This window comes from Oncorhynchus nerka, linkage group LG20 (genome assembly GCF_034236695.1).
Source record: "Oncorhynchus nerka isolate Pitt River linkage group LG20, Oner_Uvic_2.0, whole genome shotgun sequence".
NCBI lineage: Eukaryota > Metazoa > Chordata > Actinopteri > Salmoniformes > Salmonidae > Oncorhynchus > Oncorhynchus nerka.
In genome coordinates this window covers 28799058-28910218 of record NC_088415.1, presented here as the reverse complement: position 1 = coordinate 28910218, position 111161 = coordinate 28799058, and the positions used below count along the sequence as shown (strand labels likewise).

The window sequence follows — 111161 nt, the reverse complement described above, 5'->3', positions numbered from 1 at the left end:
CTTTAGGCTTTTGTTGCACATTACTGTGGGTCACATCACATCACCAAGATACAGTGTGAAGCATGTACAAGATAAACAAATGATAACATAATGCAACCATATAAGGACAATATAGGAGGACGGTAGAATCCTATTACACCAGCTCCGACGCTCGTTATATGTGACAGGGCTTGCAGACTATAACGGATTACAAAGGAAATCCCAGCCGTGAGATGCCCTGTGATGCAGAACTCCCAAACGAACTAAATGCCTTTTATACTGAGTCTTGCATGAACACCCGTGTTGTTCCAGATGACTGTGTGTGATGACTGTGGCTCTGTTCTAGGCCCTCTCCTATTCTCGCTATACACCAAGTCACTTGGCTCTGTCATAACCTCACATGGTCTCTCCTATCATTGCTATGCAGACGACACACAATTCATCTTCTCCTTTCCCCCCTCTGATGACCAGGTGGAGAATCGCATCTCTGCATGTCTGGCAGACATATCAGTGTGGATGACGGATCACCACCTCAAGCTGAACCTCGGCAAGACGGAGCTGCTCTTCCTCCCGGGGAAGGACTGCCCGTTCCATGATCTCGCCATCACGGTTGACAACTCCATCGTGTCCTCCTCCCAGAGCGCTAAGAACCTTGGCGTGATCCTGGACAACACCCTGTCGTTCTCAACTAACATCAAGGCGGTGGCCCGTTCCTGTAGGTTCATGCTCTACAACATCCGCAGAGTACGACCCTGCCTCACACAGGAAGCGGCGCAGGTCCTAATCCAGGCACTTGTCATCTCCCGTCTGGATTACTGCAACTCGCTGTTGGCTGGGCTCCCTGCCTGTGTCATTAAACCCCTACAACTCATCCAGAACGCCGCAGCCCGTCTGGTGTTCAACCTTCCCAACTTCTCTCACGTCACCCCGCTCCTCCGCTCTCTCCACTGGCTTCCAGTTGAAGCTCGCATCCGCTACAAGACCATGGTGCTTGCCTACGGAGCTGTGAGGGGAACGGCACCTCAGTACCTCCAGGCTCTGATCAGGCCCTACACCCAAACAAGGGCACTGCGTTCATCCACCTCTGGCCTGCTTGCCTCCCTACCACTGAGGAAGTCCAGTTCCCGCACAGCCCAGTCAAAACTGTTCGCTGCTCTGGCCCCCCAATGGTGGAACAAACTCCCTCACGACGCCAGGACAGTGGAGTCAATCACCACCTTCCGGAGACACCTGAAACCCCACCTCTTTAAGGAATACCTAGGATAGGATAAAGTAATCCTTCTCACCCCCCTTAAAAGACTTAGATGCACTATTGTAAAGTGGCTGTTCCACTGGATGTCATAAGGTGAAAGCACCAATTTGTAAGTCGCTCTGGATAAGAGCGTCTGCTAAATGACTTAAATGTAAATGTAAATATGTGTGATCTTGCTCTCCCTGGCTGATGTGAGTAAAGCGTTTATAAACAGGTTAACACTCGCAAGGTCTCCGGGCCAGACGGAATACCCGGGCGCATTTTCAAAGCATGTGCGAACCAGCTGGCAAGTGTCTTTGCAGACATTTTTATCCTATCCCTGACCAGCTGTGTTACCAACTTTGTTCAAGCAGACCACTATAGTCACCGTGCCCAAAAACAGCAAGGTAACCTGCCTAAATGACTATCAGCCCATAGCACTCACGCCTATAGCCATGAAATGCTTTGAAAGGCTGATTATGGCTCACATCATCATCCCAGACACCCCAGACAGCCTGTAGATGGGGAGCTTTGGGGAGGGGGGATGGAGGTGGAGTTTTTTTGGGACAGACTGTGGGGGGTCTTGGATAGTTGAGCGGCTTCAATGCAGGTGGATTGTGGTTTAAAATAAGGTTTTCAAGAATGCTGTTCATTGACCACAGATCAGCATTCAACAGCATAGTCCTTTACAAGCTCATCACCTAGCTCTGGACCCTGGGACTGACCATCTCCCTCTGCAACTGGATCCTGGACTTTCTGGATTCCCTTGCGGGTCGCCCCCAGGTGATGAGGGTAGGCAACAACACATCTGCCACGCTAAATATCAACACTGAGACCCGTCAGGGGTGTGTGCTTAGTCCCCTCCTGTACTCTCTGTTCACCCACGACTGCATGGCCACGTACGACTCGAACACGATTGTCAAGTTTGCTGACGACACGACGTGGTAGGACTGATCACCGATGACAATGAGGCAGCCTATAGGGAGGAAGTCAGAGTCCTGGCAGCGTGGCGCTAGGACAACAACCTCTCCTTCAACGTCAACAAGACAAAGGAGCTAATCGTTGACTACAGGAAACAGAGGGGCGAGCACACCCCATCCACATCGATGGGGCTGTAGTGGAGTAGGTCTTAGTGCTTCAAGTTCCTCGGTGTCCTCATCACTAAGGACATGGTCTACACACACCCACAAAGAGGGCACGACAGCGCCTTTTCCGCATCAGGAGGCTGAAAAGATTTGGCATGGGCCTTCAGATCCTCAAAATGTTCTACAGCTGCACCATTGAAAGCATCTTGACTGGCTGCATGACTGCTTGGTCAACTACAAGGCACCCAATCACAGGGCGATTCAGAGTGTCACGCCCTGACCATAGAGAGCCCTTGGCATTCTCTATGGTGCAATAGGTCAGAGTGTGACTAGGGGGTGTTCTAGTCCTGTATTTCTATGTTGGTGTGAGTATGGTTCCCAATTGGAGGCAGCTGATGATCGTTGCCTCTAATTGGGGATCATACTTAGTGTGGTCCTTTTCCCACCTGCGTTTGTGGGATATTGTTTCATTTTGGTTTAGTGCTTTGTGCGCTACGAACTTCACGTTTGTTTATTCTTTGTTGTTTTTTGAAGGTTCACTTTAATAAATATGTGGAACTCTACTCACGCTGCGCCTTGGTCCGCTCATTATGTATACAACGAATGTGACAGAATATCCCACCACTACAGGACCAAGCAGCGTACCATGGAGGTAAAGGAGAGCTGGACATGGGAGGAAATAATGGGTGGATGTGAGACCCTTCCTTGGCGGGAGTCGCCAAGGAGTATAGGAGGACAGCGACGACGCCGGGGTCCGCGGCACAGAAACCCCAAGATTTATTTTTGGCGGGGCACAAGGGGCTGTCGGTTGAGCCGAGGAGAGAGCCAGAGACCATCGGGAGTCGATGGAGCTGTTGGAGGAGGGAGATCGGAGAGAGATGTTGGTTAGGTGTATTCTGCAAGGCTTTCGCCCTGAAGAGCGTGTAGTCAATCCAGTGCCACCTGTGCCGGCTCCACGTACCAGGCCTCCAGTGCGCCCCCCCCCCCCCCCCCCCCAGCCCGGTAAGTCCTGTGGCGGCTCCCCTCACTCGCCCTGAAGAGCGCGTCATCAGTCCGGTGCCACCTGTGCCGGCTCCACGCACCAGGCCTCCAGTGCGCCTCCCCAGCCCGGTAAGTCCTGTGCCGGCTCCCCGCGCTCGTCCACCAGTGCGTGTCATCAGTCCGGTGCCACCTGTGCTGGCTCCACGCACCAGGCCTCCAGTGCGCCTCCCCAGCCCGGGATGTCCTGTGCCGGCTCCCCGCACTCGCCCTGAAGAGCGCGTCATCAGTCCGGTGCCACCTGTGCCGGCTCCACGCACCAGGCCTCCAGTGCGCCTCCCCAGCCCGGTAAGTCCTGTGCCGGCTCCCCGCGCTCGTCCATCAGTGCGTGTCATCAGTCCGGTGCCACCTGTGCTGGCTCCACGCACCAGGCCTCCAGTGCGCCTCCCCAGCCCGGTATGTCCTGTGCCGGCTCCCCGCACTCGCCCTGAAGAGCGTGTCATCAGTCCGGTGCCACCTGTGCCGGCTCCACGCACCAGGCCTCCAGTGCGCCTCCCCAGCCCTGTACGTCCTGTGCCGGCTCCCCACACTCGCCCTGAAGAGTGTGTCATCAGTCCGGTGCCAGCTGTGCCGGCTCCACGCACCAGGCCTCCAGTGCGTCTCCCCAGCCCAGTACACCCTGTGCCGGCTCCCCACGCTCGTCCACTAGTGCGTGTGTACAGTCCGGATTTCCAGTGACGGTCTACAGCCCGGAACCTCCAGCGACACTTCACAGTCCAGAGCTTCCAGCGACGGTTCACAGTTCAGAGCTCCCAGCGACGGTTCACAGTCCAGAGCTTCCAGCGACGGTTCACAGTCCGGAACTTCCAGCGACGGTTCACAGTCCAGAGCTTCCAGCGACGGTTTACAGTCCGGAGCTTCCAGCGACGGTTCACAGTCCAGAGCTTCCAGCGACGGTTCACAGTCCAGAGCTTCCAGCGGCAGTTCACAGTCCGGAGCTTCCAGCGAGGGTTCACAGTCCGGAGCTTCCAGCGAGGGTTCACTGTCCGGAGCTTCCAGCGACGGTCAACGGTCCGGAGCTACCAGAGACGGTCAACGGTTCGGCGCCTTCAGCATCGGTCAACGGTCCGGAGCCTCCAGTGACGGTCCATGGCCTGGAGAGTTAGTGCAGAAAAGGGTCAATGCTGCTAGTTCGGGTAGCCATTTGATTAGCTATCTAACAATCTTGTTTAGCAGTCGTATGGCTGGAGGTAGAAGATGTTCAGGGTCCTTTTGGTTCCAGACTTGGTGCACGGGTACCGCTTGCCATGCGGAAAGAACAGTCTATGGCATGTGTGGCTAGAGCCTTTGTTAATTTTTTGGGGCCTGGTATAGAGGTCCTGGATGGCAAGCGGCTCGGTCCAGAGATGTACTGGGCAGTACTCAACACCCTCTGTGTCATGTACTCGAGGGTGGTGAATTTGCGGTGATGCAGCTAGTAAAAACACTCTTGATGGTGCAGCTGTAGAACTTTTTGAGGATCCGAGGGCCCATGGCAAATCTTTTCAGCCTCCAGAGGGGGAAGAGGCGCCCTCTTTACAACTGTGTCGGTGTGTGTGGACCTGTCACGGACGTCGTCGTGGAAATGACCGGACCAAGGTACAGAGTGGTGAGCGTACATTTTCCTTTATTTATATCAATGTCGCCAACAAAACAAGAAACAAAGAAACGACCGTGAAGCTTACTAGGGCTGTAGTGCCACTAACAAAGTCAACTACCCACAAAATGCAAAGGAAAAAAGGCTGCTTAAGTATGATTCCCAATCAGAGACAACGATAGACAGCTGTCCCTGATTGAGAACCATACCCGGCCAAACCTACTGCATAAGCCAACACACATAACATGCACACATGCATACTGATGCCTCACACACACATTCACACTTGCCACATGCGCTGCTGCTACTGTCTATTATCTATCCTGTTGCCTAGTCACTTTACCCCTACCTATATGTACATAGCTACCTCAATTACCTTTTACCCCTGCAGATTGACACAGCAATTGCACTTCCTCTATATAGTCATGTACATTACTGAGGCCGAGCTCAGGGCCTCTATGTCAAGCGTTGTCAGAGGAAGGCCCCAATAACTTCCAAAGACTAAAGCTACCCAAGCAATAGACTGTTCACTCTGCTACAGTCCGGCAAACGATACCGGAGCATCGGCTCTTGGGCCAACAGGCTCTGAGACAGCTTCTACCCCCAAGCCATAAGACTGCTAAATAGTTCATTAAATGGTTACCCGGACTACTTGCACTGACCCTACCTTACACTGACTCACAAGTCTAAATATAGACACTATAACATACACTTACTCACACACACTACACTCTCACACAAAACCCACACACATTCACATACAATACTGTACATACGCACACACGCACAACACACATGCATGCATACTGACACAACACAAACACGCACGCGCGTACCGACACAACACGAACACATATACACACGCATACCAACACAACACAAACATGTGCTGCTGCCACTCTGCTCTTTATTTGACTTGTATTGTTATCAATCCTGATGCCTAGTCATTTTACCCTGCCTTTATGTATCTTCTACCTCGAATACCTCGTACCTCTGCACATTGATCTGGTACTGGTACTCCCTATATATAGCTCCACATTTATCTGGTACTGGTACTCCCTGTATATAGCTCACATTGATCTGGTACTGGTAGTCCCTGTATATAGCTCCACATTTATCTGGTACTGGTACACCCTGTATATAGCTCCACATTGATCTGGTACTGGTACTCCCTGTATATAGCTCCACATTGATCTGGTACGGATACTCCCTGTATATAGCTCCACATTGATCTGGTACTGGTACTCCCTGTATATAGCTCCACATTTATCTGGTACTGGTACTCCCTGTATATAGCTCCACATTGATCTGGTACTGGTACTCCCTGTATATAGCTCCACATTTATCTGGTACTGGTACACCCTGTATATAGCTCCACATTGATCTGGTACTGGTACTCCCTGTATATAGCTCCACATTGATCTGGTACTGGTACTCCCTGTATATAGCTCCACATTTATCTGGTACTGGTACTCCCTGTATATAGCTCCACATTGATCTAGTACTGGTACTCCCTGTATATAGCTCCACATTGATCTGGTACTGGTACTCCTGTATATAGCTCCACATTGATCTGGTACTGGTACTCCTGTATATAGCTCCACATTGGTCTGGTACTGGTACTCCTGTATATAGCTCCACATTTATCTGGTACTGGTACACCCTGTATATAGCTCCACATTGATCTGGTACTGGTACTCCCTGTATATAGCTCCACATTGGTCTGGTACTGGTACTCCCTGTATATAGCTCCACATTGATCTGGTACTGGTACTCCCTGTATATAGATCCACATTGATCTGGTACTGGTACTCCCTGTATATAGCTCCACATTTATCTGGTACTGGTACTGCCTGTATATAGCTCCACATTTATCTGGTACTGGTACTCCCTGTATATAGCTCCACATTGATCTGGTACTGGTACTCCCTGTATATAGCTCCACATTGATCTGGTACTGGTACTCCCTGTATATAGCTCCACATTGGTCTGGTACTGGTACTCCCTGTATATAGCTCCACATTTATCTGGTACTGGTACTGCCTGTATATAGCTCCACATTTATCTGGTACTGGTACTCCCTGTATATAGCTCCACATTGATCTGGTACTGGTACTCCCTGTATATAGATCCACATTGATCTGGTACTGGTACTGCCTGTATATAGCTCCACATTGATCTGGTACTGGTACTGCCTGTATATAGCTCCACATTGATCTGGTACTGGTACTGCCTGTATATAGCTCCACATTTATCTGGTACTGGTACTGCCTGTATATAGCTCCACATTTATCTGGTACTGGTACTCCCTGTATATAGCTCCACATTGATCTGGTACTGGTACTCCCTGTATATAGCTCCACATTGATCTGGTACTGGTACTCCCTGTATATAGCTCCACATTGGTCTGGTACTGGTACTCCCTGTATATAGCTCCACATTTATCTGGTACTGGTACTGCCTGTATATAGCTCCACATTTATCTGGTACTGGTACTCCCTGTATATAGCTCCACATTGATCTGGTACTGGTACTCCCTGTATATAGATCCACATTGATCTGGTACTGGTACTGCCTGTATATAGCTCCACATTGATCTGGTGCTGGTACTCCCTGTATATAGCTCCACATTTATCTGGTACTGGTACTGCCTGTATATAGCTCCACATTTATCTGGTACTGGTACTGCCTGTATATAGCTCCACATTGATCTGGTACTGGTACTCCCTGTATATAGATCCACATTGATCTGGTACTGGTACTGCCTGTATATAGCTCCACATTGATCTGGTGCTGGTACTGCCTGTATATAGCTCAATTCTTGTGTATTTTATTCCTTTTGTGTTGCTATTTTTATTTCTATTAGATTTGTTTTAATGCATCGTTGGTAAGGGCTCGTAAGCAAGTATTTCATAGTAAAGTCTACATCTGCTGCTTTTGACAAATACAATTTGATTTGATTACAATCATCTCAAATAACACATTAAGAAATCAGAGAGCTGTTGTGACAGGACTGGTGTGTGTGTGTGTGTGTGTGTGTGTGTGTGTGTGTGTGTGTGTGTGTGTGTGTGTGTGTGTGTGTGTGTGTGTGTGTGTGTGTGTGTGAGAGAGAGAGAGATATAAATGAGAACAATATCAATCCTTTCCCATTAGGGCCAGTTTGGGTGAGGGTGAGTGGGCCTCCCATCTTCCCCTTTCCTCGCCTCGTAGATGTGGAGGGTTACAGATCTGTGAGCTGGAACAGATGGCCTACTTTGACCCTGTGGGTTTGCCTTGGATTATGTGGTGGCACAGGACCAGCCTGTGGAGTGAGTGGGGGTGGGGTTTATGGGGGTAGTGTTGTGGGAAGATTCACATCTGCCAGGACTAAATGCTGCTGGACGGTGATGGGAGATGGGGAAACATGGGGGGTTATGCTTGCAGAATATACTATAGGGGAGACCTAGTGTGGTTATTACCATAGAGATGCTATAATTAATGTGCTGTATTTAATTATGGGATTATTACACTGTTTACTCTTATCTGTATGTCTCGGCCCTTGTATAACTAATTTAACCACATTATTTGAAACAATACACCAATCCATTTTCAACCTAACATCATTAAGTATCTTAGTAAGGGAATTATATCCTTTCCTGGTGAATCGACTACAGCCAAAGTAAGTAGGAAATCATTAAGATTTAGGTTTTGTGTGTGTGCATGCATGTGTGTGCGTGTCTGTCTGTCTGTCTGTCTGTCTGTCTGTCTGTCTGTCTGTCTGTCTGTCTGTCTGTCTGTCTGTCTGTCTGTCTGTCTGTCTGTCTGTCTGTCTGTCTGTCTGTCTGTCTGTCTGTCTGTCTGTCTGTCTGTCTGTCTGTCTGTCTGTCTGTCTGTCTGTCTGTCTGTCTGTCTGTCTGTCTGTCTGTCTGTCTGTCTGTCTGTCTGTCTGTCTGTCTGTCTGTCTGTCTGTCTGTCTGTCTGTCTGTCTGTGTGTGTGTGTATATGTTATCTGATGAACTCTTGGGATCAGGCCAGCCAAGTAATTATAAAAGGGGTTTGAAACACAGTGGGGCCTAGAACGGGAGTCATTGTAGATGATGACAGTAGAGATGGATGGATGATGGGGGAATCATGGGAATCTAATGGATATGGTGTTAGTCCAGACGTAAATGTTGCCCTGGGATTAGAATTGGCACTTGGGCTCACAAGATTGCATTTCTGTAAACCTACTATAGAACAGCACAAACTGGACACTTTTTCCAGTGACAACGTTGCACAGGCCAACTTATTGCAGCATGTGGTAGGAGAATCAAATCAAACTTTTGTGCATTTGGACTTTTTGAAACAATTTACAGTAAAATAAAAAACAAAGGTTACAAAAATATCATGAAATGTTTTACATTTCAATCATAAAATATGTTAAAAGACAAAATGAAAACCTAAAAGAATGAAATTATACCAGTTATAGGCTATATTCTTCAAGGGTGTCTTGAAACCTCAATGGACGGCATTGAGCTATCTTTTCCTCTTTCCTCTTGACTCATTAAGATACAGCTCCTGGCAAACACACCCACTTCAAACACACCCACTCCAAATTCTACTTTGGACATCTACAATCTTCGGCCAAAGATGAGTTTTGTCAACATAGTTTCCTCGTTATTTCAACTTAATTCATCAACATGACTGTGTTTCACTATGGCAATTTGGTTGAATTAGTCAAATGTCATCAATTTAAACAGTTTATGGTCTATTGTAATTTATTTTCCCCATGGAATATGCCACAACTAGGCTACAATGTATCAGCCTAATGCCTGGAAATAAAAGCTCCTTAGTTTCTGACATTTTGAATGTTGGAAAGTTTGGTATGCCAGGTGATTTGCAGATCAGACTGCAGCACCAATAACTGACGGACAAATTGCACCCCCTTGTGATGATAGCTAGATAGCAGGATCACATAATTAAATGCATCTGTATGGGAAAGCTATAGTAATACATTTTGGTCAACTGTTGAGCCACAAATGACATAATTGCTATTTCTGAGGAAATTGAAATGGGCTCAAATGTTTAATTCTTGATGAATTTAGTATCGCTCAAGCCCATAGTAAAAATCTCAGATCAATTTCACTTCCAGGCACTAGGGGTCCTCAGTGGCTAGCGGTGCATGATGTCTCAAAACGTATTTGTTTTTATCACGTGACAGGAAAATCCCTGTTGGAACGTTTGCCAAACAAGGAAGCAATCCTGCAGCTAGCTAATGCCCGCGACTTTGCTGACAGCTAGTGGGGGTGAAGTCCGAAACAAAATTTGAAGACGTTTATGATCACAGTTAGCTAGCTTCACGTCCTGTGGCTAACTTTCGGTACATTCAGCAAGGACTGTCTACTCGCTCTTGTCTTTCTGCTAATACTATAAGATCCAACGAAGCTTGCCTGGCCAGTGTAGCTGGCTAGCTAGCATTCTCCTTGTCGACGAGTGTGTGGGCTGTCTGCATTCCTGTGTTGAGTTTTTGACAGAGGACTTTTCACTTATTTTGTCTTTCGCCCTAACGGTGGGTGACTGTCCTAGGTAGCTAGCAAGGACATTGTTCACCCAGTCACTTTTCATGCTAGGCTTTTGAATAGAGCGCTACGTAAGATAACTATCTAGCTAGGTGGTTAGCTAACGGCGCTTTTCGACTGTCATACTTTTCTCTTGAGTTTTTGACACATCGCATCGGACTAGCTGTATCATGGGCACAAACACATTAACAATTAGCTAGCTAACTAGCTAGCTTAAGGTAAGTTGTCTTCTAAAATCATTGGCAGCTGGGCTGGCAACTTTAGCCATAACTAACTACGTTATCTGATTTATCCAAGTAGTGACACAGTAGCCATCGTTGTCAAAACAGAAACGACCTGTGATATCTGCCTATAATCTGGTCTGGTGTTAGGGTTATCCACTTCAAAAAACACAAGAGGATTTCGACACGCACCATCTGATTGTTCTGAAATCGTTTATGTTAGAATTGATTGCATTTTAATTTATAGGATTCATATATTAATATTAAGTAAATATAATACCCAACATCTGATTTGGACCAAATGAATGGTCAAACGTCACCCATGGACACCCCACATTAATCCCACCCAACAACCAATATATAGTAACAGTTCTGTGTCTGACAAGTAGTATGGAGGTGTGGCTCTGAGTATTGTTTCTATGTAATGAATTCCCAGTTAATTTGGTGATGTTTTCCCCTGTTAAGAAAAAATGGTAATGGAAATTGTTAGGTTTATGTCCCATCATACATCCTGATATTACCAGGTTCTGATCAATAGATGGTGCTGTTCATGCTATTAGGTGAAAAGTTTGAAATAACCCCCCACCCTCTCAATGCTAACAGGGTACTACAAAATGACATTGGTTTCCTAAGCCTGTGAGCAGTCTATTGACATTGTATGACAGCAACTCATGCTTTAGTTTTGTTCGCCACTGTTCCAAATGCAAACCTTTTAGCATTTGTGGCACAAATCCAATGCAATTCAATGCTACCTATGTTAGTATTTTCACACTTAAATGTTCAAATCATCCTAAAGTATCTGAAAATGAATTAAGGCAATAATGCTACTTATAGATTTGGATATGAATTTTGAAAATGGAAATATAGGTACCATTGACATGCATTGGATTTGTTACAAATTATAAAACGTTTGCGTTTAAAACATTGGCCAGGTAAACAAAACCAAAGCATGGGTTGATGTCATACCTTGTCCATAGACTGCTTAAACTAATATGTAAAAAATATATATATAATAAATCACCTAATAGCAGGAACAGAACCATCTAGTTTTTAGAACTTGGTATTAACAGGATGCAGGATATGACATAAACCTAACAACTTCAATGACACATTTCTCTGATGAAGAAACAATACTCTGAGCCACAGCTCCATACTACTTGTCAGACACAGAAAACTAATACTGTATACTCGTAGTTGGGATTGGCTGGGGTGTGTGGGGTCCATGGGTGGATTTTGACAATTACTTTGGATTCCTCATGTGAGATGGTGGGTGTCCTGGCTTGCTGAAATGACATTGAATAATGGCCCATTAGCTTGGCATTTGTGTAGAGTTAGCTCTAAAATTAATGCTAAACTTGAGTCAATGTTTTGGAAAGTTGGTAGCATGCTAGTTGGCTACTGTCAGATTTAGTATCTAGGCTAGCTGTCAGGGAAACTGCCATCGTATGACCGTTGTGAAGAGCACCATCAGGTGTTAAGATCGCATTGCAACATAACTTTGTTCTAAATAATGTGTGTTGCCTCATACCAGTTCACTATAGAATGAGGACTCGAGCCATGCTGCTTTAATGTTTGGATGACTTTACCTTTTCTTTTTTACCAGATTTCATGTTATTCTGGAGAGGCTGCAACTCCAAGATTCCAGACCTTTTCATCCAAGATTTCCCCCCACACCTTCCCCACAAAGCCCCACTCCCTCTCCCTGACCCCTCATAATGTTGGAGGGACTTGTTGCCTGGGTACTCAACACATACCTAGGCAAATATGTCAGCAACCTAAATACAGACCAGCTCTCCATCGCCCTCCTCAAAGGTACCCTGTCTGTCTGTCTGTCTGTCTGTCTGTCTGTCTGTCTGTCTGTCTGTCTGTCGTCCCTCCGTCCGTCCGCCTCAGGGTGTCCACCATCAGTTTCTATGATGACATCATCCTCGCTCTTACCCTCATTGAATTTGACAGCTCTTCAACGTGCTATGCTACCAGAATCCCTGCAGTATACAATATAGCACAATAAATATCATAATGTATCATGCATTTACTGTAGCTGTAGCACTGTATCTGAAACCCTTGTCTTCCTAGGGGCGGTGGAGCTGGAGAACCTTCCCTTAAGGAAAGATGCCCTCCGAGAGTTTGATCTGCCCTTTGAGGTCAAAGCAGGTGAGTGATCCATCAAAAAGCCTGACTGATCATTGAAAACATTCACAATAACTATATAAAAAAAATATAGAATTAAACTCAATATGCCCAATATGAGTTATTATGAGTTGAGCAAAAGATTGGCCTTAATTCCAGGGCACTCACCACACTTATCTCCAGTCCTTGCTGATCAATACTGCTTGTTTGACCTTTTGTTCACTAAAAGAATGTCAACAATCAGTGTTATTTAGTCTGGTAACAAGCATGCACCCATAATGGCAAAGGAAATAAATAAAAAACATTATTTTTTTCACCTTTATTTAACCAGATAAGCTAGTTGAGATCAAGTTCTCTTTTACAACTGCGACCTGGCCAAGATAAAGATAAATGGTTCAACATGCCTTTCTTTCAACCAAACCAGTGATTGGTTTAATTGTTAAGACTAGCTGGATGGTAAGTGGCTGTGTCGTCAGTGCAGCACAGTGATTAGTATGACAACAGTCTACAGTTCTTAGACATACAATAATAAATACACAACAGCAACACAATGCATTTCACACAGTACATGACAGCTATACTGAGAAAGTATGCAAGTTCACAAAAGTCCTATTTGAGGTTGAGCAATGTTCATTTAGTCACTTCAAATGAATGTTATCTCAGCTTTTATGTCGTTTATCTTCATTATTTGATTTGAAGTTAGTGTATTGATAAGGAGAAGGGGCACCATTGTTATCTTCAGTAACTTCTTTACTAAGATAAAATCAAGACACAATACACAGAGAATTATGAGTACTGTAGTACTTCATGCTACACCATGCTTGCGCTCTCCAGGCTTCATTGGGAAGATCACACTCCAGATCCCGTTCTACCGGCCCCACAGTGACCCCTGGGTCATCTCTATGTCCCAGCTCAACCTCATCATCGGCCCGGTCCGACCCCAGGAGTATGACAAGGAGACGGAGAGGGAGGACGAGCGCGAACGCAAGAAACAGCTGCTCAAGGCACTAGAGGACAAGTGGAAGGTGTGTGGGAATGGTGGCAAGAATCAGGCTCTGCTGTATTCTTATCTGTAGACTGTGTATGTATGCAGTATACAAAACATTATGAACACCTGCATTTTCCCTGACATAGACTGCCCATGTGAATCCAGGTGAAAGCTATGATCCCTTATTGATGCCACTTGTTAAATCCACTTCAATCACTGTAGATGAAGGGGAGGAAACAGGTTAAAGAATAATTTTTAAGTCTTGAGACAATTAAAACATGGATTGTGTATGTGTGTCATTCAGAGGTGGAATGTGCAAGACAGAACATTTAAGTGCTTTTTAACAGGGTATGCTAGTAGGAGCCAGGCACACCGGTTTTTGTCAAGAACTGCAATGCTGCTGGGTTTTTCATGCTCAACAGTGTCCCGTGCGTATCTAGAACAGTCCACCAGCCAACTTGACACAACTGTGGGAAGCATTGGAGTCAGCATGGGCCAGCATCCCTGTGGAATGCTTTTGACAACTTGAAGATTCCATGCCCCGACGAATTTAGGCTGTTCTGAGGGAAATGGTAGGGGGGGGTGCAACGCAATATTAGGAAGGTGTTAATAATGTTTTGAAAACTCAGTGTTTGTATGTAGACAGTTGCATTACTGTACTTAAAGACTAATGCATAGTGACCTGTGTTTTATCTTATAAATGTGATTTATTGATTGCATGTAATCAATATGGCCTTACTTTTGGAAACATTGTATTATGCTATTGCAGTGAAGAGTGGATTGCTTCCTACTTTTGCTGTGAAATTATATGTATCCAAGAGGTCCACTAAGCCGCAGTTTACATATGATTGTGATATGTACAGTATCTTCAGCATTGTAATGAAAGGGACATGTTGCTCATTAGACAACTAGTCGATGTTTTGATTGATGTACCTTTCCCTCAGAGCGAGTGTGAACAGAAAGGAGAGTCCTACTGGTACTCTGTCACTGCCTCTGTAGTCACCAGGATCGTGGAGAACATTGAGGTAAAATATCACATTCCTTTGGGACATGTCATTGCAATCCACTTGACTTGTGTTTAGAATCAGAACTGACTTTTCCCTTTGGGCTTCCTCTTCAGCTAAAGATACAAGATGTCCACTTGCGATTTGAGGATGACTTGACCAACCCAGGGAAGCCATTTTGCTTTGGTGTCTGCATCAACAACGTATCTGCACAGAACTCTTCAATAGAACCGGTAAGAAGCATGTGCCCGTCAGACATCGCTTGACATATCAAGTGGGTATTGGCTGCTCTATCTAATAGTGAGTGTGTTCCTCCTTCTTTACAGGCACAAAGGCTCATGCGGCAAAAGCAACTGGAGATTAAAGAATTCAGCGTCTATTGGGACACAGTGTCGAGCATGTTGGGCGATCTCCCCGCCAATGAGATTCAGGAGGCCATGACCAAGTGCATGCAGAGCCGAGAGCACCAGTATATCTTTGAGCCGGTGTGTGCCTCGGTGCTGCTGAGGAGGAATGCCTCCAAGGAGCCTCTGAGGTCTCGTAACGTGCCCCGCATCGAGGGCCAGGTTCAGCTGAAGCCTCTATCCCTACGACTGTCACAGGTGCAGTACCAGCAGATCATGGCCTTCCTCAAAGAGCTGGACCGCAGGGAAAGGGAGATGATGTTCCGCCAGTGGAGACCCAAAGTCCCCGTCATCGGAAACTGCCGGCATTGGTGGAATTTTGCCATCCAGGCCAACCTGAGTGAGATTCGAGAGCAGAGGCGGAGGGGAACTGGGAGTTTGCCCTGCAGAGGGCACGGGACGCCCAGCTTTACACCAACCTCTACTTCCAGAGGCTTAAAGGAGCCCCCCTCACCCCCCCGGAGGAGTGTGAATTGCAGAGAGTGGAGGATGAGCAGAATCTGGAGGAGTTGCAGAGCCTTAGGGGAGTTGTCCACGACTGCTTCCGCAAACAGGAGGAAATCGCAGAGAGTGTGAGAGAACCTATCGCTGAGAGCCCACCACCCTGTTCTCCCACAGAGAGCTCCATCCCCAAGAGTGGCAGCTCTGGCATGATCCAGTACCTGCAGTCTTGGTTCCCTGGCTGGGGCGGCTGGTACGGAGCGTACCCTGAGACGGGCCCTGATGAGCTCCTACCAGGCCCTGGCACCTGGGATATGTTGGGTAAGCACTAAGGGGCAAATTCTAACTTTCACTTAGTCATGCATTGATGTCAATGGGAGACTGAACAGCTTTTCTCCCGGATCGTGGAACATTTTTAAAAAAAAATATGTTGCCATTGAGTGAGTGTAGTCAAAATAATGGGATAGCCCTTTAATACTAAAGAGACAGCAAATACTATGTTGGAGTGTAGTACAGATGCAGTCTGTGTCTTTTAAGGACCTCACACTCTCTCTGTTGAAAATGGTTGCTTTTCCCCCCTTGCCTATTCCCTATACATTTGTATCCCACTGTAAGGGACAAAAAGTCACAGTGCCATATGTCTCAGTCGGTTCCAACCTAATCAACCAGATGGTGTCCCTCTCTGTTCCCTGTACAGAGGAGGATCTGTTTGACCCTCTGGAGGACTCTCAGACCCTCAACACCTTCACCAGGAGAGACCACCTTTTTGCCCGGCTAGAGTTCCAACTGGAGAAGGGAGCCGTCACCCTTTTCCACCAAGACAAGAGGGGAGCTGAGAGCGGCGTCATCGAGTTGAAGTTCTCAGGTACAGCATGGTGTCCAAAATGGCACCCTATTTCTTATATATAGCACACTACTTTTGGCCAGAGCCATAGGGGAATAGAGTGCCATTTCGGATGCAGATTTACTTTATAGTAGACTCCCCTCCCAAATACTGATATTTGTTTGAGAACATAAGTTGATTGAGAATGCATGCTCATATGGGTAGTGGGTGCGGTGTGATAATGATTGATGGTTTGCCCTGAGCAATGCTGTAACGGTGTCTCCTTATCTCAGAGGTGAAGGTGGGAGTGGAGTCTCTGCCCCGCTCGGAGTCCTCTCTTCTGTCTGTCAAGCTGGGGGGCTTATTCCTCAGAGACCTCACCACCCAGGGCACCATCTTCCCCTTCCTTGTTTCCCCCAAACCGGTGAGGGAGCAGCAGGCCCGTTTGAGTTGAACATGTGAATAGATTGAACCTGTGCTATATGTACAGAATATTAATCTGTCATTGTTATCTTCCTAAAAGGACCAGGTTGTGGTTGCCATAAACCAGCCTTTTGGCCAGCCTAGCGGTGCTGAAACAAGCAGCTCAGGTGAGTGTTTAAGTTTACAAGAAGATTGCAAAATGCATTAATCACTTGTTAAATGAATTAATGTTATTTCATGAAATGGAATATAAATACAATAAAAGTTGATCTTTTTTTGGCCAGTCCCTAGCTCAGAGTCATCGGCGTCCCCTGTGTTTGAGATGATATACGAGCGCAACCCGGTTAGGTGTAAATTTGAGCGGAGACTGGAGGTGAACACTAGCCCTCTGAACATCATCTACAACCCTCAGGCCATTAAGAAAGTCACTGAGTTCTTCTACAAAGGAAGAGTCCACACCTCAGGTAAGATATAGATGGATATATATATATAGATATCTATCTCTCTCTCGCTGTGTGTTTGTGTGTGTGTGTGTGTGTGTGTGTGTGTGTGTGTGTGTGTACGTATGTGCATGTATACAGTTGAAGTCGGAAGTTTACATACACCTTAGTCAAATACATTTAAACTCAGTTTTCACAATTCCTGACATTTAATCCTAGTAACAATTCCCTGTTTTACGTCAGTTAGATCACCACTTTATTTTAAGAATGTGAAATGTCAGAATAATAGTAGAGTGATTTATTTAAGCTTTTATTTCTTTCATCACATTCCCAGTGGGTCAGAAGTTTACATACACTCAATTAGTATTTGGTAGCATTGCCTTTAAATTGTTTAACTTGGGTAAAATTTTTGGGTAGCCTTCCACAAGCTTCCTACATTAAGTTGGGTGAATTTTGGCCCATTCCTCCTGACAGTGCTGGAGTAACTGAGTCAGGTTTGTAGGCCTCCTTGCTCACACACGCTTTTTCAGTTCTGCCCACACATTTTCTATGGGATTGAGGTCAGGGTTTTGTGATGGCCACTCCAATACCTTGACTTTGTTGTCCTCAAGCCATTTGGCCACAACTTTGGAAGTATTCTTGGGGTCATTGTCCATTTGGAAGACCCATTTGGAAGACCCAAGCTTTAACTGATGTCTTGAGATGTTGCTTCAATATATCCACATAATCTTCCTTCCTCATGAAGCCATCTATTTTGTGAAGTGCACCAGTCCCTCCTGCAGCAAGGCACCCCCAAAACATGATGCTGCCACCCCCGTGCTTCACGGTTGGGATGGTGTTCTTTGGCTTGCAAGCCTCCCCCTTTTTCCTCCAAACATAACAATGGTCATTATGGCCAAACAATTCTATTTTTGTTTCATCAGACCAGAGGACATTTCTCCAAAAAGTACGATCTTTGTCGCCATGTGCAGTTACAAACCGTAGACTGGCTTTTTTATGGAGGTTTTGGAGCAGTGGCTTCTTACTTGCTGAGTGGCTTTTCAGGTTATGTTGATATAGGACTCGTTTTACTATGGATATAGATACTTTTGTACCTGTTTCCTCCAGCATGTTCACAAGGTCCTTTGCTGTGGTTCTGGGATTGATTTACACTTTTCGTATCAAAGTATGTTCATCTCTAGGAGACAGAACACGTCTCCTTCCTGATCCATTTGACGGCTGTGTGGACCCATGGTGTTTATACTTGCGCACTATTGTTTGTACAGATGAACGTTGTACCTTCAGGCGTTTGGAAATTGCTCCCAAGGATGAACCAGACTTGTGGTCTACAATTGTCAATTAGCCTATCAGAAGCTTCTAAAGCCATGCCATACTTTTCTGGAATTTTCCAAGCTGTTTAAAGACACAGTCAAATGTGTGTATGTAAACTTCTGACCCACTGGAATTGTGATACAGTGAATTATAAGTGAAATAATCTGTGTGCATATGACATTTTTGCAAATTTCTTTAAAATATATACACACACCTTGTATGTATGTATGTATGTATGTAATGTAATGTAATGTATGTGTGTGTGTGTGTGTGTGTGTATACACACATGTATCAAAAACAGGTTTGGACATTTTTGCAAATGTATTAAAAATAAAAAACTGATATCACAAGTATTCAGACCCTTTACTCAGTACTTTGTTGAAGTACCTTTGGCAATGATTACAGCCTCAATTCTTCTTGGGTATGACGTTACAAGCTTGGTACACCTGTATTTGGGGAGTTTCTCGCATTCTTCTCTGCAGATCCTCCCAAGCTCTGTCAGGTTGGATGGGGAGCGTCGCTGCACAGCTATTTTCAGGTCTCTCCAGAGATGTTTGATCGTGTTTAAGTCCGGGCTCTAGCTGGGCCACTCAAGAACATTCAGAGACTTGTCCCAAAGTCACTCCTGCGTTGTCTTGGCTGTGTGCTTAGGGTCATTGTCCTGTTGGAAGGTGAACCTTTGCCCCAGTGGATGCGGTCCTGAGCACTCTGCAGCAGGTTTTCATCAAGGATCTCGCTGTACTTTGCTCCGAACATTTCTAAAAACCTGTTTTCGCTTTGTCTTTATTGGGGTATTGTGTGGAAAACATTTCATCTATTTTTGAACAAGGCTGTAATGTAAAGGGAAAGGGTCTGAATACTTTCCGAAGGCACTGTATTTATCCACCACACGGCACTGTTGTTTGCCCTTTTGTTGATGAGCCAGAAGGGTGGGATGTAAGGGCTGTATCTAGCACTGTAGTCTATATTTCCCATGTGCTCAGGAAACAACACTTCTATTCTGAGGAAAATAAAAGGTTTTAAAAGATATTATGGTCTGTTTGGCAGGTTTTGGGTACCAGTCGGAGCTGGAGGTGAGAGTGGCGGAAGCTGCCAGGAGGCAATACAACAAGCTCAAGATGCAGACCAAGGCAGAGATCAGACAAACCCTCGACCAGCTACTAGTGGGAGAGTTCATTGTAATAACTTTTGACTTCTTTCCATTCACACCATGTGTCATTCTAATGTTGTAGTTGAACTGTGAAGTTAATAATATGATCATTGATCACATAATTAATGGCTATTGTATATTGGAAAAATAATTCCCCCATTTTTTTAAGTGTCTAATTGGTTTATACTAATGTTGTATGTGACTTTGTACTTTTGCTCTATTTGACATTACAGGAGAACAGTAAGCGCTGGACTATGAAGTTGGATATCTGTGCCCCCCAGGTGATCTTCCCAGATGACTTCCAGTCACAGGACCCCATGTTAGTGGTGGTTGACCTGGGACGGATTCTCCTCACTAACTCACAAGGTAAAATTAGCTCACATCTTCGCACAACACATTTGACTAAGCTGATTCTTTCAAAGGTAGACTAAGCACAGTCTGCAGTCTTGTAAAATGGTTGTTGTTGAATAAGCAGGAATAGTAATTTTTCTTTGTCTATATTGTATTAAAGATATTCTGTTTAAAATGTACGTTTTATTTTCTCTTTAAAGATGACACTAAAACAAAGTCGAAGACCACTCAGCCGGAGGGGGAGGAGTATAACAGTGATGAAGAGTACCAGACTCCGCTGGCCACACCCCCAAATTCTCCACCCCCTGAAATGGAGACTGAGTTCAAAGACCAGAACAAGTACCCCCAGCTCGCAAGCCTTAAATCCCCCGAGGGGGTCCAGGCCTTCAGCAGAAACCTCTACGAGAAGTACTCTCTGTCCTTCAAGGACCTGCAGATCATGGTGGGACGCTACAAAGACAACTGGAAGCACCTGCAGGAGAGCGAGGTGGGGCCCACCCACGTGGTTGAGAAGTTTAACGTGCTGCTGGAGCTGGAGCAGAGGCTGCGCTACACCTCAGACCCCCAGCTCCCTGGGGCTGTGCTTTCCGGGACCCTGCCAGATCTTAAGGTCCACATCAACCTGGAGAAGATGACCGCCCTCAGGAGCTGCCTGGCCCGACTGGGCAGCCCCGCTGAGGAGGACGAGGGCCAGGAGAAAGCAGAGAACGTCAAGACACCTGACCCCTCCAGCCTGCGCCATGAGAAGATCTTCCAGAGGGAGGACAGCCAGTGGAAGCTCCAGGGCTCGGCCAAGAACCTTACCCAGAGCGTGATGACACTGGAGCAGCACACGAGGGAGGTCCTGGTGGAGTCGCGCCTCCTCCTGGCTGAGTTCAACATCAACTACATGCAGCTGGGCGTGGAGAGCAACGGACGATACATCTCCGTCCTTAAGGTCTTCGGCACCAATGCCCATTTTGTGAAGCGGCCTTACGACGCAGAGGTGTCCCTCACCGTCCATGGCCTGCTGCTGGTGGACACGCTACAGACCTATGGCTCCGACTTTGACCTCCTGGTGGCCTCCCACAAGCACCTGAGCTTCGATGTGCCTACTGGCAGCCTCCGAGAGAGCCATCCCTCCTCCCCTGCCGGGCCCGAAGGGATGTCGCCCGAGCACCCTGCCCTCCACCGAGACTCCTCCTCTGGGTTACTCTTCGACAGATCCTCCCCGTTCAGCTCCTTCCTCAGAGACCAGGAGGCCCTCATCAAACTGGAGTACCAGTTTGTCAGCTCCGACTGCCCCTCGATGAACCTGGACAGCTCCCTCCAGGTGACCACAATGCAGGTCAACAACCTGGACATCATCCTCAACCCGGAGACCATGGTGGAGCTGCTCAAGTTCCTCCAGAAGTCTTTCCCCAAGGAGGAGAGCCCCTTGGCCCAGCAGCCATCGCCCCTTCTGGCGGGCCAGGACCAGGAGGGTCAGGAGGAGACCTACCAGTCCACCTACGACCAGAACAAGGAGCTGACTGTGGAAATCCACAGGTTGAACCTGCTGCTGCTGAGGACTGTGGCCACTGGCAGCGTACTGGGCGGAGAGAAGAAAGGCTTGAAGATCGCCACGGCCAGTGTCAATGGCACTAAGGTCAACGTGTCCATGGGCAGCCGGCTGGATGTCAATGGCTCGCTGGGCTCTATCCAGCTAGTAGACTTGACCCAGGAGGGTGGCCGGAGCCAGTTTGTGGTCAGCATTGGCAACGTAGAAGATGACCCCTCGGCAGCAGGAGGCGTAGCCTTCTTCTGTGGCTCTGAAGGAGCCCCCTCAGAGGCGTTGAACTTCCGACTTCTGGAGCGCTCCCAGGGGGAGTGCTCATTAACACTGCAGATGGCCTCGCTGCACTACAACCACTCCGCCAAGTTCCTGAAGGAGCTGAGCCTCTCGGCCAACGAGCTGGAGGACAACTTCCGCTCCATGCTCAAGACAGCCGCCACCAAGGTGTCCACGGTGCTGGCAACCAAGACGGCCGAGTACAGCGGCATGGTCTCCCTGTTCGAGACGCCGTCGCGGCGCTCCAGGACCCAGAGCCAGAGCAACTGGAGCAACTATCCGTTTGAGGATGAAGAGGATTTGAGCGTGCAGGAGGAAGAACCCACCATAGACTCGTTTATGGTCAAGCTGATCCTCAATGTCAGCATCGAGTCACCAGTCGTGTCCATTCCCCGTAAACCTGGTCACCCCGAGCTCCTGGTGGGTCACCTGGGGAGTATCACCATCCAGAACTTTGTTGCCGGGCAGGACTCGGAAGGGGAGAGACTACAGGTGCTAGTGAAGGATATCCGGCTCTACTCACTCAATACCAGTCACCTTGTGTTGAGGAAGGTAGCTAGAACTGACAGCAGTTCCTCTAACCAATCTCCTTCTCACAACGGAAATATCAATCAGGACGAGCCACAGTTTACTCGCCATGACTTCTTTGAATATCTGAGTCGGGGAAAAGGTGAGGAGAAATTATTAGAATGGGAAGTGAAGAGTTTCCCCACCATTTCCTTTCCATTGTTTTGCTATATTTAGAGTTACTGTATTGTTGTATTACTGTTTGGTTGTTATGATAACTCCCACTTTTCTCTCTCTCTCTCAGCCTTCCATATTCTGAAAGACACCACCATTCAGTTCACCCTGGAGAAAGTTCCTCCCATTGATGAGGATACCCAGTTCACCTTCCTAACCACAGACGAGCCCTATAACAGCACAGGGTTACTTCGGGTGGAGGGCAAGTTTGTCAACGCAGTACAGGTATACTTTTCTCACATTTGTGACTTACTGCTCATCTCAAATGTATTTTCTTTGCGTCTTTGACTGAATCAAATGACCCGAGTAGAATGTTTAAATGTTTTAAATATTTTTAAATATAGATATTAAATATTTTCTGTTGTATTTTATATTGCAATGAGGGTAGTTTGCAAATGTTTACTGTCTATTTTGTTTTTAGATGATGTTTTGACTTTGTGCTCTCAGGTGTTCCTGGCCAAGCCTGTGTATGAGCAGGTTCTACAGACACTGGATAACCTTCCCCTCACTGAGCCCCAGAGATTGACACCTAGCCAGCCTCCCACCCCGCCGCCCCCCACCCCCTCCTCCACCAAACCCCACCGCTTCCCAGATCCCCAGGGTGGGCTCTTTGCCCGGGACCCCCCGCTCATCGGCCTCTCCTACGCCTCCCTGTCCAACTCGCTGTCATCCCCCAAGCCCCTGCAATCCCACAGTCCCCCGATGCAGACGCTCTCCTTCACCCAGGTGAGGGCCACTTTCAGGGTGGCAGAGCTCCAGGTGCAGCTGAGTGCTGACCTCAGCCAGGGTTCCCAGGGGCTGGTCAGCCTGCGCTTCCAGGACCTGGAGGGAGACTTTACCAAAGACCACCCCAACTGCCTGTCTGTCCAGCTCACGTTGCGCTCCCTCCTCATGGAGGACCTCCTGGAGCAGAACCCCGAGTCCAAGTACAAGCACCTAATGGTTTCCAGGGGTGCTCCCAAGCCCTCCACATTCAGCCCCAAGGAATACCTGTCCCAGTCGTGCCCATCGGCCTCCAACGCCCTCTACCCTGAGATGCCCCGCTCGCTGCCTGCCCACATGGAGGAGGCCCAGAACGTCTTCCAGCTGTACCAGAGACACCCCAGCACCCCGTCGGCCGCCAGCCGTAAGAGCGGACCCAAGAAGGACCCTGCCTGCCCCAGCACCCCACCGCCCTCCCCCACCCGCAATACCCCTTCGCCCCACCCTCCGCCCTCCGACTTTGACGAGTCTCTTGTTCACATCAACTTGCTGCTGGTGGACCCGCGCCACCCAGAGTTCCAGAGCCGATACGGTGGCGTGGGGCGGAGCATCGACGTGGACTTCAACTGTCTGGATGTGCTGATCACGCTGCAAACATGGGTGGTCATCCTGGACTTCTTCGGGATCGGCTCCACGGCCAACAACCACGCAGTCAAGGTGCCCTTCCCCCAGCAGCCTATGCCGGGACATCCTCTGTTCCAGCCTGGGAACCCACACAAGCAGGGGGACATGTACCCAGACCTCAGCCAGGAGGAAGTTGCTGAGGTGGTCAACACTAAACTGGATCTCAAGGTACAGTACTCACAGCAGCAGCAATGAAGACGCATCGACATGGCTTTTCGGTGATATAGTGAGAGTTACAAGAAATCTAAATAAATATAAGTACAATGGTGAGCATGAATACATTTACCATGTTTTCCTCCTCAGGTCCATGCGCTTGCTCTTGTGCTAAACAAGAAAACCAATGAGCTTGCTAAAGCTAGCGTCTCCAAACTGTCTGCCCACTGGGAAATGATTGGTAGGTAATCAACTTAATGTTGCACTTAGATGTCAACAGTTTAATCATAGCAATTGAAAAAATGGTTGTATGAATATAATACAATATCAATCATGGTACATTCATATTAAGTATTTAAATTATTGTTTGTTGTATCACACTGTTGAAGAACAATGAGTTTGCATCTCATGCAGTGTGATGTCATCCTATATTTCAGATGGCGACCTAGCATTGCAGGGTAGTCTTGGAAGCCTGTCTCTGAGTGACCTGACCCCACATGGTGACCTCTACAGGGAGCGCTTCACCACGCGAGGCGGAGAGGCCCTTGTCTTCAACATACACAAGTAGGCTAGGTTTTCTTTATACAGGAATCACTTCCCTACAGCTGCATTAGCTTGACAGCTAGCTCTGGTCTTTGACAAAGAAATAGACCTTAATTTTCTCATTGTTTTAACACTGCATCTCACTGACTAGTGGTGTTTCTACAGATACGGGGATCCTGACCCCTGGCTTGAGCGGGAGTGTGACATGAAGGTGTCTCTGCAGATGGCCTCAGTGCAGTATGTCCACACGCAGCGCTTCCAGGCCGAGGTTGTGGCCTTCATTCAGCACTTTACTCAGCTGCAGGATGTCCTGGGCAGGCAGAGAGCCGCAATGGAGGGCCAGGCTGTGAGTACGGCCTTCGGGTCCACTCTGCTTTTCAGTTTCAAGCTGTAGTGTTCCTCAAGGCTGTGTCCGTGATCCACTACTGTTGTCATTATATATGCTACCTCTTGGGGATTTGAAAACATTGTCAACTTTCACTGCTTCTTAGACCATACACAGCTGTACATTTCGATGAAACATAGCTAATTGAACTGTAGTGTCTACCCTGGCGTTATGGCATTCCGTCGTACCCCCTGCCAACTAAGATGGCTGCAGGTAGCCCAGGGAGTTGTCACCTGCCGTCACCGTCAGGTTGACCTTGGGTCACCTCAAGACAATATGGCTGTCTCTGTTGCGATCAGACTGGACACTGAGCACCATGTCTGGCCTGCTTGTTAAATCCCAACTGACATATGGTACAGGGCACTGCTTTGGACCAGCACACCAGGAGGCATCCAATCTCTCAAGTTGTCATTTATATGCCTCAACATGTATTTTAGATTCAAAGTATCTGAAGAAACAATTTATATATTTTTTTGTAATTGTAATTAATTTAATGAATATTTGGATTGTCCTTTAGCACTTTTACACCTGGTCAGCAGAGACGAGTGTGTAGTATTCAATCCCCTATCCATTTGATCCTAGGAAAATACCAGTCTACCTTAATGTCATTAGCAGAAGCTAAAAAAAGACAACCACCCCCTCACTTATCCCTGCCTCCTTCCCCACAGGTTCGTGAGCGACCTCAGCGGGCGTCCCGTGTGCTGCTGGACATCGAGGCGGGCGCCCCGTCTGCTCATCCCAGAGAGCTCGCGCTCGCCACGCCTCATTGTTGCCAACCTGGGCCAGCTGCGCGTCCATAACTCTTTCCTGCCTGCTGGCACCCATGGTACCTTCTCACTCAGAGACAAGGTAGAGAAACTTACCATGGCCCATACCTTTTTCCCCTCTCTGGTGAGTCCTGACAGCGTGTCTACCGGTCGTCCACATCCCTGCTACTGGACTAATATGGTCGTATTTATGAAGCATTTTACATTACTACATGTTTTCATATGACAAATGTGATGCAATGATTTATAACATTTTATAGGCCTATATGATACCTGTTTGAAATGTGATTTTGAAATGGCAAAACCCTAAATCCATACTTTGTCATCATTGTTTGGCTGCAGAATCGTCGACCACAAACATTCTCCAGTAACAATGCTCATTAGCAAGGGTTGCTTTTTTGATGCCACTTTTCTTTATCCCCCATCAGACTTTGAATGAGGTGTGATGTTCGCTGGCGCCTACGTTGTATATTCAGCATTTGTGGTACAATACGTACTTGCATTGTTGTTGTGCGCTCCAGCCTGATGTCTCTTTACTAGTGACATTCAAATGGAAAATGCTTTATGAATACAGGCCTCTCTGAGTTTTTAATTGAGCATGAGAACGTGGCCACTAGATACTAGCACTGTATGAGGAAATAGTTTTGTATACTTAACTCGTACTAACTTTAGTTGTTTTCTTAACTCTCATAGTAATGACTGCTTCAGGTGGAGTTTGATGTGGTAGCATAGTGTTTCATCACCATTTTGCATTTTGTTTTGTGAAGAATTTGATATTGCATGCTAATTCGTACAAGGACCCTTCCCACTACAAGGTACAAGGGCATGTTTTTGGGGTGCTGCTTGGTTTGAGGTGTGAACCGTCTGCCCTCTATCTCAGATGGTTGTTCTGTGGACTTTCAGGGTCTTTGTGTGTTTTCTATCCTGAACCACTTGGATCAATTGCCTGGGTGTTTTTTTTATATATATATTTGTGTATTTATTCAGTGTTTTCCTGGTCATTTACTTAAATGGGCAATCAGCAGATGCTACATACATTTTTGGATTTAAAGTATAAATGTAATTCTATGTACACATTGATTCTTTAAAATATAACTTATGAATGCATCATAAGCTTAGTTCAACTGTCGTACCCCATCAGAACCCAAAATATAAGCTTGTTTTTAAATAAAGTAAATGTTTTCAAATAAAGTGAATGTAAAATTATTATTTTTTGAACTATATAGCCTCAACATGGCTAAAACTATAATTGTGATATCCATGGATGGTCAGTCCTTGCATCCATAGCTCTGCCTATGAATTTGAAAGTGGTTGCATTTATCCTGCCACATCACTCAGCTTTTTATAGAAACAGGGCCAGGGAGGATGCTTTGTTATTGTTTCAACTGCTGATTGCCGCTTTAAAGTGATTTTTCAAATTCACTGTTTAGGCTGGGAAGAGCAATTGCAGCAGTTCCTTCTGAAACTATGATAGAGGAACATTAGCTAAGTTGTCGTGCGAATTAGGTTTTGTCAGATGTGAAATAATAAGAGAAGGTTAATGTCAATGGTTCTTTCAGATGTTACAGTGTACGTTCATTAAGCAGTTCATCGTTCTTCCTAAGGATCGCGTGAGGGACAGCCAGTCACAGACTGGACCAGCAACGATTAGTGAGGAGGAGTCACCTGAGAAGCCCAAAACCTCCTCTAGCAGCACCTCCACCCCCGCATCCTTTGGTTTCACCCTGGGAAGGCCCCAGGCCCAGCCCGCTGCTGGGAGGATCCCTGGCGAGGATGACCCACCCTTCATCCTGGGTGAGCCCAGTGACCACTAAACTCATATATTCTCTGCAAATGTGTATGAATCGCTGTACTTCAAGTCAATAAATAAATACTTGAAATGAATATTCAGAATAAGCTTCTTGATGTGTGTGTGTTCCCAGAGGATCATGTGTGTCTGCTGGACTGCATAGCCTTGGACCTTCAGGAGATGGACATCTTTGCTGCGGAGCGTCTACCCTGCCAGCCTTGGGACAGCGCCGCAGGGAAGCAGCCTGACTCAGACCTGGTCTTCCCCTCCTACTCGGTCCGCCGCACCGCCGCATCTCTGCTCAAGGAGCGCTGCCACCTCAAACTCAAAGTGGAGCGCAACCTGGACAGGTGAGCCTAATATGAAAGATGGGCACTAATATACATTGTTGGGCTTGCTTCAGCAGCAACACTACTGTTCTCTTGCTTACATAATTGTTACCCACTGGGCAAAACTTGTCATTTCAACCATTTTTGTCTGCGGGGTAATGGATCTCTCAATGAGTTAAACTGACTGTCTTTGTTGTATGTGTTTGAATGTTGCTGGTAACTATTGATTAATAATAGTTGTTCCTGTGTGCTGATGACTTTTCCAAGTGGGACAAAAAAAAAGATAGTATTGATTGGTGGATTTGACTGAATTATTGATTGATTGACTAGTGCGCTGAGCCATACGGTACCAGACATGTCCATCCACGGCAGCCTGTCCTCGGTACACTGCTCCCTGGACCTGGAGCGCTACCAGCTGATCCGAGGCCTGCTGGACAACAACCTAGGAGAGCCTGTTGAGGAGTTCCTCCGCCCGTACAACCTGCAGGACCCCAGCAACTATGTGAGTACGCACACACGTACACACGCATACGCATACACATACTCTCTGCAATGTGGCTGACTGCCAATTCTTGACTTTTAATTGACTAACAATGTTCTTCTGAGAGTGATTCTTCTGAGTGACTTCATGTGTTTCCCCAGACGGTGTTGAGTGGTGATGTGTACACCAGCCTGTCCGTCCTGGTGGACATGATGAACGTCAGCCTGGAGTTGCTGGACAGCCCCAACGCCACGGGACAGAAACCATGCTCACTAGCCAGGTTGGTATTAACGCTTCATTTTGAGCATGAGGAGATATCAAATGTTTTCTGTGTATTTACTTTTGCCAATTGGTTTGGGTTCAATTCAGGAAGTAAACGGACAATCCAAATCCGGTGTTCCTCACTGTAGCGCTCCTCTCCTTATCTGCAGGTTTGATTTCATGAAGTCTAAGCTGTTGTTTGAGAGTTTCTCCAACGGCTCCAAGTCGGTGAATCTGGTGTCTCACTCCCTCTTGGCATATGACACCCGTTACACCGGGCCTGGCATGGACGTAGGCAGCAGTGGCAGGGGCAAGCACAATGTTTTCGACTGCATCCTGCAGCCCTCCAAGACGGGCACCAACCGGGCCACACTCCAGCTGGAGCTGCATTACAGGTGCGGATAACATTTCGAAGTTGTAACATGTATGCAGAAAATAGCAGGGGTCCAAGCACAGAGCCTTGTGAAATGCCAAATACAAAGTCTGTGCCTATATTGGCAAATCTAAAATGGATACATACGTAGGGTACTACATAGGTAATAAGGTGCCATTTTGGACACGGTCATGGCCCTTTAAAAGCGCTGCTTGGTCAATCCGACGTCTGCATTGGCAGTACAGCATTTACAATGATACGGCCTCTGCAGAAGTCAGGACATTCATACTTCTTGCGGAGCAGCGCAGCGCTTGTGATGGAAGTTGTCAAGGAAATTAACTTGTTTATATTGGACCTCCCACCCTCACCTACCGTCACCCGACCATGTCAATATGGAGCTATACGCAGCCCTCAGCATTGTTCCAAAATTTGAGAGGGGGACGTCGATGTGGTACGGAGCTCAATTTGGCCTCAGCGTGCCTCTGAAGGCGCTGCGATTGCGTCACACCATCCATGCGGCGCCTCCGACCACATTTTCGGTTCAAGCATGAATTGGCTCTTAGGCCTGACGTAGACAGACACACAGACCCACATTTACTAATCATTATCTCCTTTCTCTCCTGTCAGGTCCACAAGAGACTCGTCCTGTTTCACCATTGTCCTCAACAACCTGCGTGTTTTCCTCATCTTTGATTGGCTCCAGCTGGTTCGGGACTTCCTGCGCATGCCCACTGAGAAGGGGGCAGATGGTGCGCCTCGCCAGCGCTGGCCCAGCGGCAGCAGTGACACAGAGACCACAGGTGCCGTCATGCCCAAGACAGTCAAGAGCGGCGTGGTCACCAAGAGGTCCACTGTGCCCGTCATGCAGGATCGGTACCTGGAAGTCAAGATCAACGTGACAGGTGAGGAGCTACAGCAGACTCCCCTGCCATAAGTCTCTGTTGTACAATAGAGATTCAGATATTGGCAAGCACAGATATAATTTGAATTGTCTCTCATAGTCGTGATGTTTCTTATGCTGCGTTGTCACCACTAGTTAATGACTGTAATCTCAATAATAGACATAATGATAATACATAAAATACATGTTTTGTCCAAGGTACTGAGTTTGTGGTGGTTGAGGACTCGTCTTGTCTGGACACCAATGCCGTCATTCTGAAGGGCACTACTGTACTCACCTACAAACCCCGTCTGCTGGACAGGCCATTCTCTGGCAGCCTGGCCGGCATTGAGGTGACTGACCACTACTTTCACACCTATGTCCTGAAACCACTGGACGACTAACTCAATACAGAGCCCTATGTCAGTTTGAGTTAGTTTGTGTCAATTTGAATATGGGTCTATGTTCCATAGAGTTAGAGGGTACCGAAGCTGTCACAGAAGTGATCATGTTAAAGATGGGGGGTGCGCCCTCTTTCCAACTCTTACTCTCTACACAAGGCTGTTTTGTCATGTTGGTGTCTTCCTGTCCATGTCCAGGTGTTCTCCTGTCGGCTTGGCAGTGAGCAGGAGACAGCCCTGTCCATCATCGACCCTGTCAACGTGCAGGTGGAGCTGTGTGGCAGTCCCACCTACCAGAGCAGCTCTGGCCTGCTAGACGCCTTCAACATGGCAGACTTTCCGCCTTTACTGGAGGTCAGGGTTCAGTCAGGGGTGGGGATGGGGGGGGGTAATGTTCAGTAGGTACTAAATGAGAGAACACATTTGCTGAAAGTCCATTGAAAGCACCTGTTTTTATTCTCTGTTTCGACACATTTTTTTACTGTTTCATGCCTAGTTACTGAACGTAACCCAGGTTTATTGGAGAGAAAAAAAACACTTAGAACACTTTTTGTGATCATGCAAAATGTCAATGGGTCTCTGTTGTCCTCACAGATCCAGTTCCCTGCTTTGGACATCCGGCTTTCTTACAACGACGTTCAGCTCTTCTTGGCTATCGCCAAATCTATCCCCACCGCCGGCTCTCCCGGGCCCAGCGACACTGCCGAAGGCACCCAGACCCTTGTAGTACCATCCACAGCCAACCAGGACCCCTCCAGCTCCCAGAAAGACAACTTCAGGCACAAGACCAAAGCCCTACTAGGTATGTCACCTCAGAGGCCTACAGGGGTGTAGTTGAGTTATATGGTGAATAGCGTTTACGTAGCTATTATATTAGAAAAGTCACGTTAACATTTATTTTTCTTTACCACTGGCTCTGTGATTGTTCCTGACCCATGAGTGTTGACCTCACAAGCTGTAATAACTCAGGTATAATAATAAAAGATACGTAGCACAGCTTGTTACCATAACCCTGGTATGATGTGATATGTTTTGTCTTCAGAGGGCCAGCTGACTCGCCTACAGGATCTAGGCTTTAGGAAGGAGGACTGCAAACGAGCCCTGATCCAGAGCAAAGGTGAGGAGGCTCTAGCTACAATTTTCTAACAATGTCACATCTCCTCCCACTAGGAATGGAATGTGGCCGCGCTTTTCATACACGGTATGGACTTGACCACCTTGTCTGTCCCCTCCCAGGCCAACTGGACCAGGCTGCCACATGGCTGCTGGAGAATGCAGAGACCATGGTGGGTCAGGCCCGGGGCAGAGCAGACCCGGACTCGGCCAGCCACTCGTCGCACCCTTTGTCCGGGGTGGAGATCAAGGCGGAGAGCGTGTGTATCTGCTTCATCGACGACTGTCTCGACTGTGATGTCCCGCTGGCCGAGTTCACTTTCTCACGTCAGTTTGAGCGCCTTGCCCTTCATATATGTGGAAGGAAATCCCCTTTTCATGTCATTTCCACTGTGTGTTTTAGGAGTTTGGATGAAAGCAACAGACAGAAGCTGGAACATTCACCTTTCTGAAAACTTGTTCTATAGCTACTTAATATACAGATAACATGCATACTGATAGTGTGTGTAATATAATGTAGGTGGTATGTACTATAGTCAGTGTTAATACTATAAGGTAACAACAATGTAATGTCATCTGAGAGCTCATTCTCCTTTTAACTCCCATGGCAGGGCTGTATGTGCTGCAGCGGATTGGCTCGACCCAGGAGGGCAACGGCAGCTTCACTTTGTCAGGGGACTACTACAACAGAGAACTGTCAGGTGAGCTGCTGGAGATGACCGTCTGGGGGCCAGTCAGTCACAACATTTAGCTGTAACCCAGAGCCAAACGATCCTGTAATGATCTGAACTGTTGTTCCATTGTATGTTTCTCTCTGTTCCTATCCATATCTCTGTGTTTATGTCCGTGTTCATGTTCACGTGTGTGTCAGGTTGGGAGCCCTTCATCGAGCCCTGGCCCTGTTTCCTGACTTGGCAGCAGCAGGCTGCAGGGCGCCTCCACCCACCACGCCTCAAGATGGGCATCCGTGCCAAGCAGAGACTGGATGTCAACATCACCTCTGTCCTCCTGGGTATGAACTGCGCTGCCCACTATTTGGACACCGGATGCATTTGACATGGCACCCTATTCCCTACGTCGTGCACTACTTTTGACAGGGTCCCACGGATCTCTGGTATAAAGTAATGCGCTATGTAGTGAAAGGGTGCCTTTTTGGATGCGTCTTTGACTTCTTCACACCATGTTTAACTAAAGGGTTTTAGCCCCGGATATATACTGAACAAAAATATAAACGCAACATGTAAAGTTTTGTTCCCATGTTTAACAGATCAAAAAACAAAAAGCTTATTTCTCTCAAATTTTGTGCACACATTTGTTTTTGTCTCTGTTAGTGAGCATTTTCCTTTGCCAAGACAATCCATCCACCTGACAGGTGTGGCATATCGAGAAGCTGATTAAACTGCATGACCATTCATTACACACGTGCAGCTTTTGCTGTGGACAATAAAAGGCTACTAAAATGTGCAATTTTGTCACACAACACAATGCCACAGATGTCTCAAGTTTTGAGGGAACGTGCAATTGGGATGCTGACTGCAGGATTTGTTCACCAGAGCTGTTGCCAGAGAATTGAATGTTCATTTCTGTATCATAAGCTGCCTACAATATCATTTTGGAGAATTTCACAGTAATTCTAACTAGCCTCACAACTGCAGAGCACGTGTGACCACGCCAGCCCAGAACCTCCACATCTGGCTTCTTCACCACAGAGCACGTGTGACCACGCCAGCCCAGAACCTCCACATCTGGCTTCTTCACCTGTGGGATCATCTGGGACCAGACACCAGGACAGCTGATGCACAGCCAAGACTTTCTGCACAAACTCTCAGGGAATCTCATCTGTGTGCTCAGCGTCCTAACCAGGGTCTTGACCTGACTGCAGTTCGGTGTCGTATCTGACTTCACCTTCGATGGACACTGGCACGCTGGAGAGGTGTGCTCTTCACAGATGAATCCCGGTTTCAACTGTACCGGACAGTGCGTATGGGACAACATTCCACAATGAAGCGTAACTCAGTAAAATCTTTTAAATTGTTGTATGTTGCGTTTATATTTTTGTTCAGTGTATTTAAGCCAGAGACAGAGTGGTCTGTAATGGTGGCCTTGTATGGATTTGAGTGTCCTCCTCACCTTGCTACCACCCTCTCCTGGCCACACAGAGCAGTACAGCCTCACCAAGAGCTCCTGGCTGGCTGACTACTGCAAGGAAGAGGAGCAGCAGCCTCCCCAGGCATCGGCAGCCCTATCCTGGATGGGTTCCTCAGTGGACCCCCCCTGTTTCGGACAGAGTGAGTACTGTTTCCCCCAAGTTTACTTTCTCTCATACACACACACCATTCACACAGCTGACACACTCTGTAACATCTGTACAGTTACATATGAAACCACATACTGGTATGCACACATGCGTGTATCACTTGTTATGGGCTAGAAATAGCCACAGTAGAAAAAATTCGGTCCCTCAATTGCTCCAGCACATATCAAACGCTAGTGAATCTTATCGAACATACTGTGAATATGTGTTGGGAGTATTTGATTGTATGTTTCACACTTTATTCTGTAATAATGTTTAGGTAGTACCAGAATATCTTTGCTACTGTATCACATGTCATTATGTGCAGATTAAGATTACACTGATTGAGAGGGACTTTTTGACAACGCAAAAAAACTTTACACGGATGCTTTGGAAACCTGCCTGAATAATCGCTGCCTTCGCATGGTTATAGCACAATTGGAGAGTTTGAAGAAAACATGAACACATTTCCTTTGCCTTGTCAAATGGTGTATTAAGAGTTAAGACTCACTCCATGTTTCTATCAAAACATTTGAACTCTTTACTTGAACCCTCCGCCCTGGGCCTAGATAAGTCTATCGTGTCTAAATTATGCTAACTAGTTGTAAAGACTGTTTACGACTTGTTTTATCGTGTTGTACCACCTTAGGGTGGGAGGGTTTCAAGTCAAAGTTAGATTTCTGTTTATTGAGCTCTGATCCAGGTCTATTGATTGGTGGTATGACCCCATAATATAAAATAAAACACACTTGGTCATGGTGGGTATAAAAAAAAATCATCCTCCCATCCTGACCTTTGTCCTCTCTCCTGACCCCTTGCATATCTCTCTCCTCTCTGTGGTAACTGTCTCTCTCTGCTGTCAGGTGTCCCTCTTGCCCACCTTAGAACTAGGAGCACAGCCAGCTTGACTTGCCTTGAGCAGCAGATTCTCTCCAGAGGTACAGTCCAAAGACCATAGATCAGATAGGCAGCAGTTGGCCTCCACCAAGGAAATAGAATTACTAGAATGGGGATCCTTAAGTAGAATGGGTGGATCGGTGGTCAGAAGCGGTATTTGTAATTCTATTTCTATGGTCTCCAAACCATGGGGTCATCATCGCTATCCTTACTTAAGTGCAACGTTAATGCAAAGGGACTCGGTTGGTAGAGCATGGCGCTTGCAATGCCAGGGTTGTGGGTTTGAGTCCCACGGGGGACCAGCACAAAATAAAACTATGAAAATGCATACACTTACTCTACTGTACGTCGCTCTGGATAAAAGCATCTGCTAAATTACTAACATGGAAATGTAGAGTGTTTTGAGTAACACAAATGTTTCACTATCTTGTAACAATATTGGCAAATTTGTCCAAAGTTAAACTAATGTCAGTATAATCAGCGTCTTCAGGGATAGAATTGAATTGATCCATAATCCAACAGTGATTAGCAACTTGGATGCTAACGATGCACTTTTAAGTAGGATTTACCGATGAAGGTGACGCCCCCCCCCCCCCATGTTAGGACAGAGCCATTGTGTCTCGTCCCAGAGTCATGTTAGATTAGTAGCATATTCTCAGTGTCACACTTTCCTTTGTGTATTCTCTGTCTCATGTTGTCTCACATCCCCCATTCAATATCAATCTATAGAAATCCAATCCATTGTGATTATTGTTTACTATGATTATTTACCAAGCTTAAAAGAGCATGCTCTGTCAATGTGAACCGTTGCTATATCTCATCTGTGCATCCTCCTCCCATCTTTATTTGAATGAGCATCGTTGTGGTAGGTATGGTCATGTTGTTAGCCTCCACCGTGGAACCATCTGTATAACACATGATTGAACACTGACATTCGGAAATCCATGCTGACATTTGGAATGGGATTAATGATGTTGTGCATTAACTTTGGAAGCATCCAATGAATGGCATTTTGATGTGGATATCTGCATCTCATTTTTAAAAAGCCATTGTTTTTGTCATTGTTTTATATAATTTCAAATGCAATAGACAGATTCAAAAACATTCCATGAAAAATATATGTTTTATATTCCAGAGAACCCAATATATTCTTTAGTATATTGAATATATTTTTTAAGTAACTGTGAGGAAAGTGGTTGACAGTTTGAAGTTTAGTTATAGGGCCCGTTCCTTAGTAAAGAATACCTCTCATGTCTTGGTCTGTCCTTGCCTGCTTTATAGCCGACGTGAAGCTGTCCAAGCGGAGGCAGCCGTTTGTACCCTATGCCCTGCGCAATCATACGGGATGTACCATGTGGTTCGCCACCCTCACCACCACCCCTACCAGGTCAGTGGAGTAGAGTCTTCCCATTGATAATGTCATGTTGCTGAGTCTACCTTCAAAAATGTTGGTAACCAGAGTGCTCCATTTGCCCACAGGGTGGCGCTGTCTCACAGTGGCAGTGCGGACTCTATATCCCACGTGCACGGCCCAGGCACAGATGACACCCACAATGTCAGCCAGTGGCGAGAGGTGCTGCCCGGAGAGGAGATTCCCTTTGAATTTGAAGCTCGAGAGAAACTCAGGCATAGGTATGGTTTCTGGTGCGTCACCGTTATTTCTGTATAGGGATTAAGACCTAAAAGGAAGAACAAGAAAGTTCAAGGACGAGTGAATAAGACTTTAAACTGGTGATCACACACCGATTCATAATTCATAGCTATGAATGCCAATCTGGGGAACTAACTACCTTGCACTGACTATAATCCCTCCGGATAAGAGAGTCTGCTATATTATTAAAATGTAAAAATCAATACAAACTGAGATCTGTGTATTCTGAACTGTTGGTTATTGTGTTTCTCTGCAGACACACTCATGAGCTGAAGCTACATCAGCTGTTGGTGCGTGTGGGGGGCTGGGAGCAGGTCAAACCCGTGTCCGTGGACAAAGTGGGTGTGTTCTTCCGCTACGCCGCCCCCGACCGCAACAATCCCTCTAACACGGTGAGTCTTCAGATCAAAGGTCAAGAGAGGTGGTCTTACTTGGCTATTAAATAAACTACAGCTGTATACTTTACTCCAACACTGCTCTCACATGTTTCCTATATGTCACTAGCATTATGCTGCTTATTGTTTGTGATATTTCTTTACATTTTCTAGGTGGGCAGCCCTGTCAGCAGGACCAACATCATACACCCTCATGTCTATGTAGGTGTGCTTTCAATCACACTTCTATAAGCCAGTACTTTCCCCCTTTTAGGATATGTCTGGGGTTCTAGGCTCTGATATGTCTGTGGGTCTAGGCTCTGATATGTCTGTGGGTTCTAGGCTCTGATATGTCTGGGGTTCTAGGCTCTGATATGTCTAGGGTTCTAGGCTCTGATATGTCTGTGGGTCTAGGCTCTGATATGTCTGGGGTTCTAGGCTCTGATATGTCTGTGGGTCTAGGCTCTGATATGTCTAGGGTTCTAGGCTCTGATATGTCTGGGGTTCTAGGCTCTGATATGTCTGTGGGTCTAGGCTCTGATATGTCTGTGGGTTCTAGGCTCTGATATGTCTGTGGTTCTAGGCTCTGATATGTCTGGGGTTCTAGGCTCTGATATGTCTGGGGTTCTAGGCTCTGATATGTCTAGGGTTCTAGGCTCTGATATGTCTGTGGGTTCTAGGCTCTGATATGTCTGTGGTTCGAGGCTCTGATATGTCTGTGGGTCTAGGCTCTGATATGTCTGGGGTTCTAGGCTCTGATATGTCTGTGGTTCTAGGCTCTATGTCTGGGGTTCTAGGCTCTGATATGTCTGTGGGTTCTAGGCTCTGATATGTCTGTGGTTCTAGGCTCTGATATGTCTGTGGGTCTAGGCTCTGATATGTCTGGGGTTCTAGGCTCTGATATGTCTGGGGTTCTAGGCTCTGATATGTCTGGGGTTCTAGGCTCTGATATGTCTGGGGTTCTAGGCTCTGATATGTCTGGGGTTCTAGGCTCTGATATGTCTAGGGTTCTAGGCTCTGATATGTCTGTGGGTTCTAGGCTCTGATATGTCTGTGGTTCTAGGCTCTGATATGTCTGTGGGTCTAGGCTCTGATATGTCTGTGGGTCTAGGCTCTGATATGTCTGTGGTTGTAGTTCTCAGCTCTGCCGCCGGTGCGCGTGGTCTTCTCTATCACCATGGAGGGTAGTGCCCGGAAGGTGATCACAGTCCGTTCAGCCCTCATGGTCAAGAACCGCCTGGAAGTCCCCATGGAGGTGCGGCTGGACAGCCCCTCAGCACCAGACAGTGAGTCACCCCAATGATATATCATGGTTCACCCTCACACTGGGACATACTCAACAGTTCCCATGCAAAAACGACACTGAACAGTGAAAATAATTGACATGAAGATTAGACTATTTATTGGTTAAAGAAGGAATATAAGTATCTCAAACTGTTTGTTCAGAGCCTGTGGTGCTACCGCCCATCCTGCCCGGCGAGGCCCTGGCGGTGCCCCTCCACCTGACGTCGTGGCGGTTGCAGGCGCGGCCCAAAGGCCTGGGCCTGTTCTTCTGCAAGGTGCCCATCCATTGGACCAGCGTGGAGAGACCCGGCGAGGTCAAGAGCAGCAAGAGGGAGTGCCAGTCAGCCGACTTTGAGGACCACCTCAAACGGAGCTTCAGGTAAAATTCCAGTTCAGTACACACAGTCTGAGTCGGCTCAGTCCAGAAATAAATCCAACCAATCATACCAAATCATGTATTTATTTCTAGTCTAACCCCACCCTGGTGTTGATAGAATTTGTCTCCCAAGTAACAATGCTACCTAATGTAATGTTTACATACCCTACATTATTCATCTCATATGTATACGTATATACTGTACTCTATATCATCTACTGCATCTTTATGTAATACATGTATCACTAGCCACTTTAACTATGCCACTTTGTTTACATACTCATCTCATATGTATATACTGTACTCGATACCATCTACTGTATCTTGCCTATGCCGCTCTGTTAGATTACTTGTTGGTTATTACTGCATTGTCGGAACTAGAAGCACAAGCATTTCGCTACACTCGCATTAACATCTGCTAACCATGTGTATGTGACAAATCAAATTTGATTTGATTTGAAGTTTACACTACTTGTTTAAGCCACACGCGCATGCTATTGGCATATCAGCCCTGAGGCTAAATGTAGAACATTCTTTATTTTCTTACATGGGATACCTTCTCAATTACTCTCTTCCTCTCCCATCTCGCCTCTTCTCTCCTGCCCTCTGTTAGGTTCTGCGTGGTGATCAAGAAAGAGAACTACCCGGACCAGCAACCTGCCAAGACCGTATCAGGTTCCGGCAGCTCCAAGCAGATCTACTGGCAGCCAGGCCACACCATCTACCTGCTGCCCACGCTGGTGCTGGCCAACCTGCTGCCCTGCGACCTCAACTACTACATCAAGGGCACATCCATCAAGGGCTCCCTGAAGCCGGGCAAGGAGGCTGTGCTGCATGCTGCAGACACCTCCCAGAACATGGAGCTAGGTCAGAGTCCCACCGCTGCCATTCTCATCTAATCACCTCTCCACCTATTAAGAATCTCAATGTTCATGATCTGGAAATAATACTACACTGCTCAAAAAAATTAAGGGAACACTAAAATAACACATCCTAGATCTGAATGAATAAAATATTCTTATTAAATACTTTTTTTCTTTACATAGTTGAATGTGCTGACAACAAAATCAAAAATGATCAATGGAAATCAAATTTATCAACCCATGGAGGTCTGGATTTGGAGTCACACTCAAAATTAAAGTGGAAAACCAGACTACAGGCTGATCCAACTTTGATGTAATGTCCTTAAAACAAGTCAAAATGAGACTCAGTATTGTGTGTGGCCTCCACGTGCCTGTATGACCTCCCTACAACGCCTGGGCATGTTCCTGATGAGGTGGCGGATGGTCTCCTGAGGGATCTCCTCCCAGACCTGGACTAAAGCATCCGCCAACTCCTGGACAGTCTGTGGTGCGACGTGGCGTTGGTGGATGGAGCGAGACATGATGTCCCAGATGTGCTCAATTGGATTCAGGTCTGGGGAACGGGCGGGCCAGTCCATAGCATCAATGCCTTCCTCTTGCAGGAACTGCTGACACACTCCAGCCACATGAGGTCTAGCATTGTCTTGCATTAGGAGGAACCCAGGGCCAACCGCACCAGCATATGGTCTCACAAGGGGTCTGAGGATCTCATCTCGGTACCTAATGGCAGTCAGGCTACCTCTGACGAGCACATGGAGGGCTGTGCAGCCCCCCAAAGAAATGCCACCCCACACCATGACTGACCCACCGCCAAACCGGTCATGCTGGAGGATGTTGCAGGCAGCAGAACGTTTTCCACGGCGTCTCCAGACTCTGTCACGTCTGTCACATGTGCTCAGTGTGAACCTGCTTTCATCTGTGAAGAGCACAGGGCGCCAGTGGCGAATTTGCCAATCTTGGTGTTGAGGTGTTGAGCTGTAAGCACAACACCCACCTGTGGATGCCCGGGCCCTCATACCACCCTCATGGAGTCTGTTTCTGATCGTTTGAGCAGACACATGCACATTTGTGGCCTGCTGGAGGTCATTTTGCAGGGCTCTGGCAGTGCTCCTCCTGCTCCTCTTTGCACAAAGGCGGAGGTAGCGGTCCTGCTGCTGGGTTGTTGCCCCCCTACGGCCTCCTCCACGTCTCCTGATGTACTGGCCTGTCTCCTGGTAGCGCCTCCATGCTCTGGACACTACGCTGACAGACACAGCAAACCTTCTTGCCACAGCTCGCATTGATGTGCCATCCTGGATAAGCTGCACTACCTGAGCCACTTGTGTGGGTTGTAGACTCCATCTCATGCTACCACTAGAGTGAAAGCACCGCCAGCATTCAAAAGTGACCAAAACATCAGATAGGAAGCATAGGAACTGAGAAGTGGTCTGTGGTCACCACCTGCAGAACTACTCCTTTATTGGGGGTGTCTTGCTAATTGCCTATAATTTCCACCTGTTGTCTATTCCATTTGCACAACAGCATGTGAAATGTATTGCCAATCAGTGTTGCTTCCAAAGTGGACAGTTTGATTTCACAGAAGTGTGATTGACTCGGAGTTACATTGTGTTGTTTAAGTGTTCCCTTTATTTTTTTTGAGCAGTGTATATCATAGCCATGTAATCTAGGTATACGAGGGCCATGGTCCTGGACTTTTTGTGGGCCAAGCCTCAGAGGCGGAAACACGGGTGTAAAAACCCCATAGTGGAAATGCACAATTTATGTGATGATAATATACAGTGCATTCTGAACGTTTTCAGACCCCTGACCTTTTACATATTTTGTTATGTTACAGCCTTATTCTGAAATGGATTAAATCATTTTTTCCCCTCATCAATCTATGCACAATACCCCATAATGACAAAGCAAAAAACACTTTCTTTTTTTTTGCAAATTTAGTACGGAAATAGTGCATTTACTTAAGTATTCAGACCCTTTACTCAGTACTTTGTTGAAGCACCTTTTGGCAGCGATTACAGCCTCGAGTCTTCTTGGGTATGACACGACAAGCTTGGCACTCCTGTATTTGGGGAGTTTCTCCCGTTCTTCTCTGCAGATCCTCTCAAGCTCTGTCAGCTTGGATGGGAGTGTCACTGCACAGCTATTTTCAGGTCTCTCCAGAGATATTTGATCGAGTTCAAGTCTAGTCTCTAGCTGGGCGACTCAAGGACATTGAGATTTGTCCCGAAGCCACTTCTACGTTGTCTTGGCTGTGTGCTTAGGGCCAATGTCCTGTTGGAAGGTGAACCGTCGCCCCAGTCTGTGGTCCTGAGCGCTCTGGAGCAGGTTTTCATCAAGGATCTCTCTATACTTTGCTCCGTTCATCTTTCCCTCAATCCTGACTAGTCTCCCAAGCCCTGCCACTGAAAAACATCGCCACAGCATGGTGCTGCCACCACCATGCTTCACCGTAGGGGTGGTGCCAGGTTTTCTCCAGATGTGACGCATGGCATTCAGGCCAAAGAGTTCAATCTTGGTTTCATCAGACCAGAGAATCTTGTTTCTCATGGTCTGAGAGTCTATAGGTGCCTTTTGGCTTCCATCTGGCCACTCTACCATAAAGGCCTGATTGGTGGAGTGCAGCAGAGATGGTTGGCCTTCTGGAAGGTTCTCCCATCTCCACAGAGGAACTCTAGAGCTCTGTCAGTGACCATCAGGTTCTTGGTCACCACCTTGGTCTCCCCTGATTGCTCAGTTTGGCTGGGCGGCCAGCTCTAAGAAGTCTTGATGAGGATTTGTTTAATCCATTTTAGAATAAGGCTGTAACAAAATGTGGAAAAAGTCCAGGTGTCTGAATACTTTCCAAAGGCACTGTATCTAGTATGTGTAGTGCCTTGAAAAGCATTCACCCCCTTGTTGACTTTTTATATTTTATTGCTTACCACCTGAAATCACACATTAGACTTTTTCATTGAACTATACAGCCTAGTCCACACCTTTTCACCCTGACCATGTCTGTGCCCCCCTCCTCCCATTAGGGGTGCTACTAGAGAACTTCTCTGTGTGTAAGGAGCTGCTGATTCCCCCTGGTACCCAGAACTATGTGGTGCGCATGCGGCTGTATGATGCCAACAAGCGCCTGCTCTGTCTCACCATACGCATCATCCTGCGGGCACAGGGGGCGCTCAAGATCCTCATCTCAGCACCCTACTGGCTCATCAACAAGACCGGTGCTTACTATCCCTCATATACAGAACACACACACATACACACACACACACACACAGTGAATATAATTAAAATAAGTATTGACCTTTTGACGGTTCTGACTGTTTTCATCCCCTCAGGTCTGCCGTTGATCTTCCGTCAGGACAATGGGAAGACGGATGCAGGCGGTCAGTTTGAGGAGCACGAGTTAGCCAGGAGTCTCAGCCCCTTGCTCTTCTGTTACACTGACAAGGAGCAGCCAGCCATGTGAGTGTGCTGTAGGGCCTGGTTCCACTTCTGATTCTAGACACTATTCCTTTTATTGTTCACATGTATAAAAGGAGCAGTGTTGCACAGTTTAGTAATATTTCCGTAAAACCATAATTTGAACAAATGTTCAATATACAATTATTTCAGTAGCGGTGATATCAAAAGTGTAATAGCACTTTGCCTTTGCGGTGAGGAAAACCGGTTACTGCACAGTGTAGATCTAGTTTTCTCAAGGGAGATCCTCTCCAGTGGCTGCACTGCGAGTTCTGTCCATAATGTGCATTTCTGTGTAAATGTTTCTATCGTCTGTCTGTCGAGAGACATGGCAGAAGGATGGTAGGCTATATATTGATAGACAACACATTAGCAGCTAGAAATCAAACTATAAACTAGTTAGCTAAAAGTTAACTAATTAGCTAATTAACTATGTATTAATTCACATCCTAAAAAAACAACTAAGTTGAGCTTCCACAATTCCAGTTCACTTATGTCTCCATTTTTCTCAGGTGCACTATGCGGATAGGGAAAGGGATCCATCCGGACGGGGTTCCCGGTTGGTGCCAGGGCTTTTCCCTGGATGGTGGGAGTGGAGTGAGGGCGGTGAAGGTCATCCAGCATGGGAATAGACCTGGACTCATCTACAACATAGGCAAGTAGCCTAACAACAACGGCAAGTAGCCTAACAACAACGGCAAGTAGCTTAACAACAACGGCAAGTAGCTTAACAACAACCTCAAGTAGCCTAACAACAACCTCAAGTAGCCTAACAACAACCGCAAGTAGCCTAACAACAACCGCAAGTAGCCTAACAACAACCGCAAGTAGCCTAACAACAACCGCAAGTAGCCTAACAACAACCTCAAGTAGCCTAACAACAACACCTCACTAATATTTAGCCTTGGGCATCGGTGCCCATTTGTTGCCCTTGTCTATTATATAGCCTGTCACAGCCCTGAAATATGCTGTTTTGTGTTTTCACGCAGGCATCAACGTTCGTAAAGGCAAGGGCCGCTACAGAGACACCCACATCGTGACCTTTGCCCCTCGGTACCTGCTGGACAACCGCTCCACCCACAAACTGGCCTTCTCCCAGAGGGAGTTTGCCAGGGGCAAGGTGAGTGACTGACAGTGCAAAGACAGGAATTAGACACATCCAAAGGGACAAAACAAAGCAATGAAAAGAAAGCAGATGTCCACTGGTTTAGGACTCAAACAGGATCTTTATTGGAGCTAGTCATACAGCAGCAATGCTTCATGATAAGGACCATGTCAACAACCCTTGTTGTTGTATGACTCCAGGGAACGGTGAACCCAGAGGGCTACATCTCCACCCTGCCGGGTTCCAGTGTGGTCTTCCACTGGCCCAGGAATGACTATGACCAGCTTCTGTGTGTGCGCCTCATGGACACCCAAAACTGCACCTGGTCCGGAGGCTTCGAGGTCAACAAGCCCAAGTCCTTCCATGTCAACATGAGGTAAAAGACTATAGGACTATCTGAGAAAACTGCTATACTGTCATGCATACAAAATAGTGCTCATTGTGAAAATACTGTAAGAACAAATCCCTGGCACCATAGCTGCTCCAAATGCTTTAAAAATGCAATATGTAACTTAATATTACAATATTTTTGTTTATGGAAAATATATTTCACAGTGGTTTAGATTAGGGATGCAGCGATATGACATTTTTGATACTGATATCTGATATTTTCCTTGCCAAAATACCTGATTCCAATAACTAATATTAAAAATGTTAGAGGCATTTTAAGCATTCTAGTACAGTTAAATAGTTGAAACACACACTGACCAAAAAGTTATGTTGTTGGCATTTACGTATGTCCCCATTTACCAGTAAAACAATCAAACCCTATTTCTTTCACTTTCTTGCTGTGCTGTTTCGTTGTTCATTTGTTCAGTCTCAACCAGGATTTCATCATACATGTCAAGCAGTGAAGTTTCAGCTCTGTCTGTCCGTGGCCTCTTCCTCAGTGCGCACTGTCACTGTGTCCGTTTCCATCTTGTCCAACTGTGTCTGTAACATTTCACGTAAACCCTGTTTCTTGTCTGTATCGAAGTAGCGGTCCTTTTACCTAGCATCGAGCCTGGTGGCGACACAGTAAAGAGGCTCAGAGAGAATGCCACCGACTCGCTTGTTCACAGCCTCTAGAGTACTTTTCCGAGTTGACCCGACGGTATGAGTCAGCAGTTTTGTTGAGCAGGCGTTTCAATGCCATAACAGAGGGTATCACGTCTGCTGCAGACACAGTTGATGAGCTTATTTCTCCAGTCAGTTGTTTAAATGGAGCTGGGAATGTTAATGTTTCAAACATGCTCTCAAATGCCATTGAAATGGCAGCAGCGGTATGAGAACCAACACATTCTTGAGCAATACGGCTTTCCTCAGTACGAAATCCTCCTCGACCCACTGTGCTGTCAGAATCAGCATGCTCATGGGGCTGACATCGCTGGTCCAAATGTCAGTCGTGAAGCTAATAGCAGTGACGCCCACAGCAAGTAGCTCATTAATGTGAGTTTCAACAATACTGTGTAACTCTGGTAGGGCAACATCTGAAAAATAGCGTCTTCTTGGTAGTGTGTACCGGTGCTCGACCAGTCGGCGAAAGCCAACATCCACGACAGAGAACGGTTGTCAAGGGCAATGAATTCCATTATCTTGGAGTTAATGGATTTCGCCTTTTGAGTTGTCTCACTGAAATATTCTTACTCTTTCAAATGACTCCTTGGCTTTGTTGACTGTTCGATCCACACAGCAGACATTGTGGGCTAGGTTAGAAATGCTGTGTAGTGCTGTATTTTTGTAATGCTTTTGTTCTGTGCAGCGCTGTATTTTTCATCTACCTACGTTATGTAGGTATGTACGTCAGCTTTGACATCGGTTTTGCACAACGGTGTTAAACTAGACAACGGGTCGATGTTGGCATTTTTAGCTAATACCATCCGATTCAGATATACTTACCGATTTGGTATCGTGCATCCCTAGTTTAGATTGTATAATGACTCTTTACACTATACTTGCTTGTTTTGTCACAATTTTAGCAACCAGGAAATGGCGCAGCGATTTTTCTGCACAGTGCACTTTTAATATTCATAAATGATTAAACACTTACTCCTGACACTCAGGTGTAAGACCACAGAGAGAGCCAACTTTATAATGCCATACCCAACTCATTATAATGGTTAAGTATTACAGAAAATGCCTCTACTGTAGTTGTGCTGTATTGTGTTGTTTCCATGACAGAGACACACTGGGCAACTGTTTCTTCCTGCGAGCTGAGATCACACTGAAGGGAGCCACCTATCAGATCTGCTTCAGCGACACCGACCAACTACCACCGCCGTTCCGCATCGACAACATCTCAGAGGTACAGTATTGGAGATGTCTGCAGGGGTGAACTCTCATATCACGGATTCTCTCAGCGCCATAGATGTACATACAGAGATTGGGAAACTAATCATGTTGGAGCCAAACAATCAAATAAAACATTGGAGTTTGCATTGTAACTGACATGCTGTTATTGGTGAATTCTGTGTGCCAAAATGGCACCCATAATCTTATTGAGATTCTAAGTCTCACACCGAGTTTGTTTACTGCAGGTGCCCATCCAGTTCTGGCAGCACGGAGTGGCAGACATCCGGCTTCACACGGAGGTGAAGGCGGGATCAGTGCTGGACTTTGCTTGTGACGAGCCCACCCTGCCCCCCTACCTCACCCTCATCGTGAAGGGTGCCGGCTCGTCCGAGGTCACCGCTGATATGAACTTCTTCCGGGAATACAACAAACTCTACTACGAGAACTTCATCTACATCGCTGCCACATACACTTTTTCTCAGTGAGTATGAGAGAGACGGAGGTTGGACAGGCATAGTTCAGAACCAGGGTCAGGTTCATTTGGTACCAAACGGACAAAAACAGACAAACAGGAAGGGACTACTTGGACTTGTCCAATAAAAATCGCATGTTTTTGGTTGTACAGTGTTCTGCTATGGTATGCTCTAACCCAGACATAAACGCTGACTCATGTTGTTGTGTTTCTACAGGGATGCAGGGAAGAGGCCGGTGGGGAAAAAACGGGTGGTGGCAGGTGCTGAACTGGTGCTGGATGTGGAGACCAAGACCCAGAGAGTCGTCCTCAAGAAAAAGGTGCAACCATTATAGCAAATACACCTTAAAACGTAGCAGTGTTTATGCTTCAAATGTCAGCTACTTCACCCATTTTGTATGACTGGGACAGAACTCTCCATTGGGTTTCATATAACTTTCAGTAGTGAAGTGATCACTTGAAATCCATGAATAAAAAGGCTTTAAGACCGTTTACAGACTAATTTTCCAATTCCAAGATAACAATATTCCAAACTTGTTCCTGTTACCTCAGGAGCCGGGGAAGCGTTCCCAGCTGTGGCGGATGACGGGAACAGGAATGCTATGTCACGAAGGCTCCTCCCCTCCACAGAGCAAGCCTGCTCAGCCACGCCCCCTGGACTCCTCCCTGGTGCTGGACATCGCGGGGTTGGCAGCAGTCACCGACAATCAGTCAGTCACTGCTTCCCTGACTCAAAAATATTCTTATGTGTGGTTTCATCTTTATAGTATATGTCTGTATCTACACTGAACAAAAATACAAATACAGGGCCTCCCGGGTGGCGCAGTGATTAAGAGCGCTGTACTGCAGCGCCAGCTGTGCCACCAGAGACTCTGGGTTCGTGCCCAGGCTCTGTCGTAACCGGCCGCGACCGGGAGGTCCGTGGGGCGACGCACAATTGGCCTAGCGTCGTCCGGGTTAGGGAGGGTTTGGCCGGTAGGGATATCCTTGTCTAGTCACGCACCAGCGATTCCTGTGGCGGGCCTGGCGCATTGCACGCTAACCAAGGTTGCCAGGTGCACGGTGTTTCCTCCATTGGTGCGGCTGGCTTCCGGGTTGGATGCGCGCTGTGTTAAGAAGCAGTGCTGCTTGGTTGGGTTGTGTATCGGAGGACGCATGACCTTCAACCTTCGTCTCTCTCGAGCCCGTACGGGAGTTGTAGTGATGAGACAAGATAGTAGCTACTAACAATTGGATACCACGAAATTGGGGAGAAAAAGGGGTAAAGTTAAAAAAAATAATAATAAAATACAAATACAAAATATACAGTATAAATGCAACAGCATGTAAGGTGAGCTGAAATGAAAGATCCCAGAAATGTTCCATACACACTTATGTCTCTCAAAAAGGTGCTCAACCAGTCAGCGAAAGCCAACATCATCCACGACAGAGAACGGTTGATTGTCAAGGGCAATGAATGCCATTATCTTGGCGTTAATGGATTTCGCCTTTGAGTTGTCTCGCTGAAATGTTCAAACTTTTTCAAATGACTGCTGGACTTGAACTTGTTTAGTTGTTGGAAGTGTGCTCTAAGTATTTTTCTGCTTTTGTTCTGTGTAGCGCTGTATTTTTCGTGGCGTCATTACGTCATCTACCTACGTTTATATAGGTATGGACGTCATCTACCTACGGTTTATATAGGTATGCACGTCATCTACCTACGGTTTATATAGGTATGCACGTCATCTACCTACGTTTATATAGGTATGCACGTCATCTACCTACGGTTTATATAGGTATGCACGTCATCTACCTACGTTTATATAGGTATGCACGTCATCTACCTACGGTTTATATAGGTATGGACGTCATCTACCTACGTTTATATAGGTATGCACGTCATCTACCTACGTTTATATAGGTATGCACGTCATCTACCTACGTTATATAGGTATGGACGTCATCTACCTACGTTTATATAGGTATGGACGTCATCTACCTACGTTTATATAGGTATGGACGTCATCTACCTACGTTTATATAGGTATGGACGTCATCTACCTACGTTTATATAGGTATGGACGTCATCTATCTACGTTATATAGGTATGCACGTCATCTACCTACGGTTTATATAGGTATGCACGTCATCTACCTACGGTTTATATAGGTATGCACGTCATCTACCTACGTTATATAGGTATGCACGTCATCTACCTACGGTTTATATAGGTATGCACGTCATCTACCTACGTTTATATAGGTATGCACGTCATCGACCTACGTTTATATAGGTATGCACGTCATCTACCTACGTTATATAGGTATGCACGTCATCTACCTACGTTTATATAGGTATGGACGTCATCTACCTACGTTTATATAGGTATGGACGTCATCTACCTACGTTATATAGGTATGCACGTCATCTACCTACGTTTATATAGGTATGGACGTCATCTAAATCAAATCAAATTGTATTTGTCACATACACATGGTTAGCAGATGTTAATGCGAGTGTAGCGAAATGCTTGTGCTTCTAGTTCCGACAATGCAGTAATAACCAACAAGTAATCTAACTAACCATTCCAAAACTACTGTCTTATACACAGTGTAAGGGGATAAAGAATATGTACATAAAGATATATGAATGAGTGATGGTACAGAGCAGAATAGGCAAGATACAGTAGATGGTATCGAGTACAGTATATACATATGAGATGAGTATGTAAACAAAGTGGCATAGTTAAAGTGGCTAGTGATACATGTATTACATAAGGATGCAGTCGATGATATAGAGTACAGTATATACGTATGCATATGAGATGAATAATGTAGGGTATGTAACATTATATAAGGTAGCATTGTTTAAAGTGGCTAGTGATATATTTACATCATTTCCCATCAATTCCCATTATTAAAGTGGCTGGAGTTGAGTCAGTGTCAGTGTGTTGGCAGCAGCCACTCAATGTTAGTGGTGGCTGTTTAACAGTCTGATGGCCTTGAGATAGAAGCTGTTTTTCAGTCTCTCGGTCCCAGCTTTGATGCACCTGTACTGACCTCGCCTTCTGGATGATAGCGGGGTGAACAGGCAGTGGCTCGGGTGGTTGATGTCCTTGATGATCTTTATGGCCTTCCTGTGACATCGGGTGGTGTAGGTGTCCTGGAGGGCAGGTAGTTTGCCCCCGGTGATGCGTTGTGCAGACCTCACTACCCTCTGGAGAGCCTTACGGTTGTGGGCGGAGCAGTTGCCGTACCAGGCGGTGATACAGCCCGACAGGATGCTTTCGATTGTGCATCTGTAGAAGTTTGTGCTTTTGGTGACAAGCCGAATTTCTTCAGCCTCCTGAGGTTGAAGAGGCGCTGCTGTGCCTTCTTCACGATGCTGTCTGTGTGATTGGACCAATTCAGTTTGTCTGTGATGTGTATGCCGAGGAACTTAAAACTTGCTACCCTCTCCACTACTGTTCCATGGATGTGGATAGGGGGGTGTTCCCTCTGCTGTTTCCTGAAGTCCACAATCATGTCCTTAGTTTTGTTGACGTTGAGTGTGAGGTTATTTTCCTGACACCACACTCCGAGGGCCCTCACCTCCTCCCTGTAGGCTGTCTCGTCGTTGTTGGTAATCAAGCCTACCACTTGATTGTGTCGTCCGCAAACTTGATGATTGAGTTGGAGGCGTGCGTGGCCACGCAATCGTGGGTGAACATACCTACGTTATATAGGTATGCACGTCATCTACCTACGTTTATATAGGTATGCACGTCATCTACCTACGTTTATATAGGTATGCATGTCATCTACCTACGTTATATAGGTATGCATGTCATCTACCTACGTTATATAGGTATGGACGTCATCTACCTACGTTTATATAGGTATGCACGTCATCTACCTACGTTTATATAGGTATGCACGTCATCTACCTACGTTTATATAGGTATGCACATCATCTACCTACGTTTATATAGGTATGCACGTCATCTACCTACGTTATATAGGTATGCATGTCATCTACCTACGTTATATAGGTATGCACGTCAGCTTTGACATCGGTTTTGCACATCGGCGTTAAACTAGACATTGGGCCAATGCCGACGTTGGCATTTTTAGCTAATATCGTCCGATTCCGACATGCTTACCGATATATCGTGCATCCCTAGTTTACATCCCTGAGCATTTCTCCTTTTCCAAGACAATCCATCCACCTGACAGGTGTGGCATATCAAGAAGCTGATTAAACAGCATGACAATTACACAGGTGTGCCACTCTAAAATGTGCAGTTTTGTCACACAACACAATGCCACAGATATCTCAAGTTTTGAGGGAACGTGCAATTGGCATGCTGACTGCAGGAATGTCCACCGGAGCTGTTGCCAGAGAATTTAATGTTAATTTCTCTACCATAAGCCACCGCCAACGTTGTTTTAAAGAATTTGGGCAGTATGTCCAAATTGCCTCAACTGCAGACCACGTGCATGGCGTTGTGTGGGCGAGCGGTTTGCTGATGTTAATGTTGTGAACAGTGCCACATGGTGGCGAGTGGGTTATGGTATGGGCAGGCATAAGTTACGGACAACGAACACAATTTTATTTTATTTTTGGCAGTTTGAATGCACAGAGATACCGTGGAGACATCCTGAGGCCCATTGTCGTGCCATTCATCTGTCGTCATCACCTTGTGTTTCAGCGTGATGATGCACTGCCCCATGTCGCATGCATCTGCACACAATTCCTGGAAGCTGAAAATGTCCCAGTTCTTCCATGGCCTACATACTCACCAGCCAATATCCAGCAACTTCGCACAGCCATTGAAGAGTGGGACAACACAGGCCATAATCAACAGCCTGATCAACTCTATGCGAAGGAGATGTTGCGCTGCATGAGGCAAATGGTGGTTACACCAGATAATGACTGGTTTTCTTACACACGCATAGGCCTGTTGGGGTAACCGTATTACCGCCACACTGGCGGTCACGAGTCATGAAGGCAGTCAAATTCCACATGACTGTTTAGTCACAGTAATTAGGCTTCTCCAAGTGCTGATGCTCCTGCTGGTCATTAATAGTCTACCAAACTTGATAACTGCCTGGTACTCAGCACTCTATTGTCCCTATAATCACTCTGACATCAATGCAAATGTAATCGGAAATCTGATCAAACACTTCATGAGAGCCCATGAGCTCATGTTGCACAACATTTCTATAGGCTATGCATATAGAGGAGGATCCCATCAGCTTTCTATAGGCTAGGCCTACTATATTTATTTATTTATTTATTTCCTAATATTAAGCACATTGCTTATCTTTACAACAGAAGTATAGCCTACCTGGCTGGCATGAAAATGAACCACGGGGAAAGCGTCATCCATTTGATATTAAAGTGCATACTGTAGATGACGTGTTTTGATAATGGTGTTTTCCCGCTAATGAAACATTTTGCACTTATAGCCTACTGCCATGTGTGCATTGCTGCACTTATAATGTGAAGAAATAGCTTAATAGTTTATCAACATTTTAATCTAAACGTTCTGATCTGCTGTGTCACAGCCACATTGCGTAAACAGTTTTTTAGATGCTAGTGGCTGTATTAATTTGGGACCTATTGCATCCCATATCTGTCCCAGACTGTTTGGAATATTTATTTCTTGCAAAGAATAGGTGGACTTTTTTATTATGGGGGATAGTAGATTGACATAGGCTAGTGCTTTTCGTTAGGCCTACTCATCTTGTTTGCTGACGAAAGGTAATGTGGACAGTTCTTCCAGTATATTCAATATGCACCTTGGAATTGGATAAGGACGCATGCAGTTGCATCCCCGATGTGTCTGTCTTCACTTGTAGCCTGTGAGAAAGGCCCGATCACGTGATGGATAGACATGATTGAGACGCTTCCGAGCATGCAGCACTCTGGGAGAAGGGCACAACGGCCACTGGCCACAAAAGGAATGGATTTTTTTAGGATACTCAATTGTATTCTTCATGCTACAAAATAATGCCACGGAATTCTAAGCAAAACTTGTCTGCTAAATGAACTATTGTAGCTCACGGCTACTTGGCATAGCCAGATCAGGACCTGACATACGGACAACTCGGAGTATGCTGTTCTGTAATAGACTACATTTTCTTCATATCATGCTGCTTTAGACCTGTCTAAAATAAATCATGGATTTATTAGACTTTATTAGACTCAGTGGCTTGTAGGCTATGCGTGTTTATGTTAATCAACAGTCAATTACCGTAAGACCGACTGGTATTTTCTTGTCACCGGCTGACAATTTTGTGACGCCCACAGCCCTATCCACGCCCCTACCTTTTTTTTCTGTGACCAACAGATGCATATCTGTATTTCCAGTCATGTAAAATCCATATTTATTTCATTTGACTGATTTCCTTATATGAACTGTAACTCAGTAAAATCTTAGAAATTGTTGCCTGTTACATTTATTATTTTTTCTGTACATATTTACCTGTATCTGACATCATTGTCCTCTCCCTTTCCCCTAGCTATGAGCCCTTGATGCTGAGGAGGCCAGACCCGCGGCGCAGCACCACCCAGACTTGGCACTTCTCATCAGGCATGCTGACCTGTGGCCTGCCCCGGCTGGTGGTACAGGTGGGTAGTTCCCACAGAACGCCTCTTTACTATCTGCTGTTACACTTTATTTTAGAAGTATTTTAGCTGTCAATATCAAATTTTTATTTGATTATAATTGCAGAATGAATTAAGTTTTGGTATCTAATCTTGCATTGTTAAACACTTAATAGTATTTTTTAGAGATTAAGTAACACTTAATTTCCAGCTGAATGTGTTGAAATGTTTAATAGGTATTTCATAATGCTATTGAATAAGGTTCTTATGATTAGAGCACATAGACACTTTTGACAATGTGACCTACGAAGCTTAGAAACACTGAGCTAGTATATTAGGCCAATACTGTATGTAGACATCTAAAACAAAGTCTCACCAAACATTGTTTCCAATCTGAATATAGCTAAATTTTTATTTACTGTGCCCCTCTGTGTTGACCTCTGATCCCCCTCAGGCGAACGGTGGTGTGGAGGGGCTGTTTGACGGGGCAGAGGTGGTGCTGGGGCCGGCTGCAGGCCTGCTGGAGCTGGGCCCAGAGCAGCAGTTCATCAACCAGAAGATGAGGCCTGGCTCTGGGGTGCTGTCTGTCCAAGTTCTGCCGGATGGACCCACACGAGTGCTGCAGGTTAGCTTTGGGTGTATTTGGATATATAGTACCAGACAGAGGTTTGGGGACACCCATTCATTTAAGGGTTTTTCTTTATTGTTACTATTGTCTACATAGAATAATAGTAAAGACATCAAAACTATATGGAATCACTTAGTAACTAAAAAAGTGCTAAACAAATCAGTTGACTGTATCGTTTCAATACTTTCATGTTGGTTCCATGTCTGCCGGTAACTGGCTTTATGTAATGCTGTTGCTACTGTAGATCAGTGACTTCAACCAGCGGCGAATGAACCGGACGTCCCCGAGCACAGAGGAGGACCAGAACAAAGACAACATTCAGAAGAAGAAGCCAGAACAGGAACTGGAGGTACACTTACTAACCATTAAAAGTGTATGAAGATACATTTCCTCTTCCTACCCATAGCTTACCTTTAAGTCCCTCAAGGATTTCGCTGAGTTTTTTGGGATCATTGCTGTACAAAATGGTTGACTTTGCTGTAGCAATAATGACATTTCGCATTGCAATTTGTAATAATTTTGACAAATTTGTCAAATGTACTGATGAGGGAAAAGGTTTGTTGACTTGTTGCTTTGTTGAACCATTTTATGTGGTAATATTGCGATTATTTTATTATTTTATGCAGGAATAGTGCAGTGATTGGTCAAATTTGTAATCCTTTGCATAACAAGCAAGACATTTTGTTAAATCCTTGAGGGATTGTCACATAAGGCTAACCTACCATGACCACCATTCTGTCTGTCTCTCCGCCTGTCCGTCTTGTCTGATGGTCAGGTGTTGGTGAACTTGGAGGAAGGCGTGGGTCTCTCCCTGGTTAACAAGCTGCCAGAGGAGCTGGTGTTCACTACATTGTCGGGTATAGACATCCACTTCACTCGCACCGCTGCCAACGAGGTGCTGGAGCTGAGCATCCAGAACATCCAGGTAACCCCCCCTAAACCATTCACCTTCTTAACCCCTTTAATGCACCTTTTAACTATCAACTGAGGAGTTTGAATTGTAGTTATTGATTGCATCTTTTGCTCTCTTTCTCCCTCTCTCTTTCTCCCTCTCCTCCACCAGGTGGATAATCAGCTCCTGGGCACCACTCAGCCGGTGATGCTGTGTGTTTCCCCAGGCTCCAGTAGTGAGAGCAGCATCGTGGACACTGGCGCCGCCCTGCAGATCAACTCTGTTAAGGTCCCCAGCAACCTCGTTCTCACCGACCTCTTCAAGGTAAGGCCTGACTGCCAAGTTCACTTCACAGCACCTTAGGCATGGCCTGACTCCATCAGGGTCTTATTCGTTAGGCAGGAAATTGAAGGAAACAAATTGAAACAGGGAGCGACTACCATGTCTTGTCCAATAAGAAATGCTCGATTTGTATGTTTTTCTAATGTGTGCCCAAATGAATACGACCCATGTGAACAATCACTTACACTTGCTAGCAAATTCAAACTAGTTAGTTTGTTTGTCATACAGTAAGCATTAGCTAACAGTCTACAAAGGAGACAAGTTCATGAGTGTTTATAAACTGAATGACTGTTAAGGCTGAGGAGATGTTGAAATACTGAGGTCATGACACAGTGTTTTCTGCGCAGCATCTCATGGTGACAGCGAGGCGCTTCACTGTCATCATGGAGGAGAAACTCCTGCTGAAGCTGCTCAGCTTCTTTGGTTACGGCCACACAGAGGCAGGTGGGTAGACCCCTGGTTCCTGAACGGACACATGACAGGTTTTTGGACTGTACGAGAGGCATTCTATATATATTCATTTAAAAGCGGACCGTGTAGAAATGACTCTAGACATCATTGTATTATACATGTATAAGGCCTGTTGACCATGATGATCAACACCGTTTTTTGATTTATAATCAGACAATTTTGTTAGTACCATTATAAAGAACAGGTGGTGTGTCTGTCTGCTGTGTGTGTATCTTGTATTTGGGATGGTCAGTGTTCATTGTCTGTCTTATGGTTCCAGAACTGGAGAGGTTGGATGAGAGTCTATATGAGAAGGCCAGTGATGACCAGGGAGCTCCCAAGCGCTACTACTTTGAGAACCTGAAGATCAGCCTCCCTCAGGTCAAGCTGAGTGTGTTCACCTCTCACAAGCTCCCGCCTGACCTCAAGGTAAAGGTTACTAAATTCAGTACAAAGAAATGATACAGAGCCGTACCAGGATATTCTTACAGGGAAGCATAGCGTGCTTTCTGTATTCATATGTCTGCCTTTGCCTGTTGGTTTTCTCTTTGACTTAATTAGTCGGCATTATAAGACAAACAAATGTACATGATTCTCCACTTACCTAGAATGTTGTTGATCCACCCAGACCATTTTCTTGTGCTTGTTCTAAAAGTGCTCTGTGCTCTCTGCAGGCCCTCAAGGGAACCCTGGGTATCCCGCTGATACGGTTCGAGGATGCAGTGATCAACATGTACCCCTTCACCCGGGTCCACCCTTACGAGACGCAGGAGATCATCATCAACGACATCCTCAAGCACTTCAGAGAGGTGAGCGGAAAATGAACAGACAGACTTTCACTGGAAGTGACATGTAATGACATATTCCCAAAATGATGCATATGGCTTTAGCATTCATTTATGTTAATAAGCAGCTAAAGGTGGCAATCTGTTGTAACTTTCAATTTTGGTGATGCGTATTAACCCGGCAGACCTCAACCAGTTACTCAGACTCCGACATCAACCAGATGTTCTACATAGAACGAGACAAAATGATTATGTAAATGGTGCATGACCTACTCATTTACTCACTTTGAAACCAAAGGCCAACGAGCAGTTTGCTAACATAGCTTCAATTAAATTTAAAAACCTGTCATTATGGGGAATTGTGTATAGATTGATGGGGGGGGGGGGAAACCGTATAATACATTGTACAATAAGGCTGTAATGTAACAAAATGTGGAAAAAGGCAAGGGGTCTGAATACTTTCCGAATGCATCCGGGGCTGGATGGCATACCACCTAAATGTTACATCACATTCTGCCACTCATTAAATATGATTCACTCTGCTGTCACCAATGTACGGTTCATTCACGAAAAATGATAATATTGCCATTATTTCACTGCTTTTAAAGGACAAAGACCCTTCTTAAATGTTCTAGTTATCACCACCTTTTTCTGCTCAATGCCGATATGAAACTTTACGCCAAAGTGTTGGCATCTCGCCAAGCACCCTTTATGACCTCTAGTTCATAACAACCAAACAGGTTTTTATAAAAGTACGCCTCGTGGCTGATCATATTCATTGCCTCCTATATCATCGAACTATCAGATAGTGAGTCTCATAATGCAGTTCTCTCACTTGATGCAGAAAAGTCTTTTGATCACCTAGAATGTTATTTTCAGTAAGTGTTACACCACATGGGTATTGGATTATTTTATGTCAATGATTCAAACCCTTATGCCAACCAATCTGCAATGGCTCTAACTGGGAACATCTGCTCGCGTCCGTTCTCTCCAGGGATTTCTTTGTTGTTGAACCCATAACCCAGACAGCCCGCCAATCAGTCTGCCATGATCCTATCATAATCTATGGCTCCAAACATTACTGATATGCTGATTACATTAGTATTCTTCCAGAAAGTTCCTCAGTCTCTTCCCCACCTTTTTAGACATCTTCAGGTTTTTTTTTATAGCAAAATTGCAAGATACAAGATCAATTGAGGGTCTGCATTATTACCACTAAACTATAGACCAGAGTCGTCTATTCCTTTAAATATCCCAGTGGTCCACAATTTCATATATCTGGGTGTTCAAATGTATCCCTCGTTGCAAAAGATTGTTTTGAATCATTTGAAGTCTTTAAAGATGCAGAAACAGATGTGTGTAGACGGACTACATCTCCCTATTAATTTCAGATGTTCAAATCAACATCCTTCCTCAAAAGAATAGTTTCAGGTCAATGCTCCCTATAGCACCACCTCCATATTACAGAGACAAAAAAACTCAGATGGACTAAGCCTCCCAATCTTCCAATGGTAGACTTGGTCCTTGCTCTGCGTTCTCTTGCTACTTGGTTAAATCCAGAAGCTTGCTTGTCATGGCGTCCCATAGAAGAAAATGTTTTCAGCCGCACAGATTACAAGACCTAATTTATTCCAATGTTCTTCTGAAACAATTTAAATAAAGATTTGGCCCTATCATTTCACACACCTTTTCTGTTTGTTTTCCATAATCCTGGTCTCCGGGTGGGAGGCCCTATCTACTTTCCCCTGTGGTATGACAATGGAGTGCACACACTTTCAGACATTCTTGGGGATGGGGGTCTCTGCGCATTCCAAGACATCCAACAAAAGCACAACCTGCCTGGCACCTTGTTATTTTTCTACTTACAATTCCGTTTGGTGATACCTTGGGAAACAAAGATCAGCCTTTATACCTTTCATAAGGTACTGCTTAGAAAAAGAGGTCTCGTCTCTGAAATGTATTCCCTTCTAGTAAAGGCCTCGTCCAAGCCTCTTTTAAATTGACAGATTGTGGAATAAAGATCTACAATCATTCAACAATGTTCTCAATTGGCAAACAATATGGCACAGTATAGTTTTATCTTCCAGAAATTCACAGAACTTATTTTACTCCCTGGAAATGATATCAAATCAAAGCCAAACCATCACATAATTATACTCTCTGCTCTGATGACACTCAGGGCACCTTCTTCCATATGATGTGGGAATGCTAAAGGGTCAAATACTTCTGGAATATGATCTGCCTTGTGCGCTCTGTTGTAATATCAAAAACAATCCCATGTTTACCATCTGTTCTACTACTTAATGACTCAAATGTAGCTCAAATGTAGAGCTCTCTGTTAAACAGAGACTGCTTTCGTGAGACAACATGTTTTTTTAAATGATCCCCCCAAAACAATCCTGACAGGACTGTGGAGGAGGAGGCTCTTTGCGAGTATTATCCACACTGATTGTTTTAAATCAAACTTTTTCTAGTGTCTGGTCAATGCTTAACTTCAAACTTCCATTCAAGCCTTGGTCACAGTGAAGTAACCAATCAGGTGCTGCTGCATCTCACAGCCAATCAGGTTTTGTTGCTGTTGCACTTCACAGCCAATCCCATTGATGTGTTCCTCTTCAGGAGCTGATTAGCCAGGCGGCTCAGATACTCGGCTCGGTGGACTTCCTGGGGAACCCCATGGGACTGCTCAATGATGTCACCGAGGGCGTCTCTGAGCTTATCAAGTACGGCAATGTAGGCGGGCTCATCCGCAACGTCACACACGGAGTGTCCAACTCTGCCGCCAAGGTATTGTTGTTGGGGTTTACCTTCCTGTTTACTTGTGCTCTGGGTTGATGTTGATTGTGTTTAACTTTGCATTATGAAATTGCAGTAGGTGTCCCAGTTTCAAGACTACTAAGCTGAAATGAGGCAATGTGGAAATGAGGCGAAGCGAAGGTCTCCTCCTTGATGTGACACACACACACACACACACACACACAGGTTGTTCTGTGCGCTGAGGCTTTTCTATCACTTTCCATGAAAATTGGCCTCTGCTTACTTTGATGGATCAGTACGTGTATCAGCTCTGTCACTAAATGTTATGTGGCTTCCAGGAAAGGAGATGGAACAGCACAGAAAGAGAGCATTACAGTTGTCCCTAGGGCTGACCAACTCTTAGCAAACATCTAAAATATTGTTATATTTAATGGATACTCATAGTGAATACATAGAGGATGTGACACGTTTACAGCAGGTCTGTATATGTTCTATTTTCTTGATCAGTAACCTTCCAAGGACCAGTGTAATGCCCCAACCCTTTGGCCATTCTGTCCCTGAACAGTAATCAGTTCCTCTTCATTACAATGAGACGTGTCCTGGGGGGCACTGTTCCACGCTAAAGGACCCATTCTGGTTTTGGAACGTTGTCAGTCCAGAACCCAGCCATTTAGCCCCAAGTCCTCCTCTCTCCCCTATCCTCAGCCAGCTCTCAGCAGGCCTCTGGAAGATACAGGCAGCCCCACACACTCCCCCTGCCAAACTGTGTCAGCCAGCTTAATGTCAGTCAGCTCACTCTCTTTCTGTCTCCCCCCCTCTCTCTCTTTCTGTGCTCTAGCACTCTCTCATTCCCTCCCTCCCCCTCTCTCTGTCTCCCTTTGTCCCCTCTCCCTGCACGGCAATTTACTCGTATTTGTGCTGCGGCATTGATGTCATGAATATCAGACAGCCAGTAGGCCCGGTCACACAGCCCTTGTCCTAGCTCTTGACCAGCCCATGGCCCCAGGCCCACACACAACACTCACGTCCTGCCCCAGATTTCAGCTCTGCTTTGTAACTGTAACTTGCTGTTGCTTATTGCAAATGGAATCCCTCTGTCTGCCTACGCTCGGGAACACACACATTGAGGTTGTGAGATCCTGGCACACCAACTTTTCCCATTGAGGCTAATCCATAATCCTAGTTTAAGGCAGTTTTGATCCTGTTGACTGGTTGAAATCTTTGTATCTGCGATTCTAAACACTATGTCAAGGCAGTGTCCTGTAACGTTTGCTCTCCTGAAAATGAAGGATGACTTCTTCTCTACTGACTTGACATACTCCTCCCTCTCTGAAGAAAAACAAATGTCATCATTAGTTTACTTTCATGTTTTTCTTTCTTCCAATCAAATTGTGAACAATCGCTTTGTTTGCTGAACAATAATAAAATAGGGGGAGCCCCTATGCACACGGGCATGCCCACACACACACACACATACACATACACACACACACACAGGGGTGTCCAACTTCTAATAAAAATGGCTAGCCAAGACGTGTGCCTTATAAAAATTTGATGCCACAGTATTCAATGGAAAAAAGTTAATCTCCCAATGGTATTTAAGTGTCTTGATGAAATGAATGACCTTGTTATTAACTCATTTAAATCAGCTCAAGAAGTATGTTGTCAAAAAGAAGCAAAACACTAGTTTTGTCACTTAACCATGTTAAACCAGTCATCTAATTGTTCATCATTTCTCACTTGAAACGTCCTCTCACTGTCACTTGGGTTTATTTTCAGCAAACTTAACCTGTGTAAATATTTGTATGAACATAAGATTCAACAACTGAGACATAAACTGAACAAGTTCCACAGACATGTGACTCACAGAAATTGAAAAATGTGTACCTGAACAAAGGGGGGGGTCTAAATCAAAAGTAACAGTGTGGCCACCAGCTGCATTAAGTACTGCAGTACATCTCCTCCTCATGGACTGCACCAGATTTGACAGTTCTTGCTGTGATATGTTACCCCACTCTTCCACCAAGGCACCTGTAAGTTCCTGGACATTTCTGGGGGGAATTGGCCCGAGCCCTCATGCTCTGATCCAACAGGTTCCAGACGTGCTCAATGGGATTGAGATCCGGGCTCTTCGCTGGCCATAGCAGTAACACTGACATTCCTGTCTCGCAGGAAATCACGCACAGAACGAGCAGTATGGCTGGTGGCATTGTCGTGCTGGAGGGTCATGTCGGGATGAGCCTGCAAGAAGGGTACCACATGAGGGAGGAGGATGTCTTCCCTGTAACGCACAGCATTGAGATTGTTATCATTGCAGGCAATCTCAGTCCGATGATGCTGTGACACACCGCCCCAGACCATGACGGACCCTCCACCTCCAAAACGATCCCGCTCCAGAGTACAGGCCTCAGTGTAACGCTCATTCCTTCAATGATAAATGCGAGTCCGACCATCACCCCTGGTGAGACAAAACCGAGACTCGTCAGTGAAGAGCCAGTCCTGTCTGGTCCAGTGAAGGTGGGTGTGTGCCCAAAGGCGACGTTGTTTCCGGTGATGTCTGGTTTTGACCTGCCTTACAACAGGCCTACAAGCCCTCAGTCCAGCCTCTCTCAGCCTATTGCGGACAGTCTGAGCATTGATGGAGGGATTGTGCGTTCCTGGTGTAACTCGAGCAGTTGTTGTTGCCATCCTGTACCTGTCCCGCAGGTGTGATGTTCGGATGTACCGATCCTGTGCAGGTGTTGTTACACGACGATCAGCTGTCCGACCTGTCTCCCTGTAGCGCTGTCTTAGGTGTCTCACAGTACGGACACTGCAATTTATTGCCTTGACCACATCTGCAGTCCTCATTCCTCCTTGCAGCATGCCTCGGGCACATTCACGCAGATGAGCAGGGACCCTGGGCATCTTTCTTTTGGTGTTTTTCCAGAGTCAGTAGAAAGGCCTCTTTGGTGTCCTAAGTTTTCATAACTGGGACCTTCATTGCCTACCGTCTGTAAGCTGTAAGCTGACTTAACGACCTTTCCACAGGTGAATGTTCATTAATTGTTTATTGTTCATTGAACAAGCATGTGAAAAAGTGTTTAAACCCTTTACAGTGAAGATCTGTGAAGTTATTTGGATTTTTACTAATTATCTTTGAAGACAGGGTCCTGAAAAGGGGACGTTTCTTTTTGTTGAGTTTAGATGAGTTTAGTTTATGTAGGCCTCTACAGCCGTGAACCTTTAGCCTATCTGCTTCTGCATTTCCACTTGATGGTTGTTATGCTTTCTTTATGGATGTTATTTTTCTCCTTTTTATGGGTTGGTCTGCTCAACTCATTCCCTGGCCCGGGTAGCAGACCTTCTACTAAAAACTCTTGCTGTATAGACCTATTTGACCCCTTCCATATACATAGCTAGCCTACATTGACATTATTGCAGGTTTAATTGAGACTTCAAAAGTATTGATAGGAAATGGAACTAAATATTGGCGTGCACGTGCTTATGTTTGTGCGCGTGTTATGTTGCAGCTGGTCACCTACACACCACATGTAAAACCACACTGAATAGTTTCCTTGTTCCTTGCTGGGTTTAGTTTCACCTGATGCACCTTCACCCCTTTAATGACTGACACTCCATGTAATCTCTGAGATCCCTTCCTTGATCACCCAACATTAACACACCAGACGGACCCCAGTTTCACATTGTGTGTGTCCTTCAGCATAGAGAGGGGAGGAGGGGGTGTAAACTTGAAAGCATCTTTATCTCCCCCTCACTCCTCACCCCCTTGGGGATACGGGTCTGGTACGTACATTGGTTTAGTTTCACAAAGAGGGGGAATAAAATAAAAAAATCGAGAAGGAGAGAGTTCATGCTGGCCTTCCAATGAACTCTCCGGGGACTTTGCTTGGCAAGGTCATCCCAAGTTCAGTCTTGGCGCTGGCTGCAGAGCGGCGGAGGGCCCGGGTGTGTTTACACAGAACCCAGCCTCCTCTGGGGAGCTTCCCCCGTAACACAAACCCACTTCCAGCAGGCACCTGCTGGGTGGAAGGGAGGAGAGGGGATAGGAGGAGGGGGAGAGAGGTCAGCGCTGGGGAAAGATGGGGGTGTGAAGGCACTCCACTTCCAGCAGGCACCAGCTGGGTGGAAGGGAGGAGAGGGGATAGGAGGAGGGGGAGAGAGGTCAGCGCTGGGGAAAGATGGGGGTGTGAAGGCACTCCACTTCCGGCAGGCACCTGCTGGGTGGAAGGGAGGAGAGGGGATAGGAGGAGGGGGAGAGAGGTCAGCGCTGGGGAAAGATGGGGGTGTGAAGGCACTCCACTTCCAGCAGGCACCAGCTGGGTGGAAGGGAGGAGAGGGGATAGGAGGAGGGGAGAGAGGTCAGCGCTGGGGAAAGATGGGGGTGTGAAGGCACTCCACTTCCAGCAGGCACCTGCTGGGTGGAAGGGAGGAGAGGGGATAGGAGGGGGAGAGAGGTCAGCGCTGGGGAAAGATGGGGGTGTGAAGGCACTCTACTTCCAGCAGGCACCAGCTGGGTGGAAGGGAGGAGAGGGGATAGGAGGAGGGGGAGAGAGGTCAGCGCTGGGGAAAGATGGGGGTGTGAAGGCACTCCACTTCCAGCAGGCACCTGCTGGGTGGAAGGGAGGAGAGGGGATAGGAGGGGGAGAGAGGTCAGCGCTGGGGAAAGATGGGGGTGTGAAGGCACTCCACTTCCAGCAGGCACCAGCTGGGTGGAAGGGAGGAGAGGGGATAGGAGGAGGGGGAGAGAGGTCAGCGCTGGGGAAAGATGGGGGTGTGAAGGCACTCCACTTCCAGCAGGCACCTGCTGGGTGGAAGGGAGGAGAGGGGATAGGAGGAGGGGGAGAGAGGTCAGCGCTGGGGAAAGATGGGGGTGTGAAGGCACTCCACTCCAGCAGACAAATGACTTGCTGATTATATTGGCCAGATGGATAAGGCAGGCGCTGTGTAAAATCTGTTTTCTTCTCTATCAGTCCCCCCTGTCTCTCTAGTTCAGTTGTGGGGGATGAGAACCAGCCAGCCAGCATTGGGCTATTGTAGAACTTTTTCACTCGGTGAGGTTGTGAGCTCTGGATATGTGACACGCATTTGTCTTTTAATATGGTCACTCAACAGCAGCTCATCTCAGGATTCACTGGTAAACGGTAAAATGAAAGAAATTGGGCTTGGAATTGCCAGGGACCTCACAATATGATATTATCATGATACTTAGGTGCCGATATGATATGTATTGTGATTCTATATTAATTGCGATTCAATACTGCAATTTTATTGTGATTTAGATTTTATTCAAATATATTGCTCTCTATATCTGTGGCAGAAGGACAAGAGAATAAATGAGAAAGTTTTGCCTCAAGAAGATAGAGAACATGCTATAGAAAGAGATACCAGAGTTTTGGCACAGGAACAGCCAACTAGCGCTAGCTAACGTTAACTAACAACAAAAAATGCTCAATACTTGGAGTCATTATCTATATAATATTGTGATACTGTATCGATTTCTTCCCCCATCACTAGAAAGAAATTGACAACATTTACAGTATGAGTTAGGTGGTTTTGTTGGATGGCTTTGACTTGAGTTAGTATCCTTTATAAGTTTGAAAGAGAAAGACATCATGCTTGTGTGAATTGAAAGGTATTTGACTGGGACAAATAAGAGCCAATCCATCATTCCACTGCAAGGCCTAGTGTGAGGGCTGCACTGGTCTAATGGCCCCTACATAGCGTGTGGGAGCACTATGTGGTCGAACTGAATCTTTTTAATACCTTTTTAAATAATTTATGAATATAGAAGGGTGGCCAAAACTGAGCCTTGAGGTACACCTTTTCTAAGAAGTGATAAATAGACTTCATTCTGCATTATTCAAGACTATTTCCAAATACTGTGTATAAAGCATGCTTGAAATTAAGGATTTTGCTGATATGGTGTGAAAAAGACTGACCGAAGAGACTCTCTCTCTCTGTCTTAGTTTGCAGGGACTTTGTCGGACGGGTTGGGCAAGACCATGGACAATCGACATCAGAATGAAAGAGAGTACATCCGTTACCATGGTGCCACCAGCGGAGAGCATCTGGTGGCTGGGATTCATGGATTGGCTCATGGTATGTACTATTACAGTAATACTGTAGTGCTACTAATAATACTGTAGTAATACCATTGACTGTAGTCTCTTTCACTTTCAATATGGCACTTGCATTTTATTACTCAAACATTAGATAGATCCGCTGGGTTCTATCAGGCCCTTTTAATCTGTAATACATCAGAATCCATTTAGCTGTTCGTGAGGAGTCACACCTGGTTCTTATCTGGTGTCTCACAGGTATCATCGGAGGGTTGACCAGCGTCATCACTTCCACAGTGGAGGGGGTGAAGACTGAGGGAGGAGTCAGCGGCTTCTTCTCTGGCCTGGGGAAAGGTCTGGTTGGTACGGTGACCAAGCCGGTGGCCGGTGCACTGGACTTTGCCTCTGAGACAGCACAGACGGTCCGAGACATGGCCAGCCTCAGTAACCACAGGTAAGTGCCTAAACCCGGAGAGACCTGTCATAACACCAATTTTACCATGAGAATTACTCCTAAATGGCAACTTTCAAAGAAAAACCATTAGATCCCTGCCACTCTCAATGGGAACCAATTGCTTAAAAAATGCTTGCTATTTCCTCAGAGGATGATGTCATCCTCCTGAGGAGGAGGAGCTGGCCAGTCAGGGGTCTACTCGCATTCATATTTTTAATGACCGGTATGCGCCCACACCATTCTGTTGTTGGGGTATGCCCACACCATTCTGTTGTTGGGGTATGCCCACACCATTCTGTTGTTGGGGTATGCCCACACCATTCTGTTGTTGTGGTATGCCCACACCATTCTGTTGTTGTGGTATGCCCACACCATTCCAACACAGAAAAGCTGTTTTTTTTTAGCATACTTAAAGGTCCAATGCAGAGAGAGGCAGAGAGAGGCAGAGAGAGGCAGAGAGAGGCAGAGAGAGGCAGAGAGAGGCAGAGAGAGGCAGAGAGAGGCAGGGAGAGGCAGGGAGAGGCAGAGAGGCAGGGAGAGGCAGGGAGAGGCAGGGAGAGGCAGGGAGAGACTCCAGATATAACAGTCTGACCCTAGCCCTGACACATAAACTACATACATTTATCAAGCAATAATTTTGTTAGGACAGTGTGTGTGTGGTCTGAGAGTGGGAAGGGGAAAACTAGCTGTTATTGGTAGAGGGATTTGGAACTCTTTCTTATTGGTCTATTAACTTCCGAGTGGCGCAGTGGTCTAAGGCACTGCATCTCAGTGCAAGAAATGTCACTACAGTCCCTGGTTCGAATCCAGGCTGTATCACATCCAGCCGTGATTAGGAGTCCCATAGGGCGGCACACTATTGGCCCAGCGTCGTCCAGGTATGGCTGGTGTAGGCCGTCATTGTAAATAAGAATTTGTTCTTAACTGACTTGGCTAGTTAAATGAGGGTTAAATAAAACGTATATTTTTTTACTAATGTAAATCTCCATCCCACCTAACGGGCAAATATCCAGTGGTCTTTTCAAACAGCTCTTACACTAAAAGGGCATTATCATTTTCACAATTTCACAATATTGTTCCAACCTCCATAGTGTGGAAATATATAAAAAACACAATACATTCTAGTTTGACTGCACTGGGCCTTTAATAAAATGTCAAATGCCTAACTATTTCACTCAATGTAATTAATTATAGGTCATATTTCATAGAAATCTGAAAACACTGGACAGTTACTTTAATATGGTGCAGGTTCTCATGTATTTCTTCAGAATGTTGTGTGACACTCACATACTCCTATTTGTGCACGCCAACTAAACCCACCAGATGTGCTTGTAAATGCCACCTGCCATTTTTAATGGGGTCGGCTGGCTTGATGCTGGGTCAAGCCTCTCCCCCAATTAGAGTCTATAGCAGCGCAGCATGGCAGGTAACGGTTCTCACAGCCACTCTCTTTAACTCACACAGACACAAGGTGTGACACCTATTGACTGGGCTCAGCACTGTTTTTTGGAGTCGGTCTCTGTCCTCTCCAGCTCTCACTGATTTTAAAGCCACAGGCAGGTTGTATTACACAGGCTGTCTGGGAGTTCAAGCCATTTATACTGTGTGTGTATACGTTAGGCAGACAAAGCGCACAATGGCATTTGTGTACTTGGAATGGTAAATATAACACATTGCAATAATGCATGTCACTGTGGGTGGTGTGTGTGTGGGGGGGGGACACTGACCACGCTATCACACCCACTCGCAGGTGACTAGGAAATGTTGTCTGTTTGGGAGGATTGTGTGTGTGTGTGATTTTTATTTTTTAACTAGGTAAGTCAGGTAAGAACAAGTTCTTATTTACAATGAAGGCCTCCTGCGGGAACGGGGACTGGGATAAAAAATGAAATACAAATGTAGGACAAAACACACATCGCAACGAGACAACACTAAATAAAGAGAGACCTAAGACAATATCAACAGCATGGCAGCAACACATGAAAACATAGCAGGGTGACAACACCGTGATAGCAACACCACATGGTAGCAGCACAACATGCTAGCAGCAAAAAACATGATACAAACATTATTGGGCACAGACACCAGCACAAAGGTCAATAAGGTAGAGACAACAATACATAACGTTAAGCAGCCACAACTGTCAGTAAGTGTGTCCATGATTGAGTATTTGAATGAAGAGATTGAGATAAAACTGTCCAGTTTGAGTGTTTGTTGCAGCTCGTTCCAGTCGCTAGCTGCAGCGAACTGAAAAGAGGAGCGACCCAGTGATGTGTGTGCTTTCGGGACCTTTAACAGAATGACTGGCAGAATGGGTGTTGTATGTGGAGGATGATGGCTGCATTAGGTATCTCAGATAGTGAGGCTTAAGAGGGTTTTATAAATAAGCATCAACCAGTGTGTCTTGCGACGTGTATACAGAGAAGACCCATTTACAGAGGACTATAGAGTGCAGTGATGTGTCCTATAAGGAGCATTGGTGGCAAATCTGATGACCGAAAGGTAAAGAACATCTAGCCGCTCGAGAGCACCCTTACCTGTCGATCTGTAAATTATGTTGTCGTAATCTAGCATGGGTAGAATGGTCATCTGAATCAGGGTTAGTTTGGCAGCTGGGGTGAAAGAGGAGTGATTACGATAGAGGAAACCAAGTCTAGATTTAACCTTAGTCTGCAGCTTTGATATGTGCTGAGAGAAGGACAGTGTACCGTCAAGCCAAACTCCCAAGTACTTGTATGAGGTGACTACCTCAAGCTCTCTGAGGTAGTAATCACACCGGTGGGGAGAGGGGCATTCTTCTTACCAAACCACATGGCCTTTGTTTTGGAGGTGTTCAGAACAAGGTAAGGGCAGAATAAGCTTGTTGGACACTAAGAAAGCTTTGTTGTAGAGCATTTAACACAAAATCCGGGGAGGTGCCAGCTGAGTATAAAACTGTATCATCTGCATATAAATGGATGAGAGCGCTTTCTACTGCTTGAGCTATGTTGATGTAAATTGAGAAGAGCGTGGGGCCTAGGATCGAGCCTTGGGGTACTCCCTTGGTGACAGGCAGTGGCTGAGACAGCACATGTTCTGACTTTATACACTGCATTCCTTGAGAGAGGTAGTTAGCAAACCAGGCCAAAGACCCCTCAGACACTAATATTCTTTAGCCGACCCACAAGAATGGAATGGTCTAGCGTATCAAAAGCTTTGGCCAAGTCAATAAAAATAGCAGCACAACATTGCATAGAATCAAGGGCAATGGTGACATCATTTAGGACCTTTTAAGGTTGCAGTGACACATCAATAACGTGAGCGGAAACCAGATTGCATACCCGAGGAGAATATTATGGACATCAAGAAAGCCCGTGTTTGCATTTAAGGGGTTGATTTAGAGGTTTGTGCATGTACAGGGAACAATAAGGGACCTGCAGATGAACTGTTTCTGCTGTATGAGGGAGGGGAGCGGAGGAGAAGGGAGCGAAGGGAGAGGAGGGGGAGGGGCATCCGAAGCGTGCCTGCCACAGTGTGTCTACAAGTTCAGCCAGAGTTCAACCCAGAGAATGTGCCGGAATCATGGTTCACAGCAGACACTGACCACGCTATCACACCCACTTAATAACACACTCACACAGGTAGACTAAACACACACACTAATGCTTTCACTCGCATACACACTTACACTCTCACATACCAACACACTCACATTCTAACACACATGCTCCCCAACCCTGTCATGCCTATTAATCAAGCAGTGATATTGATGTGATACCATCGCATACAGAAGAAAAGCTGTAAAATGATTTAAAGGAACAATGGTGGGGTTATATACAGTTCCTCCCTACTGTGGATTGAGTTGCTCATCACATGACCTTTTTCACTGTGCATATGAAGCCCTTTCTCTTTACCCTCTGTATGACTGGCTCAGATCACATCTCCAGAAAAGCACACACTAGGAAATAAACAAGTCAATGAGAAGCAGATGTTGTGTGATGGTTCGCACTCCCCTTGCTCTCCTGCCCTACTCGTGAACTCTCCCTCCTGTCTTTCACACAACCCTCCCGCCACACACACACACACACACACACACACACACACACACACACACACACACTCCTTCCCTCGGTCCTGGCAACCCTCTAGAGCCAGCTCAATTACAATTCCCAAACAAAGCGGGAGAGACGCACTCCTCACATCCCCTCAGCACACTGTCAACTCAGTCCTAGGCATTATTTCACTACAGTGCACTACACTGAGGAGAAACAGAACATTAGACCCATGTTTTCAAAACCTGCTTATGGGAAAGATATACAGCACTTTACAGTACGTAATTGACCTAGGCAGCAGTGTTGTTGATATATTTGTCATGGATTGTCATCAGATTTAGACGCGTATTCAATCTGTTGGTTTAAATGAATGAACCAAGGAGAAATCTACACTATGCACAAAGCAAGTCCACCCACTCTTTCTGGCCCAACATAGAAAATGAGCATGACAACAGCAGCGACTTCACAGTGAAACCACAGGGCTGGAAAGTGAGAGGAGAGGAATGTTTTTATTTTGTCAATCCTGCGTAAGAAATGCCAGACAGACATGCTAATGATGTGTCTCGCCACAAGCCATCTACACACTGGTACGGAATGTGTTTTAGCATAACCGCCATTCCACATCTCTAGGAGGATGGGGGTTATTCCACCGGCATTCCACATCTCTAGGAGGATGGGGGTTATTCCACCGCCATTCCACATCTCTAGGAGGATGGGGGTTATTCCACCCGCATTCCAAGATATTCACTTCTGTACAGTTGAGACATTTCATATAATCTATCTTCCAACAAGGTATACCTCTCTGCAGTGCATGCCATGAACACTTGAGCCAAATGCTGTTAGGTGTTCACTCACGGCTGTAGGGTCACATTTTATAAGCTCCATAAGATTTTCAAATGGAGGAACTACCAACTGAGCTTGTCCAATCGGAAAGGTCCTAAGTGACCGCTTCATATATCAATTTGGATTTGCAAATTCAGCCTTCCAGATGGCATAGTGGAGTTACTAGCATATTGCTTATGCAGTAACTACCCATCCAATCTGCTCTGATCTGCATGAAGTGCCTAGGGCCAGGGGCAATGTAGGAGATTGGGCAGTGCTGTCTCCTGGAGGAGAACGGCCGGAGCAGGGCAGTGCTGTCTCCTGGAGGAGAACGGCCGGAGCAGGGCGGTGCTGTCTCCTGGAACGCTTCTCGCATGTCACAGCTACGCTGCCATTCTAGTGGACCTGGCTTGTCCTACGCTATTCACACTGATGTGGAGCTGTGCCCCCCCCCCCCCCCATTTCTCACCTGTGGCTGACAACGGCCAGCGCCTCTCTTCATCTGTGTCCACACACCCACCTACTTACTTACTTACCTAGCCGGCCAGCCAGCCCGAGGAGCCCCCATCATATACGGCTCCCGGCGCCCAGACTGCCCACAACCTGTCTCCCATTCCACCACAGCAGCGGCTCCAGCTGCAGACAGCCTGGAACCTGTCTCTCCCCAAGAAAAGCAAACCCCCGCAGCCCAGCCGGGTAGAGCAGAGCAGCACAGTGCCGCCTTTGTGAATCCACCAGAGCCCATCGGGCCCTAATCAAAAGACCGCAGCCCCGGCAGATTCAAGCCAGATGTGGGAATTCCAGCCGGGGCCGGGCTGACTGGCAGCCGGAATGAGAGGGGAGGTGGAGGGGTTGTCTGAAGGGGAAGTGAAACCTTAGCTCAGACCTGGCATAGGCAGGCTGGCACCAGGGCACTGTGTGACCTCTTCACCTATTGACAGCCTCACAGGTCCTTTCCAATCTGTATCAGTCTCAACCAGGGTTCTATAAACCACCTTACGCACTGTGTTGACCTGCCATGTAAAGCTATGTAAAGCTGCTGGCATATTGATGCTGTGTATTTCATGAAGCTGCTGGCTAAGCTGTTATATTGATGCTGTGTATTTCATGAAGCTGCTGGCTAAGCTGTTATATTGATGCTGTGTATTTCATGAAGCTGCTGGCTAAGCTGTTATATTGATGCTGTGTATTTCATAAAGCTGCTGGCTAAGCTGTTATATTGATGCTGTGTATTTCATGAAGCTGCTGGCTAAGCTGTTATATTGATGCTGTGTATTTCATAAAGCTGCTGGCTAAGCTGTTATATTGATGCTGTGTATTTGGCAAGCGATTCTGACTGCTGACACTGCTCTTTGTTTTCCATCCTGTGTTGCAGGTTGAGTGTGCTGCGGGTGAGGAAGCCACGATGCTGTAAGGGACCCCAGGGCCTGCTGCCCCGCTTCTCCTCCACCCAGGCCGACGGACAGGAGCAGCTCTTCCACCTCACTGACAGCATCCACTCTGAGTTGTGAGTCACACGCCTGTTCTAAGCTTACAGAGTTAAGCCACTGTCTGGCCAGTCACCCTTGTTTTGGTTGGACAACAGTGTAAGAACAGTGGCCACAGTGTGTGCAGACTTGCTCCAGCCCTGCTCTAACACTCCTGATTCAACTCGTCTTTCATTTACACCATGATGAGTTGGTGATGATCTGGAACAAAAGCCTGCTGAATATGTTGACTTATTTAAAAGGTTTGGAGAAACTCACATCTCTGATTGATCTGATTTAATATAGCATTACGTTTAAGTTTATTAATAAAGATGTAGTATCTCCAGAGTAAGAAAGACTGGTAACTAGCCTTTATCCAGTCTTTCTGCTGGCCCTGTGAGGGTTTGTCTTCTCACAGGCTAATAAATCCAGAGAGGCAGCAGAACCCTGTCTCTAGGCATTGACCTCTGACCCTAGAGATGTTAACCAGACAATTACTCAGTTCAGCCTCTGGGCTGCCTAGGTCACACCATGTTTGTTAACGTTAGCATGTGTTGTGCAAAGCTCATGTGAGAGTTTTAGGAAATTACATGCATAGTGGTTACTTGAAAATAAGTGCCTCCAGCTTTTATTTTCAGCAGGGAGTCAACTCCGATCTTTCCAGCTCACACATTTTTGCCAAACAAGTCATGATTTCTAAATGTTTTTCTCCCTCTCTCTCCCTCCTCACTTAGTTTCATTGCTGTGGAGCCCATAGACACCTACTGCGTGCTCATATCTTCCAAAGTGGTCTACTTCCTCAAGCCTGGTGAATTTGTCGACCGCGAGGCCATTTTCCTGGAGGTCAAGTATGATGACCTGTACCACTGCCTGGTCTCAAAGGACCATGGGAAGGTGTATGTGCAGCTCACCAAGAAGGCAGAGAGCACCAGCAGTGGTGTAGCCATGCCAGGCCCTTCCCACCAGAAACCTATGGTAAAACTTCCACAACCCTATAAGAACTATTCTGTAGTGTTAATGAATTAACTTCTTAGTAATTGCATTATTATTATTTATTCAAAATGTTGCACATTTTAAAATTGAAAAACATTCTTTTTTTTTTTACTTGTCAAGTAGAAACATTTTTAAATTGGTGATGGTTTTCATAGGTTCCACAATGTTAAATTAGGTTCATTTTCCCTCATGTCCTAATAGGTTCATGTGAAGAGTGAGAATCTTGCTGTAAAAATCTCTCAAGAAATCAACTATGCCAAGAGCCTTTACTACGAGCAGCAGCTCATGCTGCCGCCCAATGAGACTGAAGACTGCATACTATTGGACTCATAACTGACCCCTGGAAAGGGTGGCACATACACATGTTCTTCCTGTTTCTTCCCACTGAAAGTAGTCGTCTTTAATATGTTGCGATAGTGTCAGAAGATATGATCCACAATCACTAGATAATTTCTCCTATGTCTCTCTAAGGACGGAATGCCCTATCCTGGTCCTGGATGGCAACAGCCTGCTAATTTTCCACCGCCCTGATATGAAGAAAACTAGGCCAGTGTAAAGTGAACAGGCTTGTTGGACTGACCATCTATATGGGTATAAGGGCTTAGGGTCTGGCTGCAGTTGCGTGAAGTGAAGCCCATTTCGGGTCAGGATCGGCCCCCACTGCACTTAGTTTAGTAGCGCAACATAGTTTAGACTTAGAAGGTCCAACATCCCTAGATGCACACGGTTTAAACAATGAAAGAAAATATGCCAACAGCTGTTTTATCGACTTCTGTATATTTAGAACACAATACGATGACACAGATGTTTTATTTTACAAAAATGTTTATAAGATAGGACCGGTATATGTCAGTAGATGTACACACATGCGAGTAGTGTTATATTATGTTTGTGTATAGACACCTATGTACATATATAGCTACATACCAATATAACACTATAGCTATGTACATAACCAAGTTGGACAATATAATAATTATTTGGGTTGATATGAAGTGAAATGCTGTACAAAACTGCCTTTAAAATGTCTTTATTTTGTGTATAAAAGTATTTTGGGGTTGAATTCATTGCACTGACACTTAGTTTGGACACACTGGCTACTCTTGCCCTCCACCTGGGCCACACCCCCACACAGGGAAGGCAGTCGGGGGAGCTGCCACTCAAGTCCCTAGCCTTTTACAATCATGGCCCTCTGTCTGGTTTCGGTCACCGTTTTATTTACTGACTTTTTTTACCAGTGTCCTTTTTAACCGATTTCTTCTGAGAGCTCTAGGTTTTGGAATGTGTTCCTTGAACATTGAGTTTCTATCTACTGTGATCAGACCAGGGGCCTTAGTTACACCCAACGCTTGTGAAAGGTGGAGGACATGAGCTTTAACCTGTGCAGGAGGAAAGAGAGTGAATTGATGACACTGCTTATAATAAAGCACCACAACTGCAGTACTCAATACTATGGACCCTCTGTGCCTGTTACTGAACCAAATGTCGTGATTTCCATATCATCCGGTGCATCCTTACTGTTTATTCACCCAAATGAAAGGCACAATCTGTAACTCTCTCTGCACATGAATTAAGGACCCACTGCTAGCACCTCATTTAAAGGCACATCTTTATACAGTGCCTTCAGTAATTATTGTGACAGTGAATCATTTTTTCTTCTTTTGGCTCTATACTCCAAAAAGTTTGGATTTGAAATCAAACAATGACTATGAGGTTAAAGTGCAGACTGTCAGCTTTAATTTGAGGGTGTTTTCATCCATATCGGGTGAAGCGTTTATAATAGAGAGCACTTTTTGTACACACAGTAGTCCCCCCATTTTACGGGAGCAAAATGATTGGGACAAATTGACTTGTGTAAAGTGGTAAAAAGGGAAGTATTTGGTCTCATATTCCTAGCATGCAATGACTACATCAAGCTTGTGACTACAAATCTGGCGGATACGTTTCTTCTTTGTTTTGATTGTGTTTCAGATTATTTTGTGCCCAATAGAAATTGTAAATAAGAATAGAATGTATCTAAACACTTCTACATTAATGTTGTTGCTACCATGATTACAGATAATCCTGAATTAATCCTGAATTATGATGAGTGAGAAAGTTACAGAAGCACAAATATCAAATATAGAGCCAAAGGAGGAAAAATGCATCACTGTCCCAATAATTCTGGAGGGCGGTGTAGGTGGTCCAGGAATCCTCATGACATGGCACAAAAGTGGGGGGGAAGGGTGGGCTTTCCTCTTTTGTTCTGTATTGCTCATTTAGTGCGCACTATTTTGTTTTCACCCTTAAGTCTGTGTACTGTATTTATACTGGGAATATCGTTTAACAGGAAAAGTTAGACTGTGTCTTTAAAGAAACAATTTGGGCTTTTAACATCACCTCCCCCAGTTTTGCAGTAGCAGTGGTATGTTTGGGGGGGTTTCAGCCCACCAACTTCTCTCAGAAAGGACCCCTTCATTATTCAATCTCAATACAATCCTAATGCAAAAGAGAATTGTACCTTATTTCAAATGATAACTATAGTTGTAACCTGTCTCCATGAAGCTGTTACTGAAGCTGAGTCTCCTGAAGTCCTTGGTCTATGCTGCACCATCCCTCTTCTTGATTGACAGGTCAGCGGAGGCTTGGGGTCTCCCCCTTGCTATGGGGCTAGTCCATTGCTCGTTTGTCTCCCTGACTCCCTCCCAGACGACATGCTCTGCCTGGTGATGGAGCAGTCGCCGTGCCAACAAGGTGAAGGGTTCTGAAGCTTTCTACAATGGTGTTATTGTACACTGTTTATATTGTCGTCACAGAACAAGGTGTATGGATGGCCCCAGCGGAATTCAAACCCATGACTCTAACGTTGCAAGCGCCATGCTTGACCAACTGAGCCACACATGACCACCAAGCACTGAATGTGAGCTCTTAAATATGTTTAATCACCTAGTTAGCCCCTGGTCTAAGAATTCTCACACTATATTCAGTCCCACATGGATGAAATTCCCTTTTTAAGGGGGTTTAGAATAAGTGGCTTTGCAAGGCATCGGACCGCAAACTCCCATTGAGCCCCCAAGAAGCTGCAGTGATCTTAACAGTGAGAGATGAGCAATCTAAAGATCCTGGCTCATTTGGATTTCCCTGCCTCCTTCGCTGGAGTCGCTGAAGTCTTTTAAAGCTCTCAGAAGAAGCTCAATCAAATCCATGGCCAGGGTTTTTGTGTTTGATTGGAAGCTGGCTCTGAAGTCAATGATCAATCTGAAGTGTCTGTCTGATTCAAGAATTCATGTGATTATCAAAAATATGTACAAAGCTTGGACAATTACACAGATTAGTTTTCATTACAGTTTCATATCAGGTGACTGTTGTAAGAGACCCTACATTACGGCGCGAGACAGGCCCTGAGGTTCTGCGTAGTTGTAGTTCAGTGTCTCCCTCACCCACAAAGACTGTGAGGAGAAGTCTTTGCATACCGAGGTCATTGGTAGTCATGGAGCGGTTACACACTTAATTTGCATCAAAAGAGAAATGAGGTTGTGGCAAGGAAAAGCTCCCTTCACAGAGGAGAGCATAGTCAATGTATCTAAAGCCAAACTAAGAGCATTACTACACGGAACAAAAATATAAATGCAACATGTTATAAGTGTTGGTCTCATGTTTCATGAGCTGAAATAAAATATCCCAGAAATTTTCCATACCCACAAAAAGCTTTTTCTCTCATTTTGTGCACAAATGAGTTTATATCCCTGTTAGTGAGCATTTCTCCATTGCCAATAATATGTGGCATATCAAGAAGCTGATTAAACAGCATGATCATTGCACCTTGCGCTGTGAACAATAAAAGGCCACTCTAAAATGTGCAGTTTTGTCACACAACACAATGCCACAGATGTCTTGTGTTTTGAGGGACAGTGCAATTGACATGCTAACTGCAGGAATGTCCAGAACTGTTGCCAGATAATTCAATGTTAATTTCTCGACCACAATGTCATTTTAGAGAATGTGGCTGTATGTCAAACTGACCTCACAACAGCAGACCATGCATAACCACGCCAGCCCAGGACCTCCACATCCATCTTCTTAACATCTGAGACCCTCCACCTGGACAGCTGATGAAACTGTGGGTTTGCACAACCAAAGAATTTCTGCACAAACTGTCAGAAACCGTCTCAGGGAATCTCATCTGTGTGCTCGTCGTCCACACCAGGGTCTTGATCTGGCTGCAGTTTGACGTTGTGACCAACTTCAGTGAGTAAATGCTCACCTTCGATGGCCGCTGGAGAAGTGTGCTCTTCACGGATGAATCCTGGTTTCAACTGTACCAGGCTGATGGCCGACAGTGTGTATGGGACAACATTCCACAGGCCACAATCAACAGCCTGATCAACTCTATGCGAAGAAGATGTGTCGCGCTCTGCATGAGGCAAATGGTAGTCACACCAGATAACTGACTTGCTTTCTGATCCACACCACTACCTTTCTTTAAAGGTATCTGTGACCAACAGATGCATATCTCTATTCCCAGTCATGGTGTAAGCTGTTTTGGTCTGTCTCTCGCAGCATCCCACTTCTCCTCTAGTTTCACAAGTCAGACAAGAGTTTTGGGAATGTGAAAGGCTGGTAATTGATGGACCACTCGTCCACCTGAGCCTCCACTCAATTACCAGTCTTTCACATTCTTGTCTGACTTGTAAAACTAGAGCAAAAGGGGGATGCTGCGAGGGACGGACCAAAACATCTTACACCATGGCCCATGTGGTAGACAGACCATGTACCCATACAAAATACACTGAACAAAAATAACGCAACATGCAACCATTTCTAAGATTGATTTCCTTATATGAACTGTAACAGTACAGTTAATTGAAGTCAATTCATTAGGCACTAAATCGATGGATTTCACATGACTGGGAATAGAGATACCTTGGTCACAGATACCTTAAAGAAAAGATAGGGGTGTGGATCAGAAAACCAGTCCGTATCTGACCACCATTTGCCTCATGCAGCGGCAGAGCTGCCTGCCTGTCCAGGCATCAGGGTGAAGAGTTCAGCACCGGGGGAGTCATCTGTTTGTCCAACCACCGCCTCAAATCTGTCTGCTGTTTGGCTAACCTTGCTCTGACCTCGCCCCCTGAGATTTGAGCTGTCTTCTCCAACACACACTCACAGAGACTGTTTTAGGGTCTAGATTCAATCAGATCAAGCATTAACCGGCGATAGCAGACACCTGCATAGCGGATGTTTTGGTGGTGTCAGAGGTGCTTTGGAGCTGTCAAATCGGTAAGCAACTGCTCTTGCAATTGTTTAAAAAAGAAAAAAAATTCACCTTTATTTAACCAGGTAGGCCAGTTGAGAACAAGTTCTCATTTACAACTGCGACCTGGCCAAGGTAAAGCAAAGCAGTGCGACACAAACAACACAGAGTTACACATGGGATAAACAAATGCACAGAAAATAACATACAGTGGGGCAAAAAAGTATTCAGTCAGCCACCAATTGTGCAAGTTCTCCCACTTAAAAAGATGAGAGAGGCCTGTAATTTTCATCATAGGTACACTTCAACTATGACAGACAAAATGAGGAAAAAAATCCAGAAAATCACATTGTAGGATTTTTAATTTTTACCTGCATTTAAGAGCAGTTGGAGGCCACGGAAGGAGAGTTTTATGGTATTGAAGCTCGTCTGGAGGTTAGTTAACATAGTGTCCAAAGAAGGGCCAGAAGTATACAGAATGGTGTCATCTGCGTAGAGGTGGATCCGAAAATAACCAGCAGCAAGAGAGACATCATTGATGTATTCAGAGAAAGAGTAGCCCCAAGAATTGAACCCTGTGGCACCCCCATAGAGACTGCCCGAGGTCCGGACAACATGCCCTCCAATTTGACACACTGACCTCTGTCTGAGAAGTAGTTGGTGAACCAGGTGAGGCAGTCATTTGAGAAACCAAGGCCGTTGAGTCTGCCGATAAGAATGCGGTTATTGACAGAATCGAAAGCCTTGGCCAGGTCGATGAATACGGCAAAGTGGAGAAGGTACGGTGGGATTCGAAATGGTCGGTGATCTGTTTGTTAACTTTGCTTTCAAAGACTTTAGAAAGGCAGGGTAGGATAGATATAGGTCCGTAACAGTTTGGGTCAAGAGTGTCTCCCCATTTGAAGAGGGGGATGACCACGGCAGCTTTCCAATCTTTGGGGATCTCAGACGATACTAAAGAAAGGTTAGTAGGCTAGTAATGGGGGTTGTAACAATTGTGGCGGATAATTTTAGAAAGAGAGGGTCCAGATTGTCTAGCCCAGCTGATTTGTAGGAATCCAGATTTTGCAGCACTTTCAGAACATCAGCTATCTGGATTTGGGTGAAGGAGAAATGGGGAGGCTTGGGCAAGTTGCTGTGGGGGGTGCAGAGCTGTTGATCGGGGTAGGAGTAGCCAGGTGGAAAGCATGGCCAGCCGTAGAAAAATGCTTATTGAAATTCTCGATTATCGTGGATTTATCGGTGGTGACAGTGTTTCCTAGCCTCAGTGCAGTGGGCAGCTGGGATGAGGTGCTCTTATTCTCCATGGACTTTACAGTGTCCCAGAACCTTTTGGAGTTTGTGTTACGGAATGCACATATCTGTTTGAAAAAGCTAGCCTTTGCTTTCCTAACTGCCTGTGTTCCTAACTTCCTTGAAAATGTGCATATCACGGGGGCTATTCGATGCTAATGCAGTACGCCACAGGATGTTTTTGTGATGGTCAAGGGAGGTCAGGTCTGGAGCGAACTAAGAGCTATATCTGTTCCTGGTTCTACATTTTTTGAATGGGGCATGCTTATTTAAGATGGTGAGGAAAGCACTTTTAAAGAGCAACCAGGCATCCTCTACTGACAGAATGAGGTCAATATCCTTCCAGGATATCCGGGCCAGGTCGATTAGAAAGGCCTGCTCGCTGAAGTGTTTTAGGGAGCATTTGACAGTGATGAGGGTTGGTCTTTTGACCGTGGACCCATTACGGACGCAGGCAATGAGGCAGTGATCGCTGAGATCCTGGTTGAAGACAGCAGAGGTGTATTTAGAGGGCAGGTTGGTCAGGATGATATCTATGAGCGTGCCTGTGTTTACGGATTTGGGGTTGTACCTACCGGTTCCATGATAATTTGTGTGAGATTGAGGGCATCTAGCTTAGATTGTAGGATGGCCGGGTTGTTAAGCATGTCCCAGTTTAGGTCACCTAACAGTACAACCTCTGAAGATAAATGGGGGGCAATTAATTTACATATGGTGTCCAGGGCACAGCTGGGGACTGAGGGGGGTCTGTAACAAGCGGCAACAGTAAGAGACAGGGCGAAAGAGCTATAAGGTATTTTGAGCAGGACTGAGGGTTCTAAGTGAAATAAAACAATAAAAACTAGCCAAGACAGCAGTAGACAAGGCATATTGACAGAGAGAGGCATAAAGCAGTCACCGGTGTTGATCAGGAGAGCTAAGACAACGGGTAAATGGCAAGGAATGGGCAGAGCGGGTTAGTTAGGTACATACAGGACCTGAGTTCGAGGCTGGGGCCGACAGGTAAACAAAATGAGGTACCGTGTTATTGAAACAGACCAGGGGGCATCAGCTGTGTGATCGAGTGATCATAGGGTCAAAAGAGTAGCAATAGGTGAGTCAGGGTGCAGTTCAGTAGTCACTACTACGCTGGGCAAGCAGGGGACACAGCGTTCAGAAAGCTAGCGGGCCGGGGCTAGTAGATGGTTCTGTGGTGATATTGTAACAGAATAGCCTGTTGAGACCACATCGGGCGATCACGTCGACAGTCCAGTCATGATGGATCGGCGGGGCTCCGTGTCGACAATAAAGGGGTCCAGGCCAATTGGCAAAGGAGGTATTGTAGCCCTAGAATTAGCTGGTATATGGGCCTAGCTCGAGGCCAGCTCAAGGCTAGCTGGTGCTTGCTTCAGGGCAGAGGCGTTAGATTACAGTAGCCACTCGTTTGCAGCTCTAACACATTTCCACTCCCGCTATGCAGATGTTGGCTAAAGCGGATCTGATTGAAACGAGCCCTATATATAAATATATATTTTTTAAATCTCATATATACACACACACACTCTAGATGACTGACAGGGTGCTTTTTTCAATCCACCACCCCTCCATCTTGACACTCGCCCACCATTGTATTTTGGAAGCAATAGAAATTGATTTATTAAGGTCTACATTTGTTTTGCCATGTTCATTCTATTACAGACACCTTAATGCATACGTTTATATTATGTGAGCTAAAACAAACATTTACAATATATTTAAACATTTTTCTTAAAGTCAAATAATTAGAAAGTTCTGTTACTGACCCCACTACAACAACAGGTAATTTTATCCTTGAAACATTTAATTGAAATACTGTGGAATTCCATTCATTTTTATGAAGGGCTGCTCCGACTGGGGAGTGCCAATATGGCCAACTGGTGGCTTCAAAGCCTCCCATTGGGCATTACATAGCATCTGCAATCCAGGGTGTATATACACACATCATTGGTTGGACCATTACATTCAGGATTCCATTCTGAAACATTTCTGGTCTAAAACAGTAGGATTGTGCCTCCCTTGCTTTTGTGCACTAAATGTGTCCAAGTGAGTTTGTTTTATCAAAACTTTCTCCCATTCAGGAATTCTTTGATCAAGATACATCAAGTTTGAATGTTCAATATCTATGCCTACTTAAGATGCTAACCATAACCACCGTAACCCTAGATAACCCGAAGTTCAACATAATGTGGGAAAACTGATATTGGACAATAGAGCCCACCAGGCCAGGTAGGATTCTCCAGCTGTCTGTGCTCCAGATGGATGACCATACTAAAGAAGATTAAAAGACAGAGCCGAGAGGGACAGATAAAGAGGGTACCAACAAGTGTGTTCAGTAGGCACAGTATAGGATCAAAAAAATGTTATCCCATGTGTCAAATGAATGATGAATCTGAGAATGTTGATTGTATTGCCCGTGTCCCCCTGAAACCATTTCTATGGGTCTTCAAATGGAAGGAACTTCTCCAGTATACTTTCCTATGGAGCAGAGAGTGTTATGACAACCCTTACAAAACGAACAATGAGCTCACAATTGGCAGGGCTGCAGCACAGGAATGTTGACCATGATAAGGCTGGAGTCTTTAGCAGACAATAAAAAAAACTCAAAAGACTGGATCTGCGCAAACACAAAAGCATATTCACAATTACTGTCAAGTGGTAAATCCCCCAAAATATGACTATTGAATACAGATTTAACACAAAACTCCAAGAAGTCACAAATGAAATGCAACTACCAGATGTTACTCATTTGTTAACATACGGAGTACAATCCATTCAACCTAATCTCAAATTAGTAATGGTATCATTAGTAAGACAGATGGGAAGTTTACCACAGTGGTAAGGCTTGATCAGTTCTGAATACCAGTCCATCTGGTGCTTAGTCCATGATCCCAAACTGAAAGGCTTTGGAGGAAACACCAACCAACTCTAAGCAGCATAGAAATCAGTTTGGGGCCACCCAATCTGCCAACCCAAACACCACTATTCAATTCAAGATTCCACAGCAGATCTCTTCTTGCACCATCAGGGCACTGTAACCCCAAGTACCCATAGTTCCTAAGGCCTCTGATGTCTTGGAGATACTTCCACTCATTTGATAGGAAGCTGTTGTGCGGTTCTTAGTGCCAAGCCACAATGTTCGTGCTTCTGATGCTCACTACTCGTGTGTAGCCTCTCCGTTCTTATGTACGTCCCTTGAAGGTGTCCATGCAGGTGTAGCACCCTGAGAAACGCTGGATCTCCTCCAGAGCTGCCTGAGGCAGGAAGCTGTTGGAGATGGGAATGGAGCATGTTAGTGTAACAGAGGTACTTAAGTGAACTTAAATAATTAACATTGTCTGAGACCTGAAGACTTGCGTTAGCACCCTAGACTAATATCTACGGCTTTAGCTCAGGGGACTAACAGTTTCCGGCGCTCAGAAAACCTGTTGTCACAGTTTCATTAATCTAACCCAGTACACTACTTTGGGGTCATGACAGATTGGGTCCCCCTACCTCTTGAGAATAACGAGAGCATGCATGGTCCAAGGTAAGTAGATGAACGGAGTGTTGGTCCGGACTGCGTCCACCGTCCGCTGGGCCACCAGCTCAGGATTTAGCGGGGGGAAGAGCTGAGGGAACCTAAGGGATGAACACTTCACCTTTACTCTTTTTTTCGGCAGCAGGTAGCCTAGTGGTTAGAGAGTTGGGCCAGTAACCGAAAGGTTCTGCCCCTGAACAAGGCAGTTAACCCACCGTTCCCCGGTAAGCATTCATTGAAAATAAGAATTTGTTCTTAACTGACTTGTCTCGTTAAATAAAGGTTCAATTAAAAATATATATATTTAGCCATGCAAGACATGTGAAATGGGTTATGAATTTATCACAAAATGGATGAATCAACAATACTGAACTTATTCCTCCAGCCATTGGTGTGTGAATGGGATTGGTTATTCCATCTATGGTTTTCTTAAGGAACCTCTTATCTGAGCCCATGTGTCATTTCTGTGTGCTGACTCACTATACACTGGTTGACCCATAGCAAAACTAGAGTGCCATGTATAGTAGGCCCAATATATGGGAGGCCCATGGTGGTCCGACTTACCTGACTCTCATGCCCTGGAACATGTCAGTGTTGGTGTGGAAGGGGAGCACGGTGGTGCAGCCCACCCCAGGGCAGTCCAGCAGGCCCAGGGTGAGGCTCTCCATGAACGCCAAGGACGAGGCCTTGGAGGTGCAATAATCTATGGCCCCCGGGATGGAGGACAGGGACAGGATGGAGTTGATACACACCACATGGCCATGGCAAAGCTCTAGCATGCGGGGTAGGAAGGCTTTGGTGGTCTACAGAAAGAGAGACTACAATTAAATAAGGACATCATCTCAGCAAAAAAAAATCACCTATATCCCCCCACTAGAATCCCCATACTTTAATGAAGACAGCTTCTCTATCCTAGAAGGGGAGATCAATCATTTCCAGATCAAGGGACATGTACTAGTCTGTGGTGACCCAAAATGCCAGAACTGGACAAGAACCTGACATCAAGACACAGGGGGGAGGGGTGGGGGGGACACCTACCTGAAGATGACAGCATTCCTGCCCCAATATGCCACCTCTACGACAAAACCACCAACAAAAACGGGTCACAACTCCTTCAGCTCGGTCACATGCTGGGTAGGTATAGTCAATAGTAGGCTTTGAGGGGACTCCTACGGTAGGTACACCTATAGCTAATTTCTTGGAAGCAGTACAGTGGACTACTTTATCACAAACCTCAACCCAGAGTCTCCCAGTCAGCCCACTGACATCCCTATCAGATCACAGCAGAATCACAGTCTACATGAACAGAGAAATACTCAATGATTGAGGCATCAAAGCAAACAACTTGCATACTATAGATGGGAGGGTAGTGCAGAAACCTAACAAAAAACAATTAGCTAAAAACCAATTCAATCCCTTTACGACAACATCCTGGACAAAACATGTCACTATGGTGAAACACTGAAACAATACAGAAACAGACTAAGAAAAAGGAAAGAACAGCATGTCAGACATCAGCTCAATGTAATTGAAGAATCAATAGAATCTAACCGCTTCTGGGAAAATTGGAACACACTATACAAACATGAAGAGCTATCTACCCAAAATGGAGATGTACAGATAAACCACTTCTCCAAACTTCTTGGCCCTATAATAAAATTAAAAACATATACATGATCAATTAAACAATCTTAGAGTCAGCTTTTAAAGACAACCAGAACCCACTGGATTCTCCAATTACATTGAATGAACTACTAAACCCTTCAACCCAAAAAGGCCTGTGGTGTTGATGGTATCCTAAATGAAATGATCAAATATACAGACCACAAATTCCAATTCACTATACTTAAACTCTTCAACAACATCCTTAGCTCAGGCATCTTGCCCATTACTTGGAACCAAGGACTGATCACCCCATATCCACAAAAGTGGAGACAAATTCAACCCCAATAACTAATGGGATATGATTCAACAGAAACCTTGGGAAAGGTTTTAAAATCCATGTACACAAACAAGTATGCTGTTAAAAATTGGCAGAAACAGATTTGCGCCTTCAGGGGGGGTACTCCTGCGTGGTAAGACAGGGATGCAGCTTGAGCCCCACCATCTTCAAAGTTTATAGCAACATATTGGTGAGGGATATAGAACAGTCTGAAGCACCCGGCCTCACCCTACTTGATTCTGAAGTCAAATGTTTACTGTTTGGTTGGTGCTTCTGTCCCCAACCAAGGATGGCAGCAACTAGATCTTCACAGAGTCTGCCAGACCTTGGCCCTGACAGTTAATCTCAGTACGACAAAAAGAATGGCGTTCCAAACAATTTCCAGTTGCCAGAACCACAAATTCTACCTCGACACTGTTGCCCTAAAGCATATGACAATACATACCTTGGCCTAAACACCACAGGTAACTTCCACAAAGCTGTGAACGATCTGAGAGACAAGGCAAGAAGGGCCTTCTATGCCATCAAAAGGAACATAAAATTCAGCATCCCAATTAGAATCTGGCAAAAAATGCTTGAATCAGTTATAGAACCCATTGCCCTCTATGGATGTGAGGTCAACTCACCAACCAATAATTCACAAAATAGGACAAACACCAAATTGAGACTCTGCATGAAGAATTCAGCAAAAATATCAGTGTACAACATACAGTAAAACACCAATAATAAATGCTGAGCACAATTAGGTCAATTCACGCCAATTATCAAAATTCAGAAAAAGCAATAGAATTTTACAACCACCTAGATGAAAGTGATTCTCAAACCTTCCATAACAAAGCCCTCACCTACAGAGAGATTAACCTGGAGAAGAGTGCACTCTGTCAGCTTGTCCTGGGACTCTGTTCAAACACAAACAGACCCCACAGAGCAACACAACTAGATCCAACCAAATCATGAGAAAATACTTACTTGACACACAAAAAAAACAAGCAAACTGGAATGTTATTTGGCCCTAAAACGAGAATATACAGTAGCAGAATACCTGACCACTGACTGAACCAAAATGAAAAGCTTTGACTATGTACAGACTCTGAGCATGGTCTTGCTATCAGAAAAAGGCCACCATGGCCTGTCTTCGAGAGCCAGGTCTGCCTATGTGCCCACAAAAATTAGGCGGAAATTGAGCTGCACTTTTACGTCCTGCCAAATGTATGACTATAGTAGAGACACATATTTCCCTCAGATTACAAAAACCCAAAGAATTTGAAAGCAAATCCAATATATTTTAGGTGAAATACCACAGTGCCACCAAAGCAGCAAGATGTGTGACCTGTTGCCACAAAAAAAAGACAACCAGTGGAGCACAAACACCATTGTAAATACACCCCATATTTATTTTCCCTTTCATACTTCAACTATTTGCACATTGTTACAACTGTACATAGCCAATAATAACATTTGAAATGTCTACATTCTTTTAACTTTTGTGAGTAATGTTTACTGTTCATTTCTTATTGCCAAAGCAAGTGAAATTGACAATGTAAACATATGATTCCCATGGCAATAACGCCCATTGAATTGGAGAGAGCGAGAGAAACGTGACAGTCTGCACATTGTTCTGCTCCACTCACTTCTATTCCCTAGCTGTTCCTTCACTCTTCTCTCATACTAGGTTCCCTCCCTACTTCCTGGAATTGGCAACCATAACAGAAGGGTTTCAGCACTCAGAGAGAAGGGGAACCAAACCTGTTCCACATCCCTTCTGTGTAGATCAGAGGACAAACACCAATATCATGTAAGATCATTTTATTAAGAGTGTCAACCAGCACTCTGCTGCCAGCATTTTACCTTAGATCCAATGATTCAGTACTTAGAGTAAAGTATAGTTTCTCCCCTTCACATGTGGGATCAATACATATTGAAAGATGACCCTAATATTTCCAATACTGAGCCTCGGAACTGAAACAAATCTAAATTCATACAAGCTTCAAAACATAATGCCATAATGAATGAGCACTTTGCTGCATACTTATCTAAAGTACATATTTTTAACACTCACCCAGAACTGGCCCAGCGTGTTGATGTGTTGAGTCTTCATCAGAGCATCATCGTCACTGGCCATCAGACTCTTCCCATGAACCACTGCAGCGTTATTCACTAGAATGGTGACGTCACCCACCTAAGATACAAAAATAAACATATTTGGTTGTAAAAACCCAAATCTCGTTTTATGCCAGAAGTAAGCATTTCACCGTTTGTCTACAACGGCTGTTTACGAAGCATTTCACCGTTTGTCTACAACGGCTGTTTACGAAGCATTTCACCGTTTGTCTACAACGGCTGTTTACGAAGCATTTCACCGTTTGTCTACAACGGCTGTTTACGAAGCATTTCACCGTTTGTCTACAACGGCTGTTTACGAAGCATTTCATCGTTTGTCTACAATGGCTGTTTACGAAGCATTTCACCGTTTGTCTACAACGGCTGTTTACGAAGCATTTCACAAATAATATGTATCACTTTGTTTCCCTTGGTATAATTGAAAGGCTGATAAGTGAGCGATAATTATGTCATGTTAATCCTTGTCTTATTATAAGACTTGAGTTAAACTCAGTGGTGTAGGAGGGTATACACAGGTATAGACCCACGTATTTCAGTGTTTATTGCTCACTCACTTCTTAATCCCTACGATGTGCATCAAAGTAGCCTTGTGTATTGGAGGTATATGCTGTATCAATTAATATGACTGATGGAACCTATCAGAATGTTCACCTAAAAATGTTGATAAACTATTATTTCTTCACATTTTAGGTGCAGCAATGTGAACACAGCGGTAGGCCAATGCACGAATGTTCCAAAATGCAATTTGAGGGAAAACACCGGTCAGCAGGTAGGAAGGCGCGTTAGGCCAGTAACCGAAAGGTTGCTGGATCGAATCCCAGAGCTGACAAGTTATTATTTTTTAAATCTGTCGTTCTGCCCCTGAGCAAGGCAGTTAACCCACTGTTCCCCAGGCGCCGATGATGTCAATTAAGGCAGCCCCCCCCCTCTGATTCAGAGGGGTTGGGTTAAATGTGGAAGACACATTTCATTTGAACGCATTCAGTTGTACAACTGACTAGGTATCCCCCTTTCCCTAAAATGCACACCAAACATGACAGATAGAAATAGCTTTTAGACATTTAGAAAGAGGGGAGACCTACAGATGCAACAACTATCATGTGTTGCTAATATGACTAGGATAATGCCTTTGGCTGCTAGATGGAAACCAATAATGAGGTCTTACATGAGGAAGTTATAAAATAATTGCCTTCACGTTTCTATGATGGAATTTTGGCTGTAGTCTACTTTAAAGCAAGGTAAGACGTGCCTCATAACATGAAGGAAAACGTCCATGCTTTTTTTTTTTTTTTTAAATGAAGGAACAGGAAAAATAGAGCTGCTAATGATGGGCCCAAGCGTCTTCTGATAGAAAGGCCTTCACAAAAACCTTCTCAATTAAATGTTAACTACCACTTGGGTCGGCAGGGTAGCCTAGTGGCCGAGAGCTTCTGGTCAGCGGGGTGGTGGCACCGGGATCCTCATCTCTCCCAAGTGGTCATTCTCTCTTTCTCCCCTTACCCATCTGTCTATCGCCTCCTTTGAATTCCATGCGGTCACAGTTACCAGCCCTTTCAAGCTTAACATCCTTATCATTTTTCGCCCTCCAGGTTCCCTCGGAGAGTTCATCAATGAGCTTGATGCCTTGATAAGCTCCTTTCCTGAGGACGGCTCACCTCTCACAGTGCTGGGCGACTTTAACCTCCCCACGTCTACCTTTGACTCATTCCTCTCTGCCTCCTTCTTTCCACTCCTCTCCTCTTTTGACCTCACCCTCTCACCTTCCCCCCCTACTCACAAGGCAGGCAATACGCTCGACCTCATCTTTACTAGATGCTGTTCTTCCACTAACCTCATTGCAATTCCCCTCCAAGTCTCCGACCACTACCTTGTATCCTTTTCCCTCTCGCTCTCATCCAACACTTCCCACACTGCCCCTACTCGGATGGTATCGCGCCGTCCCAACCTTCGCTCTCTCTCCCCCGCTACTCTCTCCTCTTCCATCCTATCATCTCTTCCCTCTGCTCAAACCTTCTCCAACCTATCTCCTGATTCTGCCTCCTCAACCCTCCTCTCCTCCCTTTCTGCATCCTTTGACTCTCTATGTCCCCTATCCTCCAGGCCGGCTCGGTCCTCCCCTCCCGCTCCGTGGCTCTACGACTCATTGCGAGCTCACAGAACAAGGCTCCGGGCAGCCGAGCGGAAATGGAGGAAAACTCGCCTCCCTGCGGACCTGGCATCCTTTCACTCCCTCCTCTCTACATTTTCCTCTTCTGTCTCTGCTGCTAAAGCCACTTTCTTCCACTCTAAATTCCAAGCATCTGCCTCTAACCCTAGGAAGCTCTTTGCCACCTTCTCCTCCCTCCTGAATCCTCCTCCCCCCTCCTCCCTCTCTGCAGATGACTTCGTCAACCATTTTGAAAAGAAGGTCGACGACATCCGATCCTCGTTTGCTAAGTCAAACGACACCGCTGGTTCTGCTCACACTGCCCTACCCTGTGCTCTGACCTCTTTCTCCCCTCTCTCTCCAGATGAAATCTTGCGTCTTGTGACGGCCGGCCGCCCAACAACCTGCCCGCTTGACCCTATCCCCTCCTCTCTTCCCCAGACCATTTCCGGAGACCTTCTCCCTTACCTCACCTCGCTCATCAACTCATCCCTGACCGCTGGCTACGTCCCTTCTGTCTTCAAGAGAGCGAGAGTTGCACCCCTTCTGAAAAAACCTACACTCGATCCCTCCGATGTCAACAACTACAGACCAGTATCCCTTCTTTCTTTTCTCTCCAAAACTCTTGAACGTGCCGTCCTTGGCCAGCTCTCCCGCTATCTCTCTCAGAATGACCTTCTTGATCCAAATCAGTCAGGTTTCAAGACTAGTCATTCAACTGAGACTGCTCTTCTCTGTATCACGGAGGCGCTCCGCACTGCTAAAGCTAACTCTCTCTCCTCTGCTCTCATCCTTCTAGACCTATCGGCTGCCTTCGATACTGTGAACCATCAGATCCTCCTCTCCACCCTCTCCGAGTTGGGCATCTCCGGCGCGGCCCACGCTTGGATTGCGTCCTACCTGACAGGTCGCTCCTACCAGGTGGCGTCTCCTCACCACGCGCTCTCACCACTGGCGTCCCCCAGGGCTCTGTTCTAGGCCCTCTCCTATTCTCGCTATACACCAAGTCACTTGGCTCTGTCATAACCTCACATGGTCTCTCCTATCATTGCTATGCAGACGACACACAATTAATCTTCTCCTTTCCCCCTTCTGATGACCAGGTGGCGAATCGCATCTCTGCATGTCTGGCAGACATATCAGTGTGGATGACGGATCACCACCTCAAGCTGAACCTCGGCAAGACGGAGCTGCTCTTCCTCCCGGGGAAGGACTGCCCGTTCCATGATCTCGCCATCACGGTTGACAACTCCATTGTGTCCTCCTCCCAGAGCGCTAAGAACCTTGGCGTGATCCTGGACAACACCCTGTCGTTCTCAGCTAACATCAAGGCGGTGGCCCGTTCCTGTAGGTTCATGCTCTACAACATCCGCAGAGTACGACCCTGCCTCACACAGGAAGCGGCGCAGGTCCTAATCCAGGCACTTGTCATCTCCCGTCTGGATTACTGCAACTCGCTGTTGGCTGGGCTCCCTGCCTGTGCCATTAAACCCCTACAACTCATCCAGAACGCCGCAGCCCGTCTGGTGTTCAACCTTCCCAAGTTCTCTCACGTCACCCCGCTCCTCCGCTCCCTCCACTGGCTTCCAGTTGAAGCTCGCATCCGCTACAAGACCATGGTGCTTGCCTACGGAGCTGTGAGGGGAACGGCACCTCAGTACCTCCAGGCTCTGATCAGGCCCTACACCCAAACAAGGGCACTGCGTTCATCCACCTCTGGCCTGCTCGCCTCCCTACCACTGAGGAAGTACAGTTCCCGCTCAGCCCAGTCAAAACTGTTCGCTGCTCTGGCCCCCAATGGTGGAACAAACTCCCTCACGACGCCAGGACAGCGGAGTCAATCACCACCTTCCGGAGACAACTGAAACCCCACCTCTTTAAGGAATACCTAGGATAGGATTACATTTTTACATTTACATTTAAGTCATTTAGCAGACGCTCTTATCCAGAGCGACTTACAAATTGGTGCGTTCACCTTAAGACATCCAGTGGAACAGCCACTTTACAATAGTGCATCTAAATCTTTTAAGGGGGGGGGGGTGAGAAGGATTACTTTATCCTATCCTAGGTATAAAGTAATCCTAGGATAAAGTAATCCTTCTCACCCCCCCCCCCTTAAAAGATTTAGATGCACTATTGTAAAGTGGCTGTTCCACTGGATGTCATAAGGTGAACGCACCAATTTGTAAGTCGCTCTGGATAAGAGTGTCTGCTAAATGACTTAAATGTAAATGTAATGTAAATGGTAAGAGTGTTGGACTAGTAACTGGAAGGTTGCAAGTTCAAACCCCCGAGCTGACAAGGTACAAAATCTGTCGTTCTGCCCCTGAACAGGTAGTTAACCCACTGTTCCTAGGCCGTTATTGAAAATAAGAACTGACTTGCCTAGTAAAATAAAAGATAAAAATGATTTTTTTAAAGATTTTTTAATAAAGAAAAAAAGTAGCCTATGCCTATCTGCAGAATGATATCATGAAATGCCTCAATCCAGTGGCCATTTGTTTTGCAAAATCCAACTCATGTGCTACAGAACGACTGAATTAAAGGGTAACTACACAAAAAAAAGTCAAACTAGTCTCCTGATGTGGTTTAAGAACATCCAATTTTATTGTTTTACTATTTAAACAGCAACTTTGAGAGTGAACATCAAAAACCTGTACATTTCTGACTCAGTTGACAGCCCAATTTATTTGTTCAATAGTAAGCCTACTTGCACAGTACGCTTGGGTTGACCTGACTGAAATACCAATATGGGATTTATAATTGTAGGTCTTTCAGAGAGTGTATGTAACTGTTTCTCATATCATTTCTAATACAGGGCACCTTTCCTTCACTGGGCAGGCCGTTTGGAACATTTTGGGCTGAATTAGAACATAGTCACTTCTCCAGGCACCACTACACCACTGGTTAAGTTGATACATCATACTGTGTATCCCTGGGAAACACTGGAAGATTCCAAAGGCAACCTTTGAAAGACTGGTTGGATGTATAAGACAATTTATTACTGTCAGGTGTTTGTTATCTACTGTAAATGACTTTGGAACTAGGTCATTAATTTGGGTGCAGCTCTCTCTACTGTACCTTCTCTCGGACCACCTTGGCCTGCTTGTACACCTCCTCCCGATTGGCCACGTCACACAGGAAGTAATGGCACTCGGCTCCGGTGGTGAGAGAGATCTCCTCGCAGGTCTCCATCAGACACCTCTCAGTGCGGCCCCACAGGATCAACTGACAACAGGCAGAGCGGTCAAAAAGGGCAGTCCAGTGACACGAGAATGCATATTTGGATTTGTGTTAGCTTGTAGGAATCACAAATAAACATAGGCTTTCTGGGTGGTAAGAGGAAGGTTGTTTTTAATTTAATAGTTATATATTAGGGTTGTAGATGAATATTATAAAAAATCCTTTTGTCAAACCAAAATGTATCATTTTATGTTTCAAATTGCATTGGTAAAATGTTGCATGCATTCTTAAACCAGTGCTCAGGTAGTTTACAGTAGATTCAAACTATACTCTATTACGTTAACATCTTTGCCATTGTTTGAGATTGCTGTGCGTTTCAGAGTTCTAGATGATTAATTGCCAATTGAGGCATTATCTAGAGATTGCGCAACCACAGACAAGTTATTTGATGTGCAGTTGAGGGAAATCCAATGACTTAAGGCTCTGAACTTCAGTGTTTGAAATTTGAAGGCAACGTTCCCACTTTAGCGGAGACTATTTACGGTAAATTTTGCATGTCAGCTCAATCTAAAAGTATCATGAGTCTAGCGCTTCAGCTTTATAGATTGAGTAGAGCCCTAATTAATCAAATGTTGACCGGCGATAGCCAAGATGCGCATAGCTGATGTGTCGGAGCTGTAACATGGTTGGTGCCATCAAATCAGTGAGCAGCTGCTCTTGATCATTGTCATGAAGTCATACTTGTCCCACTCGCGTTAGAAAGTCAGAATGAGAAAATGTAGGCTATATAGAAATAATGCTCAAATTGAAAATCATTACATAAAAATAATGATTTCTATCAGCCTAATCAAGGTGTAAATTATGTCGCACATTCCAGTGTTTGAAGTTGTAAACAAGGCTGCATGGAATTTCTCTTAATGCGACGCTGTGCAGCCAACGACAAGGTCCGCTTTAGGTATAAAGCCATGAGCCGCTTGGGGATTTGACAGCTCTAATGCAGTTCTACCTCCGACACCGCCAAAAAAACTGCTAAAGTGGATCTAATTGAAGAAACTTTAAGATCTAATATCTTCTCCAGAGGGGTCCCTGTGCACTGATAACCCAGGATGGATGGCTACTGGCCAGACACACACACACACACCAGATCATTTTACAACAATGACAAATACTTTGATGATAAAATGAATATTTTCACCTTACTCTGAACTGTGCGTTCCACTACCCTGTCAGTGAACTTTATTGAACAGTCACTGGGGACCCAGAGGAGCTAGAGTTGAGGTTAAAAAGGCAACATCATTGTAGTTCCACGGAGCCATCCACCCAACCTGTCATCGCCCCCATTGTAAAGCACAGGGACCGAGGAAACACCTGTGTTTGTGTGCCTTTACAATAAAAGGGGAAGAGAACACTACACATCACCCAGGTCAGCTAGGGGCTAAGAGAGTTCAGGCTCCTTTCCACTAGTGTAGTAAGTACTGGGGCTTTCCAAATACTTTTCACATGGGGAAAAAAACAAAAAAAACAACTGAAGTAATACAAAAATACTCGATTCTGAAGTTATGCTAGAATATAATAAGATATAAATCATAAAACACTTCCAAACAACTGTCCCTTTTCTTCCCCAACTTTCAGATTATTCAATTGTTTTTGGAATTCCTGTTAATATTCTATTTATGAAAACCAGGATAACAAAAGTGCTGTGTGAAGCGATATGAGCAGTCTGTTAATGCTTTGCCTTTTTGTTATTATTACTGGGCGTTCATCAAGTATAAAACAGAAATTGGTAATACAAAGCGCAGTAATTAGTTTACCTTTTTTGCTCCATGTTTTGCAAACTCTTTCCCCAAATGCCGACCAATGCCCCGTCCACCGCCGGTGATCAATACCACCTCTCCGCGAAGGTCTTTCCGTCTGCTCCGGATCAGCAACCCCAAGCATGCTTTCAATATGCAGAAGATGATGTGGAACGTGAAAAGCACCGCGTTTCCGAAATTATTTAAATCCATTACGAATTTGTTAGGTATAAAGATGCCTTTTGCTGAGAATGAAATTGGAGTAGCCACATAGACAATCCACACCTTCCCAAAGTGCGTGGCTCATGCCAGATGGATGTCTAAGTGTTCTCCATACCACTACCCCTCTACGACAAAATTCTTATCAATCCAGTTTTAATATCAGAGGTACGACACACATACGGCTTTGTCATAATAGGAACAGTACGAAAATGCAGTGATAATAGCTGACATGGAGCGCCAATGCCAACACAGTGCGTGCGTCAACCAACAGAACGACTGGATCTCGCGTCTACAACTGCCTATATGACTGTTCTATCCCAGCACTGTCTAACTACTACCGGTACTATGGCTTTATATAGCCCTTTCATCTTGATTGACAGTTTGAATGTTGGAGATTAGCCAATAGCCCCTCCGACTTGACAGCGCGTGAGCGGCTGTAGCGCTTTTCCTTCTTCCAAGAAAGCTGCTAGAGAAAGTCGCAGAAAAACAATAAATGATTTGCCGGGGTTACGTCAGTGTTGTCAACCTCAGTCCACGCAGGGACGAGTGTCTGCGGATCTAGACAACCAGGTGAAGTGAGTTACTAAGCAGTAACCTTCATTTGTCAGAGGGTGGAGCGAAAACCCTCAGTGACTCCGCGGTCCGTGGAATGAGTGACATGTCCAAGTTTACAACCACCACTGTTTTCATGTTATGAATTGCCAATAGACTCCAGTAACCATATAGTCTGTAGCCTGTAATTGAAATTGTCTCGGGTGATATTCATTACCTGGGTGTTATACGCAATCACTAATGTCATAAAGATCCAATTACATATTCATGTAGTTTTTAGGTGACAATATTCAACATGACATGTCATCGTAGGCTTAAGTTTCATCACAGATCTCTATGCCCCGCACAGCACATATCCAAACGATAGGCAGAATATTGGTATGTTATTAAGATCCCAAATAACTGTTGCTAAAGTAGCAGCTACTCTTCCTGTGGTCCACACAAAACTTGATAATACAGAACATTTATAGACAATAACAGCTCAAAGACAGAACTACGTAAATGAAAAACATCACACATAGCTTACATATCAGTACATACACACAAAATATCTAGGTCAAATAGCAGAGGCATTGTGCCATGAAGTGATACTTTATCTGTTTTTTTAAACCAGGTTCGCTGTTCATTTGATCCATCTGAGATAGGAGTTCCATGCAATCATGGCTCTATTTAAATTTGTTTGGGGACTGTGAAAAGAGCCCTGGTGGCATTTATGGTGGGGTAAGTGTGTGTAAGTTTACTGTGCAAACATTTAGGAATTTACGACACATTATTTCTTATAAAAAGAAGTGATGCAGTCAGTGTCTCCTCTACTTTTGGCCAAGAGAGACTGGCAGCATAGTATTGATATTAGCCCTCTGATTACAGTGAAGAGTAACACATGCCGCTCTGATCTGGGACAGCTGCAGTTTTTCTAGGTCCTTCTTTGCAGCACCTGACCACACGACGGGGCAATAATCAACATAATATAAAAATAAAGCCTGCAGGCCTTGCTTTGTGGTGTGTGGTGTCAACAAAGCAAAGCATATCTTTATCACAGACAGACCTCTCCCCATCTTTCCAACCATTGAATCAATGTCACATTGGCTCCGTGACTAAGATTTCTCATTGGTAAAAGAAACTGGGCTGTGCATTAAAGTAGGGCCAGTAGGCCTACCACAGACCATACATTTTCCTTAAAGAAGTGCAAGCATTTTAGCCAATGGCCTAAAATATACAGCTCTTTACCTAATTCAATTATTATTTTTCCGACCAAACATTTATTTCAATCAAGGTCTGGCTGACCAAGATATTTCAAAAACATGTCACATTGTATGTGTTCTGGCCTTCAAATAACAGGAAGATGGGGAAAAGCATGTCACATTGTATGTGTTCTGGCCTTCAAATAACAGGAAGATGGGGAAAAGCATGTCACATTGTATGTGTTCTGGCCTTCAAATAACAGGAAGATGGGGAAAAGCATGTCACATTGTATGTGGTCTGGCCTTCAAATAACAGGAAGATGGGGAAAAGCATGTCACATTGTATGTGGTCTGGCCTTCAAATAACAGGAAGATGGGGAAAAGCATGTCACATTGTATGTGGTCTGGCCTTCAAATAACAGGAAGATGGGGAAAAGCATGTCACATTGTATGTGGTCTGGCCTTCAAATAACAGGAAGATGGGGAAAAGCATGTCACATTGTATGTGTTCTGGCCTTCAAATAACAGGAAGATGGGGAAAAGTATCTAATGTGGGCCAGCCCACACCAACTCGGTTAAAAAGACCTCTAACACACATTGGGGTCAACCATAAAACGTTGACAAGACGAAAAGGGAACATGCAGTTAGACAGGCAGAGTGACAACAAACACGAAGAGAGTTAGAATGCATGTAGTTCTTATCTCTCATATTTCTGACAATGTTTTTATTTTCAGACGTTGCTTTTATGAAAAGTGAACAGTGCTTCTTCAGGTCCAGTGGCTGGAACTCCTGAAGATGGGGAAGTGAGTGACGAGGAAGAGACTGGAGAGATTAGAGTGACTGAATAAGGTCATGGGTCCATTTTGCTGCTCACGTCATCTCCCATGTCAGGGCTAACATTAGCACCATGGTGGTCAGCCCCAGTCCCTCATTGCAATAGGCTGCATCTACTAATAGAAGGAAATAAGTGTTAGTTACCTCATCTTCAGTAGGATGATATGTCTTACTTTGACCATGTAAAGAATTGAGTTCTCTTTTTTCCATTCTCTCTATGCTTACCAACAAAATTGTGTCTCCCCTTCTTAAGTCTGGGGTTCTCTGTTAAAACAGAGAAAACAAAGTAAGTCATGTGCATGAGGAGAGAGGGTAACCTGACACATAGAACCCTCACACACTCACCAAATACGATAAGCCGTGTGTATGTGTCTGTGGAGCCCAGAGGGTTCTGGGCAGTGCACCGAAACATGGAGCCGTTGAGCTTGGCCGGTACTCGCTCCAGCACCAACTCCCTTCCAATAAGATCCTCTCTCCCGTCCAGCAGAGGACCTCCCACTCTGGTCCAGGTGAACAATGGCTCAGGGAACACCATGTTCTGGGAAGTGCATATGGAAATAATGTGTGTAATGAGATTGACAACATTGCAGTCAGACTGTACAAGATCACTGATATGCAAGACACATTGACTCCCAAATAAATAGTATGTGATCAAGATGATCAATTGTGCGCCTTGCTAGCTCGCATTACTCTTACAAATTCCCTCAAACATGCGGAATGACTTTCATTCAGATGTATCTCCCAGTTGTATTATATAGTTGTAGCGCGACACCTGCTGGAGAAATGTTGTATTTTTTAAGAAGGTTTTCTTTCAATGATGGTGATATGTGGTTGTCTTTCATACAGTTGAATGTACTTACTGGTATGAATAATTGAAAAATAAAGCATTTATTTTGTACTCACCCCAGTGGATGAGATCTGGAGGCCCTGAACTGTAATGCGGACAGTGTCTCCTACTTTAGCCTTACCAGGCGTCATGGACAGTTTGGGGCCCCTGGGAGCAGCTAAAGGGAAACAAATAAAAAATATATATTAAAAAATGAATGTTACATATTTTCAATCTTTTAGAATTTTAACAAAACACTATTTTTCCTTATGTCTCAAATTATTTCTAAAGGAATAAATTAAGCATCTATATTCTCTGTATACTTCGCAAAAAGCTCTCAGCCTTAGAATACATTTTTATTTGAGCATGCCTGCTAAACCATGGCTGACTGGGAAGAACTGTTTTTGATGATGATGATGAAGTCTCCACTTTAAATCTAGTAATCCACTCAAACTAACTGATATGAGGTTCGACGTGTATTCATCATGAACTGATGCCGGTGGCTGTACTGCATACAGACCATGATTGTGTAGGTGTGTGTGCTTATGGAATTACATATGTAACTGTGCAGAAAATGGCTAATCTACTGTGAGATTTCTCGAGCATTTCTAAGCAGAACTAATGGATCCTCTAAAACAAAATACTCCATTAAGGAGCATCCTCATTAAGTGAGTCACTGCCTATAAACAGTTGCTGGCTGCTGCTGGATCCTGAGCTAAAGCAGTGATCAGGTTCTCTGTACTGTATATTCCTGTAGTTGGCTGATGCTTAAGGCTGGGAAGTGCCTGTTTTCTGCCATTACTGAATGCATTAGCTCTAAGTAGGGTTGTACATACACTGAGCACACCAAACATTAGGTACACCTTCCTAATATTGAGTTGCACTCCACCTTTTTGCCATCAGAAAGAACAGCCTCAATTTGTCAGGGCATGGACTCTACAAGGTGTCGAAAGCGTTCGACAGGGATGCTGGCCCTGTTGACTCAAATGCTTCCCACAGTTGTGTCAAGTTGGCTAGATGTCTTTTGGGTGGTGGACCAATTCTTGATACACAAAGGAAACTGTTGAGTGTGAAAAAAGCAGTAGCGTTGCAGTGGTTGACACAAACCGGTGCACCTGGCACATACTACCATACCCTGTTCAAAGGCACATAAATAGTAGTCTTGCCCATTCACCCTCTGAATGGCACACATACACAATCCATGTCTCAATTTTCTCAAGGCTTAACAATCCTTCTTTAACCTGTCTCCTCCCCTTCATCGACACTTCATAATGTTTTGTATACTCAGTGTATATTCCCGTTAATTCAGGAAAAATACATAAAGAGAATTTGAACTATTATTTTAACAAGCTATTATTTTAGAATGTTCTCTCCCCTTGCATCCCTAGCTCTGATAGGTTAATACAGACATGGACTCCTTGGGTAGCCAGTATTTGGGTGGCATTAAAAAGTGGGTTAATGTCCTCATGGAGGAGATATTTGGTATCCAGCTGATTGTCATGGTCTAATTTGGTACTCACACAGAGTGACCTCAGCCTGCATGGGCATGGACAGAGCTGGGTGCTTGACCTCGCAGCTGTACAGGGCGTCGTTGTCCAGCTGGGGGTTGAGGCTCCAGGTGAGCATGGCTCTGACCTCCATGGTGCCGTCGCTGGACACCTGCCGCCGGTGCTGGAAGTAGTAGAGCGGGTCAGTGCTCTGCATCCAGCGAGGGAACTCCCGGCTTACCACTGTCTCTGGGATCACCTCCGGGGTGGTGGGGCTGGGTTCAGACCCTTCCAGACTTCCTGGCTCCCTCCCGGCCCCTACCATCTTCCCCATCCCTCCTTTCCCAGGGGTGTCATGGTCCAGACGGGGTGGCTTCCCCTGGTCAAGCAGGGAGAGGGACTTCTTCAGCTTGGTGTCATCCAGGTCTCTACTGATCGGGGGCCTAGAGATCCGTAGCCCTGCCTGGCCACTGCCCTGGGATTTGCCCCCGCCACCCTCCATAATAGAGGGGTCCACCTCGATCAGCTCGCCATCACGCTTGAAGTACACCTGAAAGGATAAAGACATAGTATGAGCCCGTAACAACCAATCACACCCATCATTTCAAAAGTGTTTTTACTTCAAAACATATTTCAGTATGAGTACTGTTTGCATGTGGGCAAACTCACCATAGGGGCTGGCTTTCCTCCCATGACGATGCAGACTAGAGTGAAGTTCTGGGTGTCATAGCGACTGAAGGGAGCCGAGCAGTCTGCTGCCACTACAGAAATGGACTTAGGAGGAACTATGGAGGAAAAATAGCATAGAACCTGTGACTCAAAACGAGAGAACCATCTACATATAGGCACATTTTGCATCTAGTATTTTCAGAAGGGCTACATATAAAACTAACTGAAACATGAAACAAAAATGTCTGTACTGTACTTGAGGGCATAACGTTAGTCTCGTAGACCTGGTATACAAGATGTTAGTCTGGTATACAAGATGGACTCTCTTGGTAACCTTGATCGGGGGAGGGATTCCAGGGTGTCAGACAGACAACTCTCCAACAAATCACAAGGTAGACATGCCAGAACATCGCAATTCGAAACCAACGTTATAAGGCAAAACATTTGCAGTGGTTTAAGTTAAGTTAGTTGATGCAAACTAGCCACTTGCGAAATGCACTCATTCAAAATAACCTCCGTGATCTCCATCTTGCTAGATACTATTTTGTGTTGTATTCATGCAGATCAGGCAGTGGCGTGGTCTCTGTATGCCAAACTGACGTTCTATTACGTACAGACGTGTTAAACGGGAACATTGTGGGAGGCAACACGGATTTATATAAAAGACTATCAGAAAGTAGTCTCCTGTGCATTTCCCACATCTCAACAGTAGGGGGAGGCAGAGGTGATTAAAATACCACATGATCATATCATTATAGCGTTAATTCTCTTGAATCTTACCCATGACAGTGAGCACGATGCTGCCAGAGGCTAAGACCACCCTGTCTCTAGAGGCCTTGTCGTAGATCCCCACGTGGCACTCATAAGGCCCATCATCATCCATCTGGACCTCAGGGAGCCTGGCAGTACAACAACAAACCCCACGAAGATAATAGCCATATAGGTTAGGAGTTTTCCAGGTACTCAAAGCATTGAATAAGATCAGATAAAATACAATAAGATACGATAAAATAATGTAAGCTCAAATAAAATAAGCCTACACTTGCGAGTGAAAACACTGACCAATGTTCTCTTTCTTGAGGCTGCCGCCTACAGTTCAAGCTTACCGGACAGTTGATTGGTAGACCAAGTCTTCTCGTCTGCGGAAGTCCTCCATATAGGAGAAGTTGGTGTTGGTCATGGCATCATAGGTGAAGATCTTCTGCTTGGCACTGCCACCCTCTGTCACCTAGAAAGTGAAGGAATACCTCATATTACACAGCCTGGACATGTATCCACCTACTTGTAACACATGTGTCTACACAAAACACGATCTTGGTATTTGATATTTTATTAGGATCCCCATTAGCTGTTGCAAAAGCAACAGCTACTCTTCCTGGGGTAAACACAGAACATAAAACATGACAAAATAGAGAACATCTATAAACAAGAACAGCTCAAGGACAGAACTATATACATTTAAAAACGGCACACAGAGTACATATCAATGCATACACACAAAATATCAAGGTCAAATAGTGGAGAGGCGTTGTGCCTTGAGATTAATCCGTTTTTTAAAATCGATGCACACAGTTATTCTTTTCCAATTCATGAAGGCTAGAGAGCTTTGAAGCCTCTTCTTTTGCCACTTTAATCAGTTTAGTTAGTTGTTACTAGGTATTCATTTTATTTTGGAGGAGCTGGGAGCTCAGGGTGAAACAAACTGTCCGTGTGGACTACATTACATACCGCTACATACATTCATAGTTTAAGGAGCTTATCAAACCTAGTAGCTCTTCAGAAACCATTAGATATAGTACAGTTATGTACTGTATATAATGCACTCTCTCTTTGCATCAAAAGCTTTGATGCGTTTGTCAGCGTTTTAATTGAAGTGTCAATGGAAAATGTCAGAGAACAAAGCCGACCTAATCAAAAGCTTCTCCTAGAGGTAAACACAAGATACAGTATGTGCTGTTGCAAACAACCATACGCTTCGTACAGGGACATCAAGGCCACCCTACTCACCCGAAACCACACAATCTCTCGCAGGTTGCCATCTGTCATGAAATTGCACTTGAGCGTTACCGTGTCTCCAATGACAACGGGAGGGAGAGGCTCAAGAGTGACAGTTAAATAGCCTGTGGGTCAAAGAAAGAAGTAAAATATGTTACACACATGTTTATCTCTACAACATACAGTCCCTTCTATGAAACCCATAACATAGTCCAGCACAAAACTTGCTAAAGGCATTCATTAGACATAAAGTTGTTCTATTGTATTTTATGATTCTTAAAGACCCTCTTGTGTTTGTGTTACTATAGTTCTCAAATGACCATACCACCCTGTCTCTGGAGCATTTGAAATCAAACCTTGTAGGCTAGCTGTAATTACATGGATTGTTAATAGTGCACAATCAAGGCTAAATGGACAAACGTTTTTTTTCGCAGGCTATTACAGCTTTGGATAGGAATATTGTGTGCACACATTTCCCCCTTTTACTTTCATGATCATTATGGACTTGTTCATTCATTAACTGTGGTGCTGTACTAGTAGGTGTCCATATCTGTGTAAAGGTAGGGTGGCAATGGCAGCACAAGTGCATGTTTATGTCTCGCTATTTCTCCCATTATCGTGGTCTTAGTGTGTGCTAAGTGCTGTGGCTCTGGGTAAAAACTAAAGTATGGTCAACCTCATTCTCTCTGAGAATTAATGCACTGTCATTATGTGTTTTCATTTATAATAATTAGGTGGTTGCTTATATTTGTCTTATTTCCCATGTACAAGTGTGTATTATGTGCATGTGTGAGTTGGAAACTCCCCCTGAGACACCCTTAGAGAGTGGGGTCATGGCCAGTGTCTGCCATTATCAACGGTGACCCTGGAGCAATTAGGGTTATACATTCCTTGCTCTTGGGCACATTAATAGATTTTTCAGCTTGGTGATTGGAACTAGCCACTTTTTGGTTTCCTGGCCTAACGCTCTAACTGCTAGGTTATCTGCTGCACTTTCATCAGCGCATTCTGTGGCAGAAAGAATCTCACCTAGCTTTAGGGTAAGTAAATATTGTCAGTGTTATAGTGTTGTATGGGTCATTCCACAAAATGAGTCCCTTCTGCACCAATATTGGATTTTAAAAGCTTGTTATATTAAATAAAGTGCCATATCATATAGACCATATGGAAATATGGTCAATAAATCAGCATTTTGACATGTCCCTCTGTGGACTCTCTGTGACTTCTTTGAAGATTTTAACCCACTTAACCCCAACATTTCTCCAAGTTTTCACCGTCATTTGACAACATCATTTCTGAAGATGATTATTTATTTATTGTGATTAGTGATTCATTTTAAGCTAAAAGAGAGGGGAAGGTCAAGTGGGGGAAGGTCAAGTCATGTGTCCTCCGAAACATGACCAGCCAGGCTTCTTAACACCCGCCCACTTAACCCAGAAGCCAGCGGGACCAATGTGTCAGAGGAAACACTGTTCAACTGACGACTGAAGTCAGCCTGCAGGCGCCCAGGCCCGCCAAAAGGAGTCGCTAGAGCGCAATGAGCCAAGTAATGCGCCCCTGGCCAAACCTTTCTCTAACCCGGATAGCGCTGGGCCAATTGTGCGCCGCCCTATGGGACTTCTAGCCACAGACGATCGCAGGCTGTAGTGACACCGCAACACTGCGATGCAGTGCTTTAGACCGCTGCACCACTCGGGAGGCCTTAAATACATTTTCCTAAAGAGACATTGAACCTCTAATAGTCAAATCAGGTTCTACTCTTTTTGACAATTTTCTGGTGTTTTGTGGTGGAAACTGAGTGGGTCGAGCATAACACGTCAACCCTGTTACCCATAGGTAGACAGGAGAGAAATATTTGAACAATTGCCCCTCCCGGTTGTACACAACAAGCTTCCATTCCTCCTGTTACAAGGGGATTTATGGCTTATTTAAGGTTAAATTGTCAACCCTGTTACAGTCAACTCTGTTACTTTATTTGGCACTTAATTAGGCATTTCCTATAGTCCTTTTTGTTATTTAACCTCTTTATATAGTAAAACATGTTTTTTATTAAGTTAAACATGTGCTCATCAGAGGGCCTCTCGGGTGGCTTAAGGGTGCTGTACTGCAGCGCCAGCTGTGCCATCAGAGACTCTGGGTTCGCGCCCAGTGCGGCTTGGTTGGGTTGTGTATCGGAGGACGCATGACTTTCAACCTTTGTCTCTCCTGAGCCCGCACGGGAGTTGCAACGATGAGACAAGATAGTAGCTACTAAAACAATTGGATACAATGAAATTGGGGAAAAAAAGGGGTAAAATGTATAAAATTAAAAATTTAAAAAACGTGCTCATCAGGACAGAATGTTAAAATAAGTTAAATAAACCCAAAAGGACTTATAAACAACCTATATAATAATATATAATAATATAATAACCTATATAATAACACCAGGGTGTACATAGTACAGATTAAATCTGTAGGATCAGGTATCCACGATGACCCTTGACTTTTTGGCATGTTGAGTGTGATGGTGTGATGGCCCAGGACTGATCCCAGAGCACTTAAAGAGACATAAGCGTAGCACAGTGCAGGGCAGCTGGTAAAGAGTGTAATCTCCTGTTTCATACTGCTACTCCAATATAGAATCCCCACCCCTCCTCCCACCTTGGCCTCTACACCCTGACGTCAAGGTGGATTATTTTTCCTCATGTTTTTCCGCTAATCCCCCATTTTTCCATCGACAGACCCAGGAGAGAACTGGAGGGAGCTTTATACTCACAAACATTTGAAAAAGAAATAAAGAAATTGCAGCATTTTGGAGCAAAGAGAGCTGCCATTCAACCATGTAAGCGTGAGCCCTGTAGGTGGAGGCAAAAATACTTGACTCAGGTGTTTTTATGATGTCAGTTGACATTTCTTAAAGGGGCCCTTCCACTAAGAATATACAATCCCAATCAGAGTTGTATTTATAAGGGTTTCTTATAGAACAAGGTAGTCCGTCCCTATTTAGGTCCGTTTTCTTCTGTTTGGTGACTATCGAACATAACCTAACTATTGAGGCTGTCAGCTACATCCTCCTCATCAGTTACTGTTGGTGAGGTTAGGTCTTGAGGGCCCAAATCTGACCAGAATTAAGCTTGCGTAAATGAAAAGTAATTACGTTTTTATGCCTATTCTGACCTTGAACTTAAGCATGAGAATAGCATGCAATTCAACCGCTATTCCTTGGGGGTGGAGATCTAATAAATGAAGGTGTGACAGAGGATGTCTAGAGATACACTGTATTCTGACCTTGACTTCATTTCAGAATAATTCCACCACCTTTATGTGTGAGGAAACCATGAATAATGTCTAGCGAACCTACCGGTTACAAGTGGGAAAAGCATCTAGGCCTACTTATTTTTTTCAGATAGAAATTATACCATTCTCCATGCACTGTAATTTACAACTTGAAAAGAGCTATTGATAAGAGCTGGGTAAATTAGTAATCCGTTTGGATAAGGGAATTGTAAATATAAATGACATATGTTTTAGATATATTTTACCTTACAATCGCTGGAGACAAATGTGAAACCAGTCTTATGGCAGCAAACTGAAGCATATCAGCATATCAACTTTCCCACAGTAAAGTTTATGAAATGCTGTGCCATTATGCAGAATTTAAATTGTACGGCCATTTAACTTGCAGTTTCTCTGTTTTCTATTGTTAAATATTAGCCTCTATCATTATCGATTTAAAGGGATGGCTTACGATAAATGTACTGAAAACCCTATTGAATGAAAACTCAACAAGACAATCTGTTAGCCAGCAAGTGGGAGGACTTTCAGGTAGCCAGCCACACCTGCAGATTACTCATTTATTTGTCTCCAGCGACACGACTGAATTAGGTAACGCCTCGATCCCACCGATAGTGTCATTGTGTTTTGGTACATCAAAAGTACTTTCATTTCCAATGGAATACTGCGTTTCCAGCAGAGACAGCTGCAGTGCGTTCTATATGGTGCATACGGTGGATTTATCAAAGGTGTGCATCAAATTGTATCCGTAGACAGCTTGAATGAAATGGTACCTGAAGGTGAATGTTTAACTTTTGTTGCACACATATCCAGATGATGCTGCATACCATTTTGAGCAATGACACTGTAGGTGTGAGTATGAATACCAAATACTTACCAAATACTGAGAAGTGCCTAGGAAAGGTATGCGTAGGAATGGTATGCGTAGGAAAGGTATTCGTAGGAAAGGTATGCGTAGGAAAGGTATGCGTAGGAAAGGTATGCGTAGGAAAGGTATGCGTAGGAATGGTATGCGTAGGAAAGGTATGCGTAGGAAAGGTATGCGTAGGAATGGTATGCGTAGGAATGGTATGCGTAGGAAAGGTATGCGTAGGAAAGGTATGCGTAGGAATGGTATGCGTAGGAATGGTATGCGTAGGAATGGTATGCGTAGGAAAGGTATGCGTAGGAAAGGTATGCGTAGGAATGGTATGCGTAGGAAAGGTATGCGTAGGAAAGGTATGCGTAGGAAAGGTATGCGTAGGAATGGCGTAAATTCTTATGTCAGAATTGGTTCCTGAATGCATCACCATTGTCTTACGCAGTTAACAAAAGGCAGCGATAGTCCCTACTCACCCAACTAGAGCCCAGACTCACTATATTACCACCAGGAAATATAAATGAATGCGAGTTAATGATGAATGGTTTAAGTACAGTAGTTTTTGTACTTACAGTTGAAGTCGGAAGTTTACATACACCTTAGCCAAATACATTTAAACTCAAGAACTTTAAGAATGCGAAATGTCAGAATAATAGTAGAGAGAATGATTTATTTCAGCTTTAATTTCTTTCATCACATTCCCAGTGGGTCAGAAGTTTACATACACTCAATTAGCATTTGGTAGCATTGCCTTTAAATTGTTAAACTTGGGTCAAACGTTTCGGGTAGCCTTCCACAAGCTTCCCACAATAAGTTGGGTGAATTTTGGACCATTCTTCCTGACAGAGCTTGTGTAACTGAGTCAGGTTTGTAGGCCTCCTTGCTTGCACACTCTTTTTCAGTTCTGCCCACACATTTTCTATCGGATGGAGGTCAGGGTTTTGTGATGGCCGCTCTAATAACTTTTGAAGTATACTTGAGGTCATTTTCCATTTGGAAGTCCCATTTGCGACCAAGCTTTAACTTCCTGACTGATGTCCTGAGATGTTGCTTCAATATATTCACATAATTTTCTCCCTCATGATGCCATCTATTTTGTGAAGTGCGCCAGTCCCTCCTGCAGCAAAGCACCCCCACAACATGATGTTGCCACCCCAGTGCTTCACGGTTGGGATGGTGTTCTTCGGCTTGCAGCCTCCCCCTTTTTACTCCAAACATAACGATGGTCATTATGGCCAAACAGTTCTATTTTTGTTTCATCAGACCAGAGGACATTTCTCCAAAAAGTACGATATTTGTCCCCATGTGCAGTTGCAAACCGTAGTCTGTCTTTTTTATGGCGGTTTTTGAGCAGTGGCTTCTTCCTTGCTGAGTGGCCTTTCAGGTTATGTCGATATAGGACTCGTTTTGCTATGGCTATGGATACTTTTGTACCGGTTTCCTCCAGCATCTTCACAAGGTCCTTTGCTGTTGTTCTGGGATTGATTTGCACTTTTCGTACCAAAGTACCTTAATCTCCAGGTGACATAACACGTCTCCTTCCTGAGAGGTATGATGGCTGCGTGGTCCCATGGTGTTTATACTTACGTACTATTGTTTGTACAGATGAACGTGGTACCTTCAGACATTTGGACATTGCTCCCAAGGATGAACCAGACTTGTGGAGGTCTACAATTTATTTTCGGAGGTCTTGGCTGATTTCTTTGGATTTTCCCATGATGTCAAGCAGAGAGGCACTGAGTTTGAAGGTAGGCCTTGAAATACATCCACAGTTACACCTCCAATTGACTCAAATTATGGCAATTAGCTTCTAAAGTCATTACATAATTTTCTGGAATTTTCCAAGCTGTTTAAAGGCACAGACAACTTAGTGTATGTAAACTTCTGACCCACTGGAATTGTGATACAGTGAATTATGAGTGAAATAATCTGTAAACAATTATTGGAAAAATGACTTGTGTCATGCACAAAGTCGATGTTCTAACCGACTTGCCAAAACTATAGTTTGTTAACAAGAAATTTAAGGAGTGGTTGAAAAACGAGTTTTAATGACTCCAACCTAAGTGTATGTAAACTTCCGACTTCAACTGTATGTATTGTATATAGTTTTTTTTGTGATGTGGTTTTCATGTAAGCCCTTGGGCTTCAAACCTCACCTGCACATCTTTTTAAAATTTGTTTTAATCTGTATATCACTTGTTTTCTTTGGTGCAAATAAATGTAACTAAATTAAACAGTAGAAGACCCACTGCAAATACCCAGGGTGCACTTCATCTCATGTTAGTGCGCTACAATGAACAACAAGCTTCTCAGGCTCGCTCCGTCTTCTGAGCAGACACCATGACAGACAGCTGTCATCTACTGTATCTAACAGAGGACATTGTAGGCCTTCAATACAGTACACCCAGTCCAATTATTTTGAATTATACGGTGATCAGAGAAATAAACACTGGCACTGTTGTGAGACTTGATTCTTCTGAAAATAGGCACATTCAAGGCCTAAGCTTATGCTTGAAGCCTGCAAGCATTGACTCTGCGAAGGAGGAGGTCGTAAATGAAGCACTGACAGAAAGCTAGCAAGGAGATTACTTTCTCTCTCTCTCTCCCACTCACAGACCAACTTGATCTCACGAGCCGCTGGGGGTGGAGTGCCATTTGTCTGGCAAGCGGGACTACAGAGCCAGACTCAGATCCAGAGACACACAGATCCAGGCAGACACACGTGCAGACACACACGCACACACATGTGACAGAGCAACTTCATTAGGAACTGCATTCACTGAAATCACAATTATGCTCTCCCTCCCCTCCATTTCTATAGCATATATTATTGCCATATGATGGGATTGAAATGCTATACTTACATGTTATCACAGATCCTGATTGCAAATCATGTTACTTATATTAGATGCTTGAAATAATGCATATCCGCAATGTTTTGTTGGCTTGCATTCTGTCAGGTCCTAGAGCCTTGGGACAGTGGCATTTAATCATTTTAGAGTACAGATTACCTGTAAAATGGGTCAGCCAAATAGCCTTTATCCCTCAGATAATCAATCAAAAACTGGATTGGGTAACTAGGATTGTGACATCATAGCCTCACTAGCATGAGACAACTTTTAGCCTATTTAAGTCAAACATGCATTCAACGAGTGTACTCAATGTACAGTCTACAGAAATTGCTGTATGATACAGTGCATCTCCTCGTGGACAAACTAATCGTTTTGGATGGCTGTCAATACCTTGGAACTGTTTACGGTCAATCTAGGCTAGTGTAATGAGTTTCAAATATGTAAAACAGGTAAATTTGCAGCCTATAATCATTGCAATGTCATTTCAATCTGCAGGCTTTAGAGCTACAGCCTAACACAGAAGTAAATGTGAAATAATGTGAAATATATAGGTTAGTAAAAATGGTCTACAGCATGGAGCTTTAGAAATAAAATCTAAACTTTTTAGCTAATAACAACAAAATGCTCCATGTAGTACAAAAAACGGAGACATACCAACAGCTAAATCCAAAACATATACGAGGATACACAGAGAAAACGCACAAGTCATCTTCCCCGTTCGTGTCGTCAAATTGACACTCCATCTGTTTTTCAGGCGATAAATCGTGGATTAAGTGCCATCCACAATGTCCGCGGCACGGGGTCTGGTCCCCATTCGGAACGCTTCATTCTGCACCGAAACGCAGAGCTACTTTTCTGTTTCTGTCAAGCGACCAGTGAGAAAATAAATCCTCATCCCGATATTGCTTCCAGAATAGTGTGAGGATTAAAAACTACAACAGATTTGATGTGAATAAAGTCTCATCACTCTTTCGCGCTCTCTCAACACACGCTTACGCGTGCGTGCGTGCGCACACACCTTGGTGCTTCCCCTCTCTCTCACATTACACATATATATATATATATATATATATATATATATATATATATACGGTACCATTCAAACGTTGACACACCTACTCATTCCATTGTAGAATAATAGTGAATACATCAAAAACTATGAAATTTCACATATGGAACAATGTAGTAACACAAAAAAAGTGTTATAAAATATAATTGGATTTGTTTATTTGAGATTCTTCAAAGTAGCCACCCTTTGCCTTTGCACAGCTTTGCACACTCTCGGAATTCTCTCAACCAGCTTCATGAGGTAGTCATCTGGAATACATTTTAATTTCAAACAGGTGTGCCTTGTTAAAAGTTCATTTGTGGAATTTCTTTCCTTCTTAATGTGTTTGAGCCTATCAGTTGTGTTGTGACAAGGTAGGGGTGTTATACAGAAGATAGCCCTATTTGGTAAAAGTCAGCTCAAATGAGCAAAGAGAAACAGACCATCATTAGACATGAAGGTCAGTCAATCTGGAAAAGTTCTAGAACTTTGAACGTTTCTTCAAGTGCAGTCGCTTGGGCCAAGAAACACGAGCAAAGGACATCAGACCGGTGTAAATCTGTCCTTTGATCTGATAAATCCAAATGTGAGATTTTTGGTTCCAACTGCATGTCTTTGTGAGATGCAGAGTAGATGAAAGAATGATTTCTGCATGTGTGGTTCCTACAGTGAAGCAAGGAGGAGGAGGTGTGATGGTGTGGGGGTGCTGGTGACACTGTCAGTGATTTATTTATAATTCAAGGCACACTTAACCAGCATGGCTACCACAGCATTCTGTAGTGATACACCGTCCCATCTGGTTTGCGCTTAGTGGGGCTATCATTTGTTTTTCAACAATGTCCCAACACACCTCCAGGCTGTGTAAGGGCTATTTGACCAAGAAGGAGAGTGATGGAGTGCTGCATCAGATGACCTGGCCTCCACAATCACCCCAACCTCAACCCAATAGAGATAGTTTGGGATGAGTTGGACCGCAGAGTGAAGGAAAAACATCCAATAAGTGCTCAGCATATGTGGGAACTCCTTCAAGACTGTTGGAAAAGCATTCCAAGCTGGTTGAGCGAATGCCAAGAGTGTGCAAAGCTGTTATCAAGGCAAAGGGTGGCTACTTTGAAGAATCTGAAATATATTTTGATTTGTTTAACACTCTTTTGGTTCCTACATGATTCCATAGGTGTTATTTCATAGTTTAGAAGTCTTCACTAATATGCTACAATGTAGAAAATAGTAAAACCCTTGAATGAGTAGGTGTGTCCAAACTTTTGACTGGTACTGCATATAT

At 45.1% G+C, this 111161-nt stretch overlaps 3 protein-coding genes across 5 annotated transcripts; 1 reads left to right on the top strand and 2 right to left on the bottom strand.

Moving 5' to 3' along the window:
- The first annotated feature begins 10116 nt into the window (after positions 1-10116).
- Positions 10117-74282, top strand: LOC115102209 (intermembrane lipid transfer protein VPS13D-like). Its single transcript, XM_065005367.1, is given in 66 exon segments — positions 10117-10664; positions 12271-12479; positions 12744-12821; positions 13632-13822; positions 14730-14810; positions 14906-15022; positions 15116-15557; positions 15560-15955; positions 16332-16499; positions 16751-16881; positions 16981-17047; positions 17165-17344; positions 19679-19809; positions 20015-20147; positions 20333-22612; positions 22754-22908; positions 23131-24237; positions 24373-24463; positions 24660-24786; positions 24931-25111; positions 25819-25877; positions 25879-25999; positions 27522-27711; positions 27840-28056; positions 28366-28537; positions 28678-28796; positions 28948-29172; positions 29778-30052; positions 30250-30383; positions 30630-30785; positions 31026-31233; positions 31474-31548; positions 31668-31871; positions 32156-32245; positions 32416-32556; positions 33704-33832; positions 36016-36121; positions 36214-36366; positions 36642-36777; positions 36934-36981; positions 37895-38045; positions 38206-38422; positions 39033-39286; positions 42300-42491; positions 42609-42735; positions 43245-43387; positions 43722-43852; positions 44038-44213; positions 45998-46121; positions 46354-46589; positions 46798-46900; positions 47133-47290; positions 53066-53174; positions 53605-53775; positions 54023-54127; positions 54554-54703; positions 54842-54994; positions 55360-55456; positions 55743-55891; positions 56137-56271; positions 58867-59034; positions 64974-65106; positions 65325-65520; positions 71749-71880; positions 72574-72814; positions 73034-74282. Coding segments are annotated over 65 exon segments (13194 nt in total). The 5' UTR covers positions 10117-10664; positions 12271-12382; the 3' UTR covers positions 73166-74282.
- A 6681-nt stretch (positions 74283-80963) lies between these two features.
- Positions 80964-95201, bottom strand: LOC115102208 (short-chain dehydrogenase/reductase 3-like). 2 transcript variants are annotated; one of them, XM_029621886.2, is made up of 6 exons: positions 94097-95201; positions 92184-92330; positions 86895-87014; positions 83458-83696; positions 82869-82994; positions 80964-82640 (listed from the first exon to the last, which is right to left on the bottom strand). In XM_029621886.2, exons 1-6 carry the CDS (start codon positions 94289-94291, stop codon positions 82556-82558), a joined length of 912 nt encoding a protein of 303 aa, XP_029477746.1. In that variant the 5' UTR covers positions 94292-95201; the 3' UTR covers positions 80964-82555. The 2 variants fall into 2 exon arrangements, with proteins under 2 accessions (XP_029477746.1, XP_029477747.1); XM_029621887.2 differs by lacking the exon at positions 94097-95201 and adding an exon at positions 93486-93611.
- Positions 95202-95299: 98 nt separating this feature from the next.
- Positions 95300-109846, bottom strand: LOC115102207 (immunoglobulin superfamily member 21-like). 2 transcript variants are annotated; one of them, XM_029621885.2, is made up of 10 exons: positions 109486-109844; positions 101857-101969; positions 100956-101077; positions 100630-100748; positions 99850-99965; positions 99214-99730; positions 97771-97871; positions 97213-97405; positions 97093-97131; positions 95300-96983 (listed from the first exon to the last, which is right to left on the bottom strand). In XM_029621885.2, exons 1-10 carry the CDS (start codon positions 109538-109540, stop codon positions 96904-96906), a joined length of 1455 nt encoding a protein of 484 aa, XP_029477745.1. In that variant the 5' UTR covers positions 109541-109844; the 3' UTR covers positions 95300-96903. The 2 variants fall into 2 exon arrangements, with proteins under 2 accessions (XP_029477745.1, XP_064861438.1); XM_065005366.1 differs by having other exon boundaries at positions 96894-96983; positions 97093-97121; positions 109486-109846.
- Between the last annotated feature and the right edge of the window lie 1315 nt (positions 109847-111161).

Coding starts and splice junctions, on each gene's coding strand:
- LOC115102208 (XM_029621886.2), bottom strand. CDS start 94,291: ATGGATTTAAATAATTTCGGAAACGCGGTGCTTTTCACGTTCCACATC. Junction 92,331..94,096: donor CAAAACATGGAGCAAAAAAG/GTAAACTAATTA, acceptor GCCTGTTGTCAG/TTGATCCTGTGGGGCCGCAC. Junction 83,697..86,894: donor ACACGCTGGGCCAGTTCTGG/GTGAGTGTTAAA, acceptor CTCTTTCTGTAG/ACCACCAAAGCCTTCCTACC.
- LOC115102207 (XM_029621885.2), bottom strand. CDS start 109,540: ATGACTTGTGCGTTTTCTCTGTGTATCCTCGTATATGTTTTGGATTTA. Junction 101,078..101,856: donor GAGAGATTGTGTGGTTTCGG/GTGAGTAGGGTG, acceptor TTCACTTTCTAG/GTGACAGAGGGTGGCAGTGC. Junction 97,872..99,213: donor GCAGGCTGAGGTCACTCTGT/GTGAGTACCAAA, acceptor GTTTCCCTTTAG/CTGCTCCCAGGGGCCCCAAA.